Consider the following 144179-nt stretch of genomic DNA (forward strand, 5'->3'; position numbering starts at 1 on the left):
CACGTGTGGTGGAGTTAGGGAGGAATGAAGAAGTGGGGCTGGGATTCTCTTCTAGAAGGAAGTTAGTTCAGAAGAGGGGCCACAGGCCCCAAGGGGCCCAGAGGGAAGGTGGCAAGCAGAAACCATGAGGTGGCAGCAGTAGGAGACGAGAGAGGACTAAGGAGACTTGAAGGGTGATTGAGGACAAGCAAAATTTACTGATATCTGACTCCAGACCAAACATTGTGATGAGCCCTTGACAACACAACCCCATTTCATCCTCAAAACCTTATGACTGCCATTTCCAAACTGAGTGCCAGGGCACTGAGAGGCACGGCAGAAAGCTCAGAGACACTGCAAAATATTTTTAAAATGTGACGGAAGCACAATAATGTCTGTTGGATACTGGACAAACTACTATTATTAAGTTGTGTGAACCTAATTTAACAAACAACCATTAGACATTTCTTTGGGCCTAGGGCTCTGTGAAAAGATTACAGAGATGCGAATGATGCCGTGAGCTGAGAACATTTGGGAACCTCTGCCTATGAGGTAAGTACCCTTGTTATCTGCATTTTATAGTTGATTAAGAACCTATTATTAACCTGTTTTACAGGTGAGGAAACTAAAGCTCAAAGAGGCATAGATTTTCCTAGGGTTACTCTGGCAAGTAGGCAACAGGGTTGGAATTAGAACTCATTCTCCTTGATCTGTGTGGGAGGGTCTTGCCTGTTGCTTTGCAGGGGTGGAAGTCAATGGGGGCTTGGGTTAGGCACTGCTGCCATGCTGGGGGCTCTCTGCCCAACACAGGAGTGGTGTTGATAGGAGTGCATGGCAGTTAGAGCCTCTAATGCTCTGTCCTTGACTTCTAGTGCCAACACCGAATTACCCTGGGAAGCCATGTCTTGTGGGTAACTTGCTTTGATGCACTTTCATTTATTTTTAATCCCCCTTTCACGATCCTGGCTCAGAAGACATTTTATTTCACAGGCTTGGAAAGGCTTGGCACGTGGGGAGAAAGGGATGTGGAGCCAGGAGACCTAGAAAGGAAAGAACTTCAACTCCTCAGCGAGGAAAACTGTCCTCACCAGTTATCAAGGCCAGAATGGCCATCCACACGTCACCCATGGGCAGCTCGTAACATGGCTTCCATGTGCCAGACCCTGGCCTGTACGCCAGGAGCATAGCGGTGAGTAAGAAAGACCTCACATCTGACCTCACAGGGCTCATGATCCAGCTAGCAAGAGAGGTCATTAGCAATCAAGTGGTTCAAAAGTCATACCTTATACCACAAGCCTGGCATATATATATGTGAATGAATAAACGAAAAAGTGTGCAGATGAAGAAACCACGGCTCAGATGGAGATGTGAGTTACCCAAGCAAGTCAGCAGCTAGGGCAAAATTGCAAGTTGTTCCTCTATATCCTTTCACACATGGCAAAAGACTATTCCTAGACTCCCTTGCAGGGAAGTGTGGTCAGATGACTAACTCCTGGTCAGTGGGATATGAATGGAAATGATGTGTGAAATTTCTGGGCTGTGCCCTGTAAAGGAGGGAGGAGGGTTCCTGTCCCTCCCCCTGTTTCTCCTTCTGCTAACTGGAATATAGTCGTAAGGCCTGGAGGTGGAGCAGTCATCTTGGACCATCAGGTGGAGGATGGTATTGCAACAACATGAAAAGAACCAGGGGCTCTAGTGACTGTGAAGCCACTGTGTCAGCCTTAACTGCCGTGAATACTTTTAAATGAAAGAGAAATGAGCTCTGTTTTTTTGCAGGTATTATCATTTTGGGTCTTCTTATTATAGGAGTCAAACCAATATCCTAAAAATACAGCAGCAGAACTAGTGAGAGAAGGCAGGTTCCTTGATTTTCCCTACTCAGGTCCTTCCTATATACTTTATTCTCTTCCAAGTGTTTTCTTGTTCGTGACCTGATCTACTCCTCACAACAGCTCTGTGAAGTCCTTAGCAGGGAGAGGATTTCTGTGATGCTCTCTAGGCAGACAGGGAACCCAAGATGCAAGAGTAGTAGCTGAGACACATGGGTAAAGTTATTTCCATCTCTTCGATGGGGGCAAGTGGGCTAAGTGATGTCACTGAGCTCTGCCTCTATGTCTGACTCCTAATCGAAGGCCCTACGAACCCTTGAGGGTGGTCCCTCATTTATCCTGGGCACCTTAGCCCTCATCCCCACTTTGTGAAATACAAATGAGGTGGAAGTTTAGCAGAGAGAAGCTTCCACGTTGTGAGAGCTCTTAAACCCACCTTTCCTGCCATGCAAGCAGATGCCATTATAGCGGCTAGCAGGTCCTCCACAGGGTTGGAGGACCAGTTGACTTGGGGAGTCCCAACACCACCTCTTCTTCTGTGTTGTTTATCACCTTCCAGCAGGCTTTCCCTTCAACCCAGACAGCAAGGCTGGTGATCCAAGCATTTGTCTTATGCTTGTGCCCTTATCTGTGTACTCATGGGTCCTGGACACACGTCCTGCACCTCTTGAGTCCTGTAGCAAACGCTGCCAGGGCCCCGCCATATACCCCTGATATTCTTCTTCTTCATATGTGCCCAGGGCTTCTGACTGCAAAGCACATCTGACTCTCTGCTTAAGAAACATGCTTGACCTGGGCAGAGGACAGTGCCAGCAAATAGGTGTTGTAGATAAATATCTCACCTCCTTTGGCTCCCGGGTGGAATAAGACTCAGTCCAGCAGGACTGAGTCCCCAGCGTCAGCGGCAGCTGTGTGCTCATCAGTACATTGGAAGCCTTCCCTTCTGTGTCTAACTCCCTCCTCTACTGCGCTTTCTGGACCACCTCCCAGGTAGACCACTTGCCCTAAAATTCTTGTCTTGGGTTTGCTTCTGGGGGAACTCAACCTATGACAGGTCTCATCCATGTGTGCCCTGTACATGAGTCGTGTGTACCTCTTCTGTGCGTGAGCGTCCTGTACAGAATATGTGAATATCCTAGCCCTCTTGCTCTGTACACAGGCCCCCAGGTACATGTGTCCTACACACACCTGTCGCATGCCCAGGTACCCAGGACACAGCTCTGTGTCCACTTATGTCAGGGAAGCAAGGCCTTTGATGCTGATGAGGTGGTGGGGACTGAGAAAGCAGAGTGGAATGGCGGGAAAAGTGTAATTTCTTGGCCCCAACTAGCTTTGAGTGTGACTCTGAGGCAAGCTGCCCAATTGATTTGAACTCCAATTCCCTCCTCCAGTGGATGAGTAGGAGGTAAAACTGAAAGTGGTGGGAAGAATATGCATGCAGCCAGTCAGCCTTGGGACTCTGAGGTCCTCAAATCCATCTGGAAGTCAGAGGCCCTTGGCTCTCGTTGTACTTCTATTAATACTATTCCTCAGGGTGGCCACAGAACACTCTCTTCTGTCTTTGGCACTCAATTTTCTTAGACATAAAAAAGGGGATTAGGATTCCCCTGGCTGTTTAGCAATTAGGACTCGGTGCTTTCACCGTGGTGTCCTGGGTTCAACCCCTGGTCAGGGAACTAAGACCCTGCAAACCATGAGGTGCAACCAGAAAAAAAAAAAAAAGAAGGGTCAGGGGAAATAGCAACAGCTCAGGAATTTTGCACATGCTTTGAAAATTATGACAGCACTCAGCATTGTGGTTATCAGCACTGAGTTGGGGTTTGGATTTGAACCCCAGAAACATCGTAAACTGGTTGTGTGACCTTGGGCAAGTTATTACTCATTCTTGCCTCCACTTCCTCATCTTAAAATAGAGATAATAATAGCACCAGTGATCCATGCCGCTCAGTATTCATACACTTATGTAGACCTCCCTGCCCTTGACTCTGGGCTGGCCTGTGAGCTTCCCTAAAGCAACAGAACGCAGCAGAAGTGACATTGTGCCAATTTCTGTTATTAACATCTTATTTTAGTATGATAAGTTTGTTACAATTAATGAACTGATATTGATGTGTTATTACTAGCTGAAGTCCATATTTTATTCAGATTTCCTTAGTATTTGCCTAATGCTCTTTTTTTCTGTTCCAGGATCTCATCCAGGACACCATATTATGTTTAGTCATCATACCTCTGTAAGGCTCCTCTAGGCTGTGACAGTTTCTCAAGACTCTCTTTGTTTTTGATGACCTTGACAGTTTTGAGGCCAGGTACTTTGTAAAATGTCCCTCAGTTGGGATTTGTCTGATGTTTATCTCATGGTTAGACGGGGATTATGCGTTTGGGGCGAGAGATCACAGAAGTAAAGTGCCATTCTCATCACACCATATCCAGGATACCTATGATCAACATAATTTGACTGCTGAGGCTGACCTTGTTCACTTGGCCAAGGTAATCAGGTTTGTCAGTTTCTCCCTTTCAAAGTTATTCTCCACCCCCACTTCCACATTGTACTCTCGGAAAGTTATTCTGCCCAGCCCACATTTAAGGATTGGGGAGTTACACACAGATAATAGAGAACAAACTAGTGGTTATTGGGAAGGGGAGGGGCAATACAGGAGTAGGGACTGGGAGATACACACTTCTGTGTGTAAGATAGGCTACAAGGATGTACTGTACAAACTGGGGGAATATAGTCAATATTTCTTAATAACTATAAATGGAAAAGTAATGTTTACAAATTTTATTTTAAAAATCTCTATACAGAATTCTTAAAAAAAGAATTGGGGGTTATGTTGCTTTTCCTTGAGGATGGAGTATTTGGAATTCTTCATCAGAGATTTATCTTTTCCCCCATTTTTGCATTTATCATATTTTAGGTTACAGTTCAATATTACTTTATTTATTTATTTTTGATCAGATTTTTCCAAGTTTGGCTATTAGGAGCTCTTTCAGTCAACTTCTATGTCTCTTGACATACCCGCATCATTTTGTGTGAGTGTGTGTATTGTTGGTTCCTTCTTTATTTTATGCCACTACTAGATGCTCCAGGCTTGTCTTGTATTTTCTGCTCCAGTCCTAGCATCAACCATTTTTCCTTGGTTCCTTTTATTGGAGAGTGGTATTAGAAACCAAGATCTGGGCAGTAGGTGTGCTTGTTACTATGCAACATCTTGCAGCCAGGTCCTCTTAGCTGATAGAGAAAGGAAATACAGTGTATACTAACTTGTGTGTATACCCAATTACAGTTGTATATAAAATGTATCATAAATATGTAATCATCTGTATCAATATTATGCTAAACATGAATTTATACTAATATCTCCAACTCAAATCCATTACCACATGGATCATTGGAGGCTCCTCCTCAGGGTCATTTTTTATCATTGCAATGTTGCCAGGTAACATAGTGGCATATGTTTATCTGTTTCCAAGGGAACAGAGCTAGACAGTTAACCAAAGGTCAAATTCTCACACAGAAGAGGAAAAGTTTTTGTTAACCCTTTATTCACTCTGATCAGTGACTCCCCCCTGCTTTGGGGACAAAGAACCAACTGCTTGGCTTATAAGTATTTGCAGTGACCTGGCTTACTGATAGTCCAGCCTCATCTCCCACGTACCTTATTGAGCCCTTCAGGGCAACCATCCTGTCCTCCAACAAGCCTCACACTCACCACACTCCCTTCTACCCCAGAGCCTTTCCCCATGCCAGCCCCTCTGCTGGGCCTCGCTTCCTTGCTGTCTTTTACCTGGCTGCCTCCCATTCATCTTTCCGGTCTCAGCTCAGCCCTCAATTCTGCAGAAGAACTTGGAGCCATCCTGTCTCCCAAACAAGGCCAGCACCTTTGCTTTGTGGCAATGTTACTTTTGCTTATCCTTTCCTCCTACTAGAATACGAACTTCTAGAGGGTAGGGTGGGGATGGAGTCGTCTTGATTAATCAGTACATAATAGGAGCTCAATAAATGCTCATTTTCTCCATTCTTTATTCATTAAACATTTATCAAAGGGCTCCTTTGTGTTGGCTCTTTTTGTAGCATCTGGGGATACAGCAAGAGGGAATAAGGCAAAGCCTCTGCCTCCTAACATTTATATTTTAGTGGTGATGACAATAAAGAAAGAAATAAGCAAATGTCAGAAGCTGATAAATGCTGTGGAGAAAAATTCAGAATTAAGGAGTAAAGGGTGCTGGGGTACTTCTAGTCTTAAAAAGATGCCGTGGGAAGATGTCTCTGAGAAGGTGACATTTGAGCAAAGATGTGAAGGATATGAGGGCATGTTCTGGGAGGTCTCAGGAAGAAGAGTGTCCCAGGCAGAAGGAACAGCAGAGGCAAAGACTGAGGAAGGGAACTGTGAGCACTTTATAGGGACTTCATCTAGTCCCATTACTGTTCAGTTCAGTTCACTTCAGTCGCTCAGTCGTGTTTGATTCTTTGCGACCCCATGGACCAGCACCAGGCTTCCCTGTCCATCACCAACTTCTGGAGCTTGCTCAAACTCTTGTCCATCGAGTTGAACATGGTGGGATGTTTTATAGGGAGCATTTCATCTAATCCCATTACCCTTACTGAGTCCATTTCACAGATGAGGAAATAGCTCCAAGAGGGGCCCCTTTGCACAAGGGTGGTGGAGCTGGGATTCCCTTGGGAGTCTGGTGCCACAGACAACTCTCTTCTGAAGTCTCCCAACAATCGGCCTTTTCCAGTGGCTCAAATGGTAAAGAATCTGCCTGCAATGCAGGAGACCCAGGTTCAATCCCTGGGTCAGGAAGATCCCCTGGAGAAGGGAATAGCAACCACTCAGGTATTCTTGCCGGGAAAATCCCAAAGCTACCGCCCTTGGGGTTGCAAAGAGTCGGATTTGACTGAGCAACTAAACAACAACAATAGGCCAGGCCTCTGGAAGGCAGGAAGAGACTGAAACCCTCCCACTCCTCCCAGCACTGGAAGTCCTGCCCAGGATTCCATCACCCTAGCCTCAAAGGCTTGGGCACCTGGCTTCTGGGCTTCTAGGCCTCTTGCCTAGATAATTCCATGGACAGAGGAGCCTGGTGGGCTACAGTCTATGGGGTCACAAAGAGTCAGACAGGACTGAGCAACTAACACTAACACTTCAGTAGGACTCTGCGGTCCAACTTGTCAAGGATGGCACAGGCCTTTGGAGCAGGACAGGTCAGGCTCTACCATGACGTGGCTGAGGACTCAGGACAGTGCCTCTGCTTCCGGATGGTTTACCTCTGCTGACTCCTCCAAAGCTCCTGGAGTCTGCATTCTCATGATCCGATTGGCAGAGGCAAAAACTGAGGCTCAGAGAGGTGGGAGGATTCCACCTGAGGCCACCAGAGTGAGCTGGTCACAGAGATTTCCAGAAAGCCGGTGATCTTCAGCTCCAACTCCTCTCTGGGCTTGGCCTGGGCTCCCAAAGAGGGAGTGTCTCCTTAACTTTAGGGTACTAGGCATTTCACTTAATTGAAGTGAAGTGAAATTTAATTCACCTTAGTCTGAGCCCCAGAAGGAAAGAAACGGTGAAATGTGTCCCACTACCATCTGTCCACCCACTCCCACGCTGGGTTCTGGGAGCATTGATCAGGGGCCCTGTCCTCCAGGATCTGCCAGTCTGAGGAAGGAGGCTGACACTCACTGAAAACCACAACTCTCAGAGATAAGGACAATAATGCAGGCCAAGACAGCACAGCTGGAAGTGCCCCTGGGGCGAGGGAGCCGGTGGGTTTGCCGGGTGGGCTTCCCAGGGGAGGGGGCACCACAGGGCTGGTTCATCAGAGGCTTTCTTTCCGCCTTCAGGTGGCGCCCTCGAGTCACGGAGCCGCACGCGCCGGAGAAGAGCATCCCGCCCCGAGGACCTCGGAGAGGACCCCGAGTCCCTTCTGCGGGCTGCGTGTGTGGGAGGGGCTGAGAAGCGGAGTAAGCGTGGGGACCCGGCGCAGTAGGGGCTCCCCAGACGAGGGGCGAGGCCAGCGGCCGAGGGAGGGGTCTTCTTCAGCACCCACCCTGCGCCCCGCCCCTGCGCCCGGGCCGGCTGAAGGCTTCGGTTCTGGGTACCCAGGTGCTGGGGAACCAGAGCTGCCCCAAGGGGAAGCGGAGGAGGATGGAGCCGCGTCCCCCCACCCTCGCCCCAGTCTGTTACCCGCCTCCCAGTGCCTCCCGGAGCTGACTCCCGACGCCCTCGCCGGCCGCGGGCGGAGCTCGAGCCGCGGCGCTCGGCGATCCCCGGCTCCCGCCCCTTCCCCGTGCCTCCCTCCCCGGAGCCTCCCTGGCGGTCCCGGCCGCCGCCGTACGGCCCCGCGCGGCGCGAGCAGGTACGTGCGCCTCGGCCGCGGCTCCGGGCCGGGCCCGGCTGGGAAGGGGGCGGGAGCGGAGGGGGGAGAAGAGGAGGCGGCGGCCGGGCCCGCTCTCCCCCTGGGCTGCGCCGCAGCACCAACGCCGGCTGCGGGAAGAAGGCGGGCGGGCGCCCGAGGAGGACGCGCCCTCCCCGTTGCCCGGCGGCGGCTCGGCGCCCTCGCCTCCCGCGTGGGGAGGTGGGGAGGTGAGGAGGGAGGCTCGGCACAGGTACGCACGCCAAGAGGGAACTGCTGCGGGCGGCGGGAGGCCGAGGACTCGAGGCAGAGAGGGGCGGCCGAAGAGAGCTAGCCTGACCTCGCGGCCCGGCCGAAGGACACGCGGCGAGGGAACCTGGGCGCACGCGGGTCCTCGCAGATCCCGGCCTCCCTGGGCCGCCTGGCCGCCTGGCTCCCGGCGCCGCTCGGCCCGGTCCGGCCTGCCCCGGCCCAACGGCGTTTGTGGTCAAGGGCAGGAGCAGGGGGAGTGTGAGCTGCGGGGTGGCGGGCGCGTGGGTGCAGCGGGCAGCCGGGGTGCTGGATCTTTCTGTTCGGAACTTTGGGTATCACAGCGTGGACGTATCTGAGCGCCCGAGGCTTTGTGTACAACTCGTGCGTGTGTCTGTCGACTGGGTTTTGTGAAGCTTACCCACGCCCGCTGTGCGTCTGTTTTCCCCGCGTGTTAGTGCACGCCACTGCGTGAGGTGCTGGACTTGGGCGGATCTTGGTGGATCTTAGCAGTCCTGAGAGTAGTAAACTGTGTGTGTGTGACCAACTATATCCTTTCTTGGGGTGCGTGCGCATGTGTGTTTGTGTGTGTGTGTGTGTGTGTGACCAGCTCTGTCCTTTCTTGGGGCGTGGATACCAATGTGGTGTATGGACTTCTGGTTGTATTGTGTGGCTTCCAGTGTCTGTGGATGCTGCATATGGAAAAGACCCCTGGGGGTCTGAGTGTGGGACCAAGCTGTGCCTTTGCAGTCATGTTGGACTGCAAATGACATTGGAGTGTAACTGATACAGCTGCGGGGTGTGAGCAGTGGACAGCCAGCATCATTGTCAGCTTGTCTATTTCTGCTTGTTTCGAGTAATTGACTGGGCATGCCCTTGTAACTGGTAGGTGTCTCTGAACCTGTGTGTCAGAGACATAGCAACTCTGTGTAAGAAGGAATCTTCTTTTCCTCCACCCTCTTCCTAACTCTGCTGGCATCCTAAGGAAAAAGTTTTGGCTTCCTGCCAGGTGAAAGAGCCCTGCTCCGAGAATCTGAGTGTCCTGGGTTTCTTCTGAGATATGGAGGCATCAATGTGCTGGTCTGGGAAGAGGGTTCCTGGGCCCCTCCAGGGTCTGAGTTCTAGAGAAGATGCTGAAGACCTGGGTGGGGGACCACTTCTGGACACCAGCTGGGCAGGAGTGGTCACTGCCGGTCCCTGATACTGGCTGGGCACTCAGGAAAATGCATTTGGTGCCAAAAGTAAAAAAAAGAAAAGCCAATGAACACGCCTCTCCTCTTGGTTTACTGGAAAGTGGGAGCAGTTTGGCCAGAGCCTGGCCGGGAATAGGACTCCCCATCCTATTGTGTGGGAAGGATTGTCCGCCTGAGTAGGTTGTGAAACCATTCCTGAGGACTGGCTGTGTTCCAGGCCTTGTGCAGGGGGCTGTGGGCCCAGACGTATCCCTGCCCTCAAGCTGCTCGTGGTTGCTCTTTGACAGTGGCATAAAGTAGAGAGTCTACAAGTGTGTCCTGGAAGACCAGGGAAGGAGGGCCAGATGATGCCACTGGCATGAGAGCGTGTGGGTTTTTAGGCTTTTACGTGATAACAATTCTTGGGGAACCTGTATTAAGCTCCTGACCCCCACATGTATGCCATGGGATCTTGGCTACATTTTGTAAAATGGAGATAGTAACACCTGCTCATGGGGCTTGTGAGGGTTATGCAAGGTACTCCTGAGTGAAGTGTCCACACTGGGGCCCACTAGAGAGTGTAGGTGCTCAGTAAACATGTTTTAAATTGGAACTCAGGCAGAAGGGACGTGGTGATTGAGATGGGTTGTAAGTAGAAACAGGCTTTGTACTCAGATGAAAGGCCCTGTGTGTGCTAAGAGGAGGTGTCTGATGCAAGTCCGTGTTGGATGGAAGATCAGAAAGATCGAAAAACGTGCCTTCTCTCAGAGGCTCTTTGAATTTCATTCATTCATTCATTTTATTCATTTTCACTTCATTCATTTGCTTATATCCTCTCTCTTTCCCACATACACACACACTGAAGCAGGGAGCTTTGGAGAATAAACTCAGGCACAGGGAGGCAGAGAAAGGTCTAGAATCCTGTGTATGTGTATATAGACACCCTAGGGCATGTAAGGCACTCTGCACCTGGGGGTCTTTGTGCTGTGTGTGGACTTGGGTCTGGGGTGTCTTGTACACACAGGGTGTGGGTATGCATGGGCACATGTGGTCAGGAGTTCTACATGCCAGGGGGGGCCTGCTGGGGGCACACAAGATCTGCTTGAGGGAGACTCCATCATCAGCTCCCGCTGTATGGCTGTGAGGGAAAAGGGGCTAGGGTCGTCAGGCTCATCCATTTTTCAAGAGAAGCCAGGCATCTAAGGTTTAAAGTGTAGAATCTTTTGCTTTTTATATATTGGCAACTGCTTCAAAAAAAAAAAAAAAAAAACAGGCCAGAAACATGAAAAAGCAAAACTTCTATGAGCCAAACATGGCCCATGGGCTGTAAGCTGGTATCTTTTGGTGCATGTGCTGTCTGTCTGTGTTGGCAGGTGCTCAGGTACTTGGGTGGGGTGTCTGCTCTTTGAGCAGAGAGCCCCCCTTCCCTGTCCTTTCCCAGCTCCCCTTCTGTCACCCTCATCCAGGTCCTTCCATCTTCTATTTACATAAGGGCGTTTGGCCTTGACCTCAGTCATGGCTCTCAAATGTGCTCTTCCTTCCTCTTTGCCCTGTCAGCCTCTATGCTTCCCCTGACTACACTGGGTTCCTCTCTGGTCCCCTGGCCTCCACTGTCCTCCTTCCCATCCTGACTGTCCTCCATGCAGCAGCCAGAGAGAGCTTTCCAAAACCCAGGGGGATGTTAACCCTCCCAGCCCCAAAGCCTTGCCTCCCTGGCTCCTTGGCTTGGTTTTCAGAGAATTTAGAGAGCTAGCCCCAGCTGACCTCCAAGGCAACCCCTCTTGCAGCTGGGGGATTTCCCGCTTATCCTCTGAGATTTGGCTCAAATGCCACCAACTTCTAGAAGCTACCCTAACTTTCTCCTCTTTGTTCTTACAACCATCTTCATCTCCCCTTCCCCTGCCCCCGGCTATCCTCATTTCATCACAACTGTGTCCATTAATTGAACTGATGGGGGCCTTACATACCTTATTTTATGAAATAGAATCCTCACATCAACCCTACGAGGGAAGCATTTTGCTTATTCCCACTTAACAGATCATAAAATTGAGTCTGGAAAGATCATCTCACTTGCCCAAGCTCAAGTGGTGATGCTGGGATTAGAACCTGATATCTACCCTATTTAAATTCCCTCCATCATAATAATAGCTCATTGCCAGTACTTACTGAGAATTTACTATTCTGAGGACTTTATGTGGATTATCTCAATGCTCACATCAGCCATTTTAAGTAGGAAGTAGTAGTATTGCTGTCATTCAATAAACGGGGAAGCTGAGGCCCAGAGAGGATACGGGCAGTTCCCAAAACCCACATGCCTAGCAGCAGGCCTTGTGTGATGTCTGGTGCCAGCAGGCTGTCAGTAGTAGAGGTTTGCTAAATTCCACTTTTCTGTTTTCTCTTCTAGCTACCAAGGGGCCAAGGGATGAGCTGGGGTCCGCCTTCCCAATGGCATCTCCCCCTGGTCTGGAGCTGAAGACACTGAGCAATGGGCCCCAGGCCCCAAGGAGACCAGCATCTCTGGGCCCAGCAGCCCCACCCAGGGAGGGTGTGGAGAACGCCTGCTTCTCTTCCGAGGAGCACGAGACCCATTTCCAGAACCCTGGGGACGCCAGACCAGGCCGCTCCCCCAGCCCTCCTGGGGGCCTTGGCCCCTCACGGCCCCGATCCCAGAGAGACCAGAGAGACGACGTGTCCCTGCATTCAGAAGAGGGGCCAGGCCTGGAGCCTGTGAGCCGCCCGGTGGATTATGGCTTCGTTTCTGCTCTGGTTTTCCTGGTGAGCGGGATCCTCCTGGTGGTGACTGCGTACGCCATCCCCCGCGAGGCTCGCGTCAACCCGGACACGGTGTCAGCACGGGAGATGGAACGGCTGGAGATGTACTATGCACGCCTGGGCTCGCATCTGGACAAGTGCATCATCGCGGGCCTGGGGCTGCTCACGGTGGGCGGCATGCTCTTGTCCGTGCTGCTGATGGTCTCCCTGTGCAAGGGCGAGCTGTACCGCCGGCCCACCTTCGTCCCCGGCAGGGGCTCCAGGAAGACCTACGGCTCTATCAACCTGCGCATGAGACAGCTCCATGGGGACGGGGGCCAGGCCCTGGTGGAGAACGAAGTCGTCCAGGTCTCAGAGACCAGCCACGCCCTCCAGGGGTCTTAAGTAAGAGCCCACCCTGTCTGGCTGCTTCAGCTTCGGGGTGACCAGGCCCCCAAGGCTGGGGTTTTGGACCAAGCTCCACCGAGGGCCCTGTGGAAGGAGTCATGGGTGCAGGAGGGGGAGCTTGGGGCCTGGTCCAGGCTTCGCTTAGGAGAGCGGCCCCTCCGTCTGTTTTGTAGCTTGAGGTTTTGCATAAGGTTTTGTTTGAAGGATGGCTTCTGCTGCTAAAAATACAAAAGTCTGGAAACCGCTGCCCTTGGAGGATGAGGTTTCTTGGCATTTCTGTGGATTGAGAGCTGTTTGAAAGGCTGCCCATCCTGTTCCCCGTGCCTTGGGGAATTCCGGGATCTCTGCTGTCCTCATCAGCCACCTATGGGTGTTGGGTGACCTTGGAAGGACCCCTTGCAGCCTTGACCGTCGAAGGTGGGAGGTGGCTTCATGATGAGGGGAGAAGTCATCCCTGGGATGACCTCTCCTCTCCAGGCCTCAGTCCCCCTGACTGTGATGTGAGAGGGGTGGCCCCTCCAGTTCTGCCCTAGGAATTCCCGTATGGAACAGGAGCCTGGTATCTGCATGTGGCCACTCCTTCAGGGGAGGAGAGTGTCGGCAGGTGCTGACCATTCTCCGTGCCATTTTCTGACCAGGGTTGCCACCACTCACACAGCCAGCATCTCCCACAGTCCTGCTAAAGGAGCCCTGAAGTCCTCAGGTTAGGCTGGGCTAAATACAGCTTGCGACAGCCTGGTTTCGGTCTTGGGATCGAATTACCTGCAGTGACTAGCACAAGTTTTAGTCATGTACGCAGTTTTCATTAACTCCCTGGACAAGGGGCAGGGGGTCTTTCAAATAAGAAAGGGTGAGGGTTTTGCTATATTTCTGTGGACACAGTGTGGGCCTTCATTACCTCCCCTTCTCCATTAGTATGTCTCTTAGGCATAACCTTATTCTGGGAACAGGAAAGAAAAAAAATTTTTTTTGATGTTTAATTTGTAACCTTCCTTTCCCAACCCCCCTAAGCAGCAAGGTGCAGCCCCGGTTTATTTGGGGAAGAAATCAGGCACACATTCTGGTGGCCTGGAAATTCTAGCCACATTGATCACCATTTGTTCTGTTTCTCTTAGTCAAGTGTTTTCTAGGCTCCATCCAGACTCTCTTTAAACTACTGACAAGGAAAAGAAGTGGGTCCTAGTGGGCAAGGAGATAAAGGTGTTTGAGGACTGGGGGAGGGCATCATCCATTCTGAAAGGCTCTAGAGGGCTTTGAGAATACCTGCCTTCTAGGTCACTGGTTTGAAGACTCTAATGGGGTCATTTCAGTGAGCCCCCGAACCCCTGCAGGTTCTGTGTACTCCGTCTCAGTTGGCCATGTGGGTCACTGATCCTGATTCTTGGGGGTGAGAGAGAGGGGTGGGCATGAGGCTAGAGCAGCCCTGACTGTCTGTAACCTGAGCCCTCAGTCCGGTGAGTTGAACATCTGGACGGTGTAACATTATCGCTTCTATGCCGGATCAAATATCTGCTTCTGCTGGCAGGATTTTCCAGGAGCAGGGGGCTGAGGGAGGGCTAGAGAGGACAAAGGCTATGCATCTTGGCCTGTCAGATTCTGTTTCTGCTGTTGAAGAGGTGTGTTTTGAAAAGGACAAAGCCTCGAGATAGTGAAAGATTCACAAGTCAAGGCTCCAAGCGAGGAGTGGATGCACCAAGTGTCAGGAGCCACTCTAGGTAGAACTGAACATCCCAAATGACAAGCTCAGGACTTTCAAATCCATAATGATAATAATAAAAATATCAACCCCAGCCAAATGGATTATTGTGACAGTGGGGGACTCATTTGGAGACTAAACCTGTTGAGCGGATGCATCCAGGACCAGCAATTCCTATAGTTTAAATGCCATGAATTGTGTTTAGGGGGTAAATCTGTTAGAAGGTTAAATTCCAGGAATCTCAGGTTTTCTCTAAATCAGAGAAGCCTGCTTTGCATCCTAATGCACCCTTTAGAAAATGTGTAAAATGGATGGAGGCAGTCATTTCTTTGTCGATGAGTTAAGAAAACTTAAGTGATGCCAAAAACATTTCCCCAGGATTGCAGCTGAGATGGCCCAGTCAGTGGATCAGAAACAGGGTCAGGAGGGAGTAGGGCGTAGGATGCTGAGAATTTTCTTCGCAGGTTTTTTTTTGGGGGGTGTAGCTGTGAAGTGGCCCTAGGGGACCCTGTGGTGGCTAGAAGGTGCCCATCTGTAGGAACTGCATCTCATACTTGAAAGGCTACTAGGGTCCCCAAACCTTGCTTTTCCTGGTATATGAGAACAGATACTGATTTTGGAGTTGGTAAAACCTGGGCTTCAGAGTCTGCCATTTCCTGGCTGTGTGACCTTGAGCAAGGTGTTGTACCTGAGTATCCTGAGTATTGTTTTCTTTGTGAAGTGGGAGAAATGAAAGCTCATCCTCAGCCTCCTTTCAGAGAGAGGGAGGTGGGGAAAAATCAGAGATAAGCTGCAGGCCTGAGTGTATGAGGTCACCTCCATGATCATTCTCCTTCCTCACCCTGGTTGGAGATAACTGAATTAGGCCTAAAACTTCAGGGTCAACCCTTCTGACTTTCTTCTCTCGCCTCCCACCCTACCGATCAGCAGATCTCATTGGTTCCATCTCTGGAATCTGACTCTTCAGTCAACTGCCCAGTCTGGGTTGCTCATTTGAGTCCTAATTCCTCTCCAGCCCACCTTCCACCTCAGCTCTTGCTCCACTCTGCAGCCAGGAGGATCCTTCTTGTTGTTCAGTCTCTCAGTTGTGTCCGACTCTTTGCGACCCCATGGACTGCAGCACGCCAGGCTTCCCTGTCCTTCACCATCTCCTGGAGTTTGCTCAGACTCATGTCTGTTGAGTTGGTGATGCCATCCAACCATCTCATCCTCTGTCATTCCCTTCTCCTCCTGCCTTCAATCTTTCCCAGCCTCAGGGTCTTTTCCAATGAGTTGGCTCTTTGCATCAAGTGGCCAGAGTACTGGAGCTTCAGCTTCAGCATCAGTCCTTCCAGTGAATATTCAGGGTTGATTTCTTTTAGGATTAACTGGTTTGGTCTCCTTTGAGGATCCTATTCAAAGATTAATTAGGTCAGGTTGCTCCTCTGCTCCAAACTGTCCTATGGCTCCCTCTTACTCCAGGCAAAAGCTACCATTCTCGCCAGTCAAGGATGCATTTACAAGGCCCCTCACTTGTGCAAGCTCCTTCCAAGGCCCTAAGTCACACTTATTTGTAATTCTGATTTTTCCAAAAAGGATGGCTCCCTAAATTTCATAGGCTTCAGGTCTGTCCTATTAAAGCGCTACACGGTGTGGCCCCAGTGCTGCTCTGACCTTCTGCCCCATCCTAGCCTCTGCTCACTCCACTGCAGCCACGCTCACTCCCTGTGGGCACATGCCCACCTCAGGGCCTTTGCACTTGCTCCTCCTTCTGCCTGGAAGGCAACCTTCCCTGTGGGCCTTTGGGCAAATCACCCCACCTCTCTGATGATCCAGAGAGAGATGGGAAACATTCCCAACCCATCTCCGCCTTCTCTGGGGACTGAGGGAATCAGGAAACCCAAGAAGAGGGCTTTCCAAAGTTAAGACAGTGGTGCTGAGTCTAGAGAGTTTTGGAGGGAGAAGAAGAGGGAAAGGAAGGGAGGCATTATGAAACTGCAGGAGGCAGGTTCCATCTAAGGGATCTGTCTTAGAGGAAAGGGGAGCGTCACTGGCACTGACAGAGTCAAGGAGATGCCCTCAGGTTGGGTCTGTTGGTTTCTCCCAAAAGACTGGGCTCCTCCTGATATCCCCAAGGAGGTGAGTTTCAGCTAAGGGAAGGAGAAGCTTGTTGAGATCTTGCCTGAGTTGCAATGGTAGGGAGCTCCTTGTCCGTGGAGGTACGTTAGCATTTACTGGTCAGGTGTTGGGTGTCTTCAAGGAGAAACAGTGGAATTTGGGTAGGATTTAGTCTCGAGGCTTCCAACCCCTTCTCGGAGGAGAACCTGTGCCCCAGTGGCCAGAGCCTGGCTAAAGACAATAGCAATGTTGGTCTTGCTGTATCCTCTTTCCTTTGGTCCCAACACCCTCTCCCCCAGATTAACCCTCTTCCTGGGTTGGGTTGTCCTGGAGCAGATGGGCAGGCCCAAGAGATATGTATGGTACAGAGGGTAGCAGGATTACTGCCTTCCTCCTCCCAGGGGACCAAGTACTTCTGAGCTTTCTCCCTACTCCAGTCTTAGAGAGATTGGGGGCAGAAGCCCTTATGGAGGGAGTTCACCAAGGACCACGCATCACTTGAATATAAGGGCACTGGCTCTGGAGTCTGACTGCCTGGATGCTTGTGTGCATGTGTGCTTGGTCGCTCAGTCTTGTCCAGCTCTTGGTGACCCCATGGTCTGTAGCCAGGCAAGAATACTGGAGTGGGTTTCCATTTCTTGCTCCAAGAGATCTTCCTGACCCAGGGCTCAAACCATGTCTCCTGCATTGCAGGTGGATTCTTTTACCGCTGAGCCACTGGGGAAGCCTGCCTAGATGCTGAGCCAATGCCTAATACCCCTGAGCCACAGTTTCCTCATCTGTTAAATGAAAGCACCTTCCCCATAAGGCATAGTGAGCAGTAAATGAGATACCCATAAAGCACTGGGCATAGTGCCTGGCACTTTGTAATTCACTCAATAATGTTAACTATTCATTTGCTTGTTCATTCACACCTAATCTGTATTCTTCCCTGGGGGAGGTCCTATGGGGACACGTGGGCCTGCCCTTGAGCTGGTCACAGACTGTCTGGAGAAACAGGACAGGGCACAGGAACTGTGTATGTGTGGCCAGGGGTGGAGAGTGTCGGCACAGAGGAGGGATCTGATTAAATTGAGGTCAAGCCAAATTAATCTCCTGGGTCTGGGGGAAGGTTAGTGAGTGGAAGGATCGTCTGGCAGGAAAGCTGGCCCCAGGGGAGCAGAGAGGACAGGGGAAGAAGGCGCCTGCCATGCCAACCTCTTCCGGGGTGGCAGGCATCTGAGCCAATAATGACTTAGGGTAAAGGGTACTCAGGAAAGGCCATCTGTCTCCCTTCCTGATTCTTCATTTCATCCCATCTCTCCGTATCTTCCTCTTTTTTTTTTTTTTAATTCTGTGTTTACACCTCCTTTCACTAAAGCCACTCCTGGGGGTTACACCCACAGGTGTGTTGCTACTATTGCTGACTCACCTGCCAGCCATCTGACTCTCCTCTTGAGAGTGTCTTCCCTCCTCTAGCAAAGAGGAAAGCCAGGGCCCAAATGCAAATGCCCATAGAGTTTGGCAGGTGACATTCACTGATGAAGCAGGTGACAGTCGACAGCAGTGGAAGGATTAAAGGGGTGTCTGCTTCAGCTGATTGGCTGTTGCCCTGGTGGATGGGCTCAGGGTTGTCAGAGCTCCCGATTTTTTAAGAGCAGCTGGACATCTGGACATTTGCATGGGTAAAAAGGATTATCCCACTGCCTGAGAATTGTGACAGGCCAGAACTGAGGACAAAGGAGTGTCTAATGAGATTCCACCTGCTAGGGTCAGACATCCACCCCCTCCCTGGCCCAGGGCTTACCAAGTCACTCATAGAGATGGGGGCACCCTCAAGAAGCAGACTAGACTGTCTCCCAGTTGGAGGCTCACTGAACTACAGTGTCTGCAGACCACCTGAGTGTTTCTAAGATCCTTCATTCTTTCACAAAGGACTTACATACCATTCTGTGCCAGGTTTTGAGGTATAGCACCAAACAGATGAACGAGGTAAGGAAAGTATTCTTGAATGGGCTTGACAAGTATAGTCTGGAGCTAAGAATTAGTGTGAACATGGAGATGAGGTCTGCTTCTGACCTGGAGAATTTCTGATGTGGGAGGCCCATGGGAATAGCCCACGCTGGTTTGAAGGATGGTGGGACTCAGGGAGCAAGAAGGGCAGTCCTGCAGTCCCTCCCAGTGTTCTGAGGCTCTGGAAGGTAGGTGGAGGACCCAAGTGTTCCAGGGCTCTAAGAGTTGATGTAGGCAGGTGAGGGGAGGCTGGAGCTGTGGGATGGTGCAGGTGGCTATGCAGCCCAGTATATTACCTCAAGGAGCAGATGGGCTGAGAACCTCTTATGGACTGAGAGAGACCCTCACTACTTGAGAGTCCTGGGTGAAGTTCTCAACAGCGCCCCCCAATTTTGCATGTTGTCTACCAAAGACTCCAGCATCAAAAAACAAAACCCCAGTGTGAATTAGAGTAAGAGTACCCCCTATCCCCCACCCTATCACCAAGGCTAATGAAGAGACTCATTCATTTTTCTTCCTTTCTCCTCCCATCCCACCACAGAGGAGCAGCAAGTGATCAAAAGAGGTCAGAGGAGAGACCTCTTGGAACTGAATGTAAGTTTAAACTGGACTGGACTGAGTTTGAAAATCAAAGTGACCATTCAGTTTTTGGTTGAATCCTAGATGCTGAGATGAGAAAGGGGGATCTGACATAGAGGTTAGTTGGATAAAACACAACACTTCATGTTTCTACATTTCAGTGAACCCACTATGTATTATACACATTAGACGATCTAATTTTAAATGAAATACAGTGTTCTTTCTGTGCCAGGCACTAAGTCTTTGCACCTGCTAGTTCATTTAAACCTCACAACCATCTTGGAGAGTGGGTGCTATAATTCATTCCCCTTTTACAGATGAATAAGCTGAGGCACAGGCAGGCAAAGTGACTTTCCCAAGGTCACACTAGTAAATAGCAGACTCAACTATAATAGCGTGCAGGCCGGTCAGGGCATGTTTGCAGATCTGGGCTGTAGGCTGCCACCGAGGCTTGTGGTATAGATGTCAAGTGGGAAGCTCTGTGGGGGATAAGAGGGGACAGTTGGGGCAGCACAAACTTGGACAGGCCCATGTCCTACTTAAATCATGGAATCTCATAGGTCAGCGGGATCTTTGAGAATCCTTGGAAGATAAAGTCCACCTTTATCCCCATTTTACTACTGGGGAAAACCAAGGGGAGAGGTGGGACTTGCCCAGGGGCCCCATGGCTCAAGCCCCCTCTCTTCTTCTTAGGCTTCTCATGTGAATTTATGTCATAGACATCAAGAAGCCTAGAGGATGATGCTGAGCTCCTGTGGTTCTAATCTGGAGGGCGGGCGGGATGCCTGCCTGTCCCAGAGGAGGGCCACCCTGGACTGGGGAGCGGTCAACACTGGCCAACCCTGGCCCAAAGGCTTTCTCAGCAGCTGCGCCTAGGTGGGAGCTGACCAGGGTGCTGAACCTGCATGGCCCCATCCTCTTACAGCCTGGCTGAGGGGAGAAAAAGAAGAGGGAGGGACGATTTTTTTGGGTCATATTTTCGTCACTCAGAGACCAACATGACTGTTATGGGTAATGTTTTATACACACGTTTTGGGGTAGGATTTCTTTGTGGTCTTTGTGGCAGAGGGAGGGTCACTCAACTGCTCTGGATACGCTTTTTCATCTGTTCAATGGGGAGAGTAGCTCCCATCCTACCAAAGTCAGAAGACTGGGGTGAGCATCATTTGGGGTCAGATGACAGAGCCCTGCACGGAGCCCAAGGCCATGTCTAGGTCAGTGGTGCCTCTCAGGAGGTCACCCTGACAGGCTTTGTGGCCTGTTCCTTCCTCTGTGGGATAGGGGTTGGTCTGGGTGGTTTCAGGTGCGCCTAACCTGGGTGCTTGGGTGCTGTGGCTATAGGTGGAAGTGCTCAGAAACATGAGATACACTTTGCAATAGGACTAACTTCGGAGTCCTGGGCCATCTTGGGAATTATGCAGCATTGTTCCTTTCTCGTATCAGTCCTGACTTGTTTTCCGGCTTCAGGAATGGATTTTGCCCATGCTTCTTCTCTGGACAAGATGTGGGATCTAGGTATAGCAGTTTTACTAAAAAGAGCACCAGTTTTAGAACCAGGCTGACTCAGGTCCTCATCATGGCCCTGCCACTCCTCAAGGAACAAACCCAGCACCACTTCAACTAAGTTGCTAACAATGTTTCCCTTGGGAATAGCTAGGTGTACTACACGAGACTAGGAGTTTGGCACACTGAGGGCATCAGATACAATTATTCTCTTCATTGAATAGCAGCCCAAGGTTTCCTTCCTCTTGTTCATGAAGTGAAAGTCATTCAGTCATGTCTGACTCTTTGCAACCCCATGGACTGTGGCCCCCAGGCTCCTCTGTCCTTGGAATTTTCCAGGCCAAAATACTGGAGTGGGTAGCTGCTCCCTTCTCCAGGGGATCTTCCCAACCCAGGGATCGAATCCAGGTCTCTGGCATTGCAGGTGGATTCTTTACCATCTGAGCCATCAGGGAAGCCCTCTTGTCCATGAACCTCCAGTCTTATCTACCCATATGGCTTCAGTAATGATAGCTGGTACCCAAGGGGCTCCTGCTATCTGTTTGTAAGACACATTATTTGGTTGGGTCCTGCAACCATCCTGAAGGTAGATGTGATGCTCATTTTGCAGATAAAGTCACACACCAGCAACGGGAGAGCTGGGAGTCATAACTACTCCTGCTTGATTCCAAGAACCCTGCTTGCCTTCTTGAGCAAATTACTGAAACTTTCCAAACCCTCTTTTTCTGGCCTGGAAAAAATGGGGATAGTATTTCCTTATATTAGATATGATATATGCTATTTTACAAGGGTGCATCCATATTTAAAAACATATGAAACAAACACAGTGAGTGGTATGGGAGAAAGGAATGGAGAGGTTACAGGGGGTAAAACAGAAAACAGTTAAAATGAGGAGGTTCTTGCATTAGTCATAGTATGTCATCAACCAAGACTGATGATTCTTTTCACCTGCTACCCAGGTAAACAGAGAAGATATCAGGTTTGTACACTAGAGAGTTTCAGACTTTAAAGTGCACACAAACCACTTGGACAACTTGATAAAGTGCAGATTCTCATTTAAAAGGCCTGGGTGGGGCCCAAGATTCCACATTTCTAACAAGTTTCTAGGTGATGCTGCTGGTTTGAGTAGCAAGGATGTGTATAGCCTTCCCTTCGCTTCTCAGGAATTCTCAAACTGGTCTGTCAGATGAATCACCTGAGGAACTTATAAAAAATGGACTTAAGGGCCCTTCCCTAGTGATTTGGATCCAGGTCTGGGTTGGGGCCCAAGATGTACTGTGTCCTTCAAGCATTTCAGGAGAGACTGAGAGGCTTGGGCAAGCTGGAGAAGCCTGGCTGTGGTGCTCATCACTATCAAGGCCCATGCTATAGGGATGTTAATACACAGGAGACTGGCTTGTCAGACCTCTGTCCCAAACGTGCCTTCCTGGGACAAGCAGGAAAAAGGGGAAAAGACCATTTCCCAGGCTCCTTTGCAGCTATGGTTTAAGAGTTGATGTAGGTTCCAGCTATCAGATGCAGGCAGCCAAGCCTTGCACTTGGAACTGAGGTGAGAGGAAGTGGGGGGGTGGCCAAGGTGACAGCACAAGGGGCATCACTTTCGGGCACAGATCCAGGCAGTTGCTGTGTGGCTCTGGAGTTTCCTGATCCCCAGATCAAGACAATGATGATGTGATCTTGCTGCTGCCTTCATTCAAACCTTCTTGTTTCAAAAAGCTAAAGTAGTTTGTTTCCTGCAGCCCTGTCTCTCCTTTTTCAGAACCCTGTCACACAACACTCACCTTATGTGGCTAGAATGGAACCTGGCCTTTCCCACGGTCATCCAAAGTCTGAGGCTGGGCCTTCCACTTTGTACCTGCCACCTAGCCCTGCCACTAGTGGGGCAAACCTCATGTTCAAAGCCCATGTCACTGCTGCTCTCTGCACCCTAGTATCCTTGGTCACCTGGGTCTTGCACTCCTCTATAGCCACCATCCTCACTGCCTGCCACTCCTACTTGTGACCTACCCTCTGGGTGAGGCTCAGGGCTCGGCACAGCTGGAGACTTAGGACAAATAGGGGCTGGGGGCTTGGATGCCTGCCTTTGAATCTCTCTTTTGGTGCAAAAAGTCAACAGCGGGCCTTAAGAATGTAAGTTTTATATCAGACAAAGCTGAGGATATGCATGTGAGGGATCTTTCATCTCCTTGGTGGTGGGACCTGTCTCATTGGAACTGCCCAAAATAGACAAGGTTACAAGGTGACAGACAGTAACTGCTCCACAGACTCTAATTTTTCTTCTGTGAAGAGGCAAGGATCAGTAATAGAATGTCATTAATGAGTAGAAAGGGAAACTATGAAGGAATCTGGATTTCAAAGAATGAGGTTGTTATAGGGCTTGCTATCCGATTGCTAACTGCATGTCAACAGGTACTAGCCATCCAGCACAGGAATAGAAAATGTTTTGAACAAAATACCTGCTTAGAGTCAGGGTCTTGAGACCAGTGACTTCACCATGGAGGCTGACAGCTCACGATGAGCAGATTAATGCAATGCAATGAAAAACACATCCAGCTCTAAGAATCAGGAACGACACAAGGCAAGGAAGAGGAGTTGGAGATGAGGAGACTGCCAGAGATGGAATATGTGGTCTATGTCACTTCCAAAGACAAACATTTAGAACTAGATGTTTATTTTACTTGTAAGCCACTGGGTCAACACAAATATAGCAAAACAAGCAAAAGTGCTTGTTCCCAGGTCTCACCAGACCTGGGAAGGTCATGGTAACTTCCCTACAGACAGTACCTTTCTCCTAAATCACATCCAGCCCTGAAACTTCCCCAAAAGTCAAACTTTAACTCCTCTGCGTCTCACCAGTCATCCCAAGGTGGCTATTACCAAAGCCACTGTCTTCGGTCTCTGTCTTGTTTGACCTAGGTCAGAATTCCTTGTTTTTTTAAAATAGAGGACAAAACCACAATGAGATATACCACTTTACACCCACTAGGATACCTATACACAAGAAGACTTAACAAGCACTGGTGAGGAGATGGGAGGAACCAGGGCCCTCATACGCTAATGGGAATGTCAAATGGCATGATCACTTTGGGAAACAGTCTGGCAGTTCCTCAAAAATTAAACATAGAGTTACCATATGATCCCACACAAGAGAATGGAAAACATATGACCAAACAAAAACTTGTACATAAATGTTCATAGCAGCCTTATTCATAATAGCCAAGAAGTTGGAACAACCTGTCCATCAACTGATAAATGGATAAAGAAAATGTGGAATATTATTCAGCCATTAAAATAAATGAATTACTGATACACACTACAGCATGGATGGACCCTGCAAACGTTAACGGAAAGAAACCAAACATGAGAGACCACATGTTGTGTGATTCCACGTGTAAGAACTGTCCAGAATAGGCATATCTTTAGAGACAGAAAACAGACGAGTGGTCACTTGGGGCTGGGAGAAGGGAATGGAGGGTGACGGTTAATGGGTATGAGGTTTCTTTTGGGGATGATGAAATGTGCAGAACTCAGATATGGTGATGGGTGCACAACACTGTGAATGTACTAGAAACACTGAATTGTACACTTTAAAAACATGAGCTTTATGCGTACGTGACCTGTATCTCAATAAAGCTGTTATTTTTAAAAAGGAAGAACAGGTTGTTAAGTGCTGATATTTATTGTTACGGCTCTAACACTTCTAGGTTCCACAAAACATACACCTGAATCACTCCCTCTGGCTGCTTGGTGGTTACTCATGGCTGGAAGGAGGGAAGTGGCCTAGATACACAACATGTACTGACAGTCTGACTTGGAAGTTCCTAAAGATCCCATTCACCTCCCCACACATGACAACTAAGACACAGTCTGCATTCCTCAGTGTCCTTGATGCAAGGAGTCCCACTCAAAAAATGACTGATTCTACAGATGAATCACTGAAGTTTCTGTTTTCAGAAAACAGTATTATGCTTATGACTATCCTTTCCACTTTCACTATTAGAAAATCTAAGTGCTGAATTTATTGTTTCACTCTTGTCTTTCCCCTGAATCAGGGTCCTAAAAGTTATCTACTTCCCCTGCTTGTCTGATGTTCCTTTAAATGCTTCTTTTTATAATAAAGGATGCTTTTATAAGGAAATTGCCTCAAGTTCTTTTGGTAGAAGGTATGATCCAGCTTCCAAACATCTCACCCATTTGCTGGCTCTTGGGGAAGATGTCCATTGATGACTGCATTTGCAGCTCTGCCTGACCTCTGGGTCTTTTTCCAGAGCAGAGCTGTTCTAAAAGCTTCACTAAATCACTGCTTGACATGTGGCCGGCCAGAAATGCCCAGGAAACCCTAGCCTCCCCACCTACGCCCAGGTGGCATCTTGGATTGACCCTGGGCATATATGCCTGTCTAGTTTACTTGTAATACACCCTTGGGCACAGCAGACAGGCACTTCCAGGCTGTATAGCACGTGAGCAGATGCCTTAGGAAGGCTCCGGTAGCCCTCTGCCCACAGATAAATACTATCTCCTAATTTAGAGAAAGGAATCCAAGGAGCTGAGAAATGAAAGGCACCACCCATGGCTGAAATGCTAGCGGTGGAGTGAAAGTGACTAGTGCCTTCATCTCTTGCCTCTGAGTCTGGTGCTGTAGGGTGCTCTTTCCGCTCCAGCACAGGGGTTCATCACTGACCACGTCTGTCAGGCCTCGGGCTGAAAAGGATCTGGAGAACACCAAAGGTCAGGTGGGCCTGGACACAGGGCACAGGCTTCCAGAGGCTAGGGCTCCCTGGGGGTGGAATGCCTTCCTGGGTTGTTTCTTGTATTACCAACTCCTCCGTTCACCCTTCTCACACACTGGCTTCCAGAGGCCAGGCTCCCTCCTTGTCCCTAAGTCTAGCACTGTGCGGCTATGTTCATGTCGGGGCCTCACGGCGGGTGAGAGGCACAGAGTTGCAGACTCTGTAGGCAGGCACCACACAAAGCCTTGAACCTTCGTTCTTTACCTTTTGCCCCAGTTACTAGGGATCATCATGCATAGACGCCGACACCAGGCTGTTTTAGAGCAAGAAAGGCACCCTGGACTTCACAGGTGGGCACAATGGCCCTGGGAGGGGAAAGGACTTGCATAGGGTCATTCAGTTAAGTTAGTGGCAAAAAAGAGATTAGCCTTCAAGTCTGCTCTGTTTATTCCTCTGTTCGTAGGCGGCCATTGCCCAGGCACAGACAGACCCAGAGGACAGGCTCAGACAAGCAGAACTGGAACGTCTTGCCCTTTTCAGAGTGATGTAGTCGTTCTGCAATGCGCCTGGCCTTGTGGAAGTCATCCCTGTGGCTTATGGGGGTTCCAGTCACTCATTTTCATCCATGCAGCCAGACCATCTTAGTGGTATCAGGAGCGAGAGCAATTCATGAAAGGAAGATGCCTAAGAGAGTCCTTTAGCCCCTTAAAGATTCAAACTCTCAAGACATGGAAGGAGCTGTGCAGTAAAGAAGAGTTGGAGACCGGCAACATGATTTTTGTATTGACATTTGGTTCTTAATAATAACATCCAAAATGGGTTCTGTTCTTATAGCGATGCAGCTACTGCATCAGGTCAAGGGCATATGTTGCCGGAGTCTCCCCTGGGAAGTGGAGAGGAGCTGGTGGTGAGACACACACTGATTTCTCTTTGGGACCTATATGCAGCCAGGTGGAGAACTGCAGCAGGTGCCCTGGCTCTGGTAGAGGGTGGGAAGGCAATCCCAGCCGGCCTGCAAACACATGGACAGAGTCCTTTGACCCCAGCCCACAAGAAAATGGGTGCTGGTGGGGCCCACGGTGGCAGCTCCAGGAGAGTGGAGGGAAGGCTGGGATGTTACATTCTTGAGGCCTTCACAGGTACATGTCATCGTAGCCCGGCGGGGGCAGATGGTCTGGGTTAGGTCTGGAATGGAAAGAGGGGCTAGTGAGTTGGGGTGATGAAGAGTCTGGGGCACACAGGTAGACAGGGTCCTGAATGGAGGGAGCCTGCCTCCAGAGTGATGTGGTGGTTTGTGGAGTTAAAGACCATGTGCTCTAGAGTTGGTCTGAATTCTGATTTTCCCACCTTGGACAAGTTCCTTCATCACTCAGGACCTCGATTTCTGCCTCTGTGAAATATCTATCCACAAGTGCTGACATAAGAATCCACTGAGTTCCTGGCACATACAAGAAGTCCAGTAAATGTGAGTAGCAACCTCTCCTCTGAGTCCTCCTGGAGGGAAGCTGGGGAAGGGAGCCACTGAGGAATGGGAAGCTCATGGAAGGCTTCAGGGAGTACCAGGCAGGGCCTGGAGGAGGCTCCACTCTCTTGGCAGCAAGGCCTGGGACTACTGGCAATTCTGCACTTGGTGTCAGATGCCTCTGTCCCTGCAATGCTGAGCTGAGCCGCCATCAGGTCCTACCTCTCAGCATCCCTGAGTGAATACCTACCCAGACGGGCTGGTCCCAATGGGTCCAAAGGGGTCAAAGCGTGCTCCTGGGGGCACAGCGCCTGGAGGAAGCCGGTTTGGGAGTCCTGATGACGGGTCAATAAGTGCTCTTGGGAAGCCGGATCTCAGGGGATCCACAATCATGCCACCTCTCCGACACCTGAGGCAAGAAGGAATGACAGGTAAGCAGATGTGGCAAGCAGCTGCTGGAGAAGAAGTGAAGGTGATGAGAATGTAGGTAAAAATGATTGGGACATCAACTCTGGATGCGTGGATGGCTGCCTGAGTGCCAGCAGGAAGTGGGCAAGAGCAAGAACACAAAAAGCACACCTTTTTTGGCCATCATGGCCTGCACTTTCAGCTCTACAAGCTCCAGGACCCCACAACACTGAGATCCCTGCCATGTCCTACAGCCAAGGAGGGGGGTGCGATTTGATCAAGAACATGTGCCAGAACTTGTCAAGGTGAATGCAGAACCAGAACAAGGCTCCTCCAGGCACAGCTTTAGGTCTAAGGGCTAATGGATTGAGACAATTTACAATCCAAGCTTTTATTTGGGGTTTTTCATGGTTTCCTTGAAGGGTCTCTGGGCATTCTATGACTTGATTGTCCAAGTCTGACTCTTGACAGTACCCATCCCTCATGGAGTTCTATGGATCTGACGTTATGGCTCAAACTAGGATGAATACGAAGGTGATGTTACACCAGACTTTGAGGTCAAAGTTTGTTTGAGCTTAACTTCAGCTCAAGGAAAAGTATTAAGTTAAAAAATTAAGTTAAGCTTAATTGTTCAAGCTTAACTTCAGACTCTTTCCCCACTGTCTAAAAATGAAACACTCAAGTTGGGGACACCCTTTGCAGCAGAGCTTAAAATCTAGAAGCACTGGGCAAGGACAGTGCAGTGCATAGCTGAGGCTATAACTCTGTTGAGGATTTCACAAGAACCACCCCAGGGTCTAATGGGGATCAGTGACCCTCCCTTATCAAGTGAGGTCATGACCTCTGAAGAGCCCTCAACTGACCTGAGGTCTGTAACCCACTTGTGTGTTTTTCAGTCTTCATCTGACAGACCCCCTGGGGGTATCGTTCCACCAGGGAAAGCATGGCCAGAAAACAAGAGAGGAACTGCCCACTGGGCTTGCCCAGTTGCTCCCCAACATTCAGAGCCCTCTTGCACTGCTCCAGGCATGGCAGAGCAGAACAGTGGGAGTGCTTCCTCAGCCACTCGGCAACAAATGCCTCCTTCACCCCAAAGGAAGACTGATGAAAAGCACTAAAATTAGAAGATGAGCTGGGGCTGAAAGGCCACGAGACCAAGTCGTGTTGCTGCCACCTCCCCAGCAGTACTCACCCAAAGGGGTCTAGGTCCTCTCCCCCGACAGCAAACGGGCCCAGGGGATCACACCTGAAACAAACAAGGGACGATTACTCAAAGTCCCAGAGCAGCCTGGCGCCTGGGCTCCCAGAGGTCCAAAGCTGATGCCTGTGGGGACACACATGTACTCCCAGGCATGGAGGCGGCGAGAGTCCCTGCCTAAGACCATAACAACAAGGGATATTTCAAAATGGTCCTTGGCACAGACTAACACTGAAAATATTACAATCACAGTAACGTGAAAAGAGCTGGACACAAAGCTAGAAACATGGAGGATTCCTAATAATGTAGAAAGATAAAAATATGAACAGTGGGAAACAGATACATTTAATTTTATTCAAACCTTTCTCAGGTTCCTAAAGTCTGTACAAAGAATCAAGAACATTTAGACCAGAAAAATACTATTCTAAAATCCCAAACCAAAAGCTCAAATTTAAAAGCTTCCAAGGGTGGAGTGAGATGGGTGCTCACATATAGCTAGAATTGTGTTTCTCAACCTTTTTCTCATTATGGCCTCCGCATGAAATGTTAAAAGCAGATACTGTACATCAGTTTATGCACTGGAAACCACTGGATAGCCACAGAATTTCTAAGGTTTTTTTCACCCCCCACCAAGAACCAATTTTTGCCCACACTGAGACTGCAGGAGCCAGAAGCATAAATTAGTGCATGCTTTGTGGAAACCAAGTTTATACTAATACACACACACACACACACACACACTGTAACTGCCTCTCAAAAGCCTTTTGTATCTTTGCATCTCATGGTCTGATAATTTTATGCCTAGGTATCCATCATAAGGGCTTCCATGTGGCTCAATGGTCAAGAATCTGCTGCCAATGTAGGAGGATGCGGAGGATCCCCTGGAGAAGGAAATGGCAACCCACTCCAGTGTTCTTGTCTAAGAAATCCCAGGACAGAGGAGCCTGGTGAGCTACAGGCCATGGGGTCACAAAAGAGTCACACACGACTTAGTGACTAAACAACAACAAATCATCTTAAAGAAATTCAAATATCATCATAAAGACTTTAACCAAGGGAACTGGATTGGTCACAAATGGGGACCAGTTAGGTAGATCATGGTAATGCAGTCATGGAAACAAATGTTCTTAGAATGTTTAAAATGTGTGTATGTGTGTGCATATAAGTAAAACTAGAAAGAAGTATAACTGAAAATACAAACAGTGACAATTATACCTGGGTGACATTTCTTCTTTATACTTCCCTACTTTTTCTATAAAGGATCTGGCTATGGATATAATGAAACAAAAAAGATCTGGTATTTGAAAAAGTGTGCTTTGGAATCTACTTGGAGCCCTGGCAAGCAATACAAACCTGACAGTTCTGAGGCATGGCAGACCTCAGAAAAGCTCTGTAAATAGTAGTTAATCGAAGCTTACAGGTAAGAAGCCATTAATTAAAGAACTGGGGAAAAATCCAAAAGTAGGTGCTTCTCCAGTCAGTTCTACCAATGAGCTGGAAAAGACACTGTGATTAGGTGGACAAGGTTTCCAAGGGAAGCAATTTTTTCTGATCGAGGTTATTGTTTCCAAGCCATGGTTCATGGAGCTGGTAGTCAAACTTTCTGGTGGCCTCCCAACAACTTGCCTCACTGGACAGACCAGGTGGTGCAGAGGGCAGGAAGCATTTTATCTGTCTCCACAAACTGCCCCCTTACAGAGCAGCAAACAGAACCAACTATAACAATGACCTGGAGAACAGAGCCTTGATGGCTCCTGAAACATGGAGCCATCTCTATTTTTCTCTCCTAGGCCACAGAGTGTGAGGAGGGGAGAAGAAATAAAGAACAACAGAGGTAAGAAAGGCAGTTGCCAGGCCCACCCCAACAACTTGGGTACTTCAAATGGTCATGGCATATCCCTTAGGGCTCATACTCAACACAGTCTAACTGCAACACATGCACCCTTCTGTGAGCTCCTCATATACACAAATACACACCCAGAACCTATTATAAAATAGTCTCAGCCCCGAATGTGCTGAATGAGGCTCTCAGGATTAAAAAAAGAAGTTAATTTTTGTACAGTCTCTAGAATCAAGTCCCTAAAACTTCATCTGGTAATCAACTGAAGGAGAGTGTGAGCATGCTAAGTCACCTCAGTCACATCTGACTCTGCAACCTATGGGCTATAGCCTGCCAGGCTCCTCTGTCCTTGGGATTCTCCAGGCAGGAATACTGGAGTGGGTTGCATGCCCTCTTCTAGGGGTCTTCCCAACCCAGGGACTGAACCCACGTCTCTCACGTCTTTTGCACTGGCAGGCAGGTTCTTAAAGCTGAGCCGCCTGGGAAGCCCCGAAGGAGAATGCTCGTACACTAAATGCTATAGGCACATCTGCCTGGCTGGGCCCACTAGACTGTCTAATGGGGCTTCGGGGTGATCCTGACCACACATAATTTCCTCATTCTCTCCTTTGCTCTTAGATAAAAAACAACTTGGCTCTCTTGGGCACACAAATCCTGCTGATGCCATTCTGGCTGAGGTGACCTGGTGAACAGAAAAAACCTCGGGACTCTAGGTGGGGGGCTTCCTGGCTGGATGGCAGGCGTCTGTCACAAAATCTTTGCACCTCAGTCCTTAAAAATGTAAAATCTAAGCAGTAACAGTCACAGGGTCTGCTGTGATGGTGAAACATAGTATTGGACATGAACAGATTTGTTGACAGGAAAAGCCTGGAAGAATGGAATAACAGCAGCTGCCGATATTTACGGACAGCATGCTTTGTGTCAGGCACCATGCTAAATTTAGTTTTTAAAATTTAATTTTGTGAATAGGTAATGCCTTCACCAGTTTCAAAATTCAAGACAATACACAGATTGAATTCAAAATTCAAAGGCTACATAGATCCATAATCTTGTGCTGAATGTGTTTTGGAATTCAGAATTTCTCATATTTTAGAAATATGAGTATACCAAACATATTACTGTGTAGCACCCTGTAAACAAAACCCTAGTATTTCTGCAAAATGAATGAGAATTCACATAAAATGAATTCTATGCCACTTCAGGAGCTTCATGCCACTTCAGGTCACGTTTTGCTACCAAAAAAGGCTTGGTGCCAATCTTATGAAAAAAAAAAAAGAAAAAAAGAAAACAACAACACTTTTTTTTCAGTGTTCTTTGGTTTCAGAGTTGTAGATAAAGGATTCTGGACCTGTACAAGTGAAAAAAAATTCTCCCTCTTAGCCCTGTCCTCCAGCCTACCAGGTCTTCCCATAGACAACTACTAACACCAGCTTCTTGTTATGTCCTTCCAAAGATACTTTGCATATATGAGCAAATATGCATCTCCTCTACTTTTTAAACAGATAGATGTGCAGAGTTCTTTATATACATTACCTTATTTCATCTTTGTAATAGCCCTATGAAGCCATGTGACTTTTATACTTATTTTACAAATGAGGAAACTGATGCTCAAAGAAGCAAGTGTTCTTACACAAGCCAGATAAGTATAAGCAGCCAAGAATGAATTTACACCAGGTTTGCCCAACTTCAAAAGCCATGTTCCTTTAGTTGGTGTGTTGAGACCATTTATTTTTTTCCTCCATTTATTTTTATTAGTTGGAGGCTAATTACTTTATAATATTATAGTGGATTTTGCCATACATTGACATGAATCAGCCATGGATTTACATGTGTTCCCCATCCTGAACCCCCTTCCCACCTCCCTCCCCATCCCATCCCTCTGGGTCATCCCAGTGCACCAGCCCCGAGCACTTGTCTCATGCACCCAACCTGGACTGGTGATCTGTTTCACACTTGATAATATACATGTTTCGATGCTGTTCTCTCAGATCATCCCACCCTCGCCTTCTCCCACAGAAGAGTCCAAAAGTCTGTTCTATACATCTGTGTCTCTTTTTCTGTCTTGCATATAGGGTTATCATTACCATCTTTTTAAATTCCATATATATGCATTAGTATACTGTATTGGTGTTTATCTTTCTGGCTTACTTCACTCTGTATAATGGGCTCCAGTTTCATCCATCTCATTAGAACTGATTCAAATGTATTCTTTTTAATGGCTGAGTAATATTCCATTGTGTACATGTACCACAGCTTTCTTATCCATTCGTCTGCTGATGGCCAGGATATGGAGACCATTTACATTTAATGTGATATGTTTAGATTTAGGTCTGCCATTTTACCATTGCTTTTCCAATTGTTTGCTTTTTTCTTTCTTCTGTTTTCTCTCTTCATAATTCAACAGAAGGGGTAAAGAGTGGAAACAGTGACAGATTTTATTTTCTTGGGCTCTAAAATCACTGCGGATGGTGACTGCAGTCATGAAATTAAAAGACACTTGCTCCTTGGAAGGAAAGCTATGAAAACCTAGACAGTGTATTAAAAAGCAGAGACAATCCTTTATTCACAAAGATCCATAGAGTTAAAATTATGGTTTTTCCATTAGTCATGAACAGATGTGAGAGCTGGACCATAAAGGCTAAGCACCGAAGAATTTATGCTTGTGAATTGTGGTGTCCAAGAAGACTCTGGAGAACCCTTGGACTGCAAGGAGATCAAAACAGTCAATCCTAAAGGAAATCAACCCTGAATATTCACTGGAAGGACAGATACTGAAGTTGAAGCTCCAATACTTTGGCTATCTGATGTGAAGAGCTGACTCTTTAGAAAAAACTCTGATACTGGGAAAAACTGAAGACGGGGACAGAGGATGAAATGGTTGGATGGCATCACTGACTCAACGCACAAGAGTTTGAGCAAACCCCAGCAGATAGTCGAGGACATAGGAGTCTGGTGGGGTACAGTACATTGGGTTGCAAAGAGTTGGACACAACTTAGCGGCTGAACAACAACAAATTAAACATATTCTAATTCTCTTGAATTAGAGAACAGCCTATTATAGTTATCTAAGTATTGACCATTTTTATTGCTCTTCCTTTATTCCTGATGTTCTAAGTTTCTATTTGATTTCCCTTCCCTTCTGTCTGAAGAACTTTCATTAGCAATTTCTTCTGAGAAAATCTGTTGACTATGAATTCTCTTAGTATCTTTTACACTAAGAATATCTTAAAATCCTTCAGAAATAAGATGATGTATTTGTTGGATATAGAATTCTGGTTCTGACAATTCTTTTTTTCTCCATACTTTAAGAATAGTGATCAACTTATTTCTGGTTTTCTGATGAGAAATCCACAATCATTCAAATTCTTATTCCACTATAAGCAACACATGTTTCTCTCTAGTTGCTTTCATGACTTTTTTTTCCCCATTTTTAGCAATGTGATTATGTATGAGCATGGACTTCTTTGGGTTTATCCTGTTTAAGATTTGCTGAGCTTTTAAAATCTGTATGTTTATGTCTTTTGCCAAATCCGAGAAGTTTTTAGCCACTATTTTCTTCAAATAATTTTCCTATACTACACTCTTTCTTTTCTCCTTTTCTTCTTCTCCTTCATGGTCCCAGTGTTTTTTATAATTGTGATTGTATAATTTATAATCTTTTATAATTGTCCCATGTTCCTGAAACTGTTTATTTTAAAATATTTTTTGTCTCTGTTGTTCAGATAGGATAATTTCTATTTATCTATTTCAAGTATTTAATATTTCCTCTGTTTTCTCTTATTCTGCTACTGATTCATCCAGTGAAGTTATTTTGATTATTGTATTTTTCATTTCTAAAATTCCCATTTGGTTATTCTTTGTGTCTTATTTCTAAGCTGAGATTTTCTACCACTCCATTTGTTTCAAGACTATTTGCCCTTACTTCTCTGAGCATTTTCTTAACGGCTGCTTTATCTGTCTGTCAGCTGATTATTCCAACGTTTGTGTCACCGTGGAATACTGGCATATGTTTTGTCTTTTTGTGAGCTGAAATTTTCTTGATTCTTTGTATTCCCCCCAATTTTTAATATTTTATTATGAGGTTTCAGGAGAATCCTGATATTGTTGTCTTAACAGGCAATCAACCCAGCTGGGTTTGGGATTCAAGCTCAGGTTTCAACGTCAGTTCTGTTTGCAAAGCCTTTGTAGTGCTATCTAGTTCTGTACCACATATGTGCTACCCAGTGGTCAGTCTGAGACCTGGCAGTGGGCGAGACTACAGTTCTGTTCCCAAAGTTTTTGGTGTGCTATTTAGAATCAGATCCACTTATGTACATTGTGCAGATAAGGCCTGGAGTCCACAAACTTTGTAGAGTTGCTTTCTGAACTCTTCCATTTCTATGATCTATCTCCTTGGTGGAGAAGGAAATGGCAACCCACTCCAGTATTCTTGCTTGGAGAATTCCATGGACAGAGGAGTCCCTGGGGTTGCAAAGAGTCAGACACGACTGAGCGACTAACAAATCTCCTTGGTACCTTCTAGGTCCTTGGGGCTTTTCTTTTGGTCCTCTGGCCAGAAAGCTGGGGCACTGCTTATTGTGCTCTGCCATGTACTTCCCCTGACAGTGCCTATGACCACATGCCTGTATCAAGTGGAGGGAGAACAAAGAGGATAAAAAGCAGCAGTGGTTCACTTCATACTCGTGAAACAACTCTTATTGGAAAGGAAGCGTCTTTTCCCTCAGTTTTAAGTGTTTTTGGACTGTCACATGCTGGGCATTTTTGGAGGAAAGGAAGAAAATACATGGGAGATTTTCTTCCAACTCTCCCTAAGCACTAGACCCCATTCTCAGTACTTTAGCCAGAATGGAGGACTCTCCTGGAGTTCTCTCTTTCCATGCCAAGATCTAATTCTTCGTTTTGGGCTTCCTTGAGTTCATACCAGAGGCCAATTTATTGGTATTTCGGCCTTTGGTCTTCTCTCCCAATGTACCTGCTACTATTTTTCAGCATCCTCAAATAACTGCTCCATGCATTCTGTATAGCTGCAATCAATGGGAAAGTCAGGATGGAGTGTGCTTACTCCAGAACCAGAAGTTTCCAAACTTAGGCTTTTAACTGGTACACAATACCAATATGTCTGCTTTAAAGACAGCTGCTGGTCTGCACTCATTGGTGACCACCAGCAGTAAACACAAAGCTCTCCATCTGCACATCACACGTCTTTGGGAGTACCGGCTGTGTTTTCACAGGCGTTCCGGCAGTAGTTACCTGAAGATTTCTCGACCCTGACCTGATTCGGTTTTCATGGCATTGTTTGAACCACGTAGGCCAGTTCTGTTCAAGTTGTTACGTGCACATGAATCGGAGGGTGAATCTTACTAAAATGCAGGTTTTAATTCAGAAGATCAGGAATGGGATCTGAGATGCTTCATTTTGTAAAAGCTCCCGTGTGATCTGACATTGCTGGTCTGGGGACCTCAAATGGCTAGGTTGCTTCCCAGTGAGGATACAAGTTCAGCTGGGGAATCATGGTGATCTAGGTTTTTGTACTTTGTCCTGCCCAATGTGGAAATTCAGGACTGGGAAATGGAGATGCTGATAACTGTAGACAAGAATGTGTGTACAAGTAGAGCACCAGCTATGTGTTCTGAGCAAGCAGGGCACCACACCTTTCCCTTTCCTAATCCCAAGGATATCCTATGAGTTCAAAGGTGAATGAGAGATTGAGAATGGTTGGAAAATACTGCATTTAGGCTGTGAACAATGATTTTTAAAAGAAAAATATGCATATTTCATACTAAAAAATAGTAAGAAAAATGTTACCCATCATCTGACTCTATACACAATAATTATTTTTGCTATTTCTTTCTAGTCTTTTTATGAGCATATTTTTATATGCTTATATGAAAATTGTAAGTACAATTAGATCTATTTTCCTCCATTTGTGTCCTACATTTCTCATGTTGTTTGTCCTTGCTATTAAAATTTTTAATGATCAAATAATATTCACTGAAGTGAAGAAAATCTTTAAAATTCTTCTAATGTAGGTATTGGTATTGCTTCTGGTATGTAATTATAAATAATGCTGTAATTAGTAACTTTCATGTTCATGTTGTTTTTCCGTGTTAGAAAAAAGTTAACTGTTATCCATCGCCCATCTGACCAGTGTTATGATGAGAACAGACAATCCATTTCTCTGGACAAGAGACAGAAAGCAGTTGTACTCAGGAGCTTCCACTATGCCTGATTTAGATGATTCAGAAGGTGAGATCTGGGTCCTTTAAGCTGATGAGATTTAGACAATATTTTCAGGCTGAGCTGACACAGTAACTGCACAAGAATCCTCAGAACTCTAGGGAAGGGTAAATGTATTTTGCCTTTGGTAAAAATGGCCCCTTGTCAATCTTCCATACTTTTTAATCCCCCAGAATCTGTGAGTGTGGTAAGAAATCACTCCTACATTTATGTTTTATGGCACAGAGGACCTCAGAAATGGGGGATTATCTAGGTCAGCTCATCTAATCATACGGACCTTTAAAAGCAGAGAACTTTCTCTGGCTGGTGGCAGAAGAAAAGGTGGAAGGGAAGACTTGAAGCATGAGAAGAACCTGACACACTGCTGCTGGCTTTAAATATGGACGCAGCCATGTGAGGAGAAATGCAAGAAGTTTAAGGAGATGAGAGAGAGGCCTCCAGTCAACAGCTGGCAAGGAATGGGGTAACAACAAGAAACTGAATTTGGGTTCAGTTAAGCTTACAAATGTTATAAGAATGATGCCTTTCTAAATAATTTAAAAGAAAAAGGAGACTAACTCTAGCAATGAAAAGGATAGGCAAATGACATCAAAATAGAGGCAGTATGCTAATTAATACCATTGTGGAGGAAGGCAACTGGGCAATGTGTATCAAAATTTTTAAAAGGAGGTTTAGTCCTTCAGCTCAGTTGAGTTCAGTCACTCAGTTGTGTCTGACTCTTTGCAACCCCAAGGACTGCAGCACACCAGGCTTCCTTGGCCATCACCATCTCCCGGAGCTTGCTCAAACTCATGTCCATCTAATTGGTGATGCCATCCAACCATCTCATCCTCTGTCATCCCCTTCTCCTCCTGCCTTCTGTCTTTCCTAGCATCAAGATCTTTTCAGATGAGTCAGTTTTTCACATCAGGTGGCCAAAGTTTTGGAGTTTCAGCTTCAGCATCTTTCCTTCCAATGAATATTCAGGACTGATTTCCTTTAGGATTGACTGGTTTGACCCCTTTGCAATCCAAGGGACTCTAAAGAGTCTTTTACAACACCACAGTTCAAAAGTATCAATTCTTCGGCACTCAGCTTTCGTTATAGTCCAACTCCCACATCCATACGTGACTACTGGAAAAACCACAGCTTTGACTAGACAGACCTTTGCTGGCAAAGTGATGTCTCTGCTTTTTAATAGGCTGTCTAGGTTGGTCATAGCTTTTCTTCCAAGGAGCAAGCATCTTTTTATTTCATGGCTGCAGTCACCATCTGCAGTGATTTTGGAGCCCAAAAAAATAAAGTCTGCCACTGTTTCCATTGTTTCCCAATCTATTTGACATGAAGTGATGGGACCAGATGCCATGATCTTAGTTTTTTGAATGCTGAGTTTTAAGCCAATTTGTTCACTCTCCTCTTTCACTTTCATCAAGAGACTCTTTAGTTCTTCTTCACTTTCTGCCATAAGGGTGGTGTCATCTGCATATCTGAGGTTATTGATATTTCTTCCGGCAATTTTGAGTCCAGCTTGTGCATCATCCAGCCCAGCATTTCTCATGAGGTACTCTGCATATAAGCTAAATAAACAAGGTGACAATATACAGCCTTGATGTACTCCTTTCCCGATTTGGAACCAGTCTGCTATTCCATGTCCAGTTCTAACTGTTGCTTCTTGACCTGCATACAGATTTCTCAGGAGGCAGGTCAGGTGGTCTGGAATTCCCATCTCTTGAAGAATTTTCCACACTTTGTTGTAATCCACACAGTCGAAGGCTTTGGCATAGTTGATAAAGCAGAAGTAGATGTTTTTCTGGAATTCTCTTGCTTTTTCAATGATCCAACGGATGTTGGCAATTAGATCTCTGGTTCCTCTGCCTTTTCTAAATCCATCTTGAACATCTGGAAGTTCAAGGTTCATGTACTGTTGAAGCCTGGCTTGGAGAATTTTGAGCATTACTTGGCTAGCATGTAAGATGAGTGCAATTGTGTGGTAGGTTGAACATTCTTTGACACTGCCTTTCTTTGGGATGAAAACTGATGTTTTCCAGTCCTGTGGCCGCTGCTGAGTTTTACAAATTTGCTGGCATATTGAGTGCAGCACTTTCACAGCACCATGTTTTAGGATTTGAAATAGTTCAACTGGAATTCCATCACCTCCACTAGCTTTGTTCATAGTGATGTTTCTGAAGGCCCACTTGACATCACATTCCAGGATGTCTGGCTCTAGGTGAGTGATCACACCATTGTGGTTATCTTGGTTATGAAGATCTTTTTTGTATAGTTCTTCTGTGAATTCTGGGACTTCCCTGGTGGCTTAGATGGTAAAGCGTCTGCCTACAATGCAGGAGACCCGGGTTCGATCCCTGGGTCAGGAAGATCCCCTGGAGAAGAGAATGGCAGCCCACTCCAGTACTCTTGCCTGGAAAATCCCATGGATGGAGGAGCTGGGAGGCTACAGTCCATGGGGTTGCAAAGAGTTGGACATGACTGAGCGACTTCACTATAACTTTCTGTGTATTCTTGCCACCTCTTCTTAGTATCTTCTGTTTCTGCTAGGTCCATACCATTTCTGTCCTTTATTGTGTCCATCTCTGCATAAAATAGATTTAAGGAACTAGATCTGATAGACAGAGAGCCTGATGAACTATGGACGGAGGTTCGTGACATTGTACAGGAGACAGGGATCAAGACCATCCCCATGGAAAAGAAATGCAAAAAGGCAAAATGGTTGTCTGAAAAGGTCTTACAAATAGCTGTGCAAAGAAGAGAAGCGAAAAGCAAAGGAGAAAAGGAAAGATATTCCCATTTGAATGCAGAGTTCCAAAGAATAGCCAGGAGAGATAAGAAAGCCTTCCTCAGTGATCAATGCAAAGAAATAGAGGAAAACAACAGAATGTGAAAGACTAGAGATCTCTTCAAGAATATTAGAGATACCAAGGGGACATTTCACGCAAAGATGGGTTTGATAAAGGACAGAAATGGTATGGACCTAACAGAAGCAGAAGATATTAAGAAGAGGTGGCAAGAATACACAGAAGAACTGTACAAAAAAGATGTTCACGACCCAGATAATCACAATGGTGTGATCACTCACCTAGAGCCAGACATCCTGGAATGTGAAGTCTGGTGGGCCTTAGAAAGCATCACTACGAACAAAGGTAGTGGATGTGATGGAACTCCAGTTGAGCCATTTCAAATCCTGAAAGATGATGCTGTGAAAGTGCTGCACTCAATATGCCAGCAAATTTGTAAAACTCAGCAGTGGCCACAGGACTGGGAAACGTCAGTTTTCATTCCAATCCCTAAGAAAGGCAATGCCAAAGAATGCTCAAACTACTGCACAATTGCACTCATCTCACACGCTAGTAATGCTCAAAATTCTCCAAGTCACGCTTCAGCAATATGTGAACCGTGAACTTCCAGATGTTCAAGCAGGTTTTAGAAAAGGCAGAGGAACCAGAGATCAAATTGCCAACATCCGCTGGATCATCGAAAAAGCAAGAGAGTTCCAGAAAAACATCTATTTCTGCTTTATTGACTACCCAAAGCCTTAGACTCTGAGGATCACAATAAACTATGGAAAGTTCTGAAAGAGATGGGAATACTAGACCACATGACCTGCCTCTTGAGAAACCTGTATGCAGGTCAGGAAGCAACAGTTAGAACTGGACATGGAACAACAAACTGGTTCCAAATAGGAAAAGGAGTACGTGAAGGCTGTATATTGTCACCCTGCTTATTTAAGTTCTATGCAGAGTCCATCATGAGAAATGCTGGGCTGGAAGAAGCACAAGCTGGAATCAAGACTGCCAGGAGAAATATCAATAACCTCAGATATGCAGATGACACCGCCCTTATGGCAGAAAGTGAAGATGAACTAAAAGCCTCTTGATGAAAGTGAAAGAGGAGAGTGAAAAAGTTGGCTTGAAGCTCAACATTCAGAGAACTAAGATCTTGGCAGCTGGTCCCATCACATCATGGCAAACAGATGGAGAAACAGTGAAAACAGTGTCAGACTTTATTTTTCTGGGCTCCAAAATCACTGCAGATGGTGACTGCAGCCATGAAATTAAAAGACGCTTACTCCTTGGAAAGAAAGTTATGACCAACCTAGACAGCATATTAAAAAGCAAAGACATTACTTTGTCAACAAAGGTCTGTCTAGTCAAAGCTATGGTTTTTCCAGTGGTCATGTATGGATGTGAGAGTTGGACTATAAAGAAAGCTGAGCACGGAAGAATTGATGCTTTTGAACTGTGGTGTTGGAGAAGACTCCTGAGAGTCCTTTGGACTGCAAGGAGATCCAACCAGTCCATCCTAAAGGAGATCAGTCCTGGGTGTTCATTGGAAAGACTGATGTTGAAGCTGAAACTCCAATACTTTGGCCACCTCATGCGAAGAGTTGACTCATTGGAAAAGACCCTGATGCTGGGAGGGATTGGGGGCAGGAGAAGAAGGGGACGACAGAGGATGAGATGGCTGGATGGCATCACTGACTCTATGGGCATGAGTTTGAGTAAACTCCGGGAGTTGGTGATGGGCATGAGTTTGAGTAAACTCCGGGAGTTGGTGATGGACAGGGAGGCCTGGCGTGCTGCAATTCAGGGGGTTGCAAAGAGTTGGACACGACTGAGTGACTGAACTGAACTGAACTGCATAAAATGTTCCCTTGAAATCTCCAATTTTCTTGAAGAGATCGCTAGTCTTTCCCTATCTATTGTTTTCCTCTCTTTCTTTGCATTGATCACTGAGGAAGGCTTTCTTATCTCTCCTTGCTATTCTTTGGAACTCTGCATTCAGATGGGTATATCTTTACTTTTCTCCTTTTGCTTCTCTTTTCTCAGCTATTTGTAAGGCCTCCTCAAATAACCATTTTGCCTTTCTGCATTTCTTTTTCTTGGGGATGGTCTTGATTCCTGTCTCCTGTCCAATGTCATGAACCTCCATCCGTAGTTCTTCAGTCAGTCTGTCTATCAGATCTAATCCATTGAATCTATTTGTCACTTCCACTGTATAATCGTAAGGTATGTGATTTAGGTCATGCCTGAATGGTCTAGTGGTCTTCCCTACTTTCTTCAATTTCAGTCTGAATTTGGCAGTAAGGAGTTCATGATCTAAGCAACAGTCAGCTCCTGGTCTTGTTTTTCCTGACTGTATAGAGCTTCTCCATCTTTGGCTGCAAAGAACAGAATCAATCTGATTTCGGTATTGACCATCTGGTGATGTCCATGTATAGAGTCGTCTCTTGCGTTGTTGGAAGAGGGTGTTTGCTATGACCAGTGCGTTCTCTTGGCAAAACGCTTGTTAGCCTTTGCCCTGCTTCATTCTGTACTCCAAGGCCAAATTTGCCTGTTATTCCAGGCATCTCTTGACTTCCTACTTTTGCATTCCAGTCCCCTATGATGAAAAGGACATCTTTTTTGGGTATTAGTTCCAGAAGGTCTTGTAGGTCTTTATAGAACCATTCAACTTCAGCTTCTTCATCATTACTGGTTGGGGCATAGACTTGGATTACTGTGATATTGAATGGCTTGCCTTGGAAATGAACAAGAGATCATTCTGTCGTTTCTGAAATTGCACCCAAGTACTGAATTTTGGACTCTTTTGTTGATAATGAGGGATACTCCATTTCTTCTAAGGGATTCCTGACCACAGTAGTAGATACAGTGGTCATCTGAATTAAGTTCTCCCATTCCAGTCCATTTTAATTCACTGACTCCTAAAATGTCAATGTTCATTCTTGCCATATCCTGTTCGACCACTTCCAATTTGCCTTGATTCATGGACCTAACATTCCAGGTTCCTATGCAATATTGTTCTTTACAGCTTAGTCCTTAATGTAGTTAATTCTACTGTTGGGAATGCACGCTAAGAAAATTCAGAGCTGTGCTCTAAGTTGCATGAAAAGCATGTTCCCTGAAGCTATGGTAGCCTCAAATTAGAAATGACTTAGGCTAAAAAAAGCCTCCTTGCATCATCCTGGTTTTTTCTTCCCGTCATTAAGCCAACCCATAAGCAAGTCCTGTAAAGTGTACAACCAAATATATCCCAGGTTATCCTCATATCTGCCACCATCTACCACCATTATTTCTTGCCAGAGTGCCTGTGTCAGCTCTTTACCTGATCTTATTTTTTCTACTCTTATCCCTCTCTAATCCATTCTCTACAAAGGAGCCAGAGGAATTAAAAAAAAAAAAAAGGGAAATGATATCAAGTCTCTCTCTTGTTAAACACACCTAGTGGCTTCCCACTTCTCCTGACACTGACCCCAAGGCTCTACACAAACTGTCCTGAGCTTACCCCTACAGAGTCATCTCCTATCACCATGTCTCACCATGTTCCAACCATACCAGCTTTCTCTTTGTTCTTGGAATAATGCAAGTCAAGATAGCTTCTTCTGAAGCAATGGCTGTTATAAGTGTCAAAAGGAGAAAATACTAAGGGCTGAATCCCACACCACCTTTTATGAGCTGTTTCTTTGGGCAAGTTGATTTACCATTCTGTGTCTCAGTTTATTTTATTTTCCAAAAAGTGGGATAACAAGAGCAGGTACCTCTCATTCTCTTGCTTAAGAGAGACTATATTCTATACTTAGTGTAATAATAGCCTGGCACACAGTAAAGGCTCAACAAATATTAACTATGTAAGTTGACATTCTAAGTGGGATTCCTTGGGGGGAAAAATGGTGAAAAAGGTCCCAATTGAATCACTCTCTATCCAAAACATTTTGATGGCTCCCATTACCCCAGGATCAAAGTCAGTTTCTTAGTACATAAGATCCCTTGTGATGTGGTTCCCACATTCACCTATTCTCCCTTCACACACCAGCACAAGTAATATACAACCCCTTGGTCCGTCCCCTGCCTAAACACACACACATGAGATGACAAGATGATTCCACAGCCCCATTTGTATCCATTTTTCTCTTGGCCACAAATACCAACTACTCCCAATACTACAGAACTTTTATTAGCCCCTTAAAATTTAGTCCATCATGCATTATCTCAGTGAAGCCCTTCCTTCTATATCCTGTCCCAACTCAACCCTTCAGAGTAATCACCCTTCTGTGAGCTTCAACAGACCTGAGACATACTTCTTTAACTGTTTTAGAAACACTTATGGTCTGGAATAAAAAGGGTAAACGGCTCTAACCAACTGTGAACTCCTTGAAGGTTGAGTCCCTATCCAATATTCTATTACTATAACACAACTTCTGCTCATGAATGACTGTGGTCAAGTTACTTGTACATTAACATCAGTTTCATGTAAACCATAAAAGGGGGGTAGCCCTTACTAATCTCATGGGGTTGAGAGAATTAAATAAGAGAATATGGATGAAATGCCAAGCAATTTCTGCAATAGTTGGCACTCTATATAGCAGTCATATAAATATTACTGAACCAGCTTTGCCATCCATGGGGGGAAAAAATCAAAAGGATCAAGATTACTTCCATTACAATGAAAAGAATGAGGGCAACTATCATTGTATTACGAGTAATGAAAAATGAAAATTATTAAGGTGGCATAGGTAGGGGATAATTCTTTTCCAAATATGGTGCTAGATCAACTGGATATCAATATGGTAAAACATGTATCTATCTCACAACACACACAAAATTAATTTCAAATGGATTATCTTAATATAAAAGGTAAAACAACAGAGCTTCTAGAGTACATGAGAAATTCTACATGACCATAGGATAGGTCAAAATTTTCTCAAACAGGTCAAAAAAGCACCCCATATAAAGGGAAGGTATTGATAAACGGAATTACATAAAATATTAAGAATGTTTTAATTAAAAAAACACCCTTAACAGAGGGTAAAGGCAAGCTACAGAGGGAAGACACTGTAATACACATTGTAATACATATGTCTGACAAAGGACTAAATCCAGACTATATGAACCATGTCTACAAATCATAAGAAGACAAGACAACCCAACAGAAAAACAAGCAAAAGATTTGAATAGACTCTTCACAAAAGAGTAAATTCAAATGGGCTTGTAAACATTAAAAACAAAAAAAAGATATTCAAAATGTGGTCCATGGACCCCTGGTGGGTTCCTGAGACACTCACTTCAGAGGGTCCACGAGGTCAAAACTATTTCATCTTAAAAACTATTTGCTTTCTTCACTGTGTTGATATTTTTACTGATGGTACAAAAGCAATGATGAGGACTTCCCTGGTGGTCCAGTGGTTGAGAATCCACATGCCTGTGCAGGGGACAGGGGTTCAATCCCTGATCCAGAAAGATTCCACATGCCTCAGGGCAACTAAACCCGTATGCTGCAACTTCTGAGCCTGTATGTCACAACTACTGAAGCCTGCACACTCTAGAGCCCGTACTCTGCAACAAGAGACACCACTGCATCGAGAAGCCTGTGCACAGCAAGGAAGAGCAGACCTTGGCACAACTAGAGAAAAGCCCACTTGCAGCAACTAAAACCCAGTGCAGACAAAAATAAACAAATTAAAAAAAAAAAAAAAAACAAAAGCATCAGTGAGTAACTAGCAGTCACGGTAATCTGACTCACCAGCCACTCCAACTATCCACCCCCCCCATCCATTTTCCCATCAAAATGTCCTTAAAGAAGGTGGTAAAAATTACCAAGTGTTCTAAAGTCTCAATCTTTGAGTACACTTCTTTTTAATATCCTATGTGATGAAACAGGAAATATTCATAAAGCACTTTTGCTGCATGTAGAAATACAATGGCTGTTTTGTGCAGCTAAGCTGCTAGCTAAAGTAGCCATTTTTTCATGGAAAACTATTTTTACATAAAATGACAAACCAAGGCTATTCAGGTTGGGCTACACAGTAGACACTTTCTTGAAAACCATAGAACCCATTACTTCAAGGAAAATAACTGACAGTATATGTTCCCAATGATAAAATTCAAGTTTTCAAGAAAATTAGCAATTTGGAAATTTGTATTCACCACTAGGAGAAGGAAATCGCAACCCACTCCAATGTTCTTGCCTGGAAAATCCCACGGACAGAGGAGTCTGGCAGGCTACAGTTCGTGGGGTTGCAAGAGTCGGACACAACTTAGCGACTAAATCACCACCACCATTCATCACTAACTTGATGGGTTCCCGATATAGATGCTGATGAGATTAGTAATACTGATGAATATGATTTTTTAGATATTGTGTAATAAAATTTGTCAATGTTTTGTGGATCAGCATATACCAGTGAACCAGCATTTTCCAAATAACCAATACATGATCTTTCAACAGCATGCAAAAGATCCATTAAAAGGACATGAAAGACCAGTGGATTTTAATGTAATAACGTACAAAAAGTTCACTGATATGAATTCAAATTTTACACTGGAACTAACCCTTTGTGAAAATTAATGGAGAGAGAAACCTAACTAAAATAGAATGAGGAGGCCAGAAGGGATAGCTTTCAAGCAGGTATCACTGGACATCAACACAGACTCCAGTAAGAAGAGAATATCTTCCATTTCCTGCAGGAAGTAACACTATCTTACTACTTTCAGTGGAGGAAGAGAGATTTTCTCCTTGCTGTAACAGCTCAGGTAATGAGAGAGTGCCACAACTTGGCCAATGAAAAGCCATTACACTATAAGCTCCCAGTTTCTTCCAACAGACTTCTGATTTATAACAGCCCCAAGGAAGGGACAAATAGCTTTAAGGGACTAGATCTGATAGACAGAGTGCCTGGTGAACTATGGATGGTGGTTCGTGACACTGTACAGGAGACAGGGATCAAGACCATCTCCAAAAAGAAATGCAAAGAAGCAAAATGGCTGTCTGAGGAGGCCTTACAAAAAACTGTGAAAAGAAGAGACGCCAACAGCAAAGGAGAAAAGGAAAGATATACCCATTTGAATTCAGAGTTCCAAAAAACAGCAAGGAGAGATAAGAAAGCTTTCCTCAGTGATCAGTGCAAGGAAATGGAGGAAAAGAATGGGAATTAGCAAGAAATGGGAAAAAGCAAGAAAATTAGAGATACCAAGGGACCATTTCATGCAAAGATGGGCACAATAAAGGACAGAAATGGTATGGACCTAACAGAAGCAGAAGATAGTAAGACAGGTAGCAAGAATACACAGAAGAACTGTACAAAAAAGATCTTCATGACCCAGATAATCACAATGGTGTGATCACTCACCTAGAGCCAGACATCCTGGAATGTGAAGTCAAGAGAGCCTTAGGAAGCATCACTTCAAACAAAGGTAGGGGAGGTGATGAAATTCCAGTGGACCTACTTCAAATCCTAAAAGATGATGCTGTGAAAGTGTTGCACTCAATATGCCAGCAAATTTGGAAAACTCAGCAGTGGTCACAGGACTGGAAAAGGTCAATTTTCACTCCAATTCCTAAAGAAGGGCAATGACAAAGAATGCTCAAACTACCACACAATTGCACTCATCACACACGCTAGTAAAGTAATGCTCAAAATTCTCCAAGCCTGGCTTGGAGAATATGTGAACCATGAACTTCCAAATGTTCAAGCTGGTTTTAGAAAAGACAGAGAACCAGAGATCAAATTGCCAACATCTCATGGATCATCAAAAAAGCAAGAGAGTTCCAGAAAAACATCTATTTCTGCTTTACTGATTATACCAAAGCCTTTGACTGTGTGGATCACAACAAACTGGAAAATTCTTAGAGAGATGGGAATACCAGACCACCTGACCTGCCTCCTGAGAAATCTGTATTCAGTCAAGAAGCAACAGTTAGAACTGGACATGGAGAAACATACTGGTTCCAAATAGGAAAAGGAGTACATCAAGGCTGTATATTGTCACTCTGCTTACTTAACTTATACGCAGAGTACATCATGAGAAATGCTGGGCTGGAAGAAGCACAAGCTGGAATCAAGACTGCCAGGAGAAATATCAATAACCTCAGATATGCAGATAACACCACCCTTATGGCAGAAAGCGAAGAAGAACTAGACAGCCTCTTGATGAAAGGGAAAGAGGAGAGTGAAAAAGTTGGCTTGAAGCTCAACATTCAGAAAACTAAAATCATGGCATTTGGTCCCATCACTTCATGGCAAGCAGATGGGCAAACAGTGGAAACAGTGACAGACTATTTTTTGGGGCTCCAAAAATCACTGTAGATGGTGACTGCAGTGATGAAATTAGAAGATGCTTGCTCCTTGGAAGAAAAGCTATGACCAACCTAGACAGCAGGTTAAAAAGCAAAGATATTACTTTGCCAACAAAGGTCCGTCTAGTCAAGGCTATGGTTTTTACAGTAGTCATAGATGGATGGGAGAGCTGGACTATAAAGAAAGCTGAGCACGGAAGAATTGATTCTTTTGAACTGTGCTGTTGGAAAAGACTCCTCAGAGTCCCTTGGACTGCAAGGAGACCCAACCAGTCCATCCTAAAGGAAATCAGTCCTGAGTGTTCATTGGAAGGACTGATGTTGAAGCTGAAACTCCAATACTTTGGCCACCTCATGCGAAGAGTTGACTCATTGGAAAAGACCCTGATGCTGGGAGGGATTGGGGGCAGGAGAAGAAGGGGACGACAGAGGATGAGATGGCTGGATGGCATCACTGACTCTATGGGCATGAGTTTGAGTAAACTCCAGGAGTTGGTGATGGGCATGAGTTTGAGTAAACTCCGGGAGTTGGTGATGGACAGGGAGGCCTGGCGTGCTGCAATTCAGGGGGTTGCAAAGAGTTGGACACGACTGAGTGACTGAACTGAACTGAACTGCATAAAATGTTCCCTTGAAATCTCTAATTTTCTTGAAGACATCGCTAGTCTTTCCCTATCTATTGTTTTCCTCTATTTCTTTGCATTGATCACTGAGGAAGGCTTTCTTATCTCTCCTTGCTATTCTTTGGAACTCTGCATTCAGATGGGTATATCTTTACTTTTCTCCTTTTGCTTCTCTTTTCTCAGCTATTTGTAAGGCTTCCTCAAATAACCATTTTGCCTTTCTGCATTTCTTTTTCTTGGGGATGGTCTTGATTCCTGTCTCCTGTCCAATGTCATGAACCTCCATCCGTAGTTCTTCAGTCAGTCTGTCTATCAGATCTAATCCATTGAATCTATTTGTCACTTCCACTGTATAATCGTAAGGTATGTGATTTAGGTCATGCCTGAATGGTCTAGTGGTCTTCCCTACTTTCTTCAATTTCAGTCTGAATTTGGCAGTAAGGAGTTCATGATCTAAGCAACAGTCAGCTCCTGGTCTTGTTTTTCCTGACTGTATAGAGCTTCTCCATCTTTGGCTGCAAAGAACAGAATCAATCTGATTTCGGTATTGACCATCTGGTGATGTCCATGTATAGAGTCGTCTCTTGCGTTGCTGGAAGAGGGTGTTTGCCATGACCAGTGCGTTCTCTTGGCAAAATGCTTGTTAGCCTTTGCCCTGCTTCATTCTGTACTCCAAGGCCAAATTTGCCTGTTATTCCAGGCATCTCTTGACTTCCTACTTTTGCATTCCAGTCCCCTATGATGAAAAGGACATCTTTTTTGGGTATTAGTTCCAGAAGGTCTTGTAGGTCTTTATAGAACCATTCAACTTCAGCTTCTTCATCATTACTGGTTGGGGCATAGACTTGGATTACTGTGATATTGAATGGCTTGCCTTGGAAATGAACAAGAGATCATTCTGTCGTTTCTGAAATTGCACCCAAGTACTGAATTTTGGACTCTTTTGTTGATAATGAGGGATACTCCATTTCTTCTAAGGGATTCCTGACCACAGTAGTAGATACAGTGGTCATCTGAATTAAGTTCTCCCATTCCAGTCCATTTTAATTCACTGACTCCTAAAATGTCAATGTTCATTCTTGCCATATCCTGTTCGACCACTTCCAATTTGCCTTGATTCATGGACCTAACATTCCAGGTTCCTATGCAATATTGTTCTTTACAGCTTAGTCCTTAATGTAGTTAATTCTACTGTTGGGAATGCACGCTAAGAAAATTCAGAGCTGTGCTCTAAGTTGCATGAAAAGCATGTTCCCTGAAGCTATGGTAGCCTCAAATTAGAAATGACTTAGGCTAAAAAAAGCCTCCTTGCATCATCCTGGTTTTTTCTTCCCGTCATTAAGCCAACCCATAAGCAAGTCCTGTAAAGTGTACAACCAAATATATCCCAGGTTATCCTCGTATCTGCCACCATCTACCACCATTATTTCTTGCCAGAGTGCCTGTGTCAGCTCTTTACCTGATCTTATTTTTTCTACTCTTATCCCTCTCTAATCCATTCTCTACAAAGGAGCCAGAGGAATTAAAAAAAAAAAAAAGGGAAATGATATCAAGTCTCTCTCTTGTTAAACACACCTAGTGGCTTCCCACTTCTCCTGACACTGACCCCAAGGCTCTACACAAACTGTCCTGTGCTTACCCCTACAGAGTCATCTCCTATCACCATGTCTCACCATGTTCCAACCATACCAGCTTTCTCTTTGTTCTTGGAATAATGCAAGTCAAGATAGCTTCTTCTGAAGCAATGGCTGTTATAAGTGTCAAAAGGAGAAAATACTAAGGGCTGAATCCCACACCACCTTTTATGAGCTGTTTCTTTGGGCAAGTTGATTTACCATTCTGTGTCTCAGTTTATTTTATTTTCCAAAAAGTGGGATAACAAGAGCAGGTACCTCTCATTCTCTTGCTTAAGAGAGACTATATTCTATACTTAGTGTAATAATAGCCTGGCACACAGTAAAGGCTCAACAAATATTAACTATGTAAGTTGACATTCTAAGTGGGATTCCTTGGGGGGAAAAATGGTGAAAAAGGTCCCAATTGAATCACTCTCTATCCAAAACATTTTGATGGCTCCCATTACCCCAGGATCAAAGTCAGTTTCTTAGTACATAAGATCCCTTGTGATGTGGTCCCCACATTCACCTATTCTCCCTTCACGCACCAGCACAAGTAATATACAACCCCTTGGTCCGTCCCCTGCCTAAACACACACACATGAGATGACAAGATGATTCCACAGCCCCATTTGTATCCATTTTTCTCTTGGCCACAAATACCAACTACTCCCAATACTACAGAACTTTTATTAGCCCCTTAAAATTTAGTCCATCATGCATTATCTCAGTGAAGCCCTTCCTTCTATATCCTGTCCCAACTCAACCCTTCAGAGTAATCACCCTTCTGTGAGCTTCAACAGACCTGAGACATACTTCTTTAACTGTTTTAGAAACACTTATGGTCTGGAATAAAAAGGGTAAATGGCTCTAACCAACTGTGAACTCCTTGAAGGTTGAGTCCCTATCCAATATTCTATTACTATAACACAACTTCTGCTCATGAATGACTGTGGTCAAGTTACTTGTACATTAACATCAGTTTCATGTAAACCATAAAAGGGGGGTAGCCCTTACTAATCTCATGGGGTTGAGAGAATTAAATAAGAGAATATGGATGAAATGCCAAGCAATTTCTGCAATAGTTGGCACTCTATATAGCAGTCATATAAATATTACTGAACCAGCTTTGCCATCCATGGGGGGAAAAAATCAAAAGGATCAAGATTACTTCCATTACAATGAAAAGAATGAGGGCAACTATCATTGTATTACGAGTAATGAAAAATGAAAATTATTAAGGTGGCATAGGTAGGGGATAATTCTTTTCCAAATATGGTGCTAGATCAACTGGATATCAATATGGTAAAACATGTATCTATCTCACAACACACACAAAATTAATTTCAAATGGATTATCTTAATATAAAAGGTAAAACAACAGAGCTTCTAGAGTACATGAGAAATTCTACATGACCATAGGATAGGTCAAAATTTTCTCAAACAGGTCAAAAAAGCACCCCATATAAAGGGAAGGTATTGATAAACGGAATTACATAAAATATTAAGAATGTTTTAATTAAAAAAACACCCTTAACAGAGGGTAAAGGCAAGCTACAGAGGGAAGACACTGTAATACACATTGTAATACATATGTCTGACAAAGGACTAAATCCAGACTATATGAACCATGTCTACAAATCATAAGAAGACAAGACAACCCAACAGAAAAACAAGCAAAAGATTTGAATAGACTCTTCACAAAAGAGTAAATTCAAATGGGCTTGTAAACATTAAAAACAAAAAAAAAGATATTCAAAATGTGGTCCATGGACTCCTGGTGGGTTCCTGAGACACTCACTTCAGAGGGTCCACGAGGTCAAAACTATTTCATCTTAAAAACTATTTGCTTTCTTCACTGTGTTGATATTTTTACTGATGGTACAAAAGCAATGATGAGGACTTCCCTGGTGGTCCAGTGGTTGAGAATCCACATGCCTGTGCAGGGGACAGGGGTTCAATCCCTGATCCAGAAAGATTCCACATGCCTCAGGGCAACTAAACCCGTATGCTGCAACTTTTGAGCCTGTATGTCACAACTACTGAAGCCTGCACACTCTAGAGCCCGTACTCTGCAACAAGAGACACCACTGCATCGAGAAGCCTGTGCATAGCAAGGAAGAGCAGACCTTGGCACAACTAGAGAAAAGCCCACTTGCAGCAACTAAAACCCAGTGCAGACAAAAATAAACAAATTAAAAAAAAAAAAAAAACAAAAAAACAAAAGCATCAGTGAGTAACTAGCAGTCACGGTAATCTGACTCACCAGCCACTCCAACTATCCACCCCCCCATCCATTTTCCCATCAAAATGTCCTTAAAGAAGGTGGTAAAAATTACCAAGTGTTCTAAAGTCTCAATCTTTGAGTACACTTCTTTTTAATATCCTATGTGATGAAACAGGAAATATTCATAAAGCACTTTTGCTGCATGTAGAAATACAATGGCTGTTTTGTGCAGCTAAGCTGCTAGCTAAAGTAGCCATTTTTTCATGGAAAACTATTTTTACATAAAATGACAAACCAAGGCTATTCAGGTTGGGCTACACAGTAGACACTTTCTTGAAAACCATAGAACCCATTACTTCAAGGAAAATAACTGACAGTATATGTTCCCAATGATAAAATTCAAGTTTTCAAGAAAATTAGCAATTTGGAAATTTGTATTCACCACTAGGAGAAGGAAATCGCAACCCACTCCAATGTTCTTGCCTGGAAAATCCCACGGACAGAGGAGTCTGGCGGGCTACAGTTCGTGGGGTTGCAAGAGTCGGACACAACTTAGCGACTAAATCACCACCACCATTCATCACTAACTTGATGGGTTCCCGATATAGATGCTGATGAGATTAGTAATACTGATGAATATGATTTTTTAGATATTGTGTAATAAAATTTGTCAATGTTTTGTGGATCAGCATATACCAGTGAACCAGCATTTTCCAAATAACCAATACATGATCTTTCAACAGCATGCAAAAGATCCATTAAAAGGACATGAAAGACCAGTGGATTTTAATGTAATAACGTACAAAAAGTTCACTGATATGAATTCAAATTTTACACTGGAACTAACCCTTTGTGAAAATTAATGGAGAGAGAAACCTAACTAAAATAGAATGAGGAGGCCAGAAGGGATAGCTTTCAAGCAGGTATCACTGGACATCAACACAGACTCCAGTAAGAAGAGAATATCTTCCATTTCCTGCAGGAAGTAACACTATCTTACTACTTTCAGTGGAGGAAGAGAGATTTTCTCCTTGCTGTAACAGCTCAGGTAATGAGAGAGTGCCACAACTTGGCCAATGAAAAGCCATTACACTATAAGCTCCCAGTTTCTTCCAACAGACTTCTGATTTATAACAGCCCCAAGGAAGGGACAAATAGCTTTAAGGGACTAGATCTGATAGACAGAGTGCCTGGTGAACTATGGATGGTGGTTCGTGACACTGTACAGGAGACAGGGATCAAGACCATCTCCAAAAAGAAATGCAAAGAAGCAAAATGGCTGTCTGAGGAGGCCTTACAAAAAACTGTGAAAAGAAGAGACGCCAACAGCAAAGGAGAAAAGGAAAGATATACCCATTTGAATTCAGAGTTCCAAAAAACAGCAAGGAGAGATAAGAAAGCTTTCCTCAGTGATCAGTGCAAGGAAATGGAGGAAAAGAATGGGAATTAGCAAGAAATGGGAAAAAGCAAGAAAATTAGAGATACCAAGGGACCATTTCATGCAAAGATGGGCACAATAAAGGACAGAAATGGTATGGACCTAACAGAAGCAGAAGATAGTAAGACAGGTAGCAAGAATACACAGAAGAACTGTACAAAAAAGATCTTCATGACCCAGATAATCACAATGGTGTGATCACTCACCTAGAGCCAGACATCCTGGAATGTGAAGTCAAGAGAGCCTTAGGAAGCATCACTTCAAACAAAGGTAGGGGAGGTGATGAAATTCCAGTGGACCTACTTCAAATCCTAAAAGATGATGCTGTGAAAGTGTTGCACTCAATATGCCAGCAAATTTGGAAAACTCAGCAGTGGTCACAGGACTGGAAAAGGTCAATTTTCACTCCAATTCCTAAAGAAGGGCAATGACAAAGAATGCTCAAACTACCACACAATTGCACTCATCACACACGCTAGTAAAGTAATGCTCAAAATTCTCCAAGCCTGGCTTGGAGAATATGTGAACCATGAACTTCCAAATGTTCAAGCTGGTTTTAGAAAAGACAGAGAACCAGAGATCAAATTGCCAACATCTCATGGATCATCAAAAAAGCAAGAGAGTTCCAGAAAAACATCTATTTCTGCTTTACTGATTATACCAAAGCCTTTGACTGTGTGGATCACAACAAACTGGAAAATTCTTAGAGAGATGGGAATACCAGACCACCTGACCTGCCTCCTGAGAAATCTGTATTCAGTCAAGAAGCAACAGTTAGAACTGGACATGGAGAAACATACTGGTTCCAAATAGGAAAAGGAGTACATCAAGGCTGTATATTGTCACTCTGCTTACTTAACTTATACGCAGAGTACATCATGAGAAATGCTGGGCTGGAAGAAGCACAAGCTGGAATCAAGACTGCCAGGAGAAATATCAATAACCTCAGATATGCAGATAACACCACCCTTATGGCAGAAAGCGAAGAAGAACTAGACAGCCTCTTGATGAAAGGGAAAGAGGAGAGTGAAAAAGTTGGCTTGAAGCTCAACATTCAGAAAACTAAAATCATGGCATTTGGTCCCATCACTTCATGGCAAGCAGATGGGCAAACAGTGGAAACAGTGACAGACTATTTTTTGGGGCTCCAAAAATCACTGTAGATGGTGACTGCAGTGATGAAATTAGAAGATGCTTGCTCCTTGGAAGAAAAGCTATGACCAACCTAGACAGCAGGTTAAAAAGCAAAGATATTACTTTGCCAACAAAGGTCCGTCTAGTCAAGGCTATGGTTTTTACAGTAGTCATAGATGGATGGGAGAGCTGGACTATAAAGAAAGCTGAGCACGGAAGAATTGATTCTTTTGAACTGTGCTGTTGGAAAAGACTCCTCAGAGTCCCTTGGACTGCAAGGAGACCCAACCAGTCCATCCTAAAGGAAATCAGTCCTGAGTGTTCATTGGAAGGACTGATGTTGAAGCTGAAACTCCAATACTTTGGCCACCTGATGCGAAGAGTTGACCCACTGGAAAAGATCCTGAAGCTGGGAAAGAGTGAAGGCGGGAGGAGAAGGGGACGACAGAGCATGAGATGGTTGGATGGCATCACCGACTCAATGGAGATGAGTCTGGGTAAACTCCGGGAGTTGGTGATGGACAGGGAGGCCTGGCATGCTTCAGTCCATGGGGTCACAAGGAGTCAGATACAACTGAGCAACTGAACTGAACTACCAACTTCCCCTTATTCTCTCTAAATGGGTCTTCCAGGTGGCTCAGCAGTAAAGAATTTGCCTTCAGAGCAGGAGACCTAGTTTCGATCCCTGTGTCAGGAAGATCCCTTGAAGACAGGAATGACTACCCACTCCAGTATTCTTGCCTGGAGAATTCCATGGACAGCAAAGCCTGGCAGGCTACAGTTCATGGGGTCACAAAACGTCGGACACAACTGAGCAATTAACACTTTCACTTATTGTTTTAGGTTCACACCTTAAAAGAAACTATCACTTATCAAGTTTTAGTGTAATACAAAATAGAAAATGCACAATTATTTGAAAATTACTAAACTACTCCTCTCTTTTCCAACAACTTATTTATGTTAAGGCTTAAAGATAAACATTATCAGCTACAGACTTAATACAGAAGCAGAAATGAGAATCTGGCTGATTTCTATGCCAGATATTAAGAAGATATGAAACAATGAAAACAGTGTCACTCTTCTCATTAAGTTTTTGATTTGGAAAATATTTTCATAAAATTTGTTATTTAGGTTAACACACAAGAGGTTTATTATTTTTTAATGAATAAATGTATATTTAAATTTTAATTTAAAATATTTTGGCTATAATTTATAATACAGTAAAAACTGACAGATATAACTCAAAACACATCTTTTGGGTTCCTAAGTAACTTGGGGGTGTCAGGCGAGTGTATGCTCCTCGGTTCTTTGTCTCGTCACAACAAAGATTTGGAGTGACGGACATTAAAGCCCCCTTGGCAGGTCACAGCTCTCGGAGGACGGACCGTGTTACAGCTCTATTTTATTTAGATAATAGCAGGAAAATCCATCTTCGAGGCATGAGGGCACGTCGATCCAAAGACGCGAACAGAAGAGCGCCCCATCAAGCCAGAGAGAGAGAAGAGGGCTTTGGCTCCTCTTTTTATAGGTTTCTCTGTCCCTGGGCCTGTCTTATGTAAATTGGGCCAGCCAGGAGTGTTGTTTGTTTTACCTGAGGTTCCCACTTGGTCCTCGAAACCTTCCTTTGTTCTATTTTTGCGGGCTTTTCCCTTCCATGTCTTTTAGCCACCGCCATTCTGGACTCCTTATCCCTATTCTAACTACCTAACAGGGGCATGCAAGGGAGTTTCTGAGACAAAAAAGTTTGAGATCTGCCAGCATAGGAAATGTAACTTCAGGAAATAAAAATTTTATTACACAGATGTTCATAGTATACTATTTCAAATGAAAAATTGGACATTCTTGAAATACCCAATGAAGACTAGGCAAATTATAGCATGTATCAGTAGAATAAAATATCAGATACTAAAAAAAATACATTTATCACTTTAGTAAATAAAACATAAAATTTAAAAAAAATGTGGAACACAAATATTGGGAATATTTAAAAAATATGTAAAGATACAGACTGACTGGGATTAAAAAATGAATTTTGAATGACATAAGAGCTTTATATGCAAGGATTTAGTTTTAGTAAAGCTGGCTAAACACAGGAAAAATTGAATTTTCAAAACAGAGAATAAGATTTGGGGCATACAATTTCCTGACTGAGGACAGATGGAGCAAAGGGACATGGGTTAGAATCAAAATGACAACAAAAAAGTCAGGCTTAGATTAAAAAAAATTTCCCTCACAGATGGGCTGTTTTCAGTAATTCTTCTGAGAGATCTCAGCAGAACAGACCTACTTTGCATCTTCAATTCTCCATTGTAATGGAATGTCCTCTCCCTCTATGCCAGCATCACACGAGCAAACCAGTATCCTCTGACAAGCTCTGGACACACATGTCACCACACACTTACTGAAGCAAGACATCTCAACTTCAGTTTGCATTTGGCGGTTTCCAGGTGTGGGACAGGCAACGTGGTATGGAGGTTCGGGGTGAGACACAGAACAGTGTGCTATGCAGTGGGGCAGAGGCTGTTGTTTCCTGCTCAGAACAGAACCCAAGGCTGTTCAGTGATACGGTTAATTAACAACCCGCAGCAGTCCAATGGGTCCTCTGCTGACCCATTCTTTCCCTTCTTCCTGCCCTCAGGCCCTACCCTTAAAACTGGCATTGGTGGAAAAAACAAAAAGGTGACAGTGAGAGTGCCTACTTGCCCAAAAACAAGGCGGTGATGGGGCTCTCACCAAGAAGTTGTCTTTATATCCATCTGTGCTGACAGGGGAAGGTGGCTCGCAATGGGTGGGTGTGGAGGGAGAAGGGGATGACAGAGGCAAGACCCATCAATTCGCTTGTGGCTGACAAAAAGCCTCCTAAACATTCCGCCTCTTCTTCCAGTTCAGTGTCCCAGTCCTAGACAATTAGCTTGCTTGAGAAAGATCTCACTGGAGGGAGAGGTAGGGGATACATTTTTCCCCAAATCAGTGTGCACTCACTACACTGAACTTGTACACAAACCGATTACATGAATTAAAACTGAAGAGTGCAATGGGGAAAGCATAAGCTTCTGAGTCCCATGTAGGGGCAAAGCTCAGTTCTCACCATCTCAGTTAGATAATTTTGGGAAGTTATGCTGCCTCCCCTTAACCATTGTCTTCTTCTCTGGAAAAGCAGGGATGCCGCTGATCTCCATGTAGGACTGTCTGGAAGATGAGCAACCATAAATGAAAACACTGGAGATGGCAGTCAACACATGGTGGACAGCCAAGAAATAGCATTTTTTCCTACCCTAGGTTAAGTGGTGGCCATTTTGAGGAACATGTCCTCACGATGGAAACAATGTCCATAGAGGTCCTGGGCTAAATGCAGTTGCCCAGCATACCCTCTGGGTCGATACTCTCACACCTAAGTGGCTCCACAGCATCAAATCCTTTTCTCAGAGGAATAGGCTGTTATTTTAAAAAAATAAAAGAAGGTTCTCTCTTCCAGGGGACTATCTAGTCATTACACCTTCAGTGTTGTTCTTATCTCTGCCTGCTACCTGAGTTAAGATTCATGAAATATTTCTTGAACATCTACTATATTCTGAGCAATGAGCTCAAGATGACATCTATCATCATATTCCTGAGACAGGTACAATAATTCCCAAGTTGCCCATGAGAAAACCAAGGCTAACTGTGCTCACTGAGACAGGCAAAGCTACAGGGCCAGGGTTTGACCCCAGCTGATCAACCTGCAAAGCCTGTACTCCTAACTGCCATATGATACTCTCTCCTTGACATGGGAGGTGGGTGAGGTGGCAGAAAGAAGGGAAAGAAGTCCCTTCTGCTAAAAGTGGTACACAGGAGTGATAAGCCTTGGCCCTCTGCCTCACCCCTTCCAATCCACCAGGATCCTTAGCAAAGACACCACCGCCACCTGTCAGTATTCTTCAATGATTTCCAACTGTCCATTGGGGAGATTCAGGTACATCAGGTATGCCTGGCATCAGGGTGCTTGCAAAATCTAGTCTTATCCTTCAGAGCTATTATATTCCAGGATTCTGACATGAACTCTTTCTCAAACCAAAATTCAGAGATAACCCCATGCTTTCAGACCTTGATGCCACTGGACTGCTGGTCTCACAGCCTGGAACAATCTTCCCAGAAAGGAATCTGAGAAAATAATCCAGACATATGAAAAGTTAAAAAGAAAAGGAGCCTGAGGAACACTTCTCCTCTTCCCCATGAACACACAGCTCAGGCAGCAACCCCCAAGAAGCCTTTCCTAGGCCACTGATGGAGGATCTCTGTGATAATCCCTGATAACCTGGCAGTTATATAAACTCTTATTTACTCACCTGTCTCCCATACTAGAGGGAGAGCACATGCCTCCAAAGTACAGGCCCAGGCCCAGGGATCCCTGAACCCAGAGTGAAACATTTGCTGGATAGAGAACTCATCAAAAATGTGAAGATATAGGTCCAGGTGATAGAGATACAAAGGGGTGAAAAAGGAGGGTAAAGGGGATATGCACTTGAAAAACGCCAATAATCTTGGAATTAAAGAGAAAAATAACCACATGGTATGGATCTAACAGAAGCAGAAGATATTAAGAAGAGGTAGCAAGAATACACAGAAGAACTATACAAAAGAGATCTTCACGACCCAGATAATCAAGATGGTATGATCACTCACCTAGAGCCAACATCCTGGAATGTGAAGTCAAGTGGGCCTTAGGAAGCACCACTACAAACAAAGCTAGTGGAGGTGATGGAATTCCAGTGGACCTACTTCAAATCCTAAAAGATGATGCTGTGAAAGTGCTGCACTCAATATGCCAGCAAATTTGGAAAACTCAGCAGTGGCCACAGGACTGAAAAGGTCAGTTTTCAATACAATCCCAAAGAAAAGCAATGACAAAGAATGCTCAAACTACCACACAATTGCACTGATCTCACACGCTAGCAAAGTAATGCTCAAAATTCTCCAAGACAAAAAAAAAAAAAAAAAAAAAATTCTCCAAGACAGGCTTCAACAGTACATGAACCAAGAACTTCCAAATGTTCAAACTGGTTTTAGAAAAGGCAGAGGAACCAGAGATCAAATTGCCAAAATCCGCTGGATCATTGAAAAAGCAAGAGAGTTCCAGAAAAATATCTATTTCTGCTTTATTGATTATGCCAAAGCCTTTGACTGTGTGGATCACAACAAACTGAAAAATTTGTAAAAGAGATGGGAATACCAGACCACCTGACCTGCCTTTTGATAAATCTGTATGCAGGTCAAGAAGCAACAGTTAGAACTGGACATGGAACAAGACTGGTTCCAAACTGGGAAAGGAGTACGTCAAGGCTGTATATTATCACCCTGCTTATTTAACTTATACGCAGAGTACATCATGAGAAATGCTGGGCTGGATGAAGCACAAGCTGGAATCAAGATTGCTGGGAGAAATATCAATAACTTCGGATATGCAGATGATACCACCCTTAAGGCAGAAAGTGAAGAAGAACTAAAGAGCCTCTTAATGAAAGTGAAAGAGGAGAGTGAAAAAGTTGGCTTATAACTCAACATTCAGAAAACTAAGATCATGGCATCTGGTCCTATCACTTCATGGCAAATAGATGGGAAAGTAAAAACATGGACAGACTTTAGTTTTGTGGGCTCCAACATCACTGCAGATGGTGACCTCAGCCATGAAATTAAAAGACGCTTGCTCCTTGGAAGAAAGTTATGACTAACCTAGACTGTTTATTAAAAAGCGGAGACATTACTTTGCCAACAAAGGTCCATCTAGTCAAAGCTATGGTTTTTCCAGTAGTCATGGACGGATGTGAGCTGGACTATAAAGAAAGCTGAGCACAGAAGAATTGATTCTTTTGAACTGTGCTGTTGGAGAAGACTCTTGAGAGTCCCTTGGACTGCAAGGAGATCCAACCAGTCCATCCTAAAGGAAATCAGTCCTGAATATTCATTGGAAGGACTGATGCTGAAGCTGAATCTCCAATACTTTGGCCACCTGATGCGAAGAGTTCACCCACTGGAAAAGACCCTGATGCTGGGAAAGATTGAAGGCAGGAGAAGGGACAACAGAGCATGAGATGGCTGGATGGCATCACGGACTCAACGGAGATGAGTTTGGGTAAACTCTGGGAGTTCATGATGGACTGGGAGGCCTGGCATGCTTCAGTCCATGGGGTCGCAAAGAGTCAGACAGAACTCAGTGACTGAACAACAACATTGTTCTACTGACCTATGAGTCTGTCCATCTAATGTAGCTATATAATAAGCCTGAATACTGGGTATAGTGATTTCTCCTTCTTTATTTTCAAAATTATTTTTAGCTACTCCAAACTCCTTTGCCTTTCCGTATAAATTATGGAATAATCTTGCTCTATCTTCAGAAGTTTTTGTTGGGATTTTGATAGGAATTGCATTAAACTACTGTATCAATTTGTGGAGTACTTGACATCTTTGGTGCAGGGGGAAAGAATCCGCCTGCAAATGCAGGAGACACAAGAGATGCAGGTTCAACCCCTGGGTTGAGAAGATTCTCTGGAGTAGAAAATGGCAACCCACTCCAGTATTCTTGCCTGGAAAATTCCATAGACGGAAGAGACTGGAGGGCTATAATCCATGGGGTGGCAGAGTCGGACACGACTGAGCCACTAACACACAGAGGGTATCAATTTGTGGAGTATTTGACATTTTTACTATGTTGAGTCTTCCATTCATGAACATGTGATGCTTCTCCATTTATTTAGGTCTTCTTTGATTACAGTTTTCAGCATAAAAGTCTGAAATGTTTTGTTAGATTTACACCTAAGTATTTTTTTCAGTAATTCTAAATGGTGGCCTGTGCTGTGCTTAAGTTGTTCAGTTGTGTCTGACTCTGCGACCCCACAGACTGCAGCCTGCCAGGCTCCTCTGTACATGGGGATTCTCCAGGAAAGAGTACTGGAGGGGGTTGCCATGCCCTCCTCCAGGGAATCTTCTAAACCTAGGGATCAAACCCAGGTCTCCCACACTGTAGGTGGATTCTTTACCAGTTGAGCTAAAAGCTATTATATTGTATCTTAAATGTCTATTTCCATGTGTTTATTGCTAATACAGTGAAACATAGTTGACTTTTGGATGTTGAGCTGGCATCCTATAACCTTACTAGGCTCATAATATTCTTTTTCTGGTAGATTCCTTGAGATTTTCCATGTAGCCTATTACGTCAACTATGAATGTAAACTTTTTTTTTTTTTTTGAATGTAAACTTTTATTTATTCCTTTCTTATCTGTATGCCTTTTCTTTTTCTTGTCTTAATGTGGTGGCAAAATTTTCAGTACTATGCTGAGTAAGACTTGTGAGAGTGGATATCCTTGCCTTGTTTCTTAGGGGGAAAGACTTCAGTAACTAATTTTAAACAAATTCCTTTTGCTAGTATAATGTTGGTCTCATAAAATATTGTTTAGGTTATTACCAAACCACTCTCCAGTTGAAGGGAAAATACAAAATCTCAAACATGGGCGATTACTATCAGTTCTCTTATAGTCTGATCTTAGGAGCCTTATTTCAATTGTTATATATTCATGTTTCCAAATAAGACAAAGCTAGGACCTTTTAAAATTTTTTTGCAGCTTTACTGAGGTATTTTTATGTATCACAAAATTCAGCCAGTTAACATAGTGGTTCTTAGATGTTTACACAAAGTGCAACTACTCTAATTCTTAGAATATTTTCTGCACCCTAAAAAAACACCCTGTACCCATCAGCAGTCATTCCCCATTCATGCTCTTTAATCCTTCCATCTCACCTCCTGGCAACCAAATAATCTACTTTCTGTTTCTGTGGATGTGCCTATTCTTGACATTTCACATAAATGGCTTTTTTCACTTAGCAGAATGTTTTCAAGGTTCATACATGCTGTGATGTGTATCAGTACTTCATTTTTTATTGCTGAAATACTCACTGTATGCACATATCACATTTATCCATTCATCAGTTGATGGACATTTAGGCTGTTTCCACTTTTAGGCTATTAGTAATGCTGCTATGAACATTCTTGTACAAAAGCTGTACATGAAGATGTGCACAAACAAGTAGTTTATCATTGTAGTTTGGATTTCCGTTTTTTTCACATGTTTATGGGCCACCTGTACACCTTCCTTGGGGAAATGTCTATTCAAATCCTTTAACATTTTTGAAATTGGGTTGCCTTTTTATTACTGAGATGTGAAAGTTCTCTATGTATCTATGTTACAAGTCTCTTGTCAGACATGTGATTTGTAAATGCTGTCAAATTCAAGATAACCCCACATACAAGTACATATATCTTTTCTAGTGTAATTACGCTCAGGCATCTACACAATGAAACAAACGTTATCTTATCATTATTTACTATTTATTTCTCATTTATATTATACTTTACCCCTTTTGCAATTGTGCATTTGGTAAGTTAGATTATCTATGAACTTCATTTTCAGAGAGTAAAGGAGATTTCAGAGAATATTTGTTTTGATATGGGAAGTAAATCTGAGAGAGCTGAGAATTACTATCCACTTAATAAGATCTAAAAGTCTTCCCCAATTTGACTGCTCTCTAGGGCTTATCCTTAAACCTTGTCAACATATTCTGGTTACATCACAGCAGAGCACTGGGCTACAGTGAGGACACTTGAACCCGTAGCTCCTGCTCTGTCTCTCTATTACTGGCTGGTGACCTTAGGCAAGTCATCTTAAATAAGGGGTTTAGATCAGACAAGCTGTTCCCAATCTTTCAAAACTTTTTATCAATTTCCACTTTCCCCACAGAAACCATCATTTCCAAAAATTGTCAAAGAGACTTGCCAATTATTACTTATTATAATAAATCTCCCATTTATTTAATTAATCAAAGGTATACAACTGCAACACAGAGTGTTAACAATGGCAGTTAACACTTACTGAGTGCTTATTATGGCTGCACAGTGAGCCCTCCCTCCCAACCCTGCCAAGCCCACCATTACTACCGCACTGTGGGCTCCAAACTGGAAGGTGCCCTCTCAGCTAGAGACTAAGGTGTCCCTGCTCCTTGTCTTCCCTCAGAGCAGAAGTCTCCAGTCCTAAATACTGCCATCCCAATCTGCAAAGATCTTAGATGGGACTCGCTCAGACCTCATGCTGTTTTGGAAAAGTTTTCACGATGTCAAAGAGATGGGGGGCTACAATGAAGTGAAATGCAAAGAAAGGGAACACTGAGACGACATCCCCTCCAGGAACCTCCAGTATTTCTGCATCTTTGCATTTTCCCCAAAAGCCTGACTCATAGTCCTGTACAAACAGCTCTGGAATGAATAACTGAACCAGCTGGGCAGCAACTCTGTGGAGTACTACACGCACGCCTCAGAGGCACTGACCCTTGGGCAAGTCAGAGGCTCTGTGTAGCCTCTAAAAAAGATGCAGGCAACTTTAGTGTGACCAGCAGCAGTACAAGAACTCACTGCTCCACTCAGATCTCCATTTCCTGTCTCTGAATACCAAGACTCTTGACAATTCTGTTGAAGAGATGTGAGGGGTCCAGAGAGGGGTCAAGCAGGACGGTCACAGACAGAATCCGTCTGGAGAAGCTGGGGCTGCCCTCTGCGGGCTGCGTACTCACCAGGTAGGCTGTCGGCTGGTGTGTGGGTGTTGTGGGTGAATCCGGAGGGGGTCCACCTCTCTGGCAGTGGCAGGGGGAAACTCCCGGTGGGGACTTAGATTGGCCTTTTCCCACTGCTCATGAATAGGTGTAATAATCCCAGACACAATGCGAGACCGAAGCTCCTCGCTGTTCTTGTAGACCCTGAAGAAAGGAGACGAGGCGTCAGCGGCTTTCAGCTGGTTGGTAGCCCTGCGCACAGTACTCTGGTGGTGGTGGTGGTGGCGGCGGCGGCGGCGACAATGGCGGCGACGGCCCTGATAGCGTTTGGACTGTTCGCAAGGGTGGGAACAGGCCGCCCGGCGGACCTGGGTAAGGGGGGCAATAGCCCGGCGTTGTCTCCGAGATTTGGGCCTAAGCTTCTTAGGCATCTGAGTTGCCCCTTCTCGTTTACCACCCCATTAGAAAGAGGTGAGGGTGTAGGGGCACAGGGCCTTGACTCCTCTGGGCCCAGCCCACCCCACCCTGTGCTCAGCCTCATTGTGTGTTCATCACATGTCATGGGAAGAGTCATGGAAGGCAAAGGCTCCATGGGAAGGATAACCAGGTTTCTGGCCCAAGTAGGCAGGGCTCTGGGGCTTAATGTCCAATTCTGTCACTAACTCAGAGGCCCTTGGAAGGCTGCTCTAGGCCTCTTTCTCTCTGTCTGTGACAGAAAAACAATGTGAGCTATCACTGAAGTGTTAAGGCAGACTGAGATAGCAGGGAGTGAGCAGGAACTCTATGGAGTTCCTAAAAATCTGTCATTTTAAAATGAGTCATATCCTGAGTCAAAAAACAAATCTTATAAACCAGGGACACAGAAAATAGACTGGTGGTTGCCAATGGGAGGAAGTGGAAGAGGACTGAACTGGGAGTTTGGGATTAGCAGATGCAAACTGGTATATACAGAATGAATAAACAAGAAGGTCCTACTGTGTAGCACAGGGAACTACATTTAATACCTTGTGATGAACCATAACGGAAAAGAATATGATATAAAATGTCTACATTGTATAACTGAGTCACTCTGCTATACAGCAGTAATCAACACAATACTGTAAATCAACCATACTTCAATAAAAAATAAAAGAAAAAAAAGCAAACCTCATAAATGTAAATCAAAACCTGAAGGAAAACAGATGTCTTTACTGGAGAGAAAGGTGGCAAATACTGTCATAATCAAGTGATCAAATTGAACAAAATCAACAAGACAGATGTCATGTGCCTGACATGAAACACTTAGAAGAACATAGCCTCACTTACATAGAGTTCTTGTTGAAAATGTCCAACCTGAATCAAATGATAAGGAAACAATCTGAGTGTTCTATACAACTGACCTCAAGTCTTTAAAAATAGCAATGCTAAGAAAAATAGAAGTCTAGGAAACTTCTAGATTAAAGGTAATTGAAAAGACATGAAAATAAACGCAATGTGTGATATTTGGCTGGGTTAAAAAACACAAAAACCTCAAATTGAGAACTACTAAGACTACCCAGAAAGGACACTCCTTGGATGACTGCAGAAACCCGAACACTGACTGTGTACTAAATGACATTAATGTATCAAAGCTAAGCTTCCTGAGTGTGATAACTGCCTTAAGGTTATACAGGAGGACGTCTACATAAGAACGAGGATATACATGCTGAAATATTTAGGGTTTAAGGTTCATAAAGTCTGGAAATAATTCTCAGATGGCTCAAGAACAAAAAAGCATACAGAAAAAGTAAGTAAATGCAGCAAAACATTAAAAACTGGTGAACCTAGGTGGTAGGTATATGGGTGTTCATTGTATTATTTTTGCAAACTCTCTTTTCTGAGGGGTTGCAAATTTCAAAATAAAAAGTCAAGATAATAAGAAGACAAGTTAGACTCCAAGAAAATATTTGCAAAACATATATATTAATGTGTTTAATGACTAATGTTTAATTACATTAATCACATTAATGTTTAATGTGATTAACAACTGTTATCCAAAATATACAAAGAACTCCTAAAACTCAACCTTAAGAAAGCATGTCTATTAAAAAATGAATCAAAGACCTGAACAGATACCTCACCAAAGAAAATGCACAGACAACAGAGAAGCATATGAAAAGATATCCAACATCATATGTCATCAGGGAACTGCAAATGAAAACAAAAATGAGATACCACTACACAGCTGTTAGAACGGCCAAAATCTGAAACACTGACAAGGATGCAGATCAATAGGAACTCTCCTTTACTGCTGGTGGGAAAGTAGAATAGTATAGCTACTGAGGAAGACAGTGTAGCAGTTTCTTACAAAAGTAAACATACCCCAACACCACCAAGAATGGAATCTGGGTGATAATGTGTGTCAGCATAGGTTTATCAACTATAACAAAGGCACCACTCTGTTGCAGGACCCTGAGAGTGTGGGGCAAGACGGAGGTCCCAGGGAATTCGCTACACTTACTGCTCAATTTTGTTGTGAACCTAAAACTGCTGTAAAAAATAAAGTCCATTAAAAAACCAGGGAAATGGAGTGTACCAGAGTAGCTACACTTTATCCTAAGAGCTCACTGGCCTGGCCCCATCTCTACCCTGCAGACTTATGGTCTCTTGGTCGCATCGTTTTATTTCACAGGGCATTTCCCACATGAATCTTCTCTTCAAATAAATTAAAAACAGAAAGAACTGAGTGCCCAGGAGAGAAAGATCCTACTGTTAACCTTCTTCCATTCTCTAACACCTCAAGTCCATTCCTTATGTCTGTCTGGCCATTGGTTCTCTCTTCTTTTTTCCTAGGCAAAAGCCATTGCTTAGAAATACCTGTGGAAGTCAACCAGATGTTCTGAATCGATATAATCATTCAAGTTCAGGGTCAAATCTGTCACTTGCTGTGAGCCATGTTCCTAGAAAAATGAAAACAGAAAATGAGAGACTGGGGTATGTCTGGTCTAATGAGTGAGTAAGTGGGCGACTGGGGGGAGAAGAACAATTTTATATCCAACCTAAAGAAATACACATGGGCACCAAGAGACATATACAAGGACTGTTTGTAACAGATGAAATACACATCGAGCATTTGGGGACAACTCTCGATTTAGGAATAATGCCCTTCTGAGGCAGAGCCCAGAAAAGCCTACTTTCCCAAGCTCTTTTGCAGCTTGAAAGCAAACATGTGAATGGGGTGCCAAATAGATGCACAACTTCAACTTGGCAGTGAGCAACATGGATAAACAGGCTGAGTAAGGAGCAGACATCTTGCCATTACGGGCAGCAGCAGAGGCATAGGGGCTACAACATCAGTGGCTCATGAGAAGGGGGCCCCTGGGTTGGCAGCCAGCCAGTGTCTAATGCTCTGGGCTGACGGCAGCAGCACTGGTTTCCATAGCATGGTTTGGAGCAATGCCCTGGAAGCTCAGCCTTCAAACTGCTTTTCCAGCCCTTCCGAAAACTCAGTTATCCCAGTTCTTTTAATAAACCCGACTATTTAAATGAACCTAAGGGGATTTTGTTATTTCAAACTAAGAACCTTGAGTGATATAATATATAAGTGATCATCAAAAGGAAGAAGGGTAAATAAATTATTGTATTATGGAATACTACAAAGTGGTTAAAATGAGTAAGGCATAGTCATTTGCATTGCCATGTAAAGACCTCCAAAACACATCAAGGTAAAAATGCAAAGTGCAGAACACTACAGACTGCATGATATCTTTATACAAATCCAGACAACCAGGCCAAACTTAAGAGAGTCACTGCCCTCAGGGTGCTTGGAGTCTATGTTATATAGACTACAGAACATTCTGCTATAGTGGCAGAATACAAAATATTATACCAAAGCATAAATGTAATTAACGAATTGTAAACCATGTCAAGTACCAGGCAGGAAAATAAAATGATGAAGCAGAGGCATAATTTAGATCTTCCTGACAGACTAGAGGAAGCAGTCAGGACTGACTGAACTTTGTGAGTAACTGAGAAGAAAACAAGAGGGAGTCAGTCAGGCTAAAGGACTGTACCTGTGTGAGGCAGCAAAGGTGGAGAGAAAGAGCTTTCCAGGAGGGAAAAATCGAGAAGGATAAAGGCTTCAAGGCAGCAGAAAGCTATGAGCCATGCATGTCTAAAGAACTAAAAGCAGTCCCCTAGGGCTACAATAAGCTTTTTTTGTTTTCTCTCAAATTGTCCCTGAATGAATCTACCTTAATTTACTTCACTATTCCTTTGTGATGGCAAGCACTTCCTTTTACAATAATAAGGAGTAGAGATCTTTGAACACAAAGCATTTCTACATTTAGGGTCCTGGCCTCAGAATAAGGTTCCAGAAGTAGGATCACTAGGTAAAGGCTTCACATACACCAAGGGCTCTTAAATGGGTTTCAAAAAGGCGATCCCAAGGTCCATTCCCAACATCAGACTCTTTATGACTACAGACTCACCAGCACATTGATGATCATGCTGTTCTCCACAGTGACAGCCTTCACGAGGAGCTTTCTGGACCCATCCTTGGACTCATATCGGAGGACATACAGGTCTTTATTACTGTTCCATTCCACTGGCAGCAGCTCTGATTTCTTATCATTGGGACCTGGCTGAGAGGATACCAGAGAGGAGAAAGATCATGACTTCAGATCTGAAAAAAGGAAATTACAGATAATCTAATCCTGTTTCCTCACTTTACAGACGAGGACATGGAGGTCGGGAGAAGTAAAACGTCGAAGGTCCAACAGCAAGTGACAGGATCTGTGGTCTCTGGACTCCAGCTCCAGCATTCCTCCCTCACTCCTGACTGCCTCTGTGACACAGCACTGGAACCTGTCAAGAAGCTACAGTCTTGGTTGAATAATCTCCTCTCCATCTCCCTGCCAAGAATAAGGCCAGCCATCTCAAGGAATACTGTGAAATTCTAAAGACAGTGTTTCTCAAAGTTTGGAATTTCGGCCAACTGCAAAGGCATCATGAAAGTAGTGACTAAAAATACAGATTCTAATGACACCTCTCTAGACTACTGTAGTTGTTTAACAAAAGTTATGAACAACTTTCAAACAAACACAAAATACAGCATATGTACAAGATAAAAAAAGAATAAAATGGACGACTAGGTATCTACAGCCAGCTTACAACAAAGAACATGGCTGAGTGGTGTACCCCTAATGAATCCCCCTCCTCTTCCCTTGTGGGTACTCACCAGTCTGTATTTTTAAACATTTCCTTATTTTTCCTTATAGTTGTGTTACTATACACAAATCCTAAAAATAAGTTGTTTCAAATGTTTTTGAGTTTTATATAAATGGCATCCCTTTTGTAATTTTCATTCAATATTGTTTTGAGAGTTATCCATAACTATAGTTGATGCACAGTGCGTCCCATTGCTATATAGTTCACAGCCATATAATGCATCATTGTATGAATATGCTGCAAGTTACACTCACTTGATGGATATGTGGGGTGTTTCCAACTTATCTGTTACGCTATTATAAATAACGCTGCTATGAACATTCTTGTACACAGGGTAGCTCATACATCTCCTAGGTACACAGAAATGAACTTCTATAAAATATGTCTAGGGGAAGAATCTTTAATTTATAAGATAAAGTCAAATAGTTTCCCAAAGTATGGATTTACACTCTCATGAGCAATGTATCAAAGTTCCTGTTTCAAGTGGTCAGCAACATCGCTACTGTCCAACTTAAAATATTTTTGCCAACCAAATGGATGTAAAAAATGCATCACTGGGAGTTGTGATGCCCTCCTTTCTTAAAAGAAAAACAAACAAACCCAAGGACTTTCCTTTTACACACTAATGTTTGTGACATAGTTCTCAAACTATTTCTATAGAAAAACCCCAAACCTGATTTCCATGTGGGAAAAGATTTCTTAAACAAGGTTCACAAAAGAAAAAAATGCTATCATTGACACTGCTTATGATTTAAAGCTTCTGATCAACAACCGCTACTACTAACAAAGTGAACAGGCAGCCACAGGCTAGGATGAGCTATGTGCCATGGCTGCAAATGAGAAAGAATTAATAACTAGTACAAAAAGGGAAAGCCTGAAAAATGAACAATAAAAACTGGTAATCCACTTGAAAGACTGGCAGAAGATAAGAGCAGCTAACTCTGCATAAAGGGTTGTTCAACTTTGCTAGCATTCAGAGACACCAGCATCCACCCATCCGACTGCTATTATCCGTTTCTCTATTTTTTGCCAGGTGTTTGTGTGGGTGTAAGGAGAATGGCCACCTCTAAGTACTGCTGGAGGCTGTTCACACGCATACAACCCCCTCTGGAGAGCAATTTGGTAATATTTAGTGCCATCAGATAAGCCAATACCCCATGACCCCAAACCTCCACTCCTAAAAGAAATTCTGTACACAGAGGCACAGGGATTATGACAAGGGCGTGTTGGGGGCACCAAAGGGCGGGGGGGGGGCAAATTGCACAATATGCCTACAGTACAGCAATGAGAAGAAACAACCAGATCTAACTGCAGTATTACAGGTAAAAATAAACAACATGACAAAGAAACTTTTTTTAAAAATGAGATTTACAGCTGGGTACCATTTATGTAAAAAGAATAATTAAAACACATAAAAAAAACTTCTATATTATTTTCATGGATGCATATGTCTGTAGCTAAACACAGAGCAAGTGGACTGGGAAGATCTGTATTCATGAGACTACAGTGGGACGGAGTGGGACCAAAGACGAAAAACAACAACAAAAGGTCTAGGAACACAAACCTCACAGATACCCAGGACAACGGGAAGCCAAGAATAGAGACTGTGGGCCTCTCCTCTTTGGTCACCTCTGGGCCTCAGGAATCAAATGAGGAAAGTGGTGCCAAATAAAATTCAAGATGTTGCAACTGGCCTGGTTTCAAACCTGGCTGAATGACAAGGAAACTCACAGGCCTGAAGCAGGGAAATGAAAGTGATAGAAAACAAAAGTGAAACTTATCAGCCAACTCTGCTTAAGAAAGACAAACTATCCCCTCATCCCTAGCTGGGTAAATTTCCTGTAACATGTATAGTGTCCTGGATTTATAGTTTACTTTGGAAGCCAAGAATTTGATAATATGACTTGTCTTTGTTGTATCAAGGGCCTCTGAATTTCTATTTATACTCTCCATGTACAGCATTCAACCCACCAGAATTTCTTCTTGGAATATAAGTAACTGGGCCTGCTCACTGTCCCGTAACATCTGGCTTTGAGCAAGAGACACTACTGGGGTCTGGCGGGGCTGATACCTCTCACTGCAGCAGAACCAGTGTTCCCCAGCTCAGTGCCTGCCCTGATACGGGAAAACAGGTGGGACTGAGAGACTGGCCTTGGTGATAACAAGCCAAACATGGCATTCAACTGCCTTCTAGACCAGGACATCAATATCAGACCTCCCAAAGAGCTACAACTGGAAAGCAGCCAAAGTACATGGTTGTGTAGTTTAACTTGCTTGGATGAAAAAAATCTAAGAGCTAAGAGGGGGCTGTGGCAACCCACTCCAGTATTCTTGCCTGGGGTATCCCATGGACAGAGGGGCCCAGCAGGCTACAGTCCATGGGGTAGCAGAGTCGGACATGACTTAACAACTAAAGAACAAGAGGGAGCTGAGAATTGCCCAAGGTCATGGCAAGTCAGGTGCAGAACTGGGTTTGGCATTCAGAGCTCCTGGGTGCCCATGTTATGACTAAACACCCCCACCCCACGAGGTAAAGATAGCTGTCCCCTTAGGCAAAATCCTGGGGTTGGAAGTATTTTTTAATGGCCGTGAGTGCATCCCAGTATCCCTGGGCTAAAATGTGTCCCCAAAAGATCATTTCAGGCATTTTTCTCTTTTGTCTTAATCCTTAGATTCCTACAACAGAAAACAAAATCCTCGAATTCAAGCCTATGGCCATCTCTATTCCCTTGCCACCTAAACCACTTGACATAGCTGTCAAGTTCTTATGAGGTGTGGTGCTGGCTTCAGGATAGAAATCCAAATTCAATACTGAATTTTTGATTGAAAATGCATTGCTCTTCTAACCAAGTTTTATGTACACAATTTTCCTGAACCAGAGGATACAGAACCAAAGAGAAAAGGGGACAATTTAGTTTTCTATTTAACTGTCAACATATTAAATGATCAAGTACACAATTTCAGGACCTTGCTCTCTCTCTTATCAACCCTAGAAGGGTGGGAAGCAGGAGGAGGCTGCTTCAGACAAACATTCTCTGAACTTTGCAAACACTGCTGGTCTCAGCTGAGTCTGCTGGCCCCATGCTGGGAAACTAAAACCTCTCTTGAATAAACTAATAGGAAAGATACTCCTCCCAAAAGGCTTCTACTCTGAAAGAAAGTAAACGCATAAAGTGAGAGGAGGACAAGCACAACCTGAGCCCCAGAAGCATTTAAGGGCAGAGAGAAGCAAAAATACACCACCCTCTAGTGCGCAACACAAACACCCATCCCCCAGGGGCACATGCTTGACCTAGCACTGGGGTGGACAGTGGACAGTGGACAGTGCTTTCCAAACCCCCATCTGCACTCTCCTGGGGTCTCCCCCAAGAGGTCTGGAGCCAGCAGCTTTTGCTGTTTTGCATGAACTCAACATGTGGCACGGTAAACAGAGTGTACTTCTGAGATTCAGTCAGCAATCTTTTTTTAGACCAAATAGTGTTCTTTCTTAAAACTTGGAAGCCTGGAGTACATGACACGGGAATGGTGGCAGTTAGGAGGAGGAATGATCTACTCGAACTGATGTCTCTAGGCTGTCAAAGTGTCTTCGACAGAGTTGCTGACAGGATTTGTGCAGGAAGGGGTCCAGGTCAGTGCTCACAGGAAGCTGATGTGTACAATGACCCTGCGGGGGAGAGTCACAGGGAAGGGGCTGGGAAGGTGGGAGAATGCTACAACAAAGAATCAAGTGAGGCAGGCTGGGCCCGGCAGTCCTGGGGCTCTGTGGGGACTGGCAACAAGGCCCCCGGCTCTAAGAGGCAGTCTGAGGATGGGAGAGCAGGAGGGGCTGCTACCGTAGGGACAGCTTTGGTGAAGGAAGGCTTACTTGGCCTTCACACCCAGGATGCATGTGTGTACATGTTGGGGAGGCGGTTGTTGGCCCGAAGCCCGAGTTCAATATGACAACGGTGAGTGGGCAGCACGGGGTCCTGCAGTATAGAGTGAAGGGTGTCGAGCCCTCTCGGCTCTTGACTGGAGCTGAGTCCAAGCGCTCCCCTATGCTGGTGTCCCTCTATACCGGTGCTTGGATCTAGGTGAACGCTCCGGTACGGTAGGAGGGCGGTACTGAATACAGCCCTCACCCTACCCAGCTGCTTGTGAAGGAGTTCGGTGGAGTTCGGGTAGGTGAGGAATGCTCAAAGGAGCTTATTACCCCCGTCTCAGTGGCAGAGGGCACAATGCCTGCCTGGGAGAACGCCAGCCAGTGCTGGAGCGAGTTTCTGACCCTGGGTTTTCAAATCATGTTGTGCCAGCTAGAATGGAACAGTAGAGAACCTCCCTGAGCCGCAGACTACAGGTACCAAAGGTGTCATGAGCCTCAGGGCCCGGATCGGAAAAAGGGGAAGGTCGGGCAGCCTGGACCAGGCCCCTGGTCTCTGGATTCGGGCAGAAGACGCCTCCCGCCTCCACCATGGTCCCACGCCACCCTGGCTCCGTGGCGTACCTGGTCGCCGGCACCCAAGCCGTAGTAGCCGTGCGTGACCACCTCCCAGTGCAGAAAGCAGACGAGCGCGTCCTGCGCGCAGGTGATGGCCGGCGCCGCCGACGCGAACAGTACCTCCAAGCCAGCCATGGGCGACCCTGGCTTCTGCGGGCGGAGGAAAGGAGGGAGAAAGTGCGGTGAGCCGACTGGGCCCTCACAACTGCTGACTCCCCTCCGCTACTCCGCAGGTTGTGGTCTAGTGTCAACCTGCGCGACCAAAATGGAGACGCCCAGGGGTGGGGGGTGTGGCCACCGGAAGTAACTTCTAACTCGCGCGCTCTCGCGCGAGAGCTCCCGGCTGGAAACAGAAGGAAGACTCTTAAAGGTTCCGCCAGGCAGAACAGGACCCCTGTTCTAGGGTGGGCAGGGCAGGACCCCTGGGAGCGAGGTCCTTCAAATCTGGAATCTCCATCTTCTCTGTAGGTGGTAGGTGTGCTACACGTAGGTTGTGGCATCGTTGAAGAGAGGCTAGCTTTGTTTTGAGTCACAGATTTCTGCAAAATAGGGTGGGCGTATGCTGGTAGGAGAAGAGATTACGAAATAAGGTTAAAACATATTCGTAGTAATAGTTGGCACTTAATGCAGTGCTTGCTCCGTGGGACGTTGTTGTAAATGTTTTACTTGTATTAATTTATTTAATCCTCAAGACTCGACCCTACAAAGTTGGTATTTGATAGCTCCATTTTGCAGATAGGAAAACAGACACACGGGGCTTCCCAGGTGGCTCGGTGATAAAGAATCTGCCTACCAAGCAGGAGAGGCGGGTTCTATCCCTGGGTCCGGAATATTCCCTGGAGAAGGAAATGGTAACCCACTCCAGGATTCTTGCCTGGGAAATCCCATGGGCACAGGTGTCTGATGGGCTACAGTCCATGGGTTCGCAAAAGAGTAGGACATGATTTAGTGACTACGCAACAGCAACAAACACACACAGGGGGGTGTATTTGACCAAGTTGAGTGAACAGTAGAGATGGTACTGCAATCCAGCAGTCTGGCTTGTTGGATAACATTTATTAAACGTTTATTGTGCTGGATCCTGGGCGAAAAACTTCATAGGGCTTTATCGAATGTTTTATGAAATATATTCCATTGTCATTCCCATTTTGCAGATTTAGCTCAGATGGAAAAGAAGCTGCCTGCAAAGTGGGAGGCCTGAGTTCCATCCCTGGGTCGGGAAGTTCACCTGGAGAAGGGAATGGCTACCCACTCCAGTGTTCCTGCCTGAAAAATCCCATGGACAGAGGAGCCTGGCAAGATACAGTCCATGGGGGTCTCAAAGAGTTGAAAACAACTGAGTGACTAACACTTTCATTTTTCACTTGGAGAATGGAAGCTGCTTCCCCCAAGAAGACACATCTATTGACTGCAGAGCTGATCTACTTCCAAATGTCAGTCATTTATTTGACTGTCTTCGTCCTGATTTTTACCACTTACTGTTTTTACTCAAATAAATTTAGTTTTCTGATCCCAGTTTAGTTTCTGATCCTCCTGCAAGCCACCATCATCTCCCACTTGAATGTCTGCACCAACCACTAAATTGCCTTACTCCATCTGTGACTCCTGAAAGTCTGTTCTACACTCTGCAACTACAGATCCTGTTAGAACACACACCAGATCACATCTCTCCTCTGCTTGAAACCTCCCAGGATTCCCATCACACTCAAAAGAAAAATAAGCCCTTCCCCTTGGTCTGCAGGAACCATCATCTGATCTGTGTTCCCCACCCTCACCTCTCTCTCAGACATTAACTCCTTCTACTCCCCTCTCATCCTCTGCACTCCTGACTGTAGTAACCTTGACTTTGCTCGCCTTTCACACCCACATCTGATCCAACTTTACCCTCAGAATGTATTCTGAATCTAATCACTTCCTCCCACCTCCACTGCCTCCCTCTGGACTGCTCTTTCCCCAAAGAGCTGCATGGTTTACTCCTTCATTTTAGGTGATTCCTTCCCTCACCTCCTCTCAGCCTCAGCAGAGGGCTTCCCTGACATCCCAGCTAAATAACATCCTATCTTAACCCCTTTATTGTTCAGTCACCAAGTCATGTCTGACTCTTTGCGACCCCATGGACTGCAGAAAGACAGGCTTCCCTGTCCATCACCATCTCTTGGACTTGCTGAAACTCTTGTCCATTGAGTTGGTAATGCCATCCAGCCATCTCGTCCTCTGTTGTCCTCTTCTCCTCCTGCCTTCTGTCTTTTCCAGCATCAAGGTCTTTTCCAATGAATCAGTTCTTCACATCAGGTGACCAAAATATTGGAGCTTCAGCTTCAGCATCAGTTCTTCCAATGAATATTCAGGGTTGATTTGCTTTAGAATTGACTGGTTTGATCTCCTTGCAGTCCAAGGGACACTTTAGTCTTCTTCAATACCACAGTTGGAAAGCATTGATTGTTCGGCACTCAGCCATCTTTATGGTCTGACTCTCACATCCGTTCATGACTACTGGAAGAACCATAGCTTTGACTATACAGACCTTTGTCAGCAAAGCAATGTCTCTGCTTTTTAATATGCTGTCTAGCTTTGTCATAATCCCTCACCTTGCTTTATTTCCTGCAAAGCATTAATCATAACCTGACACTATGCTAAATATTTATTTGCTTAATAATTTGATGACTGGCTTACCCCTAAACTGTGACAAGGGAGAAGGGACCATGTCTGTCTAGTGCCTAGGTGTACTTTAATGCTTCACTGGTTCAATATATACTTATTGAATGAATGAATGAATGACTGGTGAATGAATGAAATATTGGCCTGGGCTCAGCCCAGTGGGGCCAATTTCACCCTTTTGAAATCCACTACTCAAAGCTGGCCCAGTACTTCTCCAGATTTTGTGTTCTTGGGGTTCCCCTGGGATGCCCAGGTTCTTGAATCCCATTTGTGGAGATTCTGGTTGAGCATATCTGAGGCAGAGTGCAGGTAGGTCAACCACACGTTGGGTGGTGCTAAAGCTGGTGACCACAGAACTCCTGACGTGTATTGGTGGTGCTGCCAGTGACATAAAGCTACTTGCCCTTTGCACTGAGAAATTTTGCACTTGCAAGCATCCTACTTTTGCCTATTGTGTCCCTTCTGCAGTGTCCTTCCCCATTATTGAAAACTCTCACCTATTCATTCATCCACTAATTCACGAAAACTCAATAAGCTGGATAGCCATGAATAGTGATGCAAGCTGTTCACTGCACAAAAGTAGCAGCCCCATTCGTAAGTGTCTGCTGTGAGTCAGGCCCAGATGACCAAGCCATAGTTCCTTCCTTTATTGAGCTCACTGTCTAGTGGTTAAAAAAATGACAGAGATAACCCAGTGTGAAAACTGCCATGGCAGAGGGGCACTTGGAGGAGTGTACCAGGCAGCTGGTTCTGTGTGATTGGCGGGTCACTGTTGCATGAGTAAGACCTTCCCCCATCTCCTCTGCTCACAGTCAATTACCCTCTGTTAGTGCAGGTAGCCTCAGTGGGGTGCCAAAGGGTGGGCATGGACAGTGAGATCTATCATGTTCAGTGGGGAGGAGAATTTTATCACTGAAGTTGGTTAGAATGACTGGTTCATGGTGATAAGAAAAGTAGACTGGTTGTTGGTCCATTATATTACTGCTTTTAAGTGTTTTAAGGCAAAGTCCCCACCACCTCCACCATTGCCTGAACCTGGGCAGATGGCTCGCCTTGGTTTGGCCATTGCTTTGCATACAATTGGTTACAGCTCACAGAACTTTGCTTCCTTGTGATACATCATCCCTGTTAGCTTGGGTTCCCGCAGAAGTCAGCTTGAGATGAGGATTGAGTGGTTTATTGGGGAGCTGATTCCAGGAAGTAGCAGTAAGGGAGTAGAGAAGTGAGACAGGGAATGGAAAGAAACCAATGTATGTTATGTGCTCATGCCAGGATGCTACCTGTGGGCACCTGAAGCTCAGTCCTGCCAGGCAACTCTGGGAAGCAGTGTAGGACATGTCTCAGAGTTGTTTCAGTTGAAGGCGAGGCACCCAGGGTGTTTTGTTCACTCACTCCGGTCTGCCACAGTTCAAGGTCTGTGGCCCAGCAGCCAGCATGGAGTAGGCACTAGCATCTGAGTATTGAAAGAATGAAGTCAGCTCCATCTCTTGCACTGGGCTGGGAATCCCTTGAGACCAGGACTGTCTTCCATTCACACTGGATCCTGGTGTCCTCCAGGGTCCTCCATGAATGGGAGCAAATGAGGGAATCCTCTGGGGCTGAAGGATGTCTGTGCCCTGCCCCCAGTCTATCTAGCATTCTGTGGACTTACTGCCATCAGCAAGAGTCTCAGTTGTCTCTCTGAGGTTTGTGAGTGGCTGAGAAGGAAGGCTGGTAGAAGGTGCCTCCCTGGCTGGGCCCCCGCTGCCTGGGCTGTTCAGAGTCCATGCCAGAGATCAGGGCCCAGGATGATGGAAGTACATGGCAAGTTGTTGCACTCACTAGTTCTTGGTTGCCAAGTGACAGCAATATGTGTATTCCAAGTTCCTTGGAAACTATCTCCCTGGAAACTGTGAAAAAGTGAGCTGAGAAGCAGGATCCAGATGAACAGTGAGGTGGAATCATTCACCACTGGAATCCTGCCCCTTTGGCCTAACATCAGTCTAACCACTACACCTCCTCCAGGAAGCCCTCCATGATTGATACTATTCAGTAGTATCTGAACTTCCCATTTGCCTTGTCAATGGGGTGCCCAGCATATTTGACACCCAGAGGGGATAATTTTTAAAGAATATATATATTATATAATTTTAATATAACTCTTAGTTTATGAAAATTTTTTATTGTGGTAAAATATATATAACAAAATTTAGTTATCTTAATGATTTAGAAGTATATGGTTCAGTGGTATTAAATACTTACCTACAGTTGTGCAATCACCAACATTCATCTTCAGAACTCATTTCATTTTGCAAAACTAAAACTTTGTACCCACCAAACATTAACTCCCCATCTTCCCCTCTTCCCAGTCCCTGGCAATCATCATTCTACTTTCTGTCTCTAAGAATTTGACTACTCTAGATACCTCATTTAAGTGGAATCATATAGTATTGTCTTTTTGTAACTGGCTTATTTCACAGCTAAATGTCTTCAAGATTGATCCATATTGTAGAATGTATCAGAATTTCCTTCCTTGTAAAGTTTGAATAAAATTCCATATATATGTATTTATATAATATATAAAATATTATATATTATATAATAAATAATATACAATAATGTAGTAATATATAATATAATATATTATATATTTATATATTTATATATAATATATAAATATATATGTATTATGTATTTATATATAATATATATTATACATATAATACATATATTATATAATATATTCATATATAATGAATTATATAATGAATTATTATATTCATTCATAATTCATAGTGAATTCATAATTCATTATTATAATGATATAATTATATATATATATTATATACATATACATATATATAATGATATAATTATAATTATATAATGAAATATTATATTAATTAGTAATACATAATGAATTCATAATTCATTCAAATATTATATTCATTCATAATATATAAATATTATATAATGAATTATATAATATATTCATATATAATATATTACATAATACATTATATTATATATTATATATTTATATATATTTACATATATACTATTATATGTTAATATAATATTTATATATTAAATATAATGATATATATAACATATGTACAATATATTATTTTAATATATAATTATTGCAAAATATATACAATTATATTATATATAATATATCACATAATGGGCTTCCCAGGTGACTTAGTGGTAAAGAATCTGCCCGCCAAGTAGGAGACGCGAATTCAATCCCTGGGTTGGGAAAATCCCCTGGAGAAATAAATGGCAACCTGCTCTAATACTCTTGCCTGGAAAATCCCATGGACAGAGGAGCCTGGTGGCCTACAGTCTGTGGGGTTGCAAAGAGTCGGACACAACTTAGCAACTAAACAACAACAAATGACAGATATATATCTATATATATGTTCACATATCTATCTATACAATGGAATGTCTATATCTATTACATTTTGCTTATCCACTCCTCTGTTGGTGGACACTTGGGTTGCGTCCACCTTTTGGCTATTATGAACCATGCTTCTATGAACATGTGTGTACAAATATTTCTTCAAGACCTTGATTTCAGTTGTTTTGAATATATACCCAGAAGTAGAATTCTTGAACCAACAGTAATTTTATTTCTAGTTTTATGAGGAATCATCATACTGTTTTCCACTGGGACTGAAACATTTTACATTCCCCAATGTAACATTACACAAGGGTTCACATTTCTCCACATTTTTGCCAACATTTGTTATTCTCTGTTTTGTTTTTGATAGTGGCCATGCTAATGGATATGAACTGATATCTCTTTATGGTTTTGATTTGCATTTCCCTGATGATGAGTGATGTTGAGCATCAATTCATCTGCTTATAGGCCATTTGTATATTTTCTTTGAAGAACTGTCTGTGCAAGTCCTTTGCCCACTTTTGAATTAGGTTGTTTTGGGATAGACTTTATTGTTTAGAGCAGTTTCAGATTCACATCAGAAATTGAAAGGAAGTTATAGAAATTTCCTATGTACTCTCTCCCTCAACACATGCACAGCCCCTCCCTTTATCAGTGTCCCCCAAAGAATGGTACATTTTTTACAGTTGGTGAACTTTCATTGACACATCATTATCACCACAGTTCTTAGTTGACATCAGGGTTCATTCTTGGTGTTGTACATTCTGTACGTTTGAACAAACATATAATGACATGTTTCTGCCATCATGGGTTTGTACAGAGTAATTTCACTGCCTTAAAAATCCTTTTCCCTCCACCTATTTATCCCTTCCTCCCTCTTAATCCTTGGTAACCACCATTCTTTTTACTTCTTCATAGTTTGCCTTTTCCAAAATGTTATACATACAGTATGTAGTCTTTTCAGACTGGCTTCTTTCACTTAGTAATACACATTTACAATTCTTCCATGTATTTTCATGGCTTGATAGCTTGTGTTTTTTTTGGGGGGGGTTGTTTTTTTGTTTGTCTGCTTTTGTTCTTAGCATTGCATTACATCCCACTCCTAGATAAATGGCAACTCACTCCAGTATCCTTGCTGGGAAAATCTTATGGACAGAGGAGCCTGATGGGCCAAGTCTGTAGGGTTGCAAAGAGTCAGACGTGACTGAACAACTGAGCACACACATATAACATTCCACTATCTGGATGCGCCTCTTTACCCATTCACTTACTGAAGGACATCTTGGTTGTTTCTGAGTTTAAGCAAATGTAAGTAAAGCTTCTATAAACATACATGTGCAGGCATTTGTGTGATTGTAAGTTTTCAGCTTCTTTGGGTAAATACCATGGACCATAATTCCTGGATTGCATGATATGAGTATGTTCAGTTTTGTAAGAAGCTGCCAAACTGTCTTCCAAAATAGCTGTACCATTTTGCATCCCCACCAGCTATGAGTTCGTGTTGCTTCATATTCTCACCAGCATTTACGTTGTCAGTGTTTGGAATTTTGGCCATTCTAATAGGTGTGTAGTGATATCTCATTGTTTTCATTTGCATTTCCCTGATCACGTATGATGTGTAGTATCTTTCCATATGCTTATTTGCAATTTGTGTATCTTCTATGATGAGGTGTCTGTTCAGGTCTTTGGCCCAATTTTTAATTATGTTGGTTGTTTTCTTATTGTTGAACAACTCATTGTTGTTAAGAATTCTGTTTATTTTGGATTAAAGTCCTTTGTCAGATATGACTTTTGCAAATTATTTCCCAGTTTATGGCTTGTCATTTTATTCTCTTGACTGTGTGTTTAGCAGAGCAGACTTCTAAAATTTTAATGAAGTTCAGCTTATTGGTTCTTTCTTTCACGAATTGTGCCTTTGGTGTTGTATCTAAAAAGTCATCACCAGACCCTAGGTTATCTACATAACATCTCCTACATTGTCTTCTAGAAGTTTTATAGTTTTGCATTTTATGTTTAGGTCTGTGATTCCTTTTGAGTTAATTTTTGTGAAGGATGTAAGGCCTGTTGTCCAGATTCTTTTGTTTGTTTGCATGTATGTATCTAGCTGTTCCAGCACTGTTTGTTAAAAAGACTATCATTCTTCCATTATATCACCTTTACTCCTTTGTGAAAGATCAGCTAACTCTATCTATTTGGGTTCATTTCTAGGCTCTCTGCTATGTTCCACTGATCTCTTTGTCAGTTCTTTCACCAGTACCACATTGTCCTGATTACCGTAGCTTTATAGTAAGTCTTGAAGTCAGGTAATTGATCTCCTTCAATATAGTGTTCACTATTCTGGGTTTTTTGCCTTTCTACGTAAACTTTGGAATAAGTTGATATCCACAAAATAACTTGTTGTGGTTTTGATTGGGACTGCATTGAATCCATAGGTCAAGTTTGAAAGACCTGGCATCTTAATACTATTGAGTCTTCCTAATCTGTGAATATGGAATATCTCGCTATTTAGTTCTTCGATTTCTTTCATCAGAGTTGTTTGTAGTTTCCCTCACATAGGTCTTGAATTGAGACTTTGTGTGTGTGGTGTGTGTTTGTTGTGTGTATGTCTGGTAGAGTTTGAAAAGTTCTTTATGTATTCTGGGTATTAATCCCTTATCAGATATATAATTTGCAAATATTTTTCTCTCATTCTGTGGGTTGCTTTTTACTCTGTTGATTGAGTTTTAAGATGTACCAAAGTTTTAATTTTCATGAAGCCCAATTTGTTTATTTATTTTTTGTCATTGCCTGTGCTTTTGGTATCAGATCCAGGAAATCACTGCCAAATTTAATATCATGTAGCTTTTACCCTGTTTTATTCTAAGAGTTTTATAGTTTTAGATCTCACATTTAGGGCTTTGGTCCATTTTGAGTTAAGTTTGGTGTTTGGTGTGAGATAGGGATTCATCTTCATTCTTCTGCATATGGATATCCAATTTTCCTAGCATCATCATTTGTTGTAACGAGTGTCCTTTCCCTGTGAATGGTCTTGGCACCCTTGTCAAAAATCGTTTAACTATATATGCAAGGGTTAATTTCTGGGCTCTTATTTCTGTTCCATTGGTCTATGTGTCCGTTCTTTATACCAGTACTACACTCTTTTGATTACTGTAGTAGCTTTGTAGTAATTTTTGAAATCAGAAGTGTGAGTTCTCCAGTGAAGCATTAAAGTAATAATCACTGGAGGTAACCAGTAAAAATTACTTTCCTGATTCATTCTTTTTTTCCTGAAAGTATAACTTGTATCTAACAGGTCTTCTCTGGTAGCTCAGTGGTAAAGAATCTACCTGCAATGTAAGAGATGTGGGTTTGATCCCTGGATGGGGAAGATCCCCTGGAGAAGGAAATGGCCACCCACTCCAGTATTCTTGCCTGGAAAATGCCATGAACAGAGGAACCTGGTGGCTATAGTCAATGGGGTCGCAGAAGAGTGGGACACAACTTAGCAACTAAACAACAAAACCTACCATAGTGCAAATCCTTCTTTTTAGTGTATAGTTCTATGTTTTGACAAATGCGTACAATCCTGTAACCACCACATGGTCTAGATAGTTCTAGAAAGCAAAGATTTTTTTTTAAAAAAAACATCTTTATGGAAGTATAATTTGCATACAATAAAATTACTGATTCAATTGTACACTTCAATAGGTTTTGAAAAACGTATAAACCAGTGTAACCACCATGATAGTCAAGATATAGCGCATTCATGTTACTCCAGAAAGTTTGCTCATGCCCCTCTGCAATTGATCTCTCCAACCTCTTGCTCATTTGACTACCGATCTGTTTTCTATCTCTACAGATTAATTTGGCCCCTCTCAAAATTTCATCAAAAAGAATGTCAGTTAGGGGTCCTGGGAAGCAGATCTCAGGACGGAGTTAGCAGTGCTAGAGATTTATTGCAGAGAAGCCTTATGAAAGAGAAAGGGGAGCAAAAACAGGAGTAGTTGAGAAGGATTTTCATTCCATGATGCAGGTCTGACACCTGTGAAAGAAAAGGGGGAAGAAATGAAAATTGTGCAGGAGGAGCATCAGGCTTTGGTGCAGTTCTGAGTAAATCTCAGCCGGCTTAGAACGAAGATTCCCATAGAGTCCTACATCGAGCAGAAACAGTCAAGCACCCCTTTGCACTCCCTCAGCGACCTGATGCTGGGAGAACTGCCATGAAGAGAGTGGGCTCAGCATTATCCCAAAGGTGCTACAGCTATGGGCTGCTGGAGAACTTCACTCTTCACAGGTGATTGGCAATTTCTTTCTTGAAGAGAGACTGGCACCCTTCCATGGCACCCTTCCGTATACTCTTTTTTGCCTGGTTTTTATCTGTCATTGTAGTGTCTGAGGTTCATCTTGTTGTTCTGTGTGTCAGTTCCTTCCTTTTTATTTCTAAATAATATTCTGCTCTATGGCTGTGCCACAGTTTGTCTGAGTGATGGACATTTGGGTTATTTCCATTTCTGGGTAATTGTGAATAATGCTGCTATTAATGTTCATGTACTTGGGAAAACTCTGGGAGATAGTAAGGGGCAGGGAGACCTGGTGTCCTGCTGTCCATGGGGTCAGAAAGGGTCAGACACAACTTAGTGACTGAATAGCAACAACAACACAGGTCTTGGTGTGGACATATGTTTTCATTAGTCTTGGGTACATTGCTAGAGTGCGATTGCTGGGTCATATGGTAGTAGTGTATGTTATAAGAAACTGCCAAGTGGATTTCCAAGGTAGCCGTGCTATATTTGATCCAAGGACCATGAATGAGAGCCCTAGTTACTCCACATCCAGCTGGAATGGATTTGATATGAAAAACTGGGGGCTTACAAAGCTGTTGAATGCATTGAAATGTAAAGATCAGGCTGGAGACAGCTTTCAAAGAGTCTGGAAGTGGCAGAAACTGCAGGAAACCACTAACAGTGATCGCAGCTGCCTCCTGTCCTGAGGCTGTGTTCAGAGAAAAGCCTGCAGAGGTATCTGCAAAATCAAATCCTAAAACTCTTGATTCTGCTGCTGCTGCTGGAGAAGCAGTAACGTGCCTTTGCTGCCTCTCATTGTCTGAAGCTAACCTGGAACTCTGACGGCAAGTCATACATACACACATACATACACACATACATACACACATACATACATACATACATACAGAATTTTTGTGTATGTATGTGTGTGTGTGAGTGTGTGTAGAACAGGAATGGTACTGAGGCTTTAACAGATAAATTGGCCAATGAGTATTATCTCCTTTAATTCTCATAGCTCTTTAAGGTAGAAACTATTATGATCTTCATTTTTAAAAAGAAAAGTAAGGCTAAGCAGGGCTTCCCTGGTGGTTCAGTGGGTAAAGAAGCCACCTGCAATGCAGCAGATGCAGGAGGCACACACGTTAGATCCCCAGGTTGGGAAGATCTCCTGGAGGAGGGCATGGCAAGCCACTCCAGTATTCTTGCCTGGAGAATCCCATGGACAGAGGAGCCTGGCGGGCTACAGTCCATAGCGTCGCAAACAGACACAACTGAAGCAATTGAATACACACGCACAAGGCACAGGTTTGTACAGTTGCCTCTAAGTGTGGACACAGTCAGGATTTGCACCAAAAGGTATGTCTGCACGCTACACCAGCACAAGGCTATGCCTGTGGATAGCATCACAAGGGCTTGCAAGCACCCAAGTTTGTGTTCCAAGGTCTACACAGTAAAGTGTGAGAAAACTGTGACTAAGTTTTTCAGGCCTCAGCTGGAGGCAGGAAAGGCTAAGAGTAGGGGAAAAGGGTTCAAACTAGGAGCAGAGAAATGGCCTAGGCCCTCCAACCACAGGGACACATGGAGGGTCCATGCACAGACAAGGGAAGCCACAAGAGGGCGCCTGGGCCTACCCAAATGTCCACCAAAGACAGTCATGCAGAGTAAGGTATACATCTTCATCCTGATTCTTTCTACTTGGAGGTTCAGGGCAGCCCTAGATCGGAGACACCAAAGCAGGCTTTGTCCACAGTGTAGTCAGAGTTTTCATACATGGAAATACCTGCTTTTAGCTGTGGGCATTGTTGACCTCAGAGAGACATAGTCCTCAGGGATCCAAGTCCTGGGGGCACAGAGAGTCTGCTCTGCTGTTTCTGAAGCCAGTCCGCACTTCTCTTAGCATACATCTTCGCATTCATCTTTCCATAGATTTGGTCCTGATCCTTCTCCCTACCCACTACCCAGCCATGTCCAGCTCCAGCCCCAGAGTCCCATCAGGTACTTGCCCCACCTTGGTCAGGCCAGTGGGGATGGGTGACCAGCCTCACCCTGAAAGGCCAGAGCTTTTCTTGATATTTCTGTAGCTAGAACATCAGTTTTGGGAGCACAGGGATTTGTTTCTATTTGGTTCCCTGCTGTATCTCTACCTCCTAGAATGGTACCTTGCATACATAGTAGATTCCCTACTTGTTGAATTGAATGAATTAATGAATGCATAGAGTAAGGGAAAGTATCCAGGTCTTAGAATCAGGTAACTTGCTTTATATCTCAACCTCACCACTTACTCTGTGCAACTTTGGACAAATGACTTCTCAAATTGTCAGATAGTGGGTACAGTGGTCTCTCCCCAACGGTTGTTGGGAGGATTCCTGGAGATGATGTCACCAAAGCGCCTCCCACAGTGCCTTGCACGTGGCAGGGGCTTCTAAGTGATGACTCATTATTTGAGATAATGAAGCCTTGGGAAATAGCACTATTTATTAAGGATTTACCATGTGTCTGGCACTTGGCTTACATTATCTAATTATCTTAACTACTTCACGAGAGGTTAACTAGCTCAGAGAGAGGTTAAATAACTTGCCCAGGGTCACACACTGGTTGAGAAGAAAACCTTGGGCTTGAGTCTAGGTCTTGGAGACCTAGCATGAAGCCTGCAGCATGCAAAGTTGGACTTCCTGGATTCAAGTCCAGGCTCAGGCAGTTGCAAACTGTTTGACCATGGGCGGTCTTCTCAGAGGGGAGATGTAGAAAGGGACAGAGTGGGCCTCCGCATAGGCCAGGATTGTTCTTCAGGATCTGGAGGGGCCAAAGGCACAGCCAGCTGTAGTACTTCAGCCTCATTCCCTTGAGACTGAGTGACCTGCCACAGGCTCTGGGAGCTGCCCTGTTTCCACAGCACCACCTGGCCCCTGTCACATGCACCAGACCATTTCCAAATATATCTCTTGGACTCTACCTGGAGCTGGATTCACAGTCTAGTCAAGGAGGCAGGACACACAGACAGCTCTAGAAGGAGAAATTGTTGGCCTTAGCCATGCGAAGTGAAAAGTGAAAGTATTAGTCGCTCAGTCATGTTCGACTCTTTGTGACCCCATGGACTGTAGCCCGCCAGGCTCCTCTGTCCATAGGATTCTCCAGGCAAGAATACTGGAGTGGGTTGCCATTCCCTTCTCCAGGGGATCTTTCTGACCCAGGGATCAAACCTGGGTCTCCTGCATTACAGGTAAATTCTCTACCCTCTCATCCACCAGGGAAGCCCTTGGCTATGAAACCTTGGCTAAATTGCTTTGCCTGTCTGAGCCCTAATTTCCTCATTCATAAACTGCAGAGTGACAAGCAGCATCCTGTATGATGATTATCTAGAAAATACACTTGAAAGGGCTGAGTCTAGAGCACTGGAGATGAGCAAGGGAGAATAGGAGAGGTGATTTCCAGGACTATTCCAGAAGGATCAGGCATTGATTTCTTAGGCCTTGTTAAAAGATAACCTTCAGAAAAAGGTACAGTTATGACTGTCATACAAATCTAAAAATGACACGCTAAAGGTTTTATGTTACTCATTAAATGATAAGAGAACTAGATGGATGTTATAAGTGGCACAAAGGATAAGTCAAAAAGCACAAATTTATATGAAGCAAAGAATTGAATTATAAATGGAGGCAAAGTTAGTTTTTCCACAAAGCAGAGGTAAGTCAGTTCTACCAGACAAGGCAGAGTTTGCCCATTCATTAGTTACCTACACTTTGCAAAGGTGCAAAATGACTCAGTGACAATGAACAGGGCTAGAATCAGACAGCAACGGTGTGCTCTGGTTTCCTCTATAAGCCATCTTGGCAGGAACAGTCCAGACTTCTCATCCTGGGAAGTGCATCACATCTCAACTTTTTGGGGCTTCAGTGTCCTCATCTGGAAAATGGGCTACTAATTGTATTACATCCCAGGGTTGTTGTGAAGGTGAAATGAGCTGGTGGAGCAGAGCAGTTAGAGTGGAGCCTCACATACAGCAAGCCTTTACCTCTTATTAGGGCTCCAGCTCCTTGGGAAGAATAGCTACGACAAACCTAGAGAGCATATTAAAAAGCAGAGACATCACTTTGCAACAAAGGTCCATATAGTCAAAGCTATGGTTTTTCTAGTAGTCATGTATGGATGTGAGAGTTAGACTGTAAAAAAGCCTGAGTGCTGAAGAATTAATGCTTTTGAACTGTGGTGTTGAAGAAGACTCTTGAGAGTCCCTTGGACAGCAAGGAGATCAAACCAGTCAATCATAACAGAAATCAACCCTGAATATTCATTGGAAGGACTAGTGCTGAAGCTGAAGTTCCAATACTTTGTCCACCTGGTGTGAAGAACCAACTCATTGGAAAAGATTGATGCTGGGAAAGATTGAAGGCAGGAGGAGAATGGGGCAACAGAGGATGAGATGGTAGGATGGCATCACTGACTCAATGGGCATGAGTTTGGGTAAACTCTGGAAGATAGTAAAGGCCAGGGAAGCCTGGCGTGCTGCAGTTCATTGCAAAGAGTCAGACATGACTTAGTGACTGAACGACAAGGGCTCCAGAGCTGTTCTCAGGGGCAGTTACCACCTGCTGAGGGACTGTTTGGGTCAAACCCCTGCTGTTTGTTGTGCTCCTCATTGCATCCTACTCACAACCCAATACAAGAGAAACCATTCTAACCTTTGATTACGGAACCACAAAGGTGTTGGTCCTGGCCCCAAATCACCCTGAAATTAAGTGAAGACTGTGTTAAAACCCAGGTTACTCTGGTCTCGCAAGCCCTGGGGTTTTGTTGAATGTCCATGTGACCCTTGGTGGGTCTCCTCCCCTTGCTGGCCTCAATCCACCCATCTCTCCAGGATAGTTGCATCAGCTGACCTCTGAATGACATCTCATATTCCCTCCACTGTCTGGAGCACTACACAGCTGCTGAGCTGGCCAGGCCAGAGCAAGTCCGGGACTGGCCTGGTGGGCAGGTGGTGTGGGTGTGGCACGTCAGAGAGACTGGCTGTCAGGGACATGGCAGGGATGAGGTCCAGCCTCCAGCCACAAACCTCAGCCTGTCCAGAAGCACCATAGTTTCCACCTTGCTCACAAGGCCTGGTGGAAAGGCTGGCCCAGCTTAACAAGGAAAAAAGAAAAGATATTTCCCAATGGCTGGGTTAAACCCCAGGATGGCAAAGATGGGAAAGATGGGGCAGAGGTCATTTCCAATCTGAATGAGGGTGTTCCCTCTGCCTTATCCATGGCCCTGTGGCCATCCTGCACACAGCTGTCATCTTAGGGCATCTTTGTGTCAACTGCAGCCACAAGGCAAGTTGTCCTGCTTTGGATCATGGCTCCAGTTCATTGGACTCTATACCAAGTGCTTTGGTGGGGCTAAGGGAGGGGCCCTTACCTTTGAAGAGTTCAGTTGTCAAGTCTTCATCAAAGGCTGTAATGCGTAGGAATGCTTAATTTGCCAAGGAAGGAAAACTCAAATTATTTGAGACAAAAAAAACCCAAAACAAAACAATATCTTGGCTTATTTAACAAAATCATCTGTCCCAAGGGGGAAAAAAAAGTGAAATGGGGAGGGGGAAAGTTGGATAAGAGTGAGGCTGGCATATTTTAACTACAGAGGACAGGGAAAGGTCTCACTGACAAAGGATATTTGAGCACAGACCTGAAGGAGGTGAGCGAGTAGGCCAGTTGTCTGTGTGGCCTGGGGCTAATGACTTTACCTCTCTGTGCCTCAGATTTCTCATTTGTAAAATGGAGGTAATGATAATAACAATACCTGCCTTTTAGGATTGGGGCAAAAGATAAGGCGGTATCTGCCAAAGGTTTAGAAAAGTGAAAACGATGGGATAAGGCTTCCAAAAATTCTTCTATAAAAAAAGGCCAAAAAATGGTCAAAATCAATGTTTTCCAGAATTCCTGAAACTAAATACCTGCAGCAATCAAGAAATAATTTATTCAAAATAGGGCAAAATCTTATCAAAAACACTGACATTTGTGGCATTTTAACCTGCCCTATTCCCATTTTTCCTTGACTATGCCAAAGCCTTTGACTGTGTGGATCACAATAAAGTGTGGAAAATTCTTCAAGAGATGGGAATACCAGACCACCTGACCTGCCTCTTGAGTAATCTGTATGCAGGTCAGGAAGCAACAGTTAGAACTGGACATGGAACAACAGACTGGTTCCAAATAGGAAAAGGAGTATGTCAAGGCTGTATATTGTCACCCTACTTATTTAATTTATATGCAGAGCACATCATGAGAAACGCTGGGCTAGAGAAAGCACAAGCTGGAATCAAGATTGCCAGGAGAAATATCAATAACCTCAGATATGCAGATGACAACACCCTTGTGGCAGAAAGTGAAGAAGAACTAAAGAGCCTCTTGAGGAAAGTGAAAGAGGAGAGTGAAAAAGTTGGCTTAAAGCTCAATATTCAGAAAACTAAGATCATGGCATCTGGTCCCATCACTTCATGGCAAATAGATGGAGAAACAGTGGAAACAGTGGCTGACTTTATTTTCTTGGGCTCCAAAATCACTGCAGATGGTGACTGCAGCCATGAAATTAAAAGACGCTTACTTCTTGGAAGGAAAGTTATGACCAACCTAGACAGCATATTAAAAAGCAGAGACATTACTTTGTCAACAAAGGTCTGTCTAGTCAAGGCTATGGTTTTTCCATTGGTCATGTATGGATGTGAGAGTTGGACTGTGAAGAAAGCTGAGCATCAAAGAATTGATGCTTTTGAATTGTGGTGTTGGAGAAGACTCTTGAGAGTCCCTTGGACTGCAAGGAGATCCAACCAGTCCATCCTAAAGGAGATCAGTCCTGGGTGTTCATTGGTAGGACTGATGTTGAAACTGAAACTCTAATACTTTGGCCACCTGATGCGAAGAGCTGACTCACTGGAAGAGACCCTGATGCTGGGAAAGATTGAGGGCAGGAGGAGAAGGGGACGACAGAGGATGAAATGGTTGGATGGCATCACTGACTCAATGGACATGGGATTGGGTAGACTCCGGGAGGTGGTGATGGACAGGGAGGCCTGGCGTGCTGCGGTTCATGGGATCGCAAAGAGTCGGACAGGACTGAGTGACTGAACTGAACTGAACTCTGTGGTTGACTTGAAATCCAGCAGCCTAGCAGCCGCCAGACAGAACAGAATACAGGGAACTTCTTTTCAAAGCCTCATTCCAGGCTATTGTCATTAGTTGGCCTGTCTGGTGTTTCCCTGGAAGACCCCACTTGCAAGACTATTTTTATTTGAATTGACTAGGAGCTCACCCAACACCAAAAGTCTTTTCTTTGGAGGCATTTTTCAAAAATATTTATAGGCAATTGTTTAACTCTGGAGCTGCCTGAGGTTTGAGGATAGCATTTGGGGAAAACAATCAGCTAACCAAAAGCCCTTAAAGGGAAAGCTGGAGAATGAAATGTCCGTAGGGGCTGTGAAAAGCTCTGACATACTCCAGGGAATGTAGACAGTCATGTGAATGTGTAGACTGTGTGCATGCCCAGAGCTGTGCAAATGCACAGGAATAAATCAGCTTTAAAAAGGGCAACACACACAAACAAGCATTTCACAAGAGAATATTCAAGTGGTAAATAAGGCACATGAGAAGATGCTCAAGCTCACTGGTTATCAGGGAAGCAAAATTTTCAGCCTCGGTGAGATACCTCTACACACTCACCAAGATGTTTAAAAAGGAAAGATCTGACACTGTCAAGTACAGACAAGGGTGTGGAACAACTGAAACTTTTACACATATTGGTTTAAAATCAGTACAGCCACTTTTGAAAACTGACAGTGTCTAGTAAGCCAGATATATGCACACACTATGGCCAGCAATTTCAGTCTCATGTTTATACCCTATAGAAATTAGTCCAAATGAGCACCAGAAAATATGCAAAAAAGGTTTGTATAATTATCTGTAATAGCCCCAAACTGGGAACAATTCAACGTCCATTGCCAGTGGAATGAATATATAAATTGTGGTATGTTTTTAAGTAGAAAGCTAAAGGGCTATAAAAATGAATAGCTTTTACTTCATGTGACAAGATGGATGAGTCTCACAACATAATTTTTAAGGAAAGAAGAGAGACACAATAGATACATACTGCATGATTCTATGTATAAATATAAACCAGGCAAAGCAAATCCATGTTGTTCGAAGTTATGATGAAGGATACTGTTTGGAGCAGGGAAGGGAGGATGACTGGGAGGGAACAGGGGGATGACAGTTAGTTACATGATACGTTCACTTTGTATGTGTCATACTGTATGTAAGTTATACTTGAATAAAAGGGCTTATTTTCAAAAGTGGGCATAATGATAGTACCTGATATTATGGGGAATAAATTATAACAATAATAATAAATTGGCCAAGACTACTGAACTCTATTCAGCCAGGCACTGAGGAAGTGCCTGGCCAAAGTGTCTTAAGGATTAAAATGTTGAAATATTTCCAAGTACTTTTCCCCTTTCCCTTTCGTTGTACCAAAACTTCCCCACAGGCAGACAGAGGCATTCGTTTGCCTTCAGGGGTCAGAATTGTAACAGCAGAAGCTCAAGGGAAAATGTTGATGTTCAGCCTCGGACTCTCAAAATAGGAATTCTCTCCCTCAAAACAGGAATAGATTCCCTCTTAAAGAGAGGAGAGTCTTGAAAGCCCGAGTTATTTAGAGAGAAACAAGTTGTTCTCAATTCCTAGGTTTCATCAATACATGAAAAGCCTAATCTTGACCTGATGGGTAGGAAGATGGATCTTGACCATCTTAGATAAGTTGTTTAGGGATGACCTTTCTGCCTAGGAAGGAAGATCAGGGAAGAGAGAGAAGTCAGGGAGAAAGAAGTAGAGAGAGGAAGCAAGATTCCTGGGAGCTTCTTCTATTCACACCACACACACACACACACACACACATACACACACGATGCACTGCAAGGTGGGCTGCTGTCAAATGTCCAGAGCGGCAAAGAGATCAGTTAGAGAAAGCAAAGACTCCATCGTTTGTGTGTATATGCTCCCCATGGTAGTCTAACAACCTGCATACATGCTCTTGTTTCATCCTCACATCAAACTGATGAGGTAGGCACTATTATCACCCCGTCGATCACATGTGGAAACTGAGATAGAGTGATGTGCTTGCTCAAGGCCATAACCTGACTGCAGAATGTTGTTCTTTGCAGTGATGCTGCGCTGTTCCTACAGCACTGAAGGCAATAACTAATATGTTAAAAGGGCTTCCCTGGTAGCTCAGATGTTAAAGCGTCTGCCTGCAGTAGGGGAGACCCGGGTTCAATCCCTGGGTCGGGAAGATCCCCTGGAGAAGGAATGGCAACCCACTCTAGTACTCTTGCCTGGAAAATTCCATGAATGGAGGAGCCTGGTAGGATACAGTCCATGGGGTCGCAGAGTCAAGCAACTTCACTTGAAAGGTATTATTGTTACTATCTTCCTAGTCCTTCTTCCCAAATAAATTATAGAGGCTGCTGCAATTAGAAATCAGGAGACTTGAGGTCTAGAAAACCGTAATTCAACCACTAGCTAACTATAAACCCCTGAGTGAAGGGACCACTATATTGCTGATCACCCAGCGTTTCCTGCCCATTCTCCTGTCTGCTCCTTGCAGGGGGTTCTTTGGAAAGGATGGGTTGGGAGGTGTCAGTACCGTCCTGCCTTGAAGAAAAGGAAACAGAGGGACTCAAACTGCTTGTCACAGGCTACTTAGCAGGTCAGTGAAAATGTTTGTGATGTTGTCACTGCTCCTTCCTGGGCCTCAATGTCTCCATCTCTAAAGAAAGGATAGAAAGGCACTCAGATTGGATAATTTCAAAATCCTGACACCTGGCTTGAAGTTTCTGGAGTGCAAGAAAAAAGAGAAGGGGTGGGGGAGAAAAGAAGAGGAATGAGGAAGACGAGATACAGAGTGTTAAAGGGGTGGCTTAGATTTCAGCTTTTATTTTTTTAGGTCATAACGAGCAAAGATTCAAACCAGATGTTGTCCTGGTGACTCGCAGTAGCCGAGAATGGAGCTGTGCTGTGATAATACCACATTAGCTTGAAGCCATATATCTATCAACAGCCCCAGTCAAGAGCAAAGCAGTTGGCATTTGCAAGGACCGTGTCCCCCACACTTGAGTTCCGTGTTTGGAAGAGCCTCAGACCCCAAATGGGTTGTCTGAACTGTTCCAGGAAGAGCCTGTTCTTCAGAGGCTGTCAGCCCCCATCTCCCATCACACCTCTGGGGAGAGCCTCACTCAGAGGGCAAGGCTGGGACCCCAGTCACTCACTTGGCAGCACATTTGAAGCAGGCTGGGAGGCAGGGGCAGCAGAGAGGAGCCAGGCTCCGCAGGGGCTGATGGAGCACGGCCCAACAGCCCACAGGATCACAGGCCACATTGTTATTACTTTTTAATTAAAATGGCGTCTTTTCCCCTTATTACAAAAGCCGTGTTTGTTTATTTTAGCAAAATTAGACAGGCCAGACCAGGAAAAGAGAAAAAAATGAAAAACAACCTATGACCTAGAGAGAGCCATTGTTCATGCCCTGGTGTATTCAGGGGTCACAAAATAAATGCACAGGGGGCCAGGCAGTTAATGTAAATGTGAATCACATGGTATTAAAATGAATAGATATGTTTGAATCAAGTGGTATTAAAATTGGTATAAAGATATGAGGGTGAAATCAATTTATATGGGAATTAGTATAAGGATTTCCCTGGTGGTCCAGTGGTTAAGATTCTATGCTCCCAGTGCAGTGCACATGGGTTCAATCCCTGGTCAGGGAACTAAGATCCCACATACTGCACAGGTGGCCTAAAAACAAAAAAGAAAGTTCACATAAATATGTGAATTGTGATGTTAAGAATATCAGCAATGTTTGAATCTATGGAGTAATTGAGAGTATGCAGCCAGTCTGAGGACACTCAAAAGTCAAAGAGATTTTTAAATACTGACTGAGGCTTCAGGAGTCACCAGTTTAAAACTCCTGTTGTGTATCTTTCTAGATCTTTCTCTCTCAAAAAAAAAAAAAAATATATATATATATGTATGTATGTATAAATATGTAGATGGGAGGGAAGGGTCAAGGTGGCAGAGTTGTAGGATTATGAATAAATATGTAGATATATGAAGATATACAATATATACACATACACACCTATGCAAAAGAAACACACATACCTCCACATACATCTAGTAGAATTTCATGTGGATACTCACGGTAATATTCAGACAAAAGTGGAAATGACTGGGCTGAAGGATGATTGTGGACTAGCAATTCCACCCTTCTCCCCACCTTCTCACCCTAACAGAAGCCCCTAAATAATTCTGGGCAACACAGGAATCTGATTTGAAAACTATTCCCGTGGTTCCTAGTCTTCAGTGTTTAGTGAACTAGTAAATCTCACCTTTGAAAAATTAGGGAAGCCTGATCTCAGGTTGCCAACTTTCTTTCCATCAAGTGCAGCAGGCATGGCTAGCTCTCAGCAGTCATTTCCTACCACCCAACCCCCCTTGTTTCTTGGTTTTCTTTAAGGGGGCTGTGTACCCTGTCCTGACAGTTAATCATCATTAGTAAATCCAACACGGAATTCCGTTTCCTTTTGCCAGATTCTTGATTTCCTAGATCCTCTTGCAACTAAGGGTGACCCTGGGACCTAATTGAGCTAATGAAACATAAGAGGAAGTCTGCTGGGGCTTCCCACGTGGTGCTAGTGGTAAAGAACCCATCTGCCAATACAGGAGATGTAGGGGATGTGGGTTCAATCCCTGGGTTGGGAAGATTCCCTTGGAGGAGGGCATGGCAACCCACTCCAGTATTCTTGCCTGGAGAATCCCATGGACAGAGGAGCCTTGCGGGCTATAGTCCATAGGGTCTCAAAGAACTGGACATGACTAAAGCAACTTAGAACACACACGAATGCTGGAGACTTCTAGGAAAATTTATGCTTTCGTGTAGAAGGGAAAATGTCACAACACCATCTCATACCCAACTCTTCCTACCTTTGAACATGAATACCTTGCCAAGAGTTGTGCAGCCTTCTTGGAATCATGAGGGAAAGGGTAAGAGAATCACAGAGACCCCTACTTGCCCAGTGTTGGTAAGCACTTCCCCAGTGGTTGCTACTTTTAGATTTCTTTTTCAAAAAAAAAAAAAAAACGCCCCTACATGTTTATGCCTCTGTTAATTGGATTTTTTTGTTATGTGCAGCCTAGAAAGAAAAAAGTTAATATCCCTTCTCATCATTAAGCCAAAGAAATAGAATGGAGATAATGTTGCACACACAAAAAAAGTTTAATGAACATCTTGTTGTTGTCTCTGTTTTTCTGATTTTGCCATAGACTAGTAACTACTTTTTCACAGAGCAGCCTTGGCCCACGGACAGATGTCTGGCAATTGTTGATCTTTACCACAGCAGCAAGTCGAATGACTAAAGAAGTATCCATCATCAGACTTCCAGTCATTAGATATACCACCCTCTTATTTTTGGATATTCAGTTCATTTCCAGTTATTTCCTATCTAAAGAGTGTTGCAATAAACATCCTTGAAGCTCAATCTTTGCCCTCACCTTTACTGATTTTCTTAGGATAAATCCCTAGAAGTAGAACTTCCCGGTTAAAGAATATGCATGTTTTAGGCTTTTGCTCACATTGCCCAGCTGTCTTCAAGAAAGAAAACAACAAGTTTTATGGTTACCTCCCCACAGATGTTTCACAAAACTTGGGAGTCACCCCAAGATCCTTCCTGAACTGCTCTGTGGGTCAAGGTGGTTTGCATTTGCCACCTTCTGCCCCTACAACCTGTGCCACCTCCATCCCTCTTGAGATCAGGGTCACTTGCTTCTTTACAAGTTGTCACTGCCCATCTTACATCCTCCCATGTTCTCCCTCAGCTCCGCAGAGCTAGAGAAATAACGGCAGGGCTCTGGTCAGTTTCAGACAAGGGGCTGTGCCATCAGGGCCTGCAGATACCCCCCCAACCTCACCACTTACCTTCCTCTGGCACATCCAGCATGCAGAGCTATTTACTGTTCTGCAACCACATTGTGAGGGGCTTCCCTGGTGGCTCAGCGGTAAAGAATCCACCAGGAGATGCAGGTGTGATCCCTGGGTTGGGAGGATCCCTTGGAGAAGGGAATGGCAACCCACTCCAGCCTTCTTACCTGGGAAGTCCCAGAGGAGCCTGGCAGGCTACAGACCATGGGGTCACAAGGGTCAGACACGATTTAGTGACTAAACTACCACCAAAAATCACACTGTGAGCAATTGTACTTCTATGCTTTGCACATGACATCCCATCACTGGGAAAGCCTTTCTAGCTAACTTATTTGGAGAAGGAAATGGCAAGCCACTTCAGTATTCTTGCCTGGAGAATCCCAGGGACAGAGGAGCCTGGTGGGCTGCCGTCTATGGGGTCTCACAGAGTCGGACATGACTGAAGCGACATAGCAGCAGCAGCAGCAGCTAACTTATGCTCTTCTGTCAAAATTCAGCTCAAACATCCCTGCTATCAGGAAGCCTCCTTGACCTCCTCCTTCTGGACAAAGGCCAGTGCTGGGACTCCCACGCTCCCTATAATGTTTTCTCCTATAATGTCCTGGTAACACTCTGTAGCTACAGCTGGTCCCCCTAGCTACAGCATTTCCCCACCAGATGGTTAGGTCCCCAGAGGAAGAGAAAGAGAAAACCCCTTTTGGGGGAAGCCTGGTCCTCTTCTCTGGTCTTGCACAGAAACCCTGACCATTCTACAAGCCCTTGCTGAAAGACCTCAATACCCCCACACCCAGGCCTGCCTTAAATCTTCCCGGGTAGCCTCAGAGCCCCATTGGCTCCCTCCGTACCTGGCTCATTTGGCCTTGCCCCTGAGGAGACAGTTGCCAGAGAGCAAGGCCCTGAATCATGCCTGGCTTTTGTCACTGTCTCAATCCACTTGGGCTCCAGTAACAAAACCCCACAGACTGGGTGGCTACTGTATCTCTCACAGTTCTGGAAGCTGGAAAGTTCAAGATCAAGGTACTAGCAGATTTGGAGTGTGGTGCGGGCTCTGTTCTAGGCTTGCAGATGGCTGCCTGCTTGCTGTATTTCACACGGTGGGGTGGTGAGGTGTCCTTGTCTCTTTCTCTTCTTACAAGAGCACTGTTCCCTTCCTGCAGTCTCTCCCATCATGACCTCACCTAAACCTACCTCCTCCCAAAGGCCCCACCTTCAAATACTGTCACACTGGGGATTAGGGCTTCAACATATGAATTTCAGAGGCATATGCAAAACATTCAGTGCACAGCACCACTGACAAATTGTGTGACCACAGGCACATCCTTCTCTCACAGTACGATCGCCCCTTTTGTACAAGGAAGGGAATGGAAAGGAAATTTTCAATCAGTAAACTCTAAAAGAGACATTATGGTTTGGGACTCTATCCTGCCCTGAACCTAAAACTTCCCCTTTCTTCTGGCTGGTTTCCTCTTCTTCCAGTCCAGGAGGGCTGGGGGTGGAGCATTGGACCCAAGCCAATCTGACTTGGACATTTCCTGGACACAGTGATTGGTTACAGTATGCGGGCATGTGACCTGAGAGCCAATTAGAGTGGATCCCAAACCACTGCTGGGATTGCTACTGTCACTGCTTTGTGCGGCTGGAGAATCCACAAGTTGGAGCTGCCTGGGTTGCTAGAGAATGGAATTCACACAGACAGATCAAGAGAGAGGCAAGATTCTGGTGACACTGTTTGAGCCCTGTATCCAACCTCTTCTGGATGATTCGATTCTTTCTCCCCTGCGCTTTTCTCCATTTTCTCCTCCCCTTCTTTATTTCCCTGCCCTCTGCCTCTCTTCTCCCACCTCCCCAGCTCCTGAGCACCTTGCGCTAGCTACTGCCCCACACATCACACATGTAGACCTTTGCGTTTCGGGCTCAGGTCGGTCCCAGGTTGTGCCCAGCTGCAGCTTTGACTCCAGCAGGGAACTGGGTCCTCAGAGGGGCTGTGAGGAACAGGCTGCAGAGGGCATATGGAAGGTGCAGAGAGACTGGGCAAGAGGCAGTGTTCCTAGAACCCTTCATGAGAGTTTCTTTGTCCTGGGTTCAAGGTTCAGCCTTATTACCAGCTTAGGAGCTTGCCCCATGCCAGCTCTGCATACTCTTCACAGCACTTGGGGAGGGAGAAGGTTTCTTCCCTATCTGTCCCCTTTGTTTACTCTTGAGACAGTTCAAGGTCAGCACCAGAGAGCAGGGAGAATGAAAGGGCATGGTCTCCATTATGGTTATAATATCATTCTTGTGATGTTGACTGGCAGGAAGAACAAAGGCCATCTGTGTCATCTCCTCGTCCAAGCCTGGGCTCGTTGTCTCTTCCTGGGATTATTGTCCCTCGATGCTTGTGCTGCCCGCAGCTTCTAATCTGGCCTCCAAAGCACCAACAGTGTGCTTTTCCTGAAATTCGAGGTGTTCAGGTCACTTCACAAATTGAGGTAGTAGATTAGTTGTATACTGCCACATAACCAATTGCAAAACAAAGTGGCTTAAAATAAAGATTTACTAACCATGGTCCTCAGGCCAAATCTGGCCCACTGCTTGTTTTGGTAAATCAAGTTTTATTGGAACACAGCCACACTCATTCATTTATGTATGACCTAGGGCTACTTTTTTCAGACTTGAATAGTTTTAACAGAGATTATACGGTCTGTACAGATTGAAATATTTACTGTGAAAGTGAAAGTGTTAGTCACTCAGTCATGTCTGACTCTTTGCGACCACATGGACTGCGGCCCACCAGTTTTTCCTCTGTCCATGGAATTCTCTAGGCAAGAATACTGGAGTGGGTTGCCATTCCCTTCTCTGGGGGATCTTCCTGACCCAGGGATCAAACCCAGGTCTCCTGCACTAGTGAAAGTGAAAGTTGCGGAGTCATGTTCGACTCTTTGCAACCCCATGAACTATACAGTCCATGGAATTCTCCAGGCCAGAATACTGGAGTGCGTAGCCTTTCCCTCCTCCAGGGGATCTTCTCAATCCAGGGATCAAACCCAGGTCTCCCGCATTGCAGGCGGATTCTTTACCAGCTGAGCCACACGGGAAGCATTACCTGGCCCTTTATAGATAGTTTGTCAACCCTTGGGTTACACAACAATAGTCACAACAATAATCATCTATGATCTCTCATGGTTTCTGTGGGTCAGGAATTTGGGAGCAATCTAGCCAGCTCTGTCTTAGGGTCTTTCATGAGGGTCCAGTTAGGTATTGGCAGGAGCTTCACTCACCTGAAGCTTGACTAGGGCTGAAGGACTCTCTTCCAAGTAGTTTTACTTATGTGGCTGTCCAGTTGGTGCTGGCTACAGGCTGAGAGCCTCAGTACCTCTTTTCATGGATCTCAACAGAGGATGGCTTGAGTGTCCTCATGGCTTGGCTGCTGTCCCCAGAGTGATTGATTCAAGAGAACAAGATGGAATCTCAGTGCTTTTGTGAGCTAGCTTCAGAAACCACACACTATCAGGTCTACCATTTTCTACTGATTGCAGAGGCCAGCCCTGATTCAATGTAGGAAAGATGACACAAGAGAATAAATACCAGAAGGCGGGACCACTGGGGTCATCTTAGAGGTTGGCTATTGTATGGAGGATGCAAACGTATGCTCCCATGAATATTTTGATCTAGAGATTAGTTTCTTAGGCTTGTACTACACTTTACATCGATATTTTTAAATTTGAAGATTTCATAAAATACCTGAAGTATCCCACATTTCCACATGAAACAATAGGATAGAAGTGACCAACAACTGCCCTCTTGGCATAAAATGTGATTCTTTTGAGTTTGTCACATTCCCCTCTATTCTTTATTAATCCCTGACAGGGAAATTAAATTTTAATTAATGATTGCCCTTTGACTGTTTCCTTACTGGAAACAAAGACTTCTCTTCAACCTTATATGTGTTAGGTAGTTAAAATAGGGAAAAGGAGTCCAGAATGGCGGTGGCTAAAAGACCTGGAAGGGAAAAGCCCACGAAAATAGAACAAAGGAAGGTCCGAGGACTGGAGTGAGAACCTCAGGTAAAAAAAACAACACTCCTGGCTGGCCCAATTTACATGGGACAGACCCAGAGACAGAGAAACATATAAAAAGAGGAGCCAAAGCTTGCTCTCTCTTTCTCCTGCGCAATGGGGCGCTCTTCTCTTCGCGTCTTTGGATCTACGTGCCCTCATGCCTCCAAGATGGATTTTCCTGCTATTATCTAAATAAATAGAGCTGTAACACTGAGCTGTAACACTGATTTATCTAAGAGCTATAACATGGTCTGTTCGAGACCTGAGAGCTATAACACGGTCTGTCCAAGACCTGAGAGCTGTGACACGCTGAGGGGGCTTTAATGTCCGTCACTCCAAATCTTTGTTGTGATGAGACAAAAACCGAAGGGCATACACTCGCCTGACATATGTATTAAAAGATGGCAAAGGAAAAGATGTATTAAGACGGTGTCCCAGTTTAAGAATTAGAGGGACTGACTCTTCGTGATGCCAGGGAAGTCCCTCCTCAAGGTGGCCTTCCCTAACTCCCCACAGCAAAGACACTTCTTCCATTCTTCACTGAATGAACATTATTTAGTTGTTGGTACTCTATTCTCAGGCTTCCCAGGTGGCTCAGTGGTGAAGAATCTGCCTGCCAATGCTGGAGACCCAGGTTTGATCCCTGGGTCGGGAAGATCCCCTGGAGAAGGGAATGGCAACCCACTCCAGTAATCTTGGCTGAGAAATCCCATGGACAGAGGAGCCTGGTGGGCTACAGCCCATGGGGTCGTAAAAGAGTAAGATATGGCTGAGCGACTGAACTTGCACACACTCTATTCTCAAAGTCATTATTTTTATTTATTTACCTGTTTATGATGTGCCTCCTCCACTGAATAACAAGCTTAGGACTATGGGGCCCAGCTTGGTGTCTGACATGGAGATATCAAAAATGAATGAATGACCAATGAAATTTGCACATCCCATGCTTAGCAATGGTGCCTGGCACAGAGCATGAGCCTGAATGAACGAATGAGTAAACAGCCCTTCGACAATTCACCCACCTCTGACCATATTCACAAATATCCTCTCCCAAGCCACAGCACAGCTTGAGAGGAGGCAGAAGGCTGAGTGGAAGGAGCTTTTGCTGCTGCTTTTTTGTTTTTCCTCCTTGCTGCAAAATCTCCTGTGACCATTTAAAGCCAGGAAGCAAAATCAAAGGGCCCTGAATTCAAAGGACACTAATTACCTTTCAAAGAGTTCCCCTTGGCTTTAGCCACACAATTCCCGTCAGAGGCTGTGGGAGTTTGTGGTTCCTGTGCTGGGCTTTGATACTTGGAGGGATTAATGGGGCTTGATTAAACCACAAATGTCAGGAAGTGTGGAGGGCAGTTCAGGATGCTAGCCACCTCCATCCTGGGAGGGGGATAGTCACTGACCTCCCCTCCCCACACTGGACTTGAGCTTCTGATAAAGGGGCTAAGGGGGTAGGCACCTCCTTCCCCCTATACTCAAGGGTACCACTGTCATGCTTAGGATGAACGGTCATTTACACAGAATGACTGATATGCTAATAAAAATTTCGTTCTGCATTTCATTAAAGCATTCCTCAAAGGAGGTGTAATAAGAATCCTGTCCACTAATTTTCTGTGGCCTGATGTTTAAAAAGCAACGTCTTCAACTCCACAACAGCAGGATTGTGCTAAAATAATCGGTAATAGCGACAATAGAAATCAGTTCACTGAGCACCTACCTTAGTACTAGGATTGGAGCTTGTTGTTTTATTAATATGCCATTGATCTCATTTAATCCTCATACCTCACTGAGGGGAGGCAGGGGCTCTCATTAGCTCCATTTTAAAGATGAAGAAACTGACAGAGAGGTGGAGCCACCTGTCTAAGGTCACACAGCATAGAAATGACAGGCCAGAAATTAGCCCTAGGTCTTTCCCACCTTGTGGCTCAGCTGGTAAAGAATCTACCTGCAGTGTGGGAGACCTGGGTTCGATCCCTGGGTTGGGAAGATCCCTTGGAGAAGGGAAGGACTACCCACTCCAGTATTCTGGCCTGGAGAATTCCATGGACTATATAGTCCATGGGGTTGCAAAGAGTTAGACATGACTGAATGATTTTCACTTTCACTTTCCTACCTCAGAACCCAAATTCTTCTACCCTGTCTGCATCTTTTGGTAAATTCTGAGGGTGCATTCCTCTGATATTCTAGGAGGAATGATTCTGTGGAAAACAAAGGCAGTAAGACAGGAGAAATATGTGGTGGAGCCTCATTAGTTTGTGCACTGACCCTGGGCCTGACTTCTGCACCATTTTAATAGGATGACCATTTTATTAAGGATGATGAAATTTCCCAGAAGCCCCCTCCCTAACAGAGTCATCTCACATCTCCAGAATTTTGTCTAATCCCTTGCCTTAACTGGTACTACTTTCTGTCAGAAAGTTTTTCAGCTGGGAGTAGCTAGATCTCACTTCAGCGAGGAGGACACGGCGGGTTTGCTCACCCCACATCATCCCCAACCCTTCATTTCCTGCCTTCACTGTGGAGGTTCAGTTCAGTTCAGTTCAGTTGCTCAGTTGTGTCCAACTCTGAGACCCCATGAACCACAGCATGCCAGGCCTTCCTGTCCATGACCAACTCCCGGAGTCTACCCAAACCCATGTCCATTGAGTTGGTAATGCCATCCAACCATCTCATCCTCTGTCGTCCCCTTCTCCTCCTGCCCTCAATCTTTCCCAGCATCAGGGTCTTTTCAAGTGAGTCAGCTCTTCATATCAGGTGGCCAACGTATTGGAGTTTCAGCTTCAACATCAGTCCTACCAATGAACACCCAGGACTGATCTCCTTTAGGATGGACTGGCTGGATCTCCTTGCAGTCCAAGGGACTCTCAAGAGTCTTCTCCAACACCACAGTTCAAAAGCATCAATTCTTTGGCGCTCAGCTTTCTTCACAGTCCAACTCTCACATCCATACATGACCACTGGAAAAACCATAGCCTTGACTAGACAGACCTTTGTTGACAAAGTAATGTCTCTGCTTTTTAATATGCTATCTAGGTTGGTCATAACTTTCCTTCCAAGGAGTAAGCGTCTTTTAATTTCATGGCTGCAGTCACCATCTGCAGTGATTTTGGAGCCCAGAAAAATAAAGTCAGCCACTGTTTCCACTGTTTCTCCATCTATTTGCCATGAAGTGATGGGACCATGATCTTAGTTTTCTGAATATTGAGCTTTAAGCCAACTTTTTCACCCTCCTCTTTCACTTTCATCAAGAGGCTCTTTAGTTGGAAAACCCAAATACCCACTTAGCCAATCTCCCTTGCTGCCAGAGGTGTCCCCATGACCTATTCTGACCAGTGAGACCTATGTGGAAGCCTCCTGAGGGCTTCTAGGAAATCTCTACTTTCCCCTAGAGGAGGGACAGACATGGCTTGCAGCAGCCTTCCCCACTTCTTCCTCCTGCCTGGAATATGATGTGACACCTAATCTGTGGCAGCCATTCTGTGTTCAGAGGCAAAGGCCAAGAGAATCACAGACATTGCTAAGCTATCAAGCCAAGGCTAGCCACTACTTAGCTCTAGATTTTTTGAAAGTGAGAGTAATAAAACTCCTGTTTACTTAAGCTCCTGTTAGCTGGATTTTCTGTGGCTTGAAACCAAAAACATCTTAATGAGTAGAGTCTTTCATCCTATTAACGGTGATGAAATTTCCCGGAAGCCCCCTCCCTAGCAGATTCATCTCACATCTCCAGAATTTCGTCCAATGTATCCTCCTACACTAAATACTGGTCAGGAGAAAGGAACCAAAGTTGTCAACTTAGATTAGTGGTTCTTACACTTGAAAATACATCTGTATCTTACTAGGAAGACTTGCTGAAACCCAGACAGGTGGACCCTGTCCCTGGAGTCTTTGATTCAGTATGTCTAAGCGTGTGTGAGACTTTACATCTTAGGAAATGTTCTACTCCACTAACTATTCATATAAAGTCAGAGAGAGTTCACTACGAAGAAAAGTAGTCAAGGAAGGCTTTCTGGAGGATGGATCATGAGCTAAGCCTCAAAGAAGACTTAAAGATGGCAAGGAGATGGAAGGCTATGAGGAGCATGAAAGGGCATGGTCAGTAGTAAATTGGAGAGCACAGGATTCAGTGGATACTGAAGCATCAACAAATAGCTCCAGAGCTGGGAGCCGAGTTTGGAGCCAGGAAGAAGTTAGGTGGGTTAAGAGCTCAGTCTTTGTTTCCCGACCTAGATACAAGCCCTGCTTCCACCATTTTTTTAAACTGTGGTTCCTCTGAGCAAGTCAATTTGTCTCTCTAAGCCTTTGCTTTCTCAGCTGTAAAATGGGAATAATGTTGCCTCTCTCAAAGAGGCTGTTATAACATTTAAATCATATCATACATATAAAGCACCTTGTGCTTACTACCTAATAGCAAACAGAAAAAAATTAATTTGAGAATAACCTGTGTCTCAGACTCTCATGATACATTAAATGGCAGGTTCTATCACAAAGTGATTTTGGGAAACACTGAGTTAATGAAGTTTTCCTTATTGTGGGACTTTACAGTCTTTAGTATCCTAAAATGAGGGATGGGCCATTGTGGAAGACAATGACATTTCTTCAAATTTGTTCAAAAATAAAAGATTGGTTCAAGATGATGGTGTAGAAGGATGTACACTCATCTCTGGTGAGAGCACTGAAATCGCAACTAGTGAACAGCCATCAACAGCAGGAGGATGCTGGAACCCACCAAAAAAGATTCCCCATGTCTAAAGACAAAGGAGAAGCCACAATAAGATGGTAGAAGGGGCACAATCACGATAAAATCAAATCCCAAACCCGCCAGGTCGGTGATCTACAAACTGGACAAAAATAATACCAAAGAAGTTCTCCCACTGTTGTGAAAGTTCTGAGCCCAACGTCAGGCTTTCCAGCCTGGGGATCTGGCAAAGTGACAGAAATCCCCAGGGAATCTGACCTTGAAGGCCAGCGAGATTTGATTGCAGGACTTTCACAGGACTGGGAGATATAGAGACCCCACTCCTGGAGGGCACAGACAAAATCTCTTGTGCACTAGGACCCGGGGAAGGAGCAATGGCCCCTCAGGTGACTGAACCAGACCTACATGCATGTATTAGGCGTGGGGTCACAGTGGTTAACTACAGAGACAAGGGCACTGGCAGCAGCAGTCCTGCCCCTTGGTGAGAGCCCACTTGGAGGTCGCCATTAGCCCTCCCATCAGTCAGTTCAGTCCCTCAGTCGTGTCTGACTCTTGGCGACCCTATGGACTGTAGCACACCAGGCCTCCCTGTCTATCACCAACTCTCAGAGCTTGCTAAAACTCATGTCCATTGAGTCGGTGATGCAATCCAACCATCTCATCCTATGTTGTCCCCTTCTCCTCCTGCCTTCAATCTTTCCCAGCATCAGGATCTTTTCCAATGAGTCAGTTCTTTGCATCAGGTGGCGAAACTATTGGAGTTTCAGCTTCAGCATCAGTCCTTTCAATGAATATTCAGGACTGATTTCCTTTAGGATGGACTGGTTAGATCTCTTTGCAGTCCAAGGGACTCTCAAGAGTCTTCTCCAACACCACAATTCAAAAGCATCAATTCTTCAGTGCTTAGCCTTCTTTATGGTCCAACTCTCACATCCATACATGACTACTGGAAAAACAATAGCCCTGACTAAACGGACCTTTGTTGGCAAAATAATGTCTCTGCTTCTTAATATGCTGTCTAGCTTAATATGCTGGCAAAAGGTTTTGTCATAGCTTTTCTTTCAAAGAGCAAGCATCTTTTAATGTCATGGCTGCAGTCACCATCTGTAGTGATTTTGGAGCCCAAAAAAATAAAGTCCTCACTGTTTCGACTGTTTCCCCATTTATTTGCCATGAAGTGATTGGACCAGATGTCATGATCTTAGTTTTCTGAATGTTGAGCTTTAAGCCAACTTTTTCACACTCCTCTTTCACTTTCATCAAGAGGCTCTTTAGTTCTTCTTTGCTTTCTGCCATAAGGGTGGTGTCATCTGTGTATCTGAGGTTATTGATATTTCTCCTGGCAATCTTGATTCCAGCTTGTGCTTCATCCAGCCCGGCATTTAACATGATGTACTCTGCATATAAGTTAAATTAGCAGGGTGTCAGTATACAGCCTTAACGTATTCCTTTCCCGATTTGGAACCAGTCTGTTGTTCCATGTCCAGTTCTAACTGTTGCTTCTTGACCTGCATACAGATTTATCAATAGGCAGGTCAGGTGGTCTGATATTCCCATCTCTTTAAGAATTTTCCACAGTTTGTTATGATCCACACAGTCAAAGGCTTTGGCATAGTCAATAAAGCAGAAGTAGATATTTTTCTGGAATTATCTTGCTTTTTTGATGATCCAGTGGATGTTGGCAATTTGATATCTGGTTCCTCTGCCTTTTCTTAATCCAGCTTGAACATCTGGAAGTTCAAGGTTCACGTACTGTTGAAGCCTGGCTTGCAGAATTTTGAGCATTATTTTTCTAGCATGTGAGATGAGTGCAATTGTGTGATAGGTTGAACATTCTTTGGCATTACCTTTCTTTGGGATTAGAATGAAAACTGACTTTTTCCAGTCCTGTGGCCACTGCTGAGTTTTCCAAATTTGCTGACATATTGAGTGCAGCACTTTCACAGCATCATCTTTTAGGATTTGAAATAGCTCAACTGGAATTCCCTCACCCCTACTAGCTTTGTTCTTAGTGATGCTTCCTAAGGCCCACTTGACTTTGCATTCCAGGATGTCTGGCTCTAGGTGAGTGATCACACCATTGTGGTTATTTGGGTCATGAAGATCTTTTTTGTATGGTTCTTCTGTGTATTCTTGCCACCTATTCTTAATATCTTCTGCTTCTGTTAGATCCATACCATTTCTATCCTTTAGTGTACCCATCTTTGCATGAAATGTTCCCTTGGTATCTCTAATTTTCTTGAAGAGATCTCTAGTCTTTACCATTCTATTGTTTTCCTCTATTTCTTTGCACTGATCACTGAGGAAGGCTTTCTCCTTGCTATTCTTTGGAACTCTGCATTCAGAAGGGTATATCTTTCCTTTTCTCCTTTGTCTTTAGCTTCTCTTCTTTTCTCAGCTATTTGTAAGTCCTTCTCAGACAACTATTTTGCCTTTCTACATTTCTTTTCTCTGGGGATGGTCTTGATCCCTGCCTCCTGTACAATGTCATGAACCTCTGTCTATAGTTCTTCACACACTCTATCAGATCTAATCCCCTGAATCTCTTTGTCACTTCCACTGAATAATCATAAGGGATTTGATTTAGGTCATACCTGAATGGTCTAGTGGTTTTCCCTACTTTCTTCAGTTTAAGTCTGAATTTGGCAATAAGGAGTTCATGATCTAAGCCACAGTCACCTCCCGGTCTTGTTTTTGCTGACTGTACTATATAGATCTTCTCCATCTTTGGCTGCAAAGAATATAATCAATCTGATTTCGGTATTGACCATCTGGTGATGTCCATGTGTAGAGCTGTCGCTTTAAGAGGGTGTTTGCTATGACCAGTGAGTTTTCTTGGCAAAACTGTTAGCCTTTGCCCTGCTTCATTCTGTACTCCCAGTTCCAATTTGCCTGTTCCTCCAGGTATCTCTTGACTTCCTACTTTTGCATTCCAGTCCCCTATAATGAAAAGGACATCTTTTTTGGGTGTTAGTTCTAGAAGGTCTTGTAGGTCTTCATAGAACCGTTCAACTTCAGCTTTTTCAGCATTACTGGTTAGGGCATAGAGTTAGATTACTGTGATATTGAATGGTTTGCCTTGGAAACAAACAGAGATCATTCTGTCATTTTTGAGATTGCACCCAAGGACTGCATTTCGGTTGACTTTTGTTGACTATGAGGGCTACTCCATTTCTTCTAAGGGATTCTTGCCCACAGTAGTAAGTATAATGGCCATCTGAGTTAAATTCACCCGTTCTAGTCCATTTTAGTTCGCTGATTCCTAAAATGTCAATGTTCACTCTTGCAATCCCCTGTTTGACCACTTCCAATTTACCCTGATTCATGAACCTAACATTCTAGGTTCCTATGCAATGTAGTTCTTTATAGCATCGGACTTTACTTCCATCACCAGTCACGTCCACAACTGGGCGTTGTTTTTGCTTTGGCTCCTTCTCTTCATTCTTTCTGGAGTTATTTCTCCACCGTTCTCCAGTAGCATATTGGGCACCTACCAATTTGGGGAATTATCTTTCAGTTTCCTATCCTTTTGCCTTTTTTTTTTTTTTTTTTTTTTTTTTTTTACTGTTTCAAGGCAAGAATACTGAAGTGGTTTGTCATTCCCTTCGGCAGTGGACCACGTTTTGTCAGAACTCTCCACCATGACCCGTCTGTCTTGGGTGGCCCTACACAGCATGTCTCATAGTTTCATTGAGTTAGACAAGGCTGTGGTCCTTGTGATCAGATTGGTTAGTTTTCTGTGATTGTGGTTTTCATTCTGTCTGCCCTCTGATGGATAAGGATAAGAGGCTTACGAAAGCTTCCTGATGGGAGAGACTGACTGAGGGGGGAACTGGGTCTTATTCTGATGGGCGGGGCCATGCTCAGTAAATCTTTAATCCAGTTTTCTGTTGATGGGTGGGGCTGTATTCCCTCCCTGTTGTTTGACCTGAGGCCAAACTATGGTGGAGGTAATGAAGACAATGGTGACCTCATTCAAAAGGTCCTGTGCACTGCCCCACTCAATGCCCCTGACCCTGCAACAGGCCACCGCTGACCCACGCCTCTGCTGGAGACTCCCGGACACTCATGGGCAAGTCTGAGTCAGTCTCTTGTGTGGTCACTGCTCCTTTCTCCTGGGTCCTGGTGTGCACAAGGTTTTGTTTGTGCCCTCCAAGAGTCTGTTTCCCCGGCCATGTGTAAGTTCTGGCAGCTCCATGGTGAGGTTAATGGCAACCTCCACCAAGAGGGCTTATGCCATAACCAGGTCTGCTGCCCCCAGAGCCCCTGCCCTGTGGCAGGCCACTGCTGACCCATATCTCTGCAAGAGACACTCAAACTGAGGCAACTCAAAGGCAGGTCTGGCTCAGTCTGTGGGTTCTCCTGGTGCGCACAAGGTTTTAACTGAGCCCTCCAAGTGTCTCTGACGGGTATGGGGTTTGATTCCCAGTTTGATTTTGCCCTTCCTACCATCTTGTTGGGGCTTCTCCTTTTCCCTTGGACGTGGGGGTTTCTTTTTTAGGTGGGATCCACCATTCTCCTGTTGTTCAGCAGCGAGTTGTAATTTTGAAGGTCTTGCAGGAGAAGATGAGTGCACATCCTTCTACTCCACCATCTTCAGTGTCAGGCTATCAGCCCTACCATAACTGGACTCATTAGAAAAGGCCCTGATGCTGGGAAAGATTGAAGGCAGGAGGAGAAGGGAACGACAGAAGATGAGATGGTTGGATGGCATCACCGAATCAATGGACATGGGTTTGAGCAAGCTCTGGGAGGTGGTGAAGGACAGGAAAGCCTGGCTTGCTGCAGTCCATGGGGTCACAAAGAGTCTGAACAACAAGAGCAACTGAACAACAAGAGCCTCAGACTCCAGGACTGGGTTGCCTCAGGCCAAACAATTAACAGGGAGGGAGTGCAGCCCCACCCATTAGCAGACAATTGAATTAATGTTTTACTGAGCAGGGCCCTGCTCTCCAGAGCAAGACCCAGTTTTTTCCACAGCCAGTCTCTCCCATCAGGAAGCTTATACTAGCCTGTTAGCCTCATCCACCAGAGGGCAGACCAAAGAAGCAAGAACTACAATCCCATAGCCTCCAGAACAAAAACCACAATCACAGAAACTTAATCAAAATGAACAGGCAGAGAGGGTTATCTGCCAGGTGAAGGAAAAAGATAAAACTCCAGAAAAACAACTAGAGGAAGTGGAGATAGGCAACTTTCCAGAAAAATAATTCAAAATAATGATGGTGAAGATAGCACCAGTGGTAAAGAACCTGCCTGCCGATGCAGGAGATATAAGGGGTACAGGTTCAATCCCTGGGTTAAGGAGATCCCCTGGAGGAGGAAATAGCAACCCACCCCAGTATTCTTGCCTGGAGAATCCCGTGGACAGAGGAGCCCGCTGGGCTATAGTCCATAGGGTCACAAAGAGTCAGACACTACTGAAGCGACTTAGCACACAAGCACACACAAAGATGATCCAGGATCTCAGAAGAAGAATGGAGACGATGCAAGAAATATTTACCAGGCTTGTTTAAAAATATAAATCCTTGTAAATATTTGGGGGGAAAATACTTCTGTTTATTAGAACAATGAGAAACTAATGTAAAGCATCAATGTACTACTTATAAAAGGTAAGTATACTACTTATAAAATTTATACTCTAACAAAGAATGAAAATTTTTACCAACTCATTGGTTGTATTTCTGTATCAGTCAGCTTCTCTAAGTTATGCTGTGGTAACAAATGTCACATCTCACCGGTTTATAACAACCAATGTTTATTTCTTGTGCATCCTACACCCAGGATTGGCTGCAGCTCTCTCCACATCATCTTCCTTCTAGGACCCAGCTGGGTCCTTTCTGGGACCCAGTGACCCTATTGGGATACCTGGTGGAGGGGGGTGGGAAACCTATGGTAGAAACATGCGGTGGTTCTTAAAGCGCCTGCTCAGAAGTGCCTAAACATCACTCAAGCTCACAGATCTTTGGCCAAAGTAAGTCATGTGGCCAGGCCTGATGTCAATGGCACAGAAAGTATAATCCTCTTACAGGAGAGAGAACTTTGTGAGGCTAAAGCGTACCATGCGAGGCAGCTTCCACCTGGCTCTCAGGCAGTGCTCACTCTCTGGATACTCTGTCTGGGAACTCAAGCACATGCTGTGAGAAGCCTGGGCCACGTGGAGAAGCCACGTGTAGGCATTTGCTCCGGTGGACAGTCCCAGCCTTTGAGTCACCCCTGCCCAGGCAGCAGCAGAGAAGTCTCCAGATGACTGTAGCCCTGGCCGTTTGAATCTTCCCAGCTGAAGCCACAGACACCGTGGAGCAGAGTCAAGCTGTCCCCACAGTGCCCTGTCTAGACTTTTGACACACAGAATCCATGAAAGTAATAAAATGGTGGCTTTACGTCACTCAATTTGGAATTACTTGTTACGTGGAAATATTAACTAGAAAATGGTGCTTTTAAATTTTTTTTGATTCCATTACCACCATTTAAAATAGGAAGATTTCACGTACAAACTTGGGATTTTGGCTTTTAAAGGGAACTCAGAAAATCTGGCCACATTGACATGGCTGATGGGAGAAAATTGGTCAGAGTTGCCCTCTTGAGAAGGGGTATAGGTATCCTGTCTACCTTGGCCTCTGCCTGGCTCTATTTGCTTGTTTAGGTCATTTGCCTGGTTCCAGCAAGCCTGTGGGTATGCTGGCCCTGGGACTGAACTATCCTATCGCCTTGGTTGGGGGAGGGGGAGCCCTGCCATCATCTCAGGACCTTTACCCTTCCCCTGATGGCTGGGACATCCCTGACCTCTGTGGGCATTCCCTTTTTGTCTCATAAATCCACTAAACCAGGCAGGGTTCTGCCCTTTTGTCTGCTCAGAAAACCATTTATGTGAAATAAAAACCAGGCAGGGGCTGGGGGTGGTGATGGCTGTGTCTGGAGTTCGCCTGTCCTGTAAACAATTTCCTGGTGATAATCTTTCCAATTATCCCTCCAAGCTGGAACTGCTATGTGAAATCAAGCTGGGTGCCCTTGGTTTATCCTGTACATCTTGGAGTCATTAAGATCCAACTTTATATTTCAGGGTGAGCTGTCCAGAGCCACCAAGGCCAGGATTTCCAAGATCTTTGATACAGACACAGAGAATCACAGTCTCTATAACAGAGACTTAGAAACCAGGGCAGGTTATAGAATCTTATACCCAACAAAACTCTTAAAAGTCAATCTATCTTAACACCAAGGATAGAAAAGTCAGGTACAAATTCCAGGAACTATAACTTTATTTTTCCTTGCACAAACTTAATTTATTATTAATAGCTTCCATTCATACATGTGGGAGAGAATTAATTATTATTTATTCAACAAATGTTTATCAGGGGCCTGTATGTACTAGGTATTTTCTTTTTTTTAACAGGGTGAGAATACAGCCATGACATATCAGATAAAAACTTCTTATACCATGAAGTTTCATCTACATTCCAGTGGGAGAGAGAGATGAAAAACAAAACAAAAAAACCAAATATATGATAGACTGTCATAAGTGGTATTAAGTGTTCTGATGAAAAATTCTGCAGAGGGAAGGCAAAAGTAGTGATGGAGAAGGAGTGTTATTTTATCGAGGGTGGTCAGAGAAAGTGTCCTGATGAGGTGACCTTCATTCAGAGACCTGGAAGATGTGAGGGAGTGAGGTTTATGAAGACTCAGAGGAGAAGGGTCCATCTGGGTGAGGGAATGGGGAGTGCAAAGGCCCTGAGGCTGGACTGGAGTGTGCTTGGCCTGTCCTGGGAGAAACAGTGGGGCAAACTGGATGTCTGGGCAGAGGTAGGAGAAAGGAGGAGGAGCAGAGACAGAGGTTGAAATCTCCATTTAATATTCTTCTTCCCTGCTGGGTGATGTCTAGATCTACAGAGCAACACACAATCCCTGGATGGAGGGAGCATCTCGTATATCTAGTCCTGCAGTCAGGACTAGCCGCCTGCTCCTGCTATGCCTTCCTCATTTTGATTTTCAGCTGAGCCTATTGACTTTTGTTGCCTCACAGCTGCCACCATCAGGCGTCTGGCTCACCTGGATTCTCTGACCTGCAGAAATCTGCAGGAGGTTACTCAGAGGTGTCTACCTAGGCACCTCATGAAGAAATTTTCAGCTCCTGAACTGGGCCAAGAAGGAGGAATCTAGCTGGGGACTCAGACAGTGTCTGTCTTTTTTTTTTTTTCCTCACCTTGACATCTCCTTGAAGGGATCGAAGGCAAATGTAGAGGGTGGAAGCAGGACAGGATCTAGTTTTTGTGAAGTCTGAAGTTTATGCCATTTTGGATGACCCTCTTTAAGAGAAAAAAAAGAAAATGATGAATATACATTTAGGTATAAATGTGAATGTTTATTTAGAATGAGAGAAGAAAATGAAAACAAACCACAAAATTTGAAAAGCTGACAAATACCACAAGCAATACAAGATCAAGAAAAATAACACACTGTGGGCTTCTCTGGTAGCTTAGATGGTAAAGAATCCACTTGCAACGCGGAAGATCTAGGTTCGATCCCTGGGTTGGGAAGATGCCCCGAGAAGGGAACAGCTACCCACTCTAGTATTCTGGCTGGAGAATTCCATGGACTGTATAGTCCATGGAGTCGCAAAGCGTTGGACACAACTGAGCGCCTTTCACTAACTCACTCATCTTTATTAACTGTCTGATATCCCCTATAATACTTTTCCCCTTCATTTTGGGAGAAGATTTTTACAACAGAAGCCAAGAGAATGAGAAGGAAGTGGGTAACATATTTAAAATGCTGAAAGAAAAGAACTGTCAACTCAGAATTCTGTATATAGCAAAAATACCCTTTAGGAATGAAGGTGAAATTAAAAAGTCAGTCTCAGGTGAAAGAAAATTAAGAGAACTCATGGCCAGCAAGCCACCTACTCTAAGAGAATTGCTAAAGGACGTTCTCCCGATAGAAGGGAACTTGGAAGATCAGAAATGAAGAAGGAGCAAAGTAACTGGTAATAATGGGTCATAAAATGCAAATATATCAGTAAAAAATAAGGGACTATTCTTTTTCTCTTGCATTCTTTAAAATACATTTGAAAGTTATAGGTGAAAATTTGCCTGAATGCTATCTGATGGAAATTTCAATATATGTAGATGTAATACATAAGACAATTATAACATAAAGAGAGGAGAGTGGACATATCTGAAGGTAAAGTGTCTACATTTCCCTTGAAGTCATAAAACATTACCTCCAAATGATTGTGACAAGTATCAACGTCAGCTGCAATCAGTGGAGCAGCCTCTAAACTTAATTATGCAATGAGAGATAGTAAACACACACACACAATAGGTAAATTAAAGTGGAATAATACTAAAACATGTTCAAATAACGCCTCAAAAATAGGAAAGGAAGAACAGTGGTATGAAAAATAGAGGAAACAACCAGAAAACAATAAAACAACTTAAACCCAAACATAGCAATAACAAGTACATTAAATATAAGTGGTCTAAAAAAAAATATATATATATATAAGTGGTCTAAATTTACTATTAATAATCAAAAGTCAAAAATGGTCAAAATGGATTTTAAAAAATGACCCAACTATATGATGTCTAAAAGAAATTTACTTTAAATATGATTACATAGGCAGGTTAAAATTGAAAGGATGAAAATTATATACCATACTAGCACTAGTTACAGAGTGACTACATTAATATCAAAGTGAATTCCTGAACCAAGAAAATCACTAGGGGTAAAAAGAAACATTAAATAATGATAAATAGATCTATTCACTAAGAAGGACAAACAATCCTAAAGTGTGCATGTATGTATCCAGAAAAAGAGCTTTAAAATATAGAAAGCATACAGACAGAACTGAAAGATGAAATAGACAAATGCATAATTATTGTTGAAGGCTTCAACACAGCTCTGTCAGTAATCTATAGAATTTGTAAACATAAAATCAACAAGGGTATATAATGAACACCATTAAACAACTATAATTAACGGGCTTTTATAGACTACTTTACCCAACAGCAGTAACAAATGCATATTCTTTTCAAGTGCATATGGAACTGTCCCTAAAACAGACTTTATCCTGCATGAGGAAACAGGACAAAGAATATAAAATACATGGGAAACCTTTCGGTTATTGTTTTAAGATGTGCTGGCACATAAAGCCTTTGAATCTTAGAAATACAAACACAGACTCTTTGAAAATAAAGTTTCATTGACTAGTTTTTGAACACTAGAAGCATGTAACAACAACAAAATGCTAGATTCTTGACAATTTAAAGCACACAATCATAGAATAATTGCTTAATAAATTTGTAGAATCTTGGAAAAACTGAAAATGTTAGATATGTAAAGGGAATCTAATTTAGTGATTTCAAAATTGAGGTCCCAGAAGATAGTATTATTTTAAAAAGCTGAAAAGATATTTCATCTTATTAAATTCAGTTTAATTAAGACATAAACATTTTTCAGGATATGGACCTGTAGAGAAAAAAATAAAAAGAGTCCCTCAGGGTGAAAAGGCTGAAGAGTTGATAGCTATAGTCTGACAACATCATTATCTTACAAGTGGCAAAAGTGACAAAAATAATGCAAGCAATATCATTACTGTGGAAGGTGGCATTATTGGTCCCAGTCCCTAACCTCTCTCTGTATTTATGCCATTTGTCTTTCCTCCTGCAAAAGAGGTAACTCTACACTAAGCTATGTAACAAATGCATGAGCTACAGTAATCAGTCATTCAAGCAACTGAGGTTTGGGGTGGGTGTTATATACCAACAGCTGACTGAAACAGGGAAAGGAGTTAATGGCACCAGTGAATTCCTTCTCCAGTTCTTTCCCCACTGTGTCAGTTCCCATTCAAGTGTGGATACAACACCATGGGTGTACCCAAGGGGATCTAGACAGGATTCAGGCAGAACTCTGAAGCATCGAATCACACAGGGGGAGTGTTATTCCATTTCTAAGTCTTCATTAGTCCTTCCGATATCTTTAAAAAAGAAAGTCTCAGGAGGCAGTATGTCTCCAGCACCTCTCTGACACTTGCTGATGATTTTTTAAACAAAGAGAGAACATGTCTCGGGTTCACATTTTTCAGGTAGGCAAGAATATCTAGCAAGAATTTAATACATTATTCAGTTGTTAGAGTGTTTACTTTTATAGATAATTTCTAGTCTTAACAAGAGATGAAATTGAAAGTGTTAGTCGCTCAGTCATGTCCGACTCTTTGCGACCCCATGGACTGTAGCCTACCAGGTTCCTCTGTCCATGGAATTCTCCAGGCAAGAATACTGGAGTGGGTTGCCATTCCCTTCTCCAGGGGATCTTCCCGACCCAGGGATCAAACCCGGGCCTCCTGCGTTGCAGATGGATTCTTTACCATCTGAGCCAACAGGGAAATGTAACAAGGGATAGATGCTTGCTTTTCTATTTATAGTTGTGATGTGATTTAAAAATTTTTAAATATATCTTCTTACGTGCATTTTAAGATATTTATTTACACAAAGAAAAGTGTAATCTAAAGAAAAATATGGAGTCAATGAAAGTATAGATATTGTAGATCTGGCCAAAACCATACCATGGTGATAGAAAACCTCAGAACTGTGTCCCACTGTGGCAGAAGGCACATCTGGGCAGTTCAGTGGGATGATGAACTTGGCGAAGTAGGGATTGTTTGAAACAAACATCATAAGGTCACAGGTCTGTCTAGGATGGCCCTGCCAAAGCGCTCTACTAGAATTCATATTTTGATGCTGATTCATTTTATGTGATGACTCTGATCTGTGACTTGGATGCAGTGGGGGGAGGGGAGGGCAGCTCTCCTCAACTCTCAGTGTGACCTTGGCTGGATCGCTTGCCCTTTCTGGGTTTGATTCAATGGGCCATTACCTGTATCTAAGAAAAGTAAGTGACATGAGATTAATTTGCAGTGTGGGCGCAAACTTCACTGGGAAAAAAAGTTACTCATGTCAACCTGCTTTCATCTCTTACCAGTTTCATTTGGAGATTTCTCCCCATCTGGTTTTGAAACAGGCTGATAAGGGGCTCTCAAAACAGTCATGAAACTCAAAGAAACTTTCTTGAAGTAAAAAAATGTTTTTTGAAATACATGTAACTCCATGGCTGATTCATGTCAATGCATGACAAAACCCACTGCAATGTTGTGAAGTAATTAGCCTCCAACTAATAAAAATAAAAAAAAATTTAAAAAAATATAAAATAAAATAAAAAAATGTTTTTTGAAATTGTGTATTGAAAAAGAACATAAATACTTGACAGTATTGACCTCAACTGACCAAGACATGTTCCATGAAGATTCCTAGACTTTAAAGAAAAATAAAGAAACACTGGATACCTATGCAAAAAAAAAAAAAAAAAAAGGAGTCATTACATAAAGAAATAACATAGGCTTGTCATCATAATTTTTTTAAACACTACTTTATGGTCAAATGAAATAGAGGAACATATTTAAGATACCAGAGGAAAGAAAATGATAAATAAGGTTTTTATATCCATCAAAACTGATTTTCAAATACAAAAGACACAAACTGTTATCAACACACAGGAACTTGGGGGATGTTGTTTCCATTAGTCTTTCCTGAAGAATCTATTAGACAATGAGCTTCAGACAGCAAAAATGAACATGCTATCTGTGTATGCGTAAAGTCTTCTTTTCCCTTTGATTCCTGGAGGAGAATTGCTGAGTCAAAGGGTATGAAAGTGCAAATACTGATAATGTACTGCCACATTTTTCTTCAGAGATGCTATAATAATTTTCATTCCTATTAACAAGGTATGAGACTGCCCATTTCCCCATACCATTGCCAGACTTAGCTGGTTAACCATTTCTTGAATGATTAAGTTTTCTTTTCAACTTTTATTGGTAGCCAATTTCCTTAAGGCCTTGTCTTTGCAATCCTGGTTTTCTTTTCTTTAAATATAAGAAACTTTGATATGGAAATAAAAATGATTATGGTAAAGAGATGTCAAAATAAAGACTGGTGGTGAGCATTAATATACACTTTTTTGCAGAACCAAGATTAGGTGATGGTTAAAAAGGGGAGAATACATTATTAAAAGATTTATAAACTTTTAAAACTTAAAAGTTTAAAAATGTAAACTTAAAAATGAGAAATGGAATGAGATCATCTATGCAAAAATTTTAAATCTCTTCCCAGTAATTATAATTAATGGTAATAGTGTTAGTATTGTTAACCTAAGATTGTTGTGTGTATAGCATGGGATCAAGAAAGTGACTAATTATGGACTATTGCTATCATCTTCTGTGGCATTAAGAGCTAGCATTCTCAGTGCATAAGAAAAAAGATACAAATATAAAGAAGTTGAATAAACAACCTGAGTTTTAAGTTAGAATTGAAAGGTCCAGTATGAACTCATGAGCTACTATACATATTAATACATATATCATAGCTCTGTCCACTGACAAGTTCTAGAAATAACGACCAGCCCAGTAGCATTGAACATTCCTAGCGTTCTGACTGAGATTTTAAACTACCATTTTCCATGAAAAGGAACCAGGACTCCTTGGCAAGATGGCTGTTCTAGGTCTGAGGTCAGAAATGAGGACAAAAAAAGCCTGGAATATTTTGTCATACACATAGAAGTTTTACTACATATAAAACTAATGAAGATATGTCCAAATGACCCAAAAGCCAACTTGAAGAGGTTCCTAATGACCAAAAATGAGACAATCTAAGGGTCAATTAGGATAAAAATACAATGGATTGAAAATCATAAACCATACTGTGACTGCAGCCTTGAAATTAAAAGACGGTCTCTCCTTGGAAGAAAAGCTATGACAAACCTAGACAGCATTTTAAAAAGCAGAGACATTACTTTGCTATAGGGACAAAGGTCCATATAGTCAAAGCTATGGTTTTTCCAGTAGTCACGTACGGATACAAAAGCTGAACCATAAAGAAGGGTGAGTGCCGAAGAAATAGATGCTTTCAAACTGTGGTGCTGGAGAAGACTCTTGAGAGTCCCTTGGACAGCAAAGAGATCAAACCAGTCAATCCCAAAGGACATCAACCTGGAATATTAACTGGAAGGACTAATGTGGAAGCTGAAGCTCCAGTCTTTTGGCCACCTGATGCAAAGAGCCGACTCACTGGAAAAGACCCTGATGCTGGGAAAGACTGAAGGCAGGATGAGAAAGGGAGGACAGACGATGAGGTGGTTGGATGGCATCATCGACTCCATGGACATGAGTTTGAGCAATTTCTGGGAGATGGTGAAGGACAGGGAAGACTGGTGTGTTGCAGTCCATGGGGTCACAAGGAGTTGGATACGACTGAGCAACTGAACAACAATAGCAACAACAAATACTTAAATCCACAACATAAATATAAATCATAAGTGCAAAGGCCCTGTGGCAGGAGCGTATTTAGTGTGTTTCAAATATTTCCCATAAGTTTCTCAGAATCACCCAGCAGACCTACTGGGTATTGTCTCTTGAGCCCCAGCAACTCATTTGGTTCCAATTTTGATGATTTGCAGCACCTGGTGCTGGGGCAGAGCTGCCCTCTGGAGTTGTTGACACCTTGTAAATCTGTCCCTTTTAAGCAGCACCATGTGCATATGCTTTATCCCAGCTACAATTGCGGTTTTGTTTTTAATTAGAGGAAGCCCCCCGGGGGATTAACTACGTGCTAGCAAAGGCAGTTAGACATCTTCCTGCAGAGTGTTTGTAACTATGGATACACTCAAGCTGCTGGGACAGGCTGGTGCAACTGGAGTCACCTAGGAACGGCAGGGCTGCAGATGGAGCCAGGGCAGATGAGGATCCCCATCAAGGGGAAGTGACTGCCAGTTCTTTCTTCCAGGATGAATTTCTAAGGTTGGCAGCAGTCCTATGGAAGGGGATATCAGAACTGCTTACTTCAGTCAATGGGGAGACCAGGACAAGGCAATCTCAGAGTGCCTTTAGGTAAGTGTTAGTCTCTCAGTTGTGTCCGACTCTTTGCAACCCCATGGACTGTAGCCTGCCAGGCTCCTCTGTCCATGGAATTCTCCAGGCAAGAATACTGGAGTGGGTTGCCATTCCCTTCTCCAGGGGATCTTCCCAACCCAGGGATCAAACCTGGGTCTCCTGCATTGTAGGCAGATTCTTTACCATCTGGGCTACCAGGGAAGCCTTCAAATCATTCTCGGAAAATGTATTGAATTCCCACTCAGAGTCAGTGTCTGTGCATGCATCAGAACACCAGTGGAAAGAGTATATAAACTATGGATACTGCTCTCAAGGAACTTACAGGCATTTATACATTTTGCTTGTATATTTTGTTTCTCTAGTAAAAGTAATTCTGAGCTACCAAGATGGAGACTTGAGATCTAATCTCTGATTCAGATCATTTCTTGGGTGGAAGCATGGGAAATGGTCCTGGGTAGTTCATGGGCTCTGAGAATTGCCAGACCTTCCTTTCTCCTTCCCCTTATTTCTCTCTCTCTGCCCTCCCATCTTCCCCTTCAGTATTCCTTTCCCAAATATTTTTTGAGCAGCCACTAAGTATCATTTCCTCTTCTGGACACTGAGGCTCTAGTCTTGAATAACACAGACGTGGTTCCTACCCTCACGGAGCTCATAAACTAGTTGGAAAAACTATGAACCAGTAAATTTACAAATCAAACAAGTGCAGACTTACAGGACTTAAGAAGGATATAAAGTATGATGGGGAAGGTATGGCCAAGATGATGGAGTAGGAAGACCCTGAACTTACCTCCTTCAACAGGTGCACCAATATTTACAGAGTAACTATCGATGAGAATGACCTAGAGGCCTGCAGAAAAGATTCCCCACAGCTAAAGACATGAAAAAGGAACCACAACAAGACAGGTGGGAGAGGCAGAGATCTGGTATGGTTAAGACCCACAATTCTTGGTAGGCAACTCAAAACTAGGAGGATAATCACAGTTGCAGTGCTTTCCCAAAGGAGGAAGGGGTCCAAGCCCCTTATGGGGCTCCCGACTTGGAGGCCATGCACTGGGAAGATGAGCCCCCCATAATGTCTTGATTTGAAGGCCAGGAGGGCTTGTGTGGGGCTTCCCAGGTTGCATTAGTGGTAAAGAACCTGCCCGCCAAAGCAGGAAACCTAAGAGATGCCGGTTTGATCCCTGGAGGATCAAACCAGGAAGATCCCCTGGAGGAGGGCATGGCAACCCACTCCAGTATTCTTGCCTGGAGAATCCCCATGGACAGAGGAGCCTGGTGGGCTATAATCCATAGGGTCACACAGAGCCGGACACGACTGAAGTGACTTGATATGCACGCATGCAAAGATTGTGTATAGGGAAGTCACAGGGCTTTAGGAAACAGGGACTCCACTCTGAGAGGGTGCATGCAAAATCTCACCTGCTCTGAGACCCAGTACAGAGGCAGTAATTTGAAAGGAGCCTAGACCAGACTCACTGGCTGATCTTAGAGACTCACCTGGAGAGGCAGAAAGCATCTGAGACTCCCCCCGGGAACATTGACACTGGTGGCAGCCATTTTGGGGAGCTCGTTCTACCATGAGGACACTGGTGCTTGGAAGCACCATTTTGGAGTCCTCTCTCTAGCCTATTAGTGCCAGGGGCTTACTTGCTCACCACTCTGACCAGCCAGCCATGCAGGAACACTGCCCTGTTCATAACTCCCTGACAACAGCCGCAGAGACCCCACGGGTAACCTAGCCAACCACCCAGGGACTTGGCCCTGCCCACCAGTAGGCCAGTAGCCTCCACATGAGGCAGGGCCTGGCAGCCAACCAGGCCAACAATAGCCCTACCTACTCCACAACCACAGTAGTCAGCCCTGCCATAACAGAAGGGCCCGTGCAGCCCATGTTGGGGCACCTCCACAGCATCCAGCTCTGGTGACTAGGCGGAGAATGCTGCTGGGCTGCACAAGAGGTCTCCAAACAAGGCCACTCCTGCATGACTGGGAAATGTAACCAACCTACCTAAGGCATCAAAATAAAACTAGAGAAAAAGGAAAGATGAGGCAACAGAAGAATATGTTTCAAATGAAGGAACAGGATAAAATCCCAGAAGAAGAGCAAAGCAAAGTGTGCCTAAGCAGTCTATTTGATAAAGAGTTCAAGTTTAATTAGGACTTCCCTTGTAGTTCAGTCGGTAAAGAATCTGCCTGTAGTGCAGGAGACCCAGGTTTGATCCCTGGGTCAGGAAAATCCCCTGGAGAAGGAAATGGCAACCCACTCCAGTATTCTTACTTGGAAAATCCCATGGACAGAGGAGCCTGGTGGGCTGCAGTCCGTGGGGTCGCAAAGAGTCAGACATGACTGAGTGACTAACATTTCAAGCTAATTATCATAAAGCTGCTTAATGAACTCAGGAGAAGAATGAATGAACACCATGAGAAGTTTAACAGAGAGCAAGAAAATATAAGAGTCAAACAGAGCTGGAGAATATAATAATTGAAATTTTAAAATACACTAGATCAACAGTAGATTAGATAATACAGAGGAAGAGATCAGCAACCTGGAAGACAAAGTTGTGGAGAACAACCAGGCTGAACAGAAAAAATGAAAAAGAGAAAAATGAGATTAGTTTAAGAGACCTCTAGGACAATATTTGCATTATAGGGACCCTAGAAGGAAAAGAGAAAGGGGTAGAGAGCTTATTAAAGACCTACTGTATAGCACAAGAAACTCTACTAAATATTTTGTAATAACCTATATGGAAAAAGAATCTGAAAAAGGATGGATATATGTATTAAAAAAGTGAAAGTGAAGTCGCTCAGTTGTGTCTGACTCTCTGTGACCCTATGGACTGTAGCCTGGCAGGCTCCTCCATCCATGGGATTTCCCAGGCAAGAATACTGGAGTGGGTTGCCGTTTCCTTTTCCAGAGGATCTTCCTAACCCAGGGATCAGACCCAGGTCTCCCGCATTGCAGGCAGACTCTTTACCATCTGAGCCACCAGGGATATATGTACAACTGAATCCCTTTGCTATACACCTGAAACTAATACAACATTGTATATCAACTATAATATAAAATAAAAATTAAATTTAAAAAATGGGCAGTGGACATTTTCTCAAAGAAGACATATAGATAACCAACAGCACATGAAAAGATGCTCACCATTACTAAACATCAAGGAAATGCAAGTCAAAAGCACAGTGAGACATCATCTCACACCTGTCGGAATGACTGTTACCAAAAGGAAAACAAATATATGTTGGTGAGCATGTGGAAAAAAGGGAACACTTGTGAACTGTTGGTGGGAATGTAAATGGGTACAGCCACTCTGGAAAACACTGTGGCATTTAATAAAAAAAATTAAAAATAGAACTACCATATGATTTAGTAATTCCACTTTTGGATATTTTCCCAAAGAAAACCAAAACATTAATTCCAAAAGATATATGCACCCCTATGTTCATTGTAGCAGCATTTACAATGGCCAAGATAGGGAAACAGTGTTAAGTGTCCATCAACATATGAATGGATAAAGATGCAGTATATATACACAAGGTAATATTATCAGCCATAAAAAGTAATGAAATCTTGCTGTTTGCGACAAAATAGATGGACCCTGAGGTATTATGCTAACAAATAAGACAAAGAAAGACAAATACTGTTTGATTTCACATTTAGGTGAAATCTAAAAAGCAAAACAAATGAACAAACACAACAAAACAGAAATAGACTCACAGATATAGAGGAAAAATGGGATTGTCGGGGGGGAGTATAGAGGGAGGATTAAAAGAAGGGGAAAGGCAATTATGTGTGGTAATGAATGACAACTAACTTGATTGTGGTGATCATGTCACAATATATATTTATATGAAACCCTCACATTGCGCACCTTAAATATACAGTTTTTGTCAGTTATACCTCAGTAAAGCCAAAAAAGGCTTTAAAAAGGAAAAGAATAACTGATGGGTCAGGGCTATTCTTTCTGGAGATATGATGCCTAGCCCTGAATAATGAGAAGCTGGCCAAACAGAGACCCAGGGAAATCCAACTCCAGGTGAATGGAACCACAAATGCAAGAAATGACTGCATGTGTTTAAGGAACAGAAGGAAGGTAGTATAGTTGGAGCCCCTAAGCCAGGGAAAGAATGGTTGAGAAGGGTACAGGAGCTGGTATTTTATGTCAAAGGAAAGGGAAATTTTGTAGGACTTTAAATAGGGAATGTGTCATGGTCTAGTTTATGATTTTCAGAGATTATTCTGATTGCTATGGGGAGAGTGCATTGGTGAGGGAGTAAAGAGAAGAAGTAGGATGCTGCAAAGACCACTCAGGGAAGAGCTGATAGCATCCTGACCGAGGTGTTAGCAGTCAGGTGGAGCAAGAGGAGAACTGAAGATGAAAGGTGAAACCAGCAGGGTATGCTGAAAGATTGCACTCAGGGACCTGAAGGGGAAAGAGATATATTAAGGATAACTTCAAGATTTTTAGCCTGAGCAATTAGAGAGATATAATTGCCATCTGCGGAGATGGAGGAGACAGAAAAGTAGCAGGTTTGGAAGTAAAGATTCAGACTTCCACTTTGGATGTGTTACGCTAAGGCATCTGTGACTCAACCAAGTGGAGATTTTGCATGAGTAATTGTGTTGGTTGGGCTGAAACTCAAGGACAAGTCTGGGAAAGGGAAATGAATCTGGGAGTCATCCGCATTTAGGTAGTATTCAGATCAACAGTTCTCAAATTTGGGTGCACCCAAGGAGGTTTACACACTCCAGATGCCCAAGATATAATACAGTCCACTAAAGTCAGAATCTCTATGGGGTTGGGACCCTGGCAGCAGTATTTTCAGGCTCCCCAGGTGATTCCAATATGCAGCCAAGGCTGAGCACCAAGGCTCTGAACACTGGCTGACACAAAGTGACTCTCCGGGTATGGTCCCAGGATCAGCATCATCACCATCACCTGGAACTCAATTAGAAATACAAACACTCTGGTTTCACCCCAGACCACACAGAATCTGTGAGGGGAGAGACCCAGTGACCTGTGTGTTAACAAGCCCACCAGGTGAGGCTGATCCAAGATAGGATTTAAGAAGCCCTGGGACAGACGGGGTGGAGATTGGGTGGAGGTGGGGGTAAAAGGAGAAGAGCTCACATGTGAGTCCTGAGTCAATCTGCATTTAGAAGCCAAGTGGAGGAGAAGCAGCCAGGCCTGACAGACTACAGAAGCCTGGGTGGGATCATATATCAAGGAGAGAGCAATCAACTGGTCAATGAAATAACATGAATGCCGAGGTGGGTTCAAATAAATGTAACAGCAGGAAAATGAGCATGGGATTTGGCAGCACGGCGACCCTAGGTGGTTTAGCAGAGGCTGTTTTGGCCTAATTGAAAAGGTCGCCAGAGGAGGAGATGGGCTCTCAGGTCAGGCACTCGGCATGGTCTTGGGGACCTGGGCTGTGTTTGTGTGTATGCTCGGTCGCTTACTTGTGTCCAACTCCTTACAACCCCCTGGACTGTAGCCCGCCATGCTTGTCTATGGAATTTTTCAGGCAAGAATACTGGAGTGGGTTGTCCTTTTCCTCCTGCAGGAGATCTTCCCAACCCAGGGATCAAACCCATGTCTCTTGAGTCTTCTGCATTGGCAGGCAGAGTCTTTACCACTAGCACCACTTGGGAAGGGTGTGCTTAGTATATCAGCTTTTCTCTTCACCTTTGAAAAGTCTGTTGTTGAACAAATGCAAAGTATTATTGTTCTCTTCCATTACTGATTTCTCTTAATAGGTTAGGAATAGCAACAAATGTAGATTGTGCCCTCAGGACTTCTCTGGCAGTCCAGCGGTTAAGACTCCAAGCTTCCAATGTAAGGGGTGCAAATTCAATCCCTGGTCAGGGAACTAAGATGCCACATGCTGTGTGGCATGGCCAAAAAGCATTTTTTTTTTCTTAAGTAAACTCTGCTCTTCAGAGCGCTACCAGCAAACCTAAGTTTTCACAAAACTCTGAGGTAGAAAGATATACATTGTGGACTGATTATAGGAACCATTTCTAACTTCCTCTTCCTTTGCTGCCTCCCACTCGGGAGGCTGAAGATAAAAGTCTAATGCTGGCATACCCACTTTCCTTACCTACTAGAGTGGCCATGTGGTCCGTGTCTGTCCAGTGGGTTGTAAGGGTAAGCTGCTGAGTGGGTTCTGGGAAGGCTATTTTGTTTCCTGATAAAACAGACAAGCATATGAACAGAATTCATAGATGCCAGCCCTCCTTTCAAAGCTTTCTTCTAAATGTTTGGAGCCATGGCAGTCATCTTGCTACCATGAGGCAACAGCTTGTGGACAAAAGGCAAATGGTTGATAGATGATGGAGTGGAAATAGAATGGAAAGAGTGAGAAGGGGAGAGAAGAGTGGAAAGAGTGTGAATGAGCACTTGGGTCCTTAATCACAGCACTGTGTGGGGTAACGGACCCTGGAGCTTCCTGCTTCTAGGCTTTTTGTTTGTCAGATATCGTTTAAGCAACTGTTACTTGGGGTTTCTGATGTTTGCAGCTGAGAGCATTCTTACCTGATACAGTAAAGTATTTTTATCTGTTTTCAGCAGAAGGGAAAATGGAGGAATGAAAAGGAGACAGGGTTTCCCAGGAATGAAAAGGAGAGCTCAGGCTACATGTAGATTCCTGGCCTCACCTAACCATGCCTGTTCCCAGAGTCAAGGCCGGTGTCCATGCATATCTCTTGGCACAGATCCAATAACTCTTTAAGGAAGCAACTCCTCAGTTGAGATCTGAGTGGGGCGGGGGAAGAAAGAGTATTTCGGGTAAAAGGTACAGTATGTTGAAAAGGCTGAAAGGCTGTGAAGGGCTGAAGGTTAGAGCAGTTGATCTTGAGCATGGTGGGCCAGTGAGGAAGGGTCATGGGTTGAAGTTGGACGGGCTGTCATTCACCAGGAATATGTTATGGTAGATTATATTGTTGTTCCTAATTTCCCAGTTTTTCCGGTATCCACCCCTTTGCCACGTGACCAAAAAATGTCACATGAGCACCCACAGTGTCTCCTCATTCTTTTTGACTGCACTGGGGCATCAGCAATCATTATGTGCTTTCCTTGTCTATGGAGTTTTCTATCAAAGGTCTCTCAGGCAGTCTCAAACTTAAAGACTTAGCTTCACATTTCAAAGAGCTAACCACGCAAAACAACTTTTTTTCGAGGGCTCCTACTCTCTAGACCTAAGTTTGGCCATTCTGACCTCCCCCTCTTAAGAGTGGTCACTGAGGCTAAAGGCCTAAAGAAGGCAGAGTGCTTCGGTGTCAACCCCATCAGGGTGGCTTCTTGGACGGAAGTCAAGTCTTGCTGGGGCAGCTTGCATCTGGTGAATGAGCGGGACAGGGGTAAAGGTCCAGACACCTGGACCTCTTTGGGGCAGTCTGAAGGGCCATTCTTGCTCCCAATTTCCTCACCAGGTTGCTGAAGGCTCTGCTGGACCTACTGCTCTGCCCTGCTTCCTCCTCTTTCCTTCCATAGATGATGACTCTTCAAAAAAATACCACCTTCTACTCCAAAATCTTAGCCTCTGCCTGCATAGACCACCTTTGCCCATGCAGCACTAGTTCTGATTCCTGGAGGTCAGGTGTTGCTTTCTCCACCTCTCCTTCCCATCAGATCCATGTCTCTTTACACAAACATGAGCTTGGCCAATCTAGGAGTAAGGCAAAGGGTCACCTTGGTCAGGGCACAAAGGCACCCACTGCACCAACCCCTGGAAATGGTGCCAACTTGTCTGACATCTAAGTCAGTGCAGTCTAGGGAATCTCATTGTTCTTCCTAGTCAGAGTGATGGGAAGTAACTTCTGTCATCCCATTAAACATTTTACTAATTTATTCTGAGTCTATTTGTCCCACCAGCTGGAGAGTTCCCTCCTTCTCTGAGGATAAGGAATATTTTACTCACCTCTGTACCCTGGGAACTGGTTTGGAGAAGGCTCTAAAAATTGTGTATTGAACGATCACCTATGAGGCTTGCTTCTCTCTCTGGACTGTGACATCCTCAAGGATGGGAAACATGTCTCCTCCTTTCTTGGTACCCCAAGGTCAGGGGTGGCCACAGAAATTGCTAATTAATGATGAGTGGGTAGGTGGTTATGTGCCATGAAGACTGGCCACTCAGGACCATGGGTAGACCATACAAGCCCCATGAAGCACCAACAAAGGAGAAGGAATAATTTCAAATGGGCTCTGGGGAGAGCTTCTAGTGAAGGAAGCTGTGAGTTGCACTAGGATGAGTGTGTAGGGTGGTGAGGGGTGGGGGTGGGAGTGGGAGAGGATGGCAAGATGCTTCACGCAGAAGGAACAATGTGAGTGTGGAACCCAGCTATCATTTCCGCCTTCCCAGCACTCAGGATCCCTCTGGGGAAAACCTTCCTGGTCCTCCTCTGAGGAGTAGTCCCCATTCTCAGTCCTTGGGGGATTTGACTCCTTTGCACCCCTAAGACACAAGGGTAGGTGGGCACATGATTGGTTTGAAGGTGGGCGCTTGGCCTAACCAGGCCAACCAATGCCAGTGAATCTCTGCTTAGGACATTTGCTAGAGTGTTTAGGAAAGAGAAGAAAATCTGTTAGGATGCCTTCAACTGTAATTACAGATAGCAACAAAACAGCTGAATGGGCTTAAAAAGAGAAAATGTATTATTTCATATAAGGGAGTTTTATGGTCAGGGCACCTTCAGGAATGGTTACTTTAGCTGAACAATATGATTAATGTCCTAGGTTCTGTCTCCTATTTCTGTCCACCAGAAGCACATCAACCTTGTCCTTACAGTCACAAGATGGCTGCTGCAGATCCAGGCATCACATTCAGCCATGATAAAGACCAAAGGTTGAAAAGAAACTGTTTCTTCTTTTGAGGTTTTCACATTTATTGTCTACATTGGCCTCACCAGCCCATGTTCTAATCAATCACAGGCCAGGGCAATTGCCTCTGTTAATGCAGTCTTAATAGGGACAAATGGCTTCCTCAGTGGCTCAGTGGTAAAGAACCCATCTGCCAATGCAGGAGACATGGGTTCAACCCCTGGGTTAGGAAGATCCCTGAAGAAGGAAATGGCAACCTACTCCAGTATTCTTGCCTGGGAAATCCCACAGATAGAGGAGCCTGGAGGGCTACAGTCTACAGGGTCACAAAGAGTCAGAGATGACTTAGCAACTGAGCATGTTTGCATGCATGCAATTGAAGCAATATCTCCTCTGAGGTGAAAATTTGTTCAGGGGAGGGTGATGAAAAAGTCTTAGTTATTACAATGGTTTGTGGCTCTCCAAAGGGCCATACTATATAAACAGATATATCATCTGTGGTAATAACATTTCATGGGGGCACAATTAGGAGAAAGAATGTCTAAGAAGTCTGTGTAGGTGGATAATAATGGGAAAAAATGATTGAGAAACACTGCCTTAGAGAAAGATGCACGTCCTGAGCCTGAAGTCTACCTCTCTGAAACATGTGCATCTGGGGAGGGAGCTGAAGACAGGACAAAACCAGGCCCCACTGACAAGGAGGTGGGCACAGGCTGTGGTCCTGGCAGTTACCTGCTGCCACTTTGCAGGAGCCCTCCTTCCCTTGGAGTCGCTAGAGGTGGGAGGGTGGGGGTGTGGAAATTCTAAGATGAAAAGTAGCATTTAATTAGCAGCAGCTGGTAATGAATATTTAAATCTACACTCCGTCCTTTGTTTAAATCAGCTTGAGTTAGGTACCTGCCACTTTTATTAGACAATGAAGGGCTTATGCAATAATCAGAAGCTGTTAATTCTTCTTGCATGACAAGGGGTCCAGAGGTTTCTTGGGAGTCAGAGGTAACCTAAGCCTCCAACATCAGGGAATTGGCAGCTAAGGCATGGAGGATGCCCACCATGATAGACCATGCAGGAGTTAGAAATGATGGTTGCGCACATACACAGAGCCTAGACCTTAAAACAGTGTTGAGGGGGAAAGGTAGGAAATGATATTAATAGCATTTATGTAAATTAAAAACATGCACATAGACAACAACATTGTCTATTCTCCAAGGACACATGTATATTTAAAGACATACACCAGATGCATTAGAGAGGGTGCCGAAGTGGAAGAAGGATGGTTAACAGGACTCGGGTGTGAAAGGGGCAAATAATAAAACAAGGGAAAGTCTCACTCTGACCAGTAACAAAGTGTGACTGGAGTGAAGGCATGTGATTAACTTAACTCTTGGAACCTGACTTCCAATTGAGGGGAAAGGAAGAGAAGGTCTTTTCTGGGGGGGACCCAGGGGCAGCTCTGTGTGGCTAGAGACCAGAGGGTGGGAGGAAGGGAGAGGAAAATGAACTTTAAAACCCTCTCTGCCCTCTATCCTGGGGGGCTCCAAGGCTGAAGGTTTGACTATGTTTTGTAGACAGTGGGGAGCTTTGGAAAGTTTTGGAGTTGGAGAATCATATGATCTGAGTTAAGCTTTTGGAAGGTGACTCTCAGCTGTGAACAGCTGGATCAGAGTAGGGAAGGCCATAGAAAGATGCTGTTGAAGTTGCACCTATTGACAAGTGACATCAGATGGCATGTTTTCAAACAGCTCTCGCCTGGGATGTATCACTGGAGGACTTTGGGTCTCTTGACACTTTCTCCACACGATCATCGCAAAATCCACAGCATCAGGTCTGCCTAGTAACTTCGGACGTCATGAACAGAGATGTTCTGTGCAAAGTGCATCACGTGCATTGTCATCCAGTCTCCACAGCACCCAGTCCTTTCACGCCCCAGTCCTGTTACCATCCTTCTTCCACCTCGGCACCCTCCCTAACAGTGGATGCTGGGATCGCCACTTCCTCTTCCCTGAGAAAACAGGCTAATACTCAACCCACCTCACTTCCTATTTATTTTCTGTTTTCCAGTGTAATTTGGGGCACATTTTTTCTATTTGAAGTTATTTGCTGGCAATAGAATGCAGCACTCAAAGAGACAAAAATACCCAGAGTCTCCTTAATGAAGAACAGGGGACACTCTATTAGGGAGAAAGGGAAGAAACAGCTCTAGGCAGACAGAGCAAAGAGGAGGAGAAGGGCTGGGACTGAAGGTAAGAAAGACCCTTGGGCTAAAGGAGGAGATTGCTGCTCATACCACTCAAGCAGGAGGGTCCTCGTGAACCCTCCTGGGGGTCCTCAGACTTCTCATCTGTAAGAGACAAAGTGGAGGAGGAGGCTTGTTTCTAATACAGTTCTCAGCATCCACCCTATCAGCTTAAAACACAAACCCCAGGTCCCAGCCCAGAGATGCTGGGTTGTTAGGACCAGGGCCAACCTGGGTACCATATTTACCTTCAAGTGCCCTAGGTCATTCAGCTATGTGTGGCAGGGCTAAACTGACATTCCAGGGTTCTAGCAAGCAATGAAACTTTCATTGTATCCTCTTCTTTCTTTTACAAATAAATGTTATCGAATACAAATGAACCTATTCCCAAAACAGAAACAGGCTCATAGCCATAGAAAACAAACTTATGGTTACCAAAGATAAATTAGGAGTAACAGAAAAAAAGGGATTAACAGAAAAAAAGATAAACAGCAAGGATTTACTGTATAGCCAGGGAAATAAATTCATTATCTTGTAATAACTTACAATGGAAAAAATCTGAAAAAGAATATATATTCAGTTAAATATATATATTTAAATGTATATGTGTATATAATAAAAATAAATGGGAAAAAATTTAAAAATAAAAATGAAAAAAATGTATATGTGTATATATTTAAATATATATTGTATATATTTAACTGAATTACCTTGCTGCACACCTAAAACTAACACAATATTGTAAATCAACTATACTTCAACAATAAAATAAAATGCAAAATCAAAAACAAATAAATTTTATCCTCTCCTGCAGACCACCACCTTGATCACCTGATTACAAACATATTTCCTTGATTCAAAGGTACTTTCCCCCATAGACTTTAACTTTTCTAAAATTGGGAGATGTCTACAATTCCTTATAGTAGGATTTTCATTTTTCCTCTGAAAAAATGCTGTTAAGTTGATGATGCACCTCATAGCTTATAATGTCATAGAATTAGGGAAACACAGTATAATATTCTTCAAGCTGAGAGTGTGGGGGGAAAATTACCAAGATAACAACAAAATCACCCTTAATCTCACTCCCAGAGGGATCTATTGCCAGAATTCTGTAATCTTTCTAGTTCCTTGATTTTGTTCTAAGTCTTCCTTTCACCATCAGTGAGTAATTCTCCAGCACCTATATTACACATCCAACTTATGGACTTAGAAATAAAATAAGAATTCTAGCCACTCTGGGATCGCACTTTTGGTACATGATTGCTTCATTCCATCAATAACCCTAAAAGATGGGGGGTAATATTTCTACTGAACATAGGAGGAAATGGAAGCTGAGGGGGTGAAGGACTTATCCCAGTTGCCATGGTTAGTGAGTGAATGGAGCTGGGATTTGAACCCAGGCACCTGAACTTGATGCTGCCTCTCTGGGCAAAGGCCAGTCTGGTCCAAGGAGAGAGGTTCATGGACTATGGGTCAGGGCTGTGGGGAGGTGTTATTTTCTGGTGGGGCCAGGAGCTTCCTGGAGAATCATGTGGAGGTTGCATTAGCACAAACATGACTCTGCAGCCGGAACCTGGGTTCAAATCCAGCTCATGGTTCTTACAGACCTTTAAGCACTTTATGCTTCAATTTCCTCATCTTCAAAATAGAGATAAATGATACCTCCCCCAAAAGGCTATAAAAAGGATGAGAAATTGTTATATATGCAAAGTGCCTGGCTCACAAATAATATTTACGATAGAGAGCTAAAACCACTGGGGTTTGTATCAAGAGTGTAGAAGTATTAGAAGTCTTCATGACATATTAATATCAATATAAATATTTTAAGAACAGGTAGCTATTTTAGCCAAACTCTATTTGGGATATTTAAATTCTAGGAACTATATTGGGCGTTTCTACAGTGAAGTGACCTACTTTTTTTGGTAAAGAAAAAAAAATTAGTTTGCTGGAAAAAAAAATTAAACAAAAAACAAAACAGTCTTCAAGTTTGAGGTCTGGAAAAATAATGTATCTCTTTCTGGCTTGAGACTTCACATTCAGTTCAGGTTCCATTCAGAACCTCTACTTCCTCAAGCCCAGAGATGGGGCCCAGGTGATTGTGATGAGCAGCCAGAGTAGAGCCAGGATGGCCTGAGTCAGCCATGCATGGGCCATGGGCCCCCTACCTACCCTCCTGATGACTACAGCCTAGCAGTGAAGAGGTGGAGGTAGTGGGGGAAGGCTTAGAGCTGCCAATTCCTGGTTCCCAGGTTCAAGGCCAAGAGAGAAGGAAAGACCAAGGTGAAGCTGGGTAGGAGGGAGGCCAGCACTTAAGGAGTACTTCTAGAAGGCCAGCACCAGGATGGATCCTGAAAGTGCAGGAGCTGGGGTCAGGAAACCTACCCAGGTTAGAATCCAGCTCCTCCACCTCCATGCTGCTTGTCTTCAGAGGAGATTCCCAATCTCTCAGGCCCTCTGTTCTCTGTAAAGAGGGTTGTGGTGCAGATGAAATGAGGGGATGCTGGTAGGGGCCTGGCTCAGGGCCTGGCATGCAGCAGGGCTCACTGGATATTGTTCATGGTGTTCCTGACTCCTCATCACAACACCAAGAAGTTGGTGCTATTGTTTCTGCCATTTTACAGTTAAGGAAACTGAGGCTCAAAGAGGTTAAATGACTGGCCCAAGGGTGCACAGCTGATATAAACAGCAGAGCTGGAGTTTGAATTCAGACCTGTCTGCTCTAGAATTCATGTGTTTTCCTTTTCTGGGCCTGAGCTAGACAAAACAGACAAGGGAAAAATGGATGTGTTGATGATGGGATTTGAACCATGATTGGCCCAATCCTGAGGTCTATGCTCATTGGGGATGTAAGAGAACCTCCATCCCTTACTTCTGACTCAGGCCACATCAGCCAGACAGGACCCCAAGGAGACAGGGTTGTGGTGGATCCAAGACTGAGGGTTTTTGACAACTGGGTTTTGTTTGGTGTTAGCTATTTTGGAAAAGCGGAGGGGAGCATGGGAGGAATGGTCTCACTCCCAGGCATATGGGAGCCGGCTGTCAGCTAATATGGAAAATGATTAAGACAGCTTAATTTTTAAATTTTTTATATATACTAATAATGAAGCGAGAGGAATTTGAATGAGGAGGGCTATGAGGAGAAAGGAAAGTATTACAGATGTTGGAGTCACGCATGGGGGATGGCTCTGGCCCCAGTGGGACTGCAGTTCCTACAGCCAGGAGGGGTGGTAGAGGGGAGGGTCTGGTGGCATCTGACCATTCCTCAGCAATGTGGAAAATCTCTGTGGTCTGTCCAGGGACAGGAGTGTGTCTGGGCTGGGATTAGGGGTGGACAGGGAACCAGGGGTTCCTCTCTGAGCTGGTTCTGCCCAACACCCCCACTAAGACCTAGCATGACACACAGGCTAGGTAGGAGGCTCAGCGAACAAGGTGAGTGTCTGCTCAATAGGAAGCGTGATACATATGACAACTGGGCCCAGGTGGTCAATGGAGAACTTGGCCTGGGTGGCTGAGACCCAAGGCAATCAGTGGATACCCTGGGGCCCAGGAGGGCTTTCTAGAGCAGGTGGAAATGGGGTTGGAAGGATGGAGAAGCTGATAGAGGTGAGGAGGATCAACATGTATTGAGTACTTGTTGTGTGCCAAGCATGGAACTAAAAACTAGAATAGAAATGCATTCATTTAACAAATATTTATTGAGTACCTACTATGTACTGGGCACTGTTCTGGGCTCTGGGGATAAAGCAGAGAATGAAAGAGAATCTCTGCCCTCTGGTGCTCATATTCAACCCCGTAAGCAGATACATACCATGCTGAGTGGTGATACATGACACAGAGAGAAAGCAAAAACGTTTCCTACCATTTACTGAGTACCTACTGTGTACCAAGCCCATTCATTGGTCGAGGACTCTGCAGTTGTTGTTACCACTTCATAACTAGCTCGCCTTACCTGGCACTGTTCTAAGGGCTTAAATGGATTAACTCATGTGATCCTGACAAAACAGGAGAGAGGTACTGTCATCTTCATTTTACAGATAAAGAAATGAGGTGAAAGAACTCATTAAGGGTCATGGATTTGAACCCAGTTAGACTCCAGGACCTGCACACTTAACCTGGGCTCGGCTGTCAGCCTGATCATCTGTATCTGACTTCTTGGGGACTGGGCTTTCTCACAATGTGGAAGACTAGATTCCAAGGGTGTGTCCAAGACAGAGCCAGGGTGAAGCTCTATCATCCTTCCTGTCTCATCCTTGGAAGTCTGATAGCGTCACCTCCGTTACCCTGCATTTAATGTCAGTCCCAAGTTCTTGCCTGGGTTCCAGGGGAGGCGAAATCGACTCTCCTGTTGATGAAAGAGAGTGCCAAGGTTCTTGAAGAGCATTTGGGAATGGAAATATTGTGCATTTTTGGAAAGCATAATCTACCCCATTCAGCCACTTGACAGATGGGGAGGAAACATGTGGACAGATCCCAGCGGTCATGCCTCCCAGCCTGGGGCACAGGATCTGGCCTGCCTCATCTGTCTTCTGTCCTGGGAGACCCTCTCCTGCCCTGCCAGGTAAGGGCTCTGCAATCTACTGCCAGGCCAAGTGAGCCTCTCCTCATTTGACAGGTGGTGATTCCAGCTGTGGTTGAGGGGGGTTGATTCCATTTGCAGTTACAAGCTTCCTCTCCTATGGGGTTGGTGGACAGTCCTGGGAGGGCTTATTCTTCCTCCACTTCTAGGACCATCTCCCTGGGGTCTCTGTCAAGGAGAAAGCCCTGAACCTGCTCCGATTCCCATTTCAGCCTCACTTCTGATGGCCAGGATGAGCTGATTGACTGAGCCCCAATCTGGTATGCCTCAGCTCAGCTAAAGGGCTGAAACAAAAAGTCCCCAGAAGGTGCAATGGCTCAAACACAGCAAAAGTGTGTCTCTCACTCATGTAATGGTTGTGCCAACACAGTAGGTGGCTCTTTTCCATATGGTGATACAGGAATTCAGGCTCTTCCATCCTGGGGTCTTGCTGTCACTTGAACTCCACCAGTGGAAAAGGGAAAAGTATGAACCAAGCCACTTCTGAAAGCCTAGGTTTAGAAGTGGCACTCATCAATTCTGTTCCCATCCCATTGGCAAGAGCTGGTCACATGGCCACAGCTGGATGCCCAAAGAGGGCTGGGAAACATTGACCCTGCCCGGGCAGCCACTTGTCAGCTCCAGCTATATAACTGCAAAGGGGAGCATAGATTTGATGGACAGTTGATACCTTGGTCATGGTCACCTTCTCAGAGAGGCACTCCCACCCTAATCATCCCACCAAAAGAGTGTCCATACGTTACCACACATTTCATATCCCTATTTGATTTTCTTCATAGTACACTTTATTTACCTGCTAGTTTATTGTCTCTATCCCTTTCTAAAAGGTAAGCTCTGAGACACATGTACCCCAATGTTCATCGCAGCACTGTTTATAATAGCCGGGACATGGAAGCAACCTCGATGCCCATCAGCAGACGAATGGATATGGAAGCTGTGGTACATATACACCATGGAATATTACTCAGCCATTAAAAAGAATTCATTTGAATCAGTTCTAATGAGATGGATGAAACTGGAGCCCATTATACAGAGTGAAGTAAGCCAGAAAGATGAAGACCAATACAGTATACTAACGCATGTATATGGAATTTAAAAAGATGGTAATGATAACCCTATATGCAAAACAGAAAAAGAGACACAGATGTACAGAACAGACTTTTAGACTCTGTGGGAGAAGGCGAGGGTGGAATGTTCTGAGAGAATAGCATTGAAACAAGTATACTATCAAGGGTGAAACAGATCACCAGCCCAGGTTGGATGCATGAGACAAGTGCTCAGGGCTGGTACACTGGGAAAACCCAGAGGGATGGGATGGAGAGGGAGGTGGGAGGGGGGATCGGGATGGGGAACACATGTAAATCCATGGCTGATTCATGTCAATGTATGGCAAAAACCACTACAATATTGTAAAGTAATTAGCCTCCAACTATTAAAAATAAATGGGAAAAAAAAAAACAATAGAAGTATCAACTCAAAAAAAGGTAAGCTCTGTAAGGGTGGAAACCTTGTTTTGCTAGTTGCCATATTCCTAGCACCTCGATCAGTGCTTGGCCCATAGTAGGCATTTAATAAATAGTTATTGAATCAATGAAAGGGCAAATAATTCCCATTTTACCAGTAGAGACACAGAGGAAACCAGTAGCTTCAAGGACAGAGAATGCTTGGCCCCCTGGGGGCCAACAGCATATGTAGCGGCCCCCAGCCATGTTAATTCCTTTCCTTCTCCAATGTGGATGTTAAGGCTGCAGATTTCAGGGAAGGGCTAGTGTGCCATCTAAGAGTCAGGTGGCCAGGGTTTAAGTCTGACGCTGTGCTGACTTCTGTGTGGGCCCTTCGTCTCTCCTGGATGGGCCTTGGTTTCCCAGCCTGCAAGTTGGGGGTGGAGCAGGTTGGGTCAGTTAAATTTCCACATTCCTCAGGGCTTGAAACTAGACGACCACCCCAGAGTACATCTGTACCTTCTTTTTCCAGCAGCTGACCTTTGGGAGAAAAGCCTCCTCCCCTTCATCCTCCCCTCTGTGGGTTTAATAATACTTAATGAGGGGCCTGGGTGGGCCCAGACCCTCAGTGGCCACCAGCTCATACTTTCACCCAAGGGCGGGGTAGGGGAGAGTGGCTAATGACAGGGTCTTGGTGGGGGGTGGCCTTTCAGCTTCAGCTGGCCTTTCTGGGCCTCTATTAACAGACCACACAGGGAAATATCTTCCCAGGGCCCATGATTTTCAATTTTCCACTGGAAAAGGCAGCCAGGAGGAGGTAGCCAGGAGGCCAGAGACACTCGCCTATGTTTCTGTCAGCATTATTCTATTTGTCCTCCCATCTAGCTACCTACTTGTCCTTCCATCTGTCCTCCCACTTACCCACCCATCTACTCATCCAAGTATTCAAGTGTCTGCCCACCTAGTCACACATCCATCCTTCCACCTAACCATCTACCAAGTTACTCTTCCATCTAGTCAGTAATCCAGCATCCATGCAACCTTCACCTTATCCATCCATCCTTTCACCTACCCACTCATCTACCCCCCACCCATTCACTCTCCTCTAAGTACATCCCTTCATCCATTTACACACAGACCCATCTATCTGTTCTTCCAATGCAGAGTGATCCAAGATCTATCTAATTTTGTGACTTTGACTAAACCAGTGATTAGTAAATTATTCATTCTATTCCCTCCAGCCTTTATGTCATATGATGAAAAGTACATAGTGAAAAGTAATACTTTGCTGGCTATCAGGCTTAGGATTGAATCTGAACTCTGCTTTTATTGACTTTAGTGACATTAGACAATTTCATGCCAGTCATGATCTTTATTTTTGAGAACACACCCCACAAGTCTAAGTTCAGAATGATCCTTATCCAAACTCTGGTCTTTGAGTGGAGAAAGGGCAGGAGAGAAAGGAAATAGGACATGCTGGTCCCATGATGTGGTAAAAACAGACTCTTCGAGAGATGGTTAAGAGCTGCAAATGGGGAAACTGAGTCCTGGAGAAACCCGGAGAATCCAAGGTTAAAGATCCTCTGATACAATGATAAACACACTTATTGAGCACCTTCTCTGAGCTGAGGCCACAGGGTGCTTTAGTTTCCATAATTCAACAATGGAAATTGGTAAGAGCACCAACTTCACAGAGTTGCTGAAAAGATTAAAGAACTTAAGACACACAAAGGACCTAGAATTTTGCTAGCCATGAGAAAAAATGCTCAATAAATATTCAGAATAACCCCACAGAGCCCTGTGAGGGTGGAGCCTTTTCTTCCTCCAGGCCTGGCTGGTCACGCACACAAGCCCTGGCTGCCACATCCCAGCTCTTCTGTCCCCTCAGATAGTCCCAGATGGGTTTGCTCTGTGTGGTTTAATTAAAGCCACTGCTGCTGAGTGTCAGACTGTCGGGAAGGGGCTCCTGAAAGACCTCCTGGGAGTGTTCTCCTCCTCCTAACTACCTGCATCAAACCTGAGTTCCAGCAGATGTTGCCTGGAAACAAGATGCTGGAATGCTCAAGAGTTCAGGTTCTGGTGCCAGATAGAAGCCTGCCTTTGACCCTTCCAAACTGTGAGTGTGACTTCATCTCTCTTAGGCTGTTTCCTCAACTATAAATAGCAAAGCACATAGTAGCTACTTATTACTTAGGTAGCTGCGTGCAACATCACTTCAGTTGTGTCTGACTCTTTGAGACCCTATGGACTGTAGCCTGCCAAACTCCCCTGTCCATGGGATTCTCCAGGCAAGAATACTGGAGTGGGTTGCCACTCCCTCCTCCAGGGGATCTTCCCGGGGATTTCCCAAGGATTGAACCTGCGTCTCAGGTCTCCTGCATTGGCAGGCGGGTTCTTTACCACTAGCGCCACCTGGGAAGCCCACCTAGTGTATAGCAGGTCCTTATGGAAAACGTTGGTTACTTACCTCCCTAGAGTCCATTCCCCTTTCTTCTCATTTCTGTTTGAGAGCCCCTTCCTGATCTTTGGTCAGTGTAATGGGGGGCATCTCCCAGGCCTTGGCCACAGCAATTGGTTCAGGGTCTGTGACCAAAACAGTCCAAGCAGGCACTCCTAATGTCATTATGCCTCCGCAGTGACCTGGGCATGAAGCCAACACCAAAGGATGCTGAGCGAAAAACAATGGAAGTTCACCTTTATGACATCATTGGAGTCCTTAAGTCCTGCCTACCTGGAGCCCCAGCCTGGGCTTTCCAGTCCAGTTGATCCCCTTTTTGTGTGATCCAATTTGCCAGCAACCAAAGGAGTCAACTGATACAGACATAGATGTGAGGGTGGTGTGCCCCTCACACAGGCTGCATGCCTTTTATTCGTCAGGCCTCACTTGATTTTGTGGTGCACAAAATCAGGCCTGGTTCCCTGTACTAGGGGCTCTGATGGAGTCCAAACTCTCTTATTTCAGAGAGTTTTTGTTCCAATGTGCTATGTCGCTTTAGTCGTGTCCGACCCTTTGCCTATGGATCCTACGGACTTGTAGCCTGCCAGCCTCCTCTGTCCATGGGATTCTCCAGGCAAGAATACTGGAGTGGGGCACCATTTCCTCCTCCAGGGGGGTCTTCCCGATCCAGGGAGCGAACACACATCTCTTATGTCTCCTGCATTGGCAGGTTGGTACCTTTTAATTACAGGCTTTCTCAAGACCCTCTGCAGAGTCGTGCTTTCTGCTCCATGAGAATTTAGGGACCATCCCAATGATGTTCCTATTTTCAATGATCCAGACTCTGATACCTGTCCTCAGATATTGCCTCTAGAGAGCTAATGAGCAGGCAATATGGGAGCAGGGAGATCCCACAGCGTTGGACATGTGTCTCTGTGCTCCTCATCCCACCCCTGCCCAGAGGTGCTTGGAGTTCCCCACTGGTCTGGCCTCCAAGTGATGCAGAGCTGGGATCTGAATGCAGATCTCTCCAAATGGAAGGTTACACTGTGAGGGGAAAGGCAGGTGTCCCGCAGGGTGAGTGAGGGAGAGCTGCAGTGTTGGGGAGCCTTCCCAGAGGAAGCAGAGCTGGGGCAGCTGGGAAATGGGCAACCAAAAACACGGAAAGGGAAGGGATCTGGCACAGCGTAGGGCATGAAGACGGGAACGTGGGTAGGATCTTGAGCAACCATGCAGAGAGAGAGAGGCTCTAGGGCACAGAGTACTGTACAGTCCACCTCCCGTCTCTCTTACTGCCCCATCGCCACGTTCCCTGCAGGGTTAGGTCCCACTCCCTCTCACCTGGACAGCTGCTCTAGGCACCTCGCAGGATTCCCTGCTCCTGTCTGGTCTTCTAGTCCACACTCTATCGGCAGCCATCCATTCACCCATCTGACCATTCATGCATTTGTTCACTCATCAAATAGTCCTGAGGGGCAGAGTCTGTGTCATGTTGGGCCTTGTGGCTGGAGCTTCCCCACCTGGCTGACCTTGCTTCTCTTCTCAGGCTTTCCGGGTGGGATGGCCCCATCCCCCACCCTGAGGTTGCATTTGCTCCCAACATTTATTACAAGACATCAGATGTCTGGACTATAAGTTCCTGGGAAATGTTCTTACAAGGTAGAAAAGCGGGATCCTGAGGTCTCACAGCTTGGGTAAGAATCCCAGCTACAGCATTCTCCAGTCGCTTAATTCCAGGAGAGATCTTTGTCTCACTGAGCCTCAATTTCCACACCTGTAACGTGAGGATAATAGCGTCCCCCTTCAAGGATGAAGTGAGGGAATCCATAGAACATACGCAGGGAGGCTCTTGAAAGGTAGAGAGCACCTGTGGGATCCCCGGTATTACGCTCATTCTTAGATAATGATGGGCAGGCGGAGTGGATCCTGGGGCCTCTGCCTGGATCCCTTCAGCCACCCATTCTGGCTGAGAGGAATCAGCTGCTGATGACTCGCAGCTGGGAACTGCCCTGCCCACGCTTTCCTGGGGGCAGCCCCTGGCAATGTGGAATACAAATACTCGATTCTGCCCTTAGCTGGGGGCAACTCTGAAGGGTCATCTCAGCGCCAGATCTCCTTTGGGATCAGCTGAGATTTTTATCACCTCTACCATGCATCAGCTTTTCTGTCACCCCAGTCCTGTCTTCCTTGCTGTCTCAAGGTAGTAAGTATCCTGAGAGCTCTCGTGAATAAACCCTTGGACACTGATATTCACCTCGGGAACCAGTGGAAAGCACAGCTGTGGCAGGGGTCCCTGGGCAGGAACCTGGAAGGATGGGAGATGGAAAGGAAGGCCAGAAGAGGAGGGTGGGGCCCTGGCCAGGGCAAAGCCAGATGGTCCAGTTCTGGGTCTCTAGAATGTTCTAACCTTCTGCCCGGTCTTCACGGCCCACCTTGTTCCTTGGTGACTGATCACAGTGGTTGGGGGTGTGGGCTTTGGGGCCCTCCCTTGAGTTTGAGTCCCACTTCTGTTTCTGACCCTCTGTGGGATTTTGGGCAAGTCCTTTCACCTCTTCAGGCCTCAGTGGTGTCAAGTGTATAATGGGACTGGATGGGGAGAATCAACAAGGGGCACTACGGAGATCTTAGCACAGTGCCTGGGAAACAGGGAGCATAAATGCTACGTCTTATGCAATCCCTCCTAAAGTAGTTTACAAATCAGCCTGCCTGGGCAGGGTCACCATTTTCACATTCCCCTCTAAGGCTTTCTTCTCTGCAACTTCCATAACTGACAAGTTTCCCAAGACTTTCCAGAAATCAAAGAAGATTTGTCCATTTGGGAAGTTTCATTCTATGCCCTTTTGTTCCATAATAGCTGACAGAAGATCCAATGAGAATGGCTCATTGGAACTGAGATGTTACTGTGTGCCAGGCAGGGCTCTAAGAGCTCTGTAGGAATTGAACCTTCACAGTCACCTTGTGGCATGGGTATTACGTTAAAAGATAAAGAAACTGAGGCTCGGGGAGGTTAAGTAATGGGCTCACATAGCAAGCAACTGGTGGGCTGGGTAATGGCTGAGATGAAGGCAGACTGGACTGGATTAGAATCCATGGTGTCTGGCTCCAACCTTTATTAGTGGTGTGTTCTTGGGTAAATTAGTCTTTAACTTTGCTCTGCCCCAGTTTCTTTATTTATCAAATGAAGATGATAACATCCCTATTTCACTGATCATTGAGATTAAATAATACCTATATAGTGCCTGGTCCATATTACACATGTATTATTTTTATTCACCCTACACCATACGCTGAGCACCTACCATGGAATAGGTACTGTTCTAGGTGCTTGGGGCAGAGCAGTGAATTAGCAGACACAGCTCCTGCCCCATAGCGCAGACATTCCGGAAGTAAGTGTTAGTCGTTCAGTCATGACTGACTCTGCAACCCCATGGACTGTACCCCTCCAGGCTCCTCTGTCCTCAGGATTTACCCAGGCAAGAATACCAGAGTGGATTGCCATTTCCTTCTCCAGGGGATCTTCCCAACTCCAGGGATCAAACCTGGGGCATTACAGGCAGATGCTTTACCGACTGAGCCACCAGGGAAGCTGTAGCAAAGGCCTAGAGGTTTGTATTCAAGCCCCAGCTCATCCAGGCCATAGCTGATTTTTCCAGGCAGGCTGATCTCTCTTTCTTCCCACTTGATTAGTGCTGAGAGGCAAACGTGTAACACTTAATACTTTAACACACACCATCCAGCATTGGTTACTGATGTTTCCAGCAATCTGTGTTGCATTGGGCTTCAGGCCTGGGTGCCTTGGGTGAGTGCCAGGGCATCGGCGGGCAACTGGTTTCACCACTTACTTACTTAATTTGCTCATTTGTT

At 44.3% G+C, this 144179-nt stretch overlaps 2 protein-coding genes and 1 non-coding gene across 4 annotated transcripts; 2 read left to right on the forward strand and 1 right to left on the reverse strand.

Annotated features, from left to right (window-relative positions):
- Positions 1 to 7703: 7703 nt before the first annotated feature.
- On the forward strand, positions 7704 to 12981 carry TMEM74B (transmembrane protein 74B). 2 transcript variants are annotated; one of them, XM_043884894.1, is made up of 2 exons: positions 7704 to 8159; positions 11982 to 12981. In XM_043884894.1, the coding sequence occupies exon 2, from the start codon at positions 12023 to 12025 to the stop codon at positions 12731 to 12733; it is 711 nt and encodes a 236-aa protein (XP_043740829.1). In that variant the 5' UTR covers positions 7704 to 8159; positions 11982 to 12022; the 3' UTR covers positions 12734 to 12981. The 2 variants fall into 2 exon arrangements, with proteins under 2 accessions (XP_043740829.1, XP_043740830.1); XM_043884895.1 differs by lacking the exon at positions 7704 to 8159 and adding an exon at positions 8192 to 8409.
- A 12781-nt stretch (positions 12982 to 25762) lies between these two features.
- On the reverse strand, positions 25763 to 74119 carry PSMF1 (proteasome inhibitor subunit 1). The gene is made up of 7 exons (XM_043883684.1): positions 73828 to 74119; positions 68606 to 68758; positions 66993 to 67075; positions 64179 to 64361; positions 28396 to 28449; positions 27046 to 27204; positions 25763 to 26518 (listed from the first exon to the last, which is right to left on the reverse strand). The coding sequence occupies exons 1-7, from the start codon at positions 73954 to 73956 to the stop codon at positions 26467 to 26469; spliced, it is 813 nt and encodes a 270-aa protein (XP_043739619.1). The 5' UTR covers positions 73957 to 74119; the 3' UTR covers positions 25763 to 26466.
- Positions 38761 to 38833, forward strand: TRNAC-ACA. The gene has a single exon. It is a non-coding gene; the product is annotated as a tRNA-Cys (tRNA).
- Positions 74120 to 144179: the final 70060 nt, after the last annotated feature.

Source organism: Cervus elaphus, chromosome 23 (genome assembly GCF_910594005.1).
Source record: "Cervus elaphus chromosome 23, mCerEla1.1, whole genome shotgun sequence".
Lineage (NCBI taxonomy): Eukaryota > Metazoa > Chordata > Mammalia > Artiodactyla > Cervidae > Cervus > Cervus elaphus.

What these genes read in the sequence shown, in the direction of transcription:
- PSMF1 (XM_043883684.1), bottom strand. Translation starts at nt 73,956, where the DNA reads ATGGCTGGCTTGGAGGTACTGTTCGCGTCGGCGGCGCCGGCCATCACC. An exon ending in GCTTGGGTGCCGGCGACCAG is followed by an intron (nt 68,759 to 73,827) that starts GTACGCCACGGA and finishes GTATCCTCTCAG; the next exon opens with CCAGGTCCCAATGATAAGAA. An exon ending in GAGGACCTAGACCCCTTTGG is followed by an intron (nt 27,205 to 28,395) that starts GTGAGTACTGCT and finishes TTCTTGCCTCAG; the next exon opens with GTGTCGGAGAGGTGGCATGA.
- TMEM74B (XM_043884894.1), top strand. Translation starts at nt 12,023, where the DNA reads ATGGCATCTCCCCCTGGTCTGGAGCTGAAGACACTGAGCAATGGGCCC.